This window comes from Corvus hawaiiensis, chromosome 2, assembly GCF_020740725.1.
Source record: "Corvus hawaiiensis isolate bCorHaw1 chromosome 2, bCorHaw1.pri.cur, whole genome shotgun sequence".
Lineage (NCBI taxonomy): Eukaryota > Metazoa > Chordata > Aves > Passeriformes > Corvidae > Corvus > Corvus hawaiiensis.
Window position 1 is genome coordinate 106,339,216 of NC_063214.1, and position 121,896 is coordinate 106,461,111.

Genomic DNA, 121,896 nt, shown 5'->3' on the forward strand with positions numbered 1-121,896 from the left:
ACTTGTGAATACTGCTGTGATCAGCTGGGGAGGAAATCACCTGCAAAAGAGAAATTCAAGAGGCTGTTTGGTGCCTGCCCCACACTGACAGAGAGACAACACTGTCAGATCAGTGTCCTGTCACTTCTTGAAATTTTCTGATGAGGGTTATGCCAAAGTCTCCCATATCTCTGTCACTATATACCTGTAGAGTTTATTTTTTTTTCCCCCAAAATCAGACTTACATCTTCTTTTCTGTAATTAAACTGAACACTTCTTGCCATCTGTGGAAAACAACTGGACATGGAAAGCAATTAATGGCTGTGCTTTTTTTATTTTACCGTTAGAAATGTGTATTAGAAATTTGTTTTGATCTTCACCACATTTACCCTCTCTGCCTAAGACTAAACAAAGGCAGTACTTTCAACACATCCCTCAGCAGTGACATCTTTAAGTCATCATTTTTATTAATGCTACCTTTCAGCTTTTGGCATTTTCTGGCTCACCCACACCTTTCAAAGGGATTGAAGGGTCCAGATGGGAAAACACCAGAGTGAAACAGAAACTTACTGTCTGGTTGCTATTTTTTTTTTTCCGAAAGGATCCCCCTCAAGGCAGGAGACACAGTTCAGTCACCAGCACAGAGGCATCTACTGTCATTTGAACTGTCCTACAGATCTCCCCAGCTGACAGATGCTGCTCCACAGGACACAGCTCTCCCGTGGCTGTATATTCCCTACTCCCACAGAGATGTCTCAGGCATCAAACCCAGCAGAAGTGACACCATGTTCAGATAACTCAATCGATTTCTCTATGTCTGCTTACAGAGCCAAGATACAAGTCAGCAACAGTTTACTTCATTCATTTTAGAAATCCTTGTGCCTTTGCAGGCCAGACAGATTTCTACTGCCTCATGTAATGCAGGTTTATGCTTCCTGAGGATCTGTGGGTGCAAGAAGTATGATTTCCTGCTCTTTTCCGATAATAAACTTCACTTTTAACTCAATATATACATTCACATATGCCTAAGTACCTTTTTGTTGTATGACTCATTCCATAAGCTCTAAATATTGTTAATTATATCAAAGACTGGTATCCAACCCCAAAACAGACTTTCATGAAAGTTTTACTGGTGGAAGTGGGTGTAAAACTGAGACTTTGCTCTTCATTTGACTGAGCCTCTCTTCTTCCAGTTATGCTTCTAACTATCTTTCTTGCCATCTACATAACTATGTAAGGATGTATATATGGCCTTCCTAACCTCCTTTTGCAGTTAACAAAAAAAGACAGACCCTCCAGACTCCAGGATTGTCATTACAGAAAATGCAAAGGACCTGGAAGCAAGTTTACACACTGAATCTTTGAGCATCTATAATTTTATTTATCCCTTGATATGGTTTTGATTGTTTCAACTAATTCACTCTAATATTATTCACCTATGCCCAGTCTGGATGATAGCAGAATTTTTTTCTTAAACAGGTGTCCCACTTCAGGACACAGATCTTTTATCTCACTCTATAGAAACAGAACTCAGATGGTCTAAAACACAGCCTTCCAGCTGTCTTAGGCACAGAAACTGAAATAACACACAAAAGAGTAAATCCAGCTTCAGGGCAGAGAAGCATCCACATGGGTCCAGCAGAAACCTAGGGCCAAGTGCTGTGCAGCTTAGACAGCACCAACCTGCACTAACAGTGGGAGCAATCCAGATATCAGCCAGGGAAATCATTTACCTGGCCTCATAATTGAAAAGTTATCGTCTTTCCTGATAGAGACAGCTTAGGACAACAAAGCCTTTATTTTAGGAGTCACTGTGTACCCCAAAAAAGCCAATTGAAAGCCATATGTTGCTGGGTGATAGTGGCTGTAGCACATATTTGTGAATCCCATCCAAAGAGGTTAAAGGGAAGTTACTGACCACATGGATTTTTTCTTTTCTGCTCCTATCCTCATTAAACAGTCACAGGGAATTTCTGCAGGTAGGTCAAGGGTGAGGACTGACTAACCATTTGAAAAATCTCAATGTAAATTTTAAGGAGAAGAGGGAGGAGCTCCAGCTTTCTCACCTATCTTCATGGACTCCTCTGAACTCACTCCAACAGTTCTGTCCTTTTTTGGGGAGCTCTGGATCTGAATTTATTAACATGAAGGAATTGCAATGTATAAAATTAGTTTTAATTGAAAACTGGCACTGATACAAGTATGTTGCTGAGAAGGGAAATATGGATTTTGATACTGGCAGTGCTGAACTCCGTAGTGGGCTGTTATTTGCTAATGTTTTTATACATACAAAGCATACACCCATTAGCAAGCCACGTCACTAAATAAGTAGGGTACAAATGTAGTTAACAATTATTGCAGCTGAGTGAGTACAGGCTCTTCTCATCTGCACTCAGGCATACAGACAGCTTATGCTTACGTGTGAAAAAATGAGCCTTCTTTATATGATTTGCCTTTCTCCAAAATAGCAGCAGGGACAAAACCCTCCAGCATGACTCAGAGAGCTAAGAAAAGCCACAAGCCCCCTGCTAATGTGATGTGAATTCGCATGCAGAGCTTCTGACTGCTTTGTACAAAAAGCCTGATGCATCTCTGCTCACTGCCTTCAGATCATCTTCATAGTACAAACATGCACGCAGTGGGGGAGCATGGCACAAAAAGAGCTGCCTCACTGAAGTCAACTGTAGTGGTCCTGATGAGTTAAACAGGGAGCAGAGTTTGCCTCAGGTCTTGAAGTCAGTGTGTCTATGTAAAACCTTCACTGTACATCTTCACTGCAGGTCTGTGCACAGCACAGGACATTTGCATTTTGGTTTACCCTGAAGGAAACCCTGGGCAAGTCAGTGTGTCAAAAGGTTGACATCATTTTGATGCATCACAAGTCCATGGCTGAGGAATGAAGATCATGCCCCCACCACGATGCTGTGATCCATGAACAGCCCATCTTTCCCTCCTGCAGCCCAGCCTTTAACCAGATTCGTTGTTCTGGTAGGCACAGGATCCCCCCACTGTCAGCTCACCTTGTAATCCTGTTTAGTGCTAGACCCATCTTAAGGGAAAAGCAAAACCATATTTATGGTCAAAGAAGACAGGAGTAATGTACTTTATTTATGGAATTGGGAACAAAGTTACAAAGAAAAAAAAAGAAGAACTGATTATTAAAGCATTTAGAGTATTCCTCTGTCCTCATCTGCTCTGTCAGGAGCTGTTTGCATGTTTGCAAATGTTGCTGCTATTGATAAATTCTCACACGCAAATACCCATCAGAGTGTTATTTTGCAGATCCTGCCTCTTCCTCTGATCACAGTCCCCCGTTTCCATGCTTTCTTAAAAGGAAAAAATCTCAATATATTTATGAACCTTCAAAATCTGTTCCATCTCTCCAGTATTCCTTTTTTCAGCTACTATTGTGACAGTTTGCATCATGTTTCAGTTTCATTTCTTTTTTTCCCTCCTGCCAGTCAGTGCACACAGGTCCCTCAAGGACGTTTTTTTCTGTCACTAGTGCTGTACCTGCTGCCCAGAGCAGCTGGCCAGGTCCCAACTGATGTTTAACCACTGAGGTAAATGCAGCAAAGTAGGTCATTTTACAGAACTTTCCTATTTCTGCTATGCATTTCCACCACCAGTTCAGCCAGAGCTGTGATTTACCACAAAATTTCAAACATTGTATCTTTACTGTTCCTTCAAATCTAGTAGCACTTCACTAACACCCAGTTCAGCAGGTTTCCTCCCCACTCAGATAACAACACCCAAAATGCTGTGTAACAGAGACAGAAAGTAAAGCAGAGCCTGTCGCCTTGGGCTGGGTGCAATCTGCTCTAGGCAAGCCCTGGACTCGGGGCGAGGCTGAAGAGGCTCACAGCAGTGAAAAAAAGACTGGAAAAAAGCTCAGGGCTCAGCTGTGTTCATTCACATTCCCTGCCAGGGATGCCTGCACCCTGTAGACTCCCACCTGCCCCCTGCAAAGTCCAGGCCTGAAAATGGGGAGAGGTTAATCCCCTCTTCCTGGTGTCCTTGAGCACGCAGTGGAACAGTGGGAGGTCAAGTTGCCCCTCCATGCCTAAGGAAGAGGCACTGTCATTCTGACTCAGCAGCCATCCAGAGATGCTCGTGCAGCCCAGCCATGCGGCAGTTCTGGATGTCCTTTCCTCCACACCAACTCACTGTGTGAAAACAAAACCCATCACTGACCAGCAAAACAAAGCACCTAAAAGCCAACCCTTTCTGCAGGGAGTATGTGTTTCTCTAATTAGGGCATCTTCCCAATACCTCTGCTTATAAGTGCTATGGCAACAGGTGGTATGAACATTAACAACCTGAATGGAATGGGAGGGCAGGCTCTCAAAAAGAAAGTCCACATTACAGGAGTGGACTGTGCAAAATGACACAAAAGCCAGCAAGTCTAGAACAGATTTAAAAAGTGATATGGAACAGGTTCAAATTTTTGGACCTATTATATAGGGTAGGAGGGCTAAAGACTTGTCAGATGAGTATGAGTCCTGGTAAATTTTTTCCCATCTAATTATCTTGGCATCTGGAATTGCAGATGTGTTGGTTGAAGTAACCAGCATTATCAGATAATAAACTAGAACAATATGCTTAAGGCATGATGTGATTTCTATTCTTCTTATTTCTTCTCATTTCTAGATGGGAACTCAGTTTACTTTTATCCCTCTTTAGAGGCAGGGCCCTATTTTTCGCTGTGTTGGGACTACCACAAAAACATGAAAATTATATTTTGTGAGGGCAGAAACCCAGTAATTTCTTCCCTCACCCCACTGACTGCAGAGCCATTTTTCTGACTTTCTTATATATGTACACTAAACTCATGTACATACAGAGTGTGAAGCAACCAAATCAAGAAAAGGCGAAGTCACTAAGAAAATAAACACAGAGTAAATAAATTCTACTAAGAATTCTTTAATGCTGGAGTGTTGCTCTCTGTAGTTACATAAATATAGCTAACTAGTCGCACTAATTACTAGGGAGCCATAAAAACAGTCATCTTGTGAACTGATATCAAACCCTATCAGACTGCCTGTCCATCAAGAAATCTTCTAGGAAAACCTTGGGGGTCAAACCACATTTATTTTTCAATAGGTGATGTTTCTGCCTCTTGAACCTCAAAAAGAAAATACGAACTATCAAGGTCTCTGGCACAGGTCTGTGTGCTCCTGAGGGTGCACAGCACCTACCACAGCTGAGCTCAGTCCCGATGGAGGTTGCAGACACTAATGAATAGTCAGTTAAAAGCTACTGCACCTTAATTTAAGAAATTCCAAAAAGAAAGGGGAAAAATACTCCAGTTTTGCAGCTAAACCGAGCCTGCACATCTGCCCAACAGTGCCAGAGGCTGCCAGGACCTCCCAGCTGTTCACCTGCCTCCGCAGAGTCACAGGACTGTGGCTAGAAACAAATCACCTTCTCCACAGCAGCACAGGCACCCCGAGTGCGGCCATCAGCACTGCAGCCCATGTCCTCTGTCTGCTGACCAGAGCTCCATGAAGAGCTGCTCACAAGGAGCTGCCAACGCAGAACCCTGGTATCAGGAAATTAGTTGGTTCTTCAAGCAACTCATCATCACTTTCTCTTGAGCTGGAAATAAGGACTGAGCTGCATTTTTGCTAGCAATTTTTTCTGCCCTATACAGCAACACAGTAAGAGTATAAATGTTCACAAAGTGAAGTTCTCCATGGTCTACTTCATTGGTTTCAACAATGAAACTTGGTCTCCCCCAGAAGACATGCTAAGTCCTCACAGTGCTAAATGAATTAGTATTTGGTGTAGAGTTCAATAAAGGAGTTTGGCTCTTTACAGGTTTAAACTTATACAGCATGTCTATGAAAGAAAAGGATTGTATGCCTATGGATTCAAACATGTTCAGTTTTCTTTTCTGAGTATATGGGTCCTATGCTCAAGCAGATGGTACACATAAAGTTTTCTAAATCCCTTTTAACAGATATAAATAACCTGATTTTTAGTTCACAGTGTTCCAAGTTTTATCAGCAGAATATTATGTCTCATGTACTCTTCCAAAGTCCAAACAAAAATACATGCTGAAAATAAACTCTGCTACTTGCTAGCTCTACTTACTGGGACGTTCTTGCCTGCTTTTTAAACTCAAGTTATTGCTGCAAGTTTATGGATTCGAATACAAACAGCATGAAAAGGAAGGCAAGGGAGCTTTCTAAGTGCCTTCTGTAAAGACACTCCTAAACAAAATTCTGGGGAAGGCTGGCCTTCTTGCAGGTTTGCCTGTTTATCTACCACAGCTGCACAGTGAAAATATTTTTTCAGCATGGAAAAGAGATACTGGACAAAGGGAGTTTGCTCTTGAGGAGTTTCCTTTCCTCCTGGGTAAAGTTATCCAACTGCTCTGCTATGTTTCATCTTGCTTCCTCTCCAAGTCTCAGGACTGCTTCTAGAGAAAATGCTGCAAGGAGTGATGACAAACAAAGCAGCACATAACCAGTAAGAAAATATGTGGAATCCTTTCCATATTAACTTTCAAATATGAAGATGGTCTTAATGTAAAATGATTGGACTTCTTTCAAAATTGGAACAGGCTGCCCAGGGAAGTGGCTGAGTTGCCACCCCTGGAGATATTTAAAAGATGTGTGGAAATGGTGCTGAGGGTCATGGTTTAGTGGTGGACTTGGCAGTGCTGGGTTAATGGTTAGACAAGATGATCTCAGAGGTCTTTTCCAGCCAAGGAGTCTAGGTGCTGTGCAGGACTGTAATCCCAAGGAGGGCTGCTGTGGGCCCCCATGAACTTTGAGCAGAACTGTTGTGAAATGGGACCAGCCTCTGAGATCACAACACACTGAGCAGTGATGTTACCAGCCCAGCTGAGCCCTTGTCTCCTCAGCAGCACAGGTTGTCCCAGTGCCATTTCCCCTCTGAACCAGAACAGTTTTCCTTGCAACAACCACTAGGAACCTGGACCACAGGCACAACATGTGCTGGGGCTGCTTCCCTGCCAAGACTAGTCTGGAGGGACTAAGGCGTTACCCCAAATGAGTTCAGTGTGAGAAGTAACAGTGCCTTCATCAAGCTGCAGCTATTCCCATAGCTCTCCCCACCAAACCAGCATAGCCCTGTGCTGGTGTTTCTTGCCCTGGTCCACTGAACCCCACAGTCACAGATCCTCCATCAGTGGAGCAAGGGGAAGTTGCCCTTCTTGCAGCTTGAGCTAAAGACAGGTTTCCAGGCTTTCTCCTCCATGCTTCCTGCTTCAGGCTAAATTTCCCCTTTATCACTCCTCAGTCTCTGTTCCCCTGAAACAACCCGTTTTCCCAGGCAGTGGCTGGATGAGCTGGCAAAGACAACCCTTGCTTGCTCTCATGCTGAGGTCCACAGGCAATCAATCACTGGAGTGTCTGCTTGTTGCTGGCAGATGGGCAAGTGCCTCCTCTTTTCTGTTTTCAAATTATTTCAAGCAACAAAAACAGATACCCAAAACCAATCTCTGAATGCTACTTGAGAAGCAGAGCAAGGCCCCTGGACAGTGGAGGAGCAGCCCCTGAGCTGGCGATGTGGGAAGAGATGGGCTTGGGGCAACCTCACAGAAATGCGATGCTGCCTCAGCAAAGATGACCAAGAATCCCCACGTGAGGAATCTGGGTCAGAAAAATCACTTAGCTGTTTTATAAAGACCTGACCATAGGAAAGAGAGTATTGCTTTATACATGACAGACTTGTGGGGAGAAAGAGGAGCAGCCTGTGGGAAAGGACTGTCCACAGCACTGGGGTGTGGAGGGAGCACTAGCACACTGCTTTGCCCCAGGGGAGAGGAGAAGTGCAGCAACAAGAACATCTGAAAGCCAATGGATTTCCAGATACGAAAAATCACAGTGATAACTGGTATCATCTTGATAAAATATCCATGCTCTGGAAAAGTCTGAAGGCCTTTCACTGGAAGGAAGCTAAAAGAGGCCTAGGGAAGGTGGTTTTGTGCTTTTTTAAATTCTGTATGCTTTATCCCAGTTCTTGTTGAACTTTATGTTCCCTGTAGTTTTAAAACATAATTCCCAGAATTCTATAGTTACATTTTGTCTTCTAAAGGGAAAAATTGGTTCAAAAATTCTTCTCAAATATTCTGATTTTCTATGAAGATTATTGAGCAACAACCTGGAAAATTAACATGGACAGAAATGTCAATTACATAAACACCAGATATGGATATTTTACAGGTGTGAATTCAAGCGTAATAATTTATATTATGCAGGCTTCCCAAGTCAAACAATCCATTGGAGGGAGTGAAGAAGTTATTTTCTCTACAAAATGCTTTTATTTTCATTTCTTTTGACAAATAAAAAGTAAGCATATTAATAAACATAATTTGCTCTAAATAAATGTAGAAGTCTACTTATTTTCTACATCTTCAAAATATGATTCATTAGTGTCAGCTCCTGCCACCTCATACTAAATAATTTATTAATTTTCAAGCAACCAAAAGGGAATGGATTTACATAATACCTTGATATATAATTGATGAGCTCTGTATTGCAGACGCTTTTGAGTTAAATAGCTGGACCAGCCTGACTGAAGCGGTTTTTAGTGAAATGTCACAAAAGCATTTGCAGAGCTATTGCCTGTCCACATTGGCCCTGAGGCAGCAGGACAGGGCAAGGATGCTCAGAGTTGCCAGCATGCTTGGCTTCACATGAAAAAAGAAGTTCAGGGGCTTTTCTAGGGATGGTTTCAGTCAAAAATTCCCTGTCCTTCATATCTCTTAGAGTAGGAAGAGAGAACTGAGTGACCTGAGACATTTCCAATGCCACTGGCCAAAACCATAAAGGAAAGTATTTTTCAACTGGCAAATCCTGTCTGGATTTGGTTTTATGTAGCATGGCACAGAAGGATGGCCTAGAAGGAAAAATAAAGTGAAATTTCACAGAATCACAGAATATTCTGAGTTAGAAGGGACCCACAAGGATCATTAAGTCCAAATCTGAAGTGAATGCCCATGCAGGGGTCAAACCCACGACCCAGTTGGTGTTGTTAGCACCACGCGCTGACTGACTGTACAGCAAGGTATCTTCTGTGGAAATTAAGGCCATGACTGTGGATTCAAATTTCACTGAAAAGACCTTTAGATAGTACATTAGAAACATTTTCCTAACATCAGCAACCAGCTCCTCTCCTAGGGAGACTGAAATTTAGCTACTACAAGGCAACACAGAAATTCTCCCTCACAAATCAGGGTTTGTATTTGTTTATACTGTGGCACTATTATCAGTAGTCATACAGGGAAAAAGACACCTTTTCTATGCACAGGGTGCACTGCTGGGTGTGATGCAGGCTTTAAACAGCAGTCCTTTCATAGAGAAACAGATTCAAGTTGAATCAAATGGGGTGAGGCAAAGTCATGTAAGACACTCCACACCACTTAAGAGTTGGTCACTTTTCTTGGGTCAGGCAAAGAGGACATCAACGGGATGAGAAAGCTGTACCTTACCCCTCTGGCTCAGTTTGGCCTGACTAGTGTAGTTTGAAGCAACAGCTCTGTATTAGCCAAGGGAAAATCCATTAAGGTCACAGGGAACTGATGATTTCACAGTGTCATGGATCAGATCCACGTTCATTAAGCTTCAGTGGTCTCCACTTACTCGACCTTTCCAAGCAATGTTTGCTCTCACCCAGGCCCCTAACGCTCAAAGTTGGTAGAAAGCCTCCTGTCATTACCCATCTTTAAGATGGTGTTACATTTTTCTCATTCTCACTGGCAAGAAAAAACATCTGGGAGTTGTTTGCACTAATAACAGTGACAAAAATGTGAATACCTTTTTTCAAAAGCATAGGAACAAACTCCAACAATGACTTGGCTTTGATTCAGTGGAGAGGGTTGCTGATGATGGTATCAATGAGAGCAGATGTTTTCATTTTCATCTGCAGTGAGATTTATTCCAAATAGCCAAAATATATTAGAATTACAGAATTGTGGAGAAGGACAGAAGGCAGGAAGGAAGGCAGGAAGGCAGGAAGGCAGGAAGGAAGGAAGGAAGGAAGGAAGGATCAGGTTGGTCTAGCAGGACCTGCCTTTCCTAAAGCTGTGCTGGCTCAGCTTGATGCCCTGATTGCCGAGTGATGACACTCAAGGTGATCTGCTCCATGACCTTCCCTGGCACAGAAGTCAGGCCGACAGGCCTCTCATTCCCTGGATCCTCCTTCTGGCCCTTCTTGTAGATAGGTGTCACATCTGCCAACCCCCAGTCAACTGGCACCTCCCCAGTTAGCCAGGACTGCTGAGAGAGGACTGAAAGTAGCTTGGTGAACTCTCCCAGCACAGGGAACTGTGCTGGCATTACACAAGAACAGGCACTGATAGTGTAAACCGCAGAGCAAGAAGCTCACTCCCCTTGTAGGAACAGACAGGGATGTGATTTTTCTTTCTATGTGGTATCTGCCTCATTTTAGGATCCTATACATTCATTTCACTTGGAGCTGTTTTATTCCCACAGTGGTTGTCACACAACTTGCCACACAGCTGTTGTCAATTAATAACAACGGGATATTATAGTAAAATGAACAGCCTGTTAGTTCACGTCCTGGTTTATTTTCATGCCTCACTCTTGAGAAAACCAACAGGCAGCTGCGCTGTGACTTTGAACTGGTCCCTATTCATTTCCTACTGGGGTGTGCTTGGACACCAAAATGTATTATGCATGCACACCAGCTCAAAGGAGCCTCGTTCTTGCTTCAAGCCTGTGGAAATAATACATTGGATCTGATGGTTATACAAATAGTAGTAATTATGCAGAAATCAGCCCATGTTCTCTTGGTAATGGCACCTCATTAATTTTGCTGAAACCTCCCTAAATTATAGCAATGAATTCTGCTGTCAGGTTTGGGTTTGGGGTTTTTTTGTTTGTTTGTTTTTCCCTTTCATAAGCAAATTGTGCCATAGAAGAGTAAGAAGGGGACATTTCTGCTGGGTTGCAATGGATAAATTTCCCATCAGATAAAACAGCGGCAGTGAGAGTAAGAGCTGTGATGTCTAGTGACACACTAAAATTGTGCTTGCTAACAGCTGCAGAGAAAGTATTACTTTGACAAAAAAATATTCAAGAATTAGTTCCAGAAGTTGCAGAGCCCAGTTTCCAATGGATTTCTGTCTTGTAGGCTGTTGAATTGCATGAAGGTTGCAGCATGAAGTCACCATGTCAGCAAACATGACAGAATACTCCAGGGATAAAGAAATAATATTAATTTTGAGAAAAACTGCTATAAGCCAGTTGGGGTTTTTTTATTAGTAGTAGTAAATGTCAGATAATCTCCTTAGGAGACAACCTTTGACAGAGGTGAGGACTCTTCACTTGACCCTGTGCATTGTGCAGCTGAAAGTCAGCCATGAAACACAATTCACCAGAGGCCTTGAAGGCAGACAGAGCATCCCTTGGTTCTTCACATGGATCCTCTGGCAAATGATACAATCTGAGCTCAAGCTGGAGTAAGAAAACGAGTGGAAATGCAGTGTCTTTGAGGCCTTCAGGAGTCTGGCAAATCTGTTTAAAACGAAACAGCAAGTTTGAAAATTATTGAGAAGGGATCTGATGGTTGACATGTCTCTGCAGCACAAGAGATTGAGCTTAGATTCGTCAGGAACCAGGCTAATAAAGAGATACACTTTCATTTTTGTCACCTTTCATATCAAGTTTTCTTCACATTTTGTCACCCTGTCCTGTTGATGGAGGGGGTTGGTGGGCACCTGGCAGTCAACCAAGGTAACACAATCACTTTTATGTTTACTCTGTTTCAAAAGACCTTCTCTGACTATTTACTCTCATAGTCTCCATATCCAATAGCCCTTATTTTCTCTCTCTTCTGCTGAGGTGTTTCTTATGTAAATATATGATCACCCATGTTTTTATTAAGCTTTAGTTACTTACTTGTTTCCTTTTAATTCACCAGTTGTACTACTTTAAAATTTTATTTTGCTTTGCCTTTCCAAGTCCATATTCAGTCTCTACTAGTGCAACACATTATTCATTTAATTCTTGAGGTACACACAATACTTCCAACAAATGCAACAATAGTCTTTCCTCTAACAAGCTTACAGCTCAAATGATAGATGATAGAAGAAGCCTGAGCTGGGGGCAATCACAGAATGATAAGACTTTCACAGTATACACTTGAGAATGAATTGACCACAGGGTATATATAGATCATCACATTCTTGATGGCATGTAACTGTGTAATCAGTGTCTGATAAAGGCTTCAAGACATCAAAGCAATGAGGTTTTAAAACAACCTTCTTGTTAGAGTTGTGGGAACAACAAAATAAGTCATCCTTAAGCTGGAGCCTGGTGTGTTTCTGAAAAGGACTGTGAGATGCTGTTGCCTGAAGCAGTGGGAGAAAGGATTTTTTAAAATTTTACTATTTTTCTGCAGTATTTTTTGTATTTGCTTCTTGTGAAGAGGGAGGGAAAGGGGCTTTTTTACAGTGTAAGTTTACAGAAGGTGAATGCAAAGCTGCATGCATAAGGGACAGCAGTCAAGGCACAGCACCCTGGGAATGGATGAAAAAGTGCCAGCACAAGATCTAGCAAGAAAGCAGGGTCATTAAATGCCTTTCCCCTGCCTTGCCCACCTGCACCTGTGGTAGCTTCTGTCCATGCCTAAGAGGTGAAAATATTTGGTTTATTGCACAAGAGATGAACATTGTGCATTAGGCTGATCCCAGCAGATCACAGACTAACCCAATGACAGCTGTCAATCTGCCTTCAGAGCGGACGGCACCTGGCACTGCTAACTTGCCAAACCACATGAAAATAAACCATAAACTATTTTCCAAATAAGCAGTTGTTCTAGATTTTAGAGAGCAAATAAAGGCAATCAGGAGAAGGAAGGTGGTCTGCAGGTCAGAAAGAGAAGCAGGGGCACATGGCCAGAAAATGATCTCACAATTAACTGTGATCTGCTTTTGAAAAATACTTTGTTCTCCATCTGCACCAATATATTTGATGATAAATGGTATTGCTGGTGGAGTGGCTAGACATCTTAAGAAAAAATTAAAGGGTTTATTCAATTATATGGGGATAAAGCTTTTGCGCAGGCAAAGCATAATTAAATACCATGCTCTCTACAGCCCTCAGAATGTTGCTGCAAGGTTAAAGTATTATCTTTTTCCCTTGTGCACTGATTGCATTTTTCCTACACACATGCACACACACACACTGAGTCTGTCAGCTTGCTGGATTTGCCACTTTTCTCCTGATTTGAAATAGTCTTTTCTTACTGGAAAAAATACTTTTGTACCACTGCTGATAGCTTCCCAAATACTGGTAGTATTCAGGGAGCAATGACAGGGAATGGTTTATTCACCCTGTGTGTTTCTGTTGCTGATCATACCTAGAGATTGAATCCTGTTTGAAATAGAGATGTGTTTCCTGACTGCCTGTGTGCCTAGAAAAACAGGTATCTGAATGGGAAAGGCTGAACAGGAACGTGTGATATAACTGTAGCCTTTACACTTTTTACTGGATTTTAAGTAGGAAGAATTTTTCTACAGTGTTACATGGCACGGAAGTCCAGGAGTTTCTGCTCAGCACCTGCTTGATGGCTTCGGAGCCCCAGATCCCAGGAGTCAGCCTGTATGGAGTCTTCTTTCTCCCTGTTCTCTGCCATACCTGAGCTAACACCACTGAATGTTTCATCGCCTGTCACTCCACAGACGCCAGGTAACACCCTTTTGTTGGAGTTTTTAAAGCACCCCTAAGTGCTTTTGCACATAATTATTTCTACAAAAACTCTCTTCAGCTTCTCCATTCTATGCCTACTTCACTCTCCTTTTCAAGTCAGCTTTTGCTGAGTGGCAGCTGAAACTTTGGCATGGAAAAGGGCACCTGCTGTTTCTGCAATCGCTGTCTACCACCCCTACCCAGAGAAGCTTGTCAGCTTATTATATTGTCCAGTGGGGGGCAAGGATGGCCTTTGGTCAGCACCCAGCATGCAGGGATCTTTCTCTGTGCAAGCACTTCTGAGCACAACAGCAACACAAACATATTGACAAAACAGTACTTGAAATAGAAACAGGATTCTGCCACAAACACTCTCAAGAGCTCCTTTCCCCTCTCTGTTATTGTGAGGAGTTTGATCTCTCTCTATACACTGCCTTCACCACATGTCTTTCACAGCACACTCAGGGGGTTCTGGGTAATTTCAAGAGTTTCAAGTGCACTCCTCCTATGTTTTGAATGCAGACATAATAGTAACATCTCCTCCTTGATTTTCTTGAAGAGTTTTGTTAATGCATTTCATAGTGATTTGATTTGCTGTTTCTTATTTTTAGGTGTCTTTCTGGCAATAAAGATGTATTTTCCCTCATGAGAGAGTGAAGAGTGTTTACTCCCCAGCTCTTTAGATCTGCGTCACCTTACTCCATCTCTTTCAGGATAAGCCATTGATATCAGGGTTGGGGAAACATAGTGCATTAAACTTTCTGAAACAAGGCAGGAGAAAATAATCTGGGGTGTGATGGTTCAAGCATGGCGTGACAGAGCACTTGTGCTATTTCTTGGTGTGGAAAGAAGGATTCAGCAGTTGTCACTGCTGAGGCCCTCAGAGACACTTCTCACTCAAATCTGGAATTGGCATCCACAAACTGTTTCCCAGAAAACCACTGGTGGTTACACACATGGCAAACTATAGCATACGCCTCTTAATTCTTGAGAAAAGTACTCAAAATCCTTTATGTAGGGATATAACAATCCAAATTCCCTGAAAGGAAGGAGAAATGGGGTAAAATGCAGCATGGATAATGAAGCAAGAGGACCAGATGGGACAGCCACCCTGCCAGCAAGAAGTGTGATCAGTGAAAGGGTCTCCAGAACATGTGGTACACCATAACCCTGAGCATCAAACATCACCTGACCACTGACCAGATGGCAGTCAGTTCTGTGGGGAGGCTTCGTCCTGAAAATTGCTTACTCATTGCTCCACATCTGGAATAAAAGCAGAGAGCCCGAGGGAAGTTTCATCCCCAGAGGTTCAAAGGCCTTCACATAAAACATGACTGGAGGTGCCATCAAAGTTCTTCTTGTCCAGCATTTGTCTGGTGATCCAGCTTCCCTCTTGCCACTCCAGACTCCATTTCCATCATCTAGAACAGGCAATGCATTATTCCTTCATGTTCATATACAGATAATGGCCCAGAAGGTGTAGCCACTATAGTAGCTTAGATTTGGTTCCATCTGAGGTGTTTAAAAATAATTGTGGTTTCAGATTAAGCCAAGCTTAGCTTTTGTCCCGAGTATGGACCTCAGACCAACTCAAGTTACATGTAAGCTCTTTGTAAGGCTGGTTTTGAACTTTCCAGTAAGAAAAAGTCTTGTTTGGATACAGAACCGTGTCACTGCATCTGCCTTGATATGAACTGAAATGATCACTAATCTCTTGAATCTAAAACATATTTTTTGCTTCTTGAACTTAAAAACGATGGAAAAAAGGGTTTATTGATAGCTGCTGTTAGGCAAGAAGAGATCAAAATGTGTTAAAACAGAATTTCTTTAGCAGTCTGCCAGAGCCTTCAAATTTTTTTCACCCAGTAAAAATTTGGGATATTAGCAAAGACTGATTCACACTGTTACTGTAGGCAATTAAGGAATTTTTATAATGTTTTGCCATTTTTTGAAGTATCTTAAGCCATATGTAATTCACTGTAGTTCTAACATCTGTCATTTCCTTGGGAATACTTCACTTGTCAGAAATTAAAATGCATTACTACTACTGAGATATTCTGATTTCAGATTGTCATTTCCAATTCTAAATATAAAAGTAATTACCAGCACATATGACCCCCCACAACTGAACAATTTTATCATCATTCCCAGAAGTAACATCAGTACTTTTGTTTTTTTCTTTTAAAAGAAAAGCCTTTACCATAATGACACCCTGATAGTCAAGTGGAAGACATTACATAGAGACAAAGGAATTAAATAATTGCATCAGTGATTTAGCAATATTTTCTACATAAAAGAGAAAGAAAGAAATACAAAAGGATAGTAATTTAAGTTCTTATGTGCAGTCATATAAGGCAGCTTTTGGTTTTGTTTCCAAACGCATGGAAAAAAATACCTAAAAGCAGAGTCTCTGAAAACTGAGTCTCTGCTTAGTCTCTGAGAACTGCAGCCAAAGCAAGCAATGAAGTTTGTGCTACTTGTAAATCTTAATAAAATAAATGTCCTTTCTTTTCATCCTACCAGTATCTCACTTTGCAAACTATACAGCTATTCATGAGGCACTTTTTAAAATACAAGCAGCATATTTATAAACAAGCTGGATTTCAGGGATAAGTTTGCTAAATGCAAACCTCATATCCCTCTTCTGCAGCATTTTTTCAGCAGACCCCTTCCATTAGGTAAAATTTTCTGTTGGCATCATCATCCATCTTGTTTGGCCCTGTCAACTTGTATGCTCTGTATTGGATATCCTGTATTTGATACAGAGTATAGGATGTCTTGGAAGGGAGTCAACAAGTAAGAGACATTTATAGACTCTCCCTTTGTCTAGCACTCGTAGTTGGAATTATCTAAATAATTACTGCGTTTATACAGCCTGTTCCTGTTCTGTAATTTAATTCCTCTGCACATGTCTATACATTATAACACACCTCTGTATAGCCCCTTCAATGTTTTGCAGGTTCTATTTTTAGATGAGTATTAGTAAATGCATTGATAATGGTGATTAAATAAGTAAGAATATCTCTTCAGTACTTACTACTCGGTACTGAGAAACTGTATTTTGAGCAGATTGTTCTGGTTTATTCCAATAGGAAAGTATTTCAGAATAAAGCACTCTACTGCATAGCTAAATAGATCAGTATTCAGACAGACACTATGTCCCCTTTTCCCATTTCATGCCCATTTGAAAGATAAGAGAATTTGGTGGGTTTTTTCCCAAATTCTTCTCCTCTACTAAGGATAAGACCATGTGAAGAGATTGATTAGCAGAGAAAGAAACTTCTTGGATCACCAGATCTAGTTTTCTGTTATCTCTATTAGCCATGTCACACACATTTTTCCAGAAAGAGACAAGTATCTAAGTTTATTTTTTACTCATATCAGTGATCATCTACTGGTTAGGAACATTGGGCTCATTTCCACTGGGAAATTATTCTTGTCCTTGTTTATTTCCAGTTGTTCCTGTATCAGCATTTAGGTCAGTTAAATGCAGTGAGGTCCTTTGGTTAGCTGCCAGAAAATGGGTTTTCCTTTCTTCTGATTCTCCTCTCCTTCTTACCCTTGTTCTTACTCCTCTTCAGAAAGGACAGATCATCACAACCATGTGCTGTGTTTTGGGTGGGACCTTACCAGTGGTTCCCAGAGGGTAAATAAGACTTTTCCAGTGTCTGCTGAAAGTACTCTTCCTGATCCAGCCACAGGCCCCTTGTTGGCCTTCCCACAGCTGCATCTCAACCTGCTTGCCCTGCAGCTGCTTAGAATAACAAAGTCTTGTTCCTTCTTCCTTTGTTTCCAGCTGATGAACTCCAGCTTACAGCAGGAATTTTAGCTACTTAGCGACCTTGTAATTTTGACTTCTATAAGGTCATTATTTCTTTCTTATGTCAAGATTTAAGGTCATCCTTTTGTTCCTGTGCTGTTCCTACCTCCCAGCTGTTACCACCAAGAACTCATCAGCATGTTTCTACTTTTTCGGCCAAACCCTAAGGTATTTCTGAGTCCCATATCCAGTACCTAAGGAATTCAGTTCTTGTTTTTTCTACTACTGATTAGCTCCCCTCACCCCTTGCAATCTGCTTATCAGACATTTCCTTAGTTATCACATACAAATTAACACACAAAACTTAATTGAATCATGAGGGATACATATTAGGTTAGACTGACATAGTCAACTGTCAGGAGATGGCAAATCTATGTTGTGTTTTATACTATTCCCCATCTAATTCCTTCCCTTTAATTATTCTTTTAGAATTAGGGGATGAATATTGCCTAAGTTTCTAGTTTGACTGCATTCAGCATTTTGAATTCAAATTTGTTTATGGGAATTGGCATATTTTATCATCAAGTTAAGAATTACTGGATTCAGCTGGAAACATAATAATGTTTAATTATTTGTAAGGCTTTCTGTGATGTAATATGTCCATTTGGGCACCTATTCTGTTGAATAAACTTCTTATTTGCTTTAAAGTACATTACAAAGTATAAATGAACGCCATTTTTCTGCAGTCATAATCTTGATTTTCACATTGTCTTTTTTTGTTGTTGATCTACTCTTTCATTTTTGTCTGATCAGTCTAAAGAATGCCTGTTTCTCTATACAGAGCAATATACAGAGAAAATCCAGAAAAATTGTGCCTCACTGTTTTTTCCATGGTTCTTCATTCTTCATCTGAGAAGGGAATTTCCTCATTCATATTGCAATTCTTAAAATGTTTTTAATTTGGAGAAGTACTCAAATATTAATCTACTCAAATGCATTCACACAAGCAAGCACAGATATAAACACTAGGGAAAAAAAACCAGCCAAAAATGTGTGTGAATTAATTGCAAATCACATAGTACAATAGTACCTTTGTTAATACTAACACAAAAAGCCTTTCTCATTGCCATTCTAACAAGTGTGTCTATAATCACCTGAAGTGTTTAGCTTCACATGTCAGAGAACTAGAGGATTTGACCTAGTTGCTAGGTTTAAGAAAAGCAAGACATACAAAGGAAGAAGCTAGTGGTTTTCAAGACAAGATGTTGCCAGGGTTACAGGAATTTTCTCATGCAGTCCTCTCCATCACACTTGAACTATTCCAGAACTGTTTCATGTGCCTGCACACTGAAATAAGTGCACACACCAAGATCTTGAGAATGTCATTTATAGAAGAGGAGAAATACAAGAGGCTGTGTTCAGTGCTGTTTTCAGCTCATTTTGTTCCTTATACCTTATCAAAGCAAATATTCTATGTCAAAAAAAAAAAAAAGAATGAGGTGATCTTGGTTTGAGGAAGCTAATTGGGTGGTTAAGATATTTTGGTACTATTTCCAGAATGACATAATTTGAGCAGAGTCTTAATAGTTCATACTGGACTTCATGGTAGTACTGAAGAGTTTCAGGAAAATAAACCTACTTTTTAGGTGTGTATTGATTCGCCTTATCAGCATCCAATCAAAACAAAATACTTGTTACAAAACAGTTCACTGTAAAACTCCTTTAGAGAAAGACAAATGTTAAGATTTGAACCATGCGAACCAGGAGCTTCCCTGGCCCTGCCTGGGCTAACACCACAGGTCCCTGTCCCCTGTGGCACCCCTTGCTACTTGGCATCCTGGTCATTGTCAAGTCCCAGTCCTGCCTGGCCCTGCATCTTGTGTGAACCTCAAACTCACATTGCAGCAGTGTCTCTGCTGCTGCCAGATGGATTCTGGACATGAGTCACTACCTTACTTCCTCTGGGACTGTTGGTGGATCCTGCCACTGTCACCAACCCACCCCTGCTCAGACCCTGTGGGATAGTGCCCATTGCAGTGGGAAAACTAAACCTGAGCTCCAAAGGCACCAACAAACAACTGACAATCGACAACTCTGTGCAAAGAAAGCTCAAGTCCTGTGGGAATTAAGATGAGAATGAGTCTTCCTCTCCATTTTATTCTTCTAGACACCTCTGATTTTCCAGGTTGGGGATCAGTTCAACTGGGCACAGCCTGTCTGAAGCCTGCCTGGTACAGCTCTTCTGTTGGACTGTCCTTTGAGCAAGAAGAATTATGGTAGCATATGCAGTAGTTAGCCTTGCAAGCCAGCGGAGAGGTTTCTTCTGCCTGGGAAGGTGCATCTCTTGCTGTATTACAACCACCACACCATAGCAGCTACCAATACTGCCTCCGAGCTTCCCTGGGCATCCACAGGGCCCAGGAGAATCCAGCAGTATGTGAAGCTTGATTTCATCTCAGAAATATCCAAGAAGGTCTCTGGATGCTGATTGCTACAGATTCTTATCACACCACGGGGTGTAAGAAACTAACTTCAGTTTCCATGGGTGCCCCATAAAGCATCCCTTTCCTCAGATTGTTCTTCTAGTCTTTGCTTTGTTTTTCATGGCCAGTCACTAACTATCCAATTGATTGATGCAGAAGGCTGTGAGGACAGGTTGCTTTTGGCATCAAGCAACTTTTAAAAAAAAGAACTTGCATTAAGGAAAGCCGGAGATGAGGTTTGTCTGAGGCCCATACGGACAGAACCAAAAGACCTGTTAGACCCCCTAGGAAGGTTGAGAGAAGAATGATGTCATGTTCTGTATTGTCATTAAGAAAATGCACCTCAGCAGAGGGTTAACATTACTTGAGCATGTCTTACCCAGGTTTTTGTGAGAGCACTTAGTGCACTACCCAGCACACCTTAAGCTTTGAAGGACTCACACAGAAAGGGAACAGAAACAGGTTCAGCCTGCTGCAGGCACCCTGCCATTGTGACTGAATTGTGGTGTTACACAAGTGTAATCCCAACAGCCCCAGTGCTGTTCAGGCATGGACATACAAATGAAATGCAGTGCTCAGAACAGAGGCATTACGCCTTGCCTTGCATCACAGCACACAGCCCAGCCCAGATGCCTTTTGCGCAACCTGGCCCCAGAGCCTCTGAATTCCTGACTCCACAACAACTCCTAGTGCTCAGCAGCAGAGCAGAAGGGCAGAACTCGAGCTGTGCATTTGCCCCTAAAGGCAGCTTTCCTGATTCCCAGCCCAGCCTTATTACAGAGCAGGGTTCCTGTAGGGCACAGAGGAGGGTTTCTGAATCCCTGGAGGAGGAGGAGGAGATGAGGTCAAAGATTATGCTGGAGTGAAGAGCTCGGCAAGAGAACTCATTGTACGACCTGGAATTGCAGTGTTCACTGTGGAGACACATCACAGGCTCACCACCTCTCCTTTGTTCCTGTTCCAGCTGAGCACTCAATGTTCCAATTCTCTCCTAATCAGCATCATCCTTTGTGAGCAACACAGAAAGTTTCACATTTTCTAGATACATCAAAATAATGCCTTGATTGAATCTCCTCCCTGTAGAGAAGCAGAGGGAGAAAGACCTTCTTCCCTCTCTGTCCCCATACTAAGAGCCTTTTAGTGCAGCCTTATAAAAAATACTCAGAAAAAAATCTAGCTCACTGCCTTCAGAGCTGAAAAACAGGACAATCGGGAATAGCATAAAATCTATGCTGTCACTGCTTTAAAGTGCCCTTTAACAGACAGCTCTTAAACCAAGCATCAGAACAGAGGCATGTCCAGGCAGAGAATGACTTAAGACGCAGTGTGACAAGTTTACAAAACCTAGGCCACTTCATCTCATTTGTTCTGAAGTTTATCTCCATAGTCTTGGACTCACTAAGTAACTGCAAACACTCAGTGAACACAGATTGTCTTCTTAAAATGAGGGTCTAGTACTGTGTGACACTCAGCACTAGTAGAACCATAGCTAAAATACCCTAGTTGGATAGAGACAATACACGGCTGCTAGGCAATAAATATATTTTTGCAAGCAGTTCCTCTTGGAAGTCTTGAAAATCATGCAATACGGTTATTTAAACGCTTGGCTTGGCTACTGCAAAGAGACAACTTCAGATATAAAAAGATAGTATCAGTTTGTGGGAACTTTATTCCATGGTCTGATGGTCTTTGGGGCAGCATAAGAGAACCTGTTCACGGAACAAGGAAACAGGCAAGTAATCGGTGATCCTGACAAATTGCATAGCCATTTATTCTAATTAACTAAATTTAATTGCTGGAGTCAGAGAAACTGTCTTTCTACAACCAGCCAACAAAATCAATACCAAGGATTTGTCATAGCAAATTTAGTAGTGAGGCCTGTTAGGAAAGTGGCTGGACATTTCATATTAGAAGACCTGCTTTTGAGCTAATTATTCCTTACACAATTTCATCTGTCTGAACTGAAATTGTCCATATGTGATATCTAATTTTGACTAATTCTTCCAGAAAATTTTATCAAGAAGAGTACAACCATTTCCAAGAATCAAAGCAGTGAACAGGATACTGCTTAGCCATGTAACCTTCCAGAGCCTTTATTTCTACCTTCTTACCCTTTGCTTCAGAGGAGGGACTTAAAATGCAGTAGAAAGTGGAAGCTAGCATCAGAAACTAGAACTATCCTTCCCATAGGGTCTAGATAAACTCAGCTAAGCTTCACAGTCCTCAGACACTCCACAGATGCTCTGGAGAGTTTGGCAGCTGAAATGCCCAGAAGTGCAGCCCTCCCTGAGGACAGTGCACCCATTTCCCTCACTGACACAACCCAGAAAACCTCTCAATGTGCAGAAGCACTGGGAAAATCCCCTGAACAGCTGCTGTAAGTCATTTGAGACCTACCTGGGATAAACAAAGAATTTGTACTTAATTGTACCTTCAGTGGCACTCAAGCAACCCGAGGGAGGGACCAGCTCTTTATGAATAAGGATGCAAATCAAAACAACAAGAAATAAAAAGATTGTCCAGGTACAGCAGAGTCAGACCTAGGTCTGGGACAGAAAGAAGAGGAGGCTGGGGCAGAGGAGCCAAAGGACCAGAAGCTCAAGAGCTGGGGCCATGGAAACCTCATGAGGTTCAACAGGGCCAAGTGCAAGGTGCTGCACCTGGGTGAGGGCAATCACCAGTATCCAAAGAAAAGCTGGACATGAGCTGGCAAAGTGCACTTGCAGCCCAGAAAGCCACCTGTATCCCAGGCTATATCAAACACTGTGTGACCAGCAGGGCGAGGGAGAGGCTTCTGGCCCTCTACTCTGCTGTCATGAGACCCTACATGGAATACTGCATCCAGCTCTGGGGTCCCTGACCCAGGAACGACATCAGCTTGCCAGAGAGAGTCCAGAGGAGGCCATGAAAATGATCAGAGGGCTGGAGCACCTCTCCCATGAAGACGGGCTGAGAGAGCTAGGGTTGTTAGGCCTTGAGAGAAAGTTATGGGGTGACATCATAGCATCTTCCTAAAGGGAAAGGTACCTAAAGGGAGCTACAAGAGAGCTGGGGACGAACTTTTTACAAGGACATGTAGAGATAGGACAAGGCGTAATGGCTTTAAACTGAATGAGGAAAGGTTTTGATTAGATACTAGGAAGAAATTATTGACTGTGAAGGTGGTGAGGCACTGGAACAGGTTGCCCAGAGAGACAGTGGATGCCCCATCCCTGGAAACATTCAAGGTCAGGCTGAATGGGGCTCTGAGCAACCTGATTTAGTTGAAGATGTCCCTGCTCACTGCAGAGGGGTTTGGTCTAGATGACCTTTAAAGGTCCCTCTCAACTCAAACCATTCTATGATTTTATGTTGAGACAACTACCCGAGTGGTGGCTCAAGTCCATATTCTGTGGAGGCTCTCACACATATCAGTGTCCTCTCCAAGGTGGTTTCCATGTGGACAAAGTTCCCTGGGTGCAAGCCAGACAGAAACTTCAGTGCAGTCCAAGAGGTTCCTCAGGGCAATGAGGAATGCCAGGACAAGGGGAAGAACGGGGACTTGAAGGAAGCAGAGGATATGGCACATCACTAGGCAGGAGAAAATACTGCTGTGAGTGACAGAAAAAAGATTAATATTTCTTATAAAAGCAAAATTCCAATCAATACATATTAAAATGTCAGTAAGGCAAAATAAACACATTAATTGTTATTAATCCTCTTCTCTTCTAGCATGTGTGCTGACTATTCCTGGCCCACAACAGAAGAGGCAACCAATCTTTATCCAACCAGGCAAAGAAGCCATCAATAACTCTGTTGCCACAATGCCTAAGGGAATTCTCTCCTAACCCATTTAAGTCCCAGCGAGCTTAGGAGTAGCTGTCAGAGCAGACCTTGATGATCTTTCTAATAATCTTTTCAGGCCACTGGGGAAGAAATAAAACTGAACATTTTATTATCTGGCTTGCTGTGGGTTTGGGCTTGGTGTTTTTTCATTTCTTGCTTGAGAAATCCAGCCTTTCAAGGACTGTCTTCAAAATGTTTCTACTCATTTCCTTGGGTGGGGCCTTCAAAGGGAAATATAACCATGGTCATACATGCTCTACAGAAATGACTGTTGAACCATTTTTTATCCCTTCCCTGCTGAGAGGAACACTTCTCCATCCAAATGAGGAGAACTGATTGGAGTTCTTTTTAATCAGTCCTGTACCAGCTGCTATGTTGATTTAATATTCACTAGAAGAGAATTTTACCTGCTCTGGCTTACTTTACCCTGAGGTGGACAAAAAGACCTTGTATTTGCTCCACCTGGGGGAGCAATCCCATCTGAAATCATCACAGGTATTCCAGCAGGACTGATCTATCTCCAGCTTCAGCTTATGTTGTGCAAATGTTTAGCACAAGTTTATGTCCCAGAGCATCTGTTTGCTGCCAAAATTTAGTCCTAGTAATACCAAAAAAAAAAAAAAAAAAAGAAAAAAGAAAAAAAAAGAAAACAAAACAAAACAGGTGCTGCTGTGTTTCAGTAGTTGAGTAGTTGTCAAACATTTGGGCTGGAGATGTTGGGTGGCATACAAACACCAAGAGATAAACAAAGTAAACTCCGGTCTTTATTCACATTAGGGTTCCCTGTCATACCTGTCTGTTATGGGAGACAGCCAGCTTATTGCCTGTTTCTCCTCTCCTGTGAATCTGAATTCTGAAAACGTATGAAAAAAATCCAGCAAAAGCAATTCAAACATGAATTAAATCATGCTTTGTAAAAAAAGTGACAAATTTGCATGGACCAAAAAGGCCACACACAGAGAAAACATTAGAATGCAGCACACAGGCAATTCTCTCTTTTAGTTTAATCTCAAAATAATTTAACTTTAGTGTTCTTAAAAAGCAAGTGTCACTGTAGAATACTGAATCAGACATGCAGAGCTGTGACTGATGAGAAGTTCAAACAGCAGTCCAACCTGGCATTCCTGCTATTTTGCTTCATCAGACAGAGCCCCTGATGTGTCTGCTACTTGTCTATAGCAGTCATGAAAACAGCAGTGTAAGTACCACACCATCTCCCTTCAGCTTCCCTATCTGCACTGGTGGGAAAGGAGCCATGAAGCAACTGGAGACACACTTAAATTCTTAGAATCTCAAATCATTCTTCACAAAATAGGTTGAAAACCTGGAATCTTGTTTCAATCTATGCTAGCTATCAGATAACCTGATGTTTTTCAGGGCAGGTTTTTAGCTGTCTCACATCTTGGAGAAAAGCCATGGTGCAAGGAGTGTTCCACAGCCACATTTAGAAAACTGTGGTTTCAGACATAGCAAAGGACTAATCCCATTTCAGGCAAGTATAAGGAGAGGGAGGGGAGAACAGAAACCCACTTTCCTTTCTTCATCTCAAAATGCAGCATTTAATGGTGTAAGCACTGCAGTGGTCAAGTCTGGCTGAGAGCCCCTCACGTAAATTGTTCCATGGAAAAGAAAGAAGTTCAGGAGATGAAAGCCCAGGCAGGCATCACACCTGTGATTCTCTTCCCTTGGCAGGCACTTCTGGCTCTAGAGAGTGTAGGGATCATCTTAAGGAAACTACAGCAAGCAGTGTGAATAACTTTTTCCGTGCACTAGTTCATTTTAGATTTGCTGCCATTTTTTTTATTTGGAGCATTGCTATAACACTTTGATACAAGAAAATAATCACTGATGGGAGCTAGTAATTATCTATTGCAGAGATCACAAGGAGAAAAGAAAGAAATGATAAAACATCGGCTGTGTCGTAGCCCATTACCTTGATGCCTTCAAATTCTCCTCAGCTTTCATCTCATTTTTTTTTTAATACTTTCTGCAACTCATCTCTGTGTGGCCTCCTATGGTTCCTGATCCCTTCCATCCAAAAGGCATATATTAAACCTCAGAACTGTGTCAGGCTTTTTCCCAATGAACAATTGTCAAAAAAAAAGAAGAGAAAAATATGACAAATCAACAACTTTTTTAAGTCACTGCATAACCTTACCCTCTGGCTTATCTTACTTCCAGCTCCAAATATCTCTTATTCATGTAAGAATCAAATAGGGAATATCTTTTGTTTTCATACAATGTGTCTTCCTGGTCTTACTGCAACACGCATTTGTTGTCATCCTTGTAGAAATAAAAAGTGCAGCTGTTCGTTATAAAAACATGAAGCTTTAGGAGAAAAAAGCCTCATGGGGCTCATATATCTCTGTTCCCTCTAGTCCTAGTCACTCTCTATGATCCTTGGGGACAGACAATATGGCTGTTTGAAGGACACTATGACCTTATCTTTTCAAACCCCAGGTGGCTACACTGCTCCCTGATTAAGGCCATAAGGTGTCCTTCCTTGCAGCTGTCTTGATGCACAGATGCTTGACTCTCTCCACAGGACTGGTTTGCTGGTGACAGGACAGACCTGTGTGCTCTGTGCCCCAGCCCCTGAAAGCCACCAAATGAACCAGAGCAAGGATTTAGATATTTAAGCAGCACACACTCTCTAGCCCTGAGCCCTGTGAATAATGACGAAGTTTAAATACCAAAGCTCTCACAGCCTCATACCTTTGTCATCATGAGTTATTTCACTTTGATAAACTGTATTAGTGCTTCTGTGTCTCTCATGACCAAAGCCAGCCTTGATCTAAAGACAGTAATTCTTTTGGTGACACTTATGCCCAGATTTTCACAGTGTGCTAAAATCTTTGTAATATCTGGATCCAATTATATCGAAGAGGAGATCTGGCCTCTTAATGGGTGTATCATAGTGAGACTAGAGAAAGTCTAATGAAATCCATGCTGGGATATTTCATTATCTTGCAGGCAATAAAGCCATCAAAACAAAGCCATTCATTATCTTTCCTATTAGGGAAGAAAACAAGTGATCTATATCATTTAGATTACCTCATTGTCCTCCCTGTTCAAAAATGATAGCAGCATAATGAACATTAAAAAAAGCAATGTATATTATTCACTTGTTTCTTTCCACAGTAAGAAAGCAGTGCCTTAGAAGGAAGAATAAGCTTGAGGGCTCAGCTGCATAAAAATTGCCTATTTTACAGCTCATTGCATTGTTAAGTAACATTATAGTGTAATTTGGCCTTTGGGATATAGTTTTACATAGGGTAGACTAGCACTTGCAAATTTTTTAAAATATTCTTTTCCCCCAAATATGTTACACATAACCAAACTCAATATTTGGATTTTCAAATCTGCACTAAGTGGAAATGACTATGAGCATACATGACAGTAGGCTGCTTCTGGACTCCAGAAAACATAATTGTTTCTAAAGTGATATATTAAACACTTCAGAATTGCTCATCTCTATTGTCTATCTTTTTAAAACAGATTATAGGGTCTTTATGATAAGAGCTCTGTCACATTGACATGCCATAAGGCTGTGATTGTAGTAAGAGATTTGGGATGTTAAAAAATTACAATTATTATAATAATTTTTGTCCTGTTTTCATAAGAAAAAAATTATTTCTGTGACTGCAGCATTTTTCCCTATCCCTTCTCAGTTTGTCAGTTCTCACAACTTCCACGAAGTTTTCAAACAAGCGCAACACAGAAACCTGAGTGTCATAAATGCTAAATTCCTCAAAATCTTGTGGAAATAGGCTAGAAATGCCTAGGTAACAGGCAGTTATTACTGCCAAAAGAAACCAGAGAGTCAGGGAAGTGCATTGGCTCCACTGCTACCAAAGCAAGCCTTGGTAGGAGCACTTCTGGTCTGAAGTCACAGGCAACTGCTCTGGGCTTTCCCCTCATCTCTGATGGCAACGAGAATGCTTAAACAGGGCATTTAATGTGCTCCAAAACCCACATCTTCCACAGCTGTCTAGAACACTGGGGACAAATAAAAAAACACCTCAGCTGCAGAATCGCCATTGGCAGCATGGGAAAGACACTCAGTATAGACACTGTAACGAAGACTACACTAGAAGTAGACCAAGGCAACAGTGAGGTAGGTTTAGCCAGTATTTGAATTCAACAAGGCTAGGATTTTACATCTAGGGAATGCCTTTTCACAGTTTCCATGGCATTTTTATTTCAATTAAGCCAAAATGAGATTCTGGTCTCCTTGGCTGTGGGAAGTAAACCAAAGCCAAAATATATTGCTTAGAGGCAGTAACTGAAATCAAATGGAAATTCAGAAGAATGCATCATTATATTGCCCATTTCTGGATGACTAAAGAAAACAGCATATAAAAGAGCAGAATAATATCTTTTACTTCCAGACTGGATTCTCTTACAAATAAATAGCTAAAAGTCCTGTTGGTAGTAAGGACAACCAGACTATGTGAAAGCAAAAATGTTCCAGGTTCCCCCTAATAAGAAATTGCTCTACAAAGAACATGACCAGCACACATCATTTCTTTAAAAGCTCACTTGCAATAAGGTATTTTTATTTAATAGAAGAAATTAAAATTAGGAAGAAAATAGTGGTATTTCATCTCACAAGGGGAGTGGAAAATCTGGATTATGTTCTGGAATTCAGTTCTTAATAAACAAATGGATTATTAAATAATTATTAATTCAGGCAACTAAAATGGTTATCCTGTGGTAGCACCTTAGTCTTGTATTACAGATTCACCGTAATATACAAATCTTTAATTGTAAGTTGGCAGTAAAAGGTCCTTTGTGGTAACTTAGCTTTAAATCAATTAAGTTCTTAATGCCACTGTAACATATATTTTCCCTACCATTTTCAGCTTAGCTGAAAGGAGAAGGCCAAATTTTGCCTTTGGGCACCTGAAGGTGGAAGTAAGGAACGGGGTTTAAAAAACCTCTGCCTTGGACTTCCAGAGGGTGGCCTGTTCAGGACACTGGTTCAGAGAGTTCCTGGGGAAATAGCCCTTAGGGGTCCATGAAGGCTGGACATACTTTAAATAAGGAAATCTTAAAGGCACAGGAGCAGCTCATCCCGATGTGCTGAAAAATAAGCCAGTGGGGAAGACTAGTCTGGCTAAACAGGAAGCTTTCTCTTGGACTCAGGGGGGGAAAAGAGAGTTTACGGTATTTGGAAGAAGGGGCAGGCAATTCAGGCAGAGTACAAGGATGTCGTCAGGTCATGTAGAGAGAAAATCAGAAAGGCAAAAGCTCAGCTAGAACTCAATCTGGCCACTGCTGTGAAAGATAATAAAAAGTGGTTTCATAAATACATTAACACCAAAGGGAGGGCTAAGGAAAATCTGCATCTTTGGTTGGATGTGGAGGCAAACACTGTAACCAAGGGCGAGAAAAAGGCTGAGATGGAAAGGCTGGAAAATGCCTTCTTTGCTTCAGTCTTCAACATAAAGATTTATTAGCCCCAGGGCAACTGGGTGAGCTGGAGGACAAGGATGGGGAGTAGAATAGACCCCCTGCAATCCAGAGGAAGTAGTGACCTGCTGTGCCACTTAGATGCTCACAGGTCTATGGGGACAGATGGGATCTGAGGAACTACAGGCCTGTCAGCCTGTCCTCAGTGCTGGGGAAGGTCATGGAACAGCTCACCTTGAGTGCCATCATACAGGTCAACCAGGGGATCAGGCCAGCCAGCACGGATTTAGGAAAGGCAGCTCCTGCTTGACCAACCTGACCTCCTTTTATGACAAGGTGACCTGCCTGGCAGGAGAGGGAAAGGCAGTGGATGTGTCTACCCAGACATCAGTAAAGCCTTTATAGGTCTCCCACAGCATTTTTCTGGAGAAGCTGGCAGCCCATGGTTTGGACAGGTGGACTCCTCGCTGGGTTAAGAACAGGCTGATGGCTGGGCCCAGGGAGTGGTGGTGAATGGAGAAACATCCAGCTGGTGCCCGGTCACCAGTGGGGTCCCTCAAGGCTCATTATTGGGGCCAGTCCTATTTAACACCCTTATCAATGCTCTGGACAAGGAAATCAAGTGCACCCTCAGTCAGTTTGTAGATGATACCAAGTTGTGCAGGAGGGAGTGTTTATCTGCTGGAGTGTAGGAAGGCTCTGCAGAGGGATCTGGATTTTGGGGTGAAGTAGTGTTTTTATTATATCAAGACGTATTGCTGGGGAAAAAAACCTAAATTTCAGGTACACAGGCTCTCCTTCAGATGACCCAAAAGCTTGTCAAAACACTTTTACATAAATATTTCCATTTCATGAAGACAGTTATATCTGCTATCAAGTTTGCTTCTCCTCTAACTTCACAGTCAAAGTGTTAACCCATGTGCAAAGAGTCAGCACAGCAGAAGGTATTGGTTCAGACAGCAGCAGACACTCATTCTTTTATCAGATTTATGTTCCTGAACACTACAGCAAATATTACCAGAATTTTTTAAGCCTGTGCAGTAGGAACAAAAATGACATAAATTAGCAGCCTTGTAAATTAGGGCTCCTTATTGTTAAAGAACAAAACAAACAGACTGAGTCTTTTATCTTTTTCACGCTCACATATTCTTCTCACACAATGAGATGACCAACAGATGTTGAACAAATCATCTTGGAAAAAGCAGTTTCAGAGGACTGCCACTGGCACATTTTGTACCTAGATTTTTACTTTGCAGTCATATTTTAAGCTATGATCTTGGCTGAACTTTTACATGTGCAGCACTGCAACATTAAATATAAAAAGTACATAAGCATGAACTTTGTGTGATTCCTCTGACCCGCTCTAGTAAGCTTTCTGTCAAAAGTCTCAAATAACACAATCGCCGTTCTTCTACACACTTCTCAAATTAACAAGCAATCATGTCTTTGTTCCCCAGCAAACTCAGAGTAAAGAGCAAATCATTACATGTATAATCTCATCCCTAATTCAATTAGTTATGTGAGTAGCAAACCTCCTACTTCATGCCCCTCAGGAGGTCTGATTCTCTCTAGCTCACAGTATTACACTGCTCTCTAACTTCATGTAGTTAGAGGAGAGCTCTGTATCTTCAATGAGTTGGAGAGAAACCTTTGTTGGTCAAAACCTTTCTTTCTTAAAGCTTGTGTAAAACTGAGGAGAGACTCTCAAGAGTGATATCCCTGTAAATTTGTAAACAAATGTCTGGCAGTAAGATAACATACACAGAAAGACCTTTAGATTTTGAACCTGCTTTATATTCCACTATACACTAGCACTGACCAAACTTTGTAAAAGATGGCACATTATGCTCCCAAGACTAAACACAGGGAAAGTACATTAGCCAGCCACAAGCCCTAGAAGTCAATGTTCAAAATTTTGGATGCTTTCTCAATTTCTCAAACCTAGAGACTCAACCAAGGCATATTATTAGGCAGCTATGTCAAGAAGAGTTCAAGCTCTTCCAGGCATTGGAACGACACTGAGAATAGTTTTCTTTTATGTGTACAGGCTTCCTTCTATCCCTTTTTGGAATAAACTAAATTAAAATCCTGCGTAGGACAGATGATGAGTAGCATATCCAGCAAAGATAATAAGCTAGTGCCTGAGGCTGGCACTAGCAGAAGTACAAGCTGGCACAGGCTCTCACAAGCCAGCAGGAACAATAACTGGATGGACAAAGCAATGATGCAGCAACTTCCATCCATAGGAGAGAAAAAAGAGGTGAGGTGCTATCACTCCTTCCTGTTCAGTCTGTGCCACCCCAGAGAACAGGGTTCAAGACTTACTTGCCCAAAACCAGAAAGACTTTGTTATGGCACTGGTTTAACAAATGAGAGTCCTGTGCTCTGGCTCCTTTTCCAATCACAGTTTCTGTCTTTTGTTCAGTATCTACTTAAAATTCATACACAGTCTAAAGACATGGGCTCAGGTGCTCTCCCTCCCTCCCAAGGAACCTCTTGTTGCCTCACCATATGCTGGCTGTTTCTCCAACACAGGACCAGTGAGGAATTTGGCAGATGGTCCTGATACTATGAGAGCTATGAATGCTGGTACTGAGAACTGGCTTTAACCTTGTGGAGTGGGCAGCCCCCAGAGGAGAGGGGGCCTGGCTGCTTCTGAAACTCAGGAAGAAATTGGTCATGTCTCCTACATCCTGGGGGAGTGCTCTGGGAAAAGGATTATTATTTGTCGAGGGAGGGAGGCACTGCACAATAACTCATGACAACAGACTCTGCTGCTGCTGTGTCTTGTGTGGAGCTGGTCCCAGCAAGGGCGGTCAGAACGTTTACCCAAGCACCCACACTGGGCACACATAGGGACAGGCCCCTGGCTGGGCTTCAGCAAGAAAGGGTTGCTAAATTCAAGACTTTGACTAGCACGAAAATGGGTTTGAGGCCCAAGAGAAGAATGAATTTTGTACTCTGGGGAAGTTCAGGCTCTTCAGGGGTGAGACTGTAATACTGTCCCTGCCTGGCTCCGTGGGGTCCCGCGTGCCCCCACAGACGCACGGGTGGGTTCAGTGCTACAGTCGACAGCAAAGAGTGGAGATGGGCATTTGGGTGCGCTCTGCCAGGAGCATTTATTGCTGCTACACTGTCGAAGGGTGCAGAGGCAAACCCAAACACGATCCCAAAACTCAGTTTTATCTGGGGGTGGGGAAAAGGCGGGACTGGGGAACAGGGACCAATGGGGAAGCTCTGGCGGAGTGACAAGGGGTAGAGGCTGACAGGCAACCGGGGAATCCAAACTGGGATAGATTAACATAACAGAACAATGCATCCTGGGAGGAGCCTTTCTGGTCACCCTAACATAAAGTGGTTCTTGTGGTACTGGGGACTTGTCTTACTGAGAACTCTCTGTCCCTTGTAATGTATGTTCACTGGCCCACCACAAGACTGCTCAACTGAGCCCCCAAAAACAAGGGAGACAGATATATCTAGCTGATTAGTAACAATGAGCTGATGGTAATGACTGATTCCCAGTTCAGCACCTATACATCAGAAATAGAATCATCTCACCAAACGTATGTATCTCAGACATTTAGGCCAGGCTCTTTAGTAAGGTTCATGCCAAGAAAAAAACAATACCCACAGGTGATTGATCTGATCTGCTAAGGATGACTGAAAAGTTCCTGGTTTGTCTGCCGAGTACAAAAGGAGCCTGTGGTGCGTAGCTCATATATAGGCATCAATATTTAGGTGCTTATGTAAGCCTGGCCCACAAGGCCCACAAGGACTGTCTGTGATGCTGCATTTTGCAGTGTCTCATCACTCAAGTAGGACACTTACCAAGCTCAAAGAGGACTCAGGTCAGGGGACTCCAGGATTGTGCTGCCTGGTTTCTGGTCTTAGTGAGAACACGTCCCCAGCAACTCAGAGCATGGTGCCTGTGTGGAAGCTTGAGGAAGCTTTCAACAAGAACGACAAAACAAAACAAATCAAAACAAAACAAAACAAAGCTGATAGGAAGGTGAATACAACACCCATACAGGATAGAAAACATTTTTGGGTATCACAGGAACATGCCATGGTTCGAAAGCTTTCTATTGGCACACACTCACTGGATGCACGTCAGAGGCATCTGTGGCAGTGTTCTTTCCTTGGGTGGGTTCAGAACCGAATCACACCAGGTTTTTGAACAAATCTTCGAATTTTATTTCCTCTGAAAAGATCTGAGGTCTGGTGCACAACAACTGCTGTGGGAAATCAATCACATGAAGTAAGACAGGTTGCTCCAATACTGCACTATTTCTCCAAATTGCAAATCTATACGCAGGCAATGAGCAACATGTTCCAAAGGTAGCAAAAGTGTTATTCAAACAAAAAGACGCCTAAAGTCGTGGTTTTATTGCTCTGATTGACTCTGTGATATCAGGGGTTTATTGAAGCTGCTGTTGGATGAGGACATGTTATGCAGAAGCTCAGAGCAAACTATCCTAACTACTCCTTTAAACATATGGAGTCTTGGATTATGCTTTAATCCAAGACTTGGGTCAGTACTTAGGTGTCTTGGTTTGAAAGACAGGTGTCTGCTAAGGAAGGCAGAAGCCTCCCTTGGAATGGGAGATGCAACCCCCTTCCCTCCGAGTTATTATAATTTTGAAATCAAGGGCTTTTAGGCAAAGATATGGGAAATAGGAATAACAGTTCTTTACTATTATATATCTATATGTGTATAACCAGTCAAACAAGCAGCAATAACTCTGGCAGCAACAGCGAACAATCACAAACCCAGTGCCAGCCTTCTCGGCTGTCGGGCCCTTTTCCCCTCGGGTGCAGTTCCGCTCGCAGCCGGCAGGGGCGCTGGCGGCTCCCGGTGAGCAGGGCAGGTGCGATGGTTCCCCCGCGGCTGCAGGGGGCGCTCCGGAGCACGCGGCACCGGTGCCCTGGGATCCCGGGAAGGGATGGGACAAAGGCTTCACAAACCCCTGGGCAGCCGATCCCGGTGTCTGCCAGACCCTCGGGAACAGCAGGCTGGAACGGCAGGGACGAGCACAAATCCCGGGTGGCAGACGAGATGTATCCAAACGGGGAACCCCCCGGAGGTCTGGGCAGGCAGGGTGAGCACGGCTACAGCGCAGCGAAGGCGCGAAGCAGCGGCGGGGGCAGGGCGGCCACCGCCCGGCTCCCAGCGGGGCAGGGAAGGCGGGCTGGGGATCCCGGGGCTTCTCCAGTAGTGAGGAAAAGCAGCCGAAGAAGCAGACTCCTTCTCTCTCTCGAATGAAGAAACCGACTGCCCCCACACCCAGGTGAAACAAAAGAGTAGCCAGGCGCACCCCACCCCAATGGGTAGCTCTTTGTTTTCCTTAAGTACCCAGCGATTTGTCCTCTTAGCAACAGTATGTGGGGGGGGGGGGGGAATTCCTTTAACAGAAAAAAACTAGAACTCTTAAAGCCCCAACATTAGGTTATCCAAACTATGCTATTGTTAACTTCTCTAGCATCTTCTAACTGTTAACTTTCTTAAATTATTAACTTAGGGTCCATAGGAGTAGAAAAGATAGCCTTACCTTTCCAGGAAAATTCCTGAAACACAGAATGTTGTCCACACTTCAGGAATAGCTGGTTTTCTAGACTCTGATCCAAATTTGTGAGAGCATGTTACCAGGAGTCCAATAAAGCAACCAATTTCTCTAAATGAATTAGGATGTTACAAGCAGAGAAAATATTCCATATACAAACAAATCATCAAAGTGTAAAGATTAAAGTACACAATTTTTACAAGATGAAAGACATTTGAATAGACTTTATTCTAGCAGTAGGTCAGCTAGGTCACAGCAGGATGTCAAATCCTGCAATCCATGAGGTATTTTAAAGAGCAAGAAACCAGACAGTGCTGAAGATTACTTACTTTTATACGAATAAAAAACAATAGAACTGGTCCACTTTTGTGTTTTAATGAAAAGTTAATTCACATTAAAAAAAAAAAAGGTTAAAAAAAATGTTTACAGATAAAATCAAGACAATCAACCAGAGACTGGAAAATCAGCATTTCTGGAATTGCTATTCAGAGGGAATTTCCAACTGAGGCAACACAGACATTTTCTTTGGACATCTAATAGTCACTGATATAAAGATTCTGAATCATTTTAGGGGAGCTATACAAATATGAGCCTTCTACATAGTAAAACACATGTAGACTCTTTTAATAGAATTATTTTAGATGAGTTCTTAATTCATTTCACCCTGTTAGAACATGGTAGTTACCAATTCAGACACAACTGAACACCTGAAAAATCTAGACAGTACCCAATAAAGGGAGAAATATCTGAGATACTAAGTTCATTGTCATCAAAAATACAAAGGCTGCTACCTGGGAAACTGTGAGAAATCCTTGAACAAAGTACCAACCAGTGGGGACAGGGTGAAGTGGTAAGAGGAAGAGTTTGTCTGGAAGTTATCACAGAGCTAACAGCTACCAATTCACTTGCTAGCAGGGAAAAACTAAGCACTGTATGGGATAAGATGCCGAGGCACAGAAATACACCACAACTCCCATGCAGACATCCCAGAGAAGAAGCCTCCTATTTGTGTGCAAGGATGAGGTGTTATTCAGCCCTAGGTACATAAACAATTGTATCATTTGTTTACTTTCCCTGTCATGTTGCAGTGAGTTTCCGCAGCATGCTGGAAGAGGCCACATGTTCTCCCAAGGGCAATATTATTCTGCTTCCCCCTTGCTCCACCTCGCTCCCTTTCTCAGCAGATTTTGGTCACCTCATGTATGCAAACAGTGAAGTTGTGGGAAATGAGCTTCAGCCAGTCCCACATAGGTTTGCACAGCTCCTGTTCACTTCTGTGCTGATCTGGCTTTGCTGCCAGCTCAGAAGTCCTCTAGGCTGGAATCAACACTCCCTACTGTCATTGATACACACAGGGTTTCAAACTTTCATTTGTATTGCCATGGCAGCTGTAACACAGCTCTCATGAGGAGGTTAGCTCAGGTTGGTAAGTCATTTGTTGCTTTTACACTTGACTCTCCCTTATCTCTTCCACATCCTTTTGGGCAGCAAGCCCCTGCCCTTGTGATTGTTGACAATCTGCCTTTTCTTTCCCAAAACCTTCCTTTAGCTTGGGGCTGCAATTCCTGCTTACACAGGTTCTTGCAGAGATCTCAACCTCTACTTTTAAGGCATTGCTAAAAACCTCCAGTGTCTTCCTGGCAAGCCAGGGCTTAGATGCCTCTAGAGGATTTCAGGAGAAGTATGCCAGAGTCCCATGAATCTCAGGTCACAGAAAGTCTTCTTTGGTACTACTCTGAATCAACAGTCACACTCTGATATTAATACAGCTTCAGAAAAACAGCAACCTAATGCAGCATCCGGCCCACCCTCCCACAAGAACTGCCTGGTGAGGAATAATCTGTTTGGTCAAGCAAATCCTCCTCAATAGATCCAACCTCTGCAGGCATTAAACCCTAGCACATGAAGGTTATCTCTGAGCAGGTAAATAAGGGAAGGAGGAGTGGACGCATACAAAGGATCCAAAAGGATCTGAGGTCTGGTGCACAACAGTTGTTGTGGGAAATCAATCACATGTAGTAAGACAGGTTGCTCCAAAACTGCACTATTTCTCCAAATTGCAAATCTATACGCAGGCAATGAGCAACATGTTCCAAAGGTAGCAAAAGCGATATTCAAACAAAAGGAAACCTCAGCTCCAGGGTAGGACATGCTAAGTACGTTAGGCAGGTGCTAAAGGACCCCACCTGTAAAGCTGACAGTGAAACAGGAACCCATGCTGCTGAGATGCAATACTTGACTGGAGATACTCACTTTCTCACAGACAATAAAACTGGGACATGATTAAATGATGAATTCTCTCCTTAACACCACAGTTCACAAATGGCACCATGATTCTTTAGTAGATACCCAAACACTTCCGAATAACACCATTTATTGAAAATGTTTTGAAAATACATTTGCACATTACAGACAATCTTAGGAAATCCTTCACTTTTCACAAAGCAGTGGCCAGTGTCTCTCATTGGGGAAGACATACAGTGACACCAATTCTGCTGTCAATACTTCTAAGGCACATATTCACGAACTACTTGAGGAAAGTGCTGCCATAAAAATACATTTTGTTTCATTACCATTAAAGCTTCTTTTAGTGAAGAAGACAAATTTACTGTGTAACCTGAGATTTTCAAGAGCAATGCAACAGCCCTCAAACTTGCTGTTTTACAAAGCTGTAATAATGAACATGGTGCTTTTTATTTTTGTGCAGATACTGACTTTTGATGAATTAAAGAAGCCACTTTGCCCAAAACCAAAATGAAACACAATGGTCAAAATTTAGAATTTTTCTGTAAAGTATGTTCCAAGCATCTGGAGCCCATCAGTTCAGCTGATGTGACACGTTTGATGATGCCCCACTACTGATGGGATCCAGCCTTACACCTAGAACAGCACCTCTCACCTTACTCTTCTGTCCCAGTGGCTCAGGCTCCAGCCCTGGTTTGCAGGGCTGCCTGCAGTTGTGATGCAGTGGAATAACCTGTGATTTCTAAATTAAAATACATCATTCCAATCTACAGGGGAATAAGTGCCACGACGATGGAGTGGTCACAGGCAGGAAAACAAGGGTGAACCTTACTTAATTTGCTTCATACTTATTTACTGCAATTAACTAAGTGTGGCACAGCTGGAGCCCAGATAACACCCCAGGTTTATGACTGGCTTTTCTACGACTTTCACACAAATGTTCAAACTAGAGTTTAACATATGAACATATTTACTTTCTCTCTTACAAAACACAAATACAAAACCACCTTCTAATATCACTTCTGTAATTCTGTAGGTCAGAATTACGTTCAGTATTATCAGGCTTCCAGGAGAAACAGAGCAAATGAATTTATATGAAATTAAATTGCTTATCAAAACAAAGTGAAAAATTTTGTATCTAACATTAATTATTATAATCACAAAGAGCTGAAATACAGCAACCATTTTTCATTTGTACATATTGAACAGCAAATAAAGTAAATAATATATATACAAGCTTAATAGGGAAAAAACCTGAAACAGTTTTCTACTGCTCAAGAATACGACAATCTTCCCTTAAATGTTTTAGTGCATTCCCCCTCATTCCCAAGAACTAATGCATTTTGTCTTCCTGTTCTAAGGCAAACTGAAACCAGTCAAATTTTCCTTCAAATCAAGAACAGCTGTGAACCAGAGAATTGATACATATTCACCTGAGATCACTCTGAAATACAGGACAAGATGAATGATGATTAACAGCTAAGGTGCACAACCGTTTGGTAATTTTTGAAGAGAAACAGCATTTATACAGAACAGTTTTTGCTACAGAACAGTAAAACTGTCATCTGTAATGAGAATTATTGAAAACAGTAGACGAAGAAACAGTATGAGGACTGCAAGCAGCTTACTCTTCTACTCTTGTCTATTCAACATTGTCCTGTTCCCAAGTTTCTGTAACATAAAAAGAGGGAGAGGAAGGAAAAATCAATGCAAAAAAAAATCAATTATTAAAACTATTTCATCTGTAACTCAGTTTATTTCATGCTTTTGTAATTTTCACTCAAATTTGTTGACTGATTTCAAAGTAGTCCTATGTAAATAGCACAAGTAGTTGCATTTCATCTGGATCAAACAGCAAAAAGCAAAACCATGAAGCTAAATGCAGTCTACATGTGTATCCAGCTCTGATTAATGGGTAGAATTAATCACGAGATAAAAATAAATGAGACAATGCTTCTATCATTCTTTTATATCTGGATTTAGTTATTTAATCCTTTCTAGAGTAATTCTGTTGAATACAATTGGTATCCACTAGTGACATGTTCCAACAAAATCAGCTTGGCTACTGATAACCATTTAAAAGCATCACAACAGTACATTCATCCAAGCACTGAGCAAGTCACTCTGAGACTGTAAACAGAGAACTACCATTCATAAATTCCATTGAGGGAAGCAAGGGCTTTTCCAGAGGGACTATCCTGTACCTTGTGTTGCTCTCAAGAAACAGAACCATTGTGATGTTTGGACATGGGAAGGATCCAGGAAAGAGTGAAAAGGAACGTTTTGTCTACTTATTTATTGGTTATTTTGGGACAGGCATCAGTACTGTATGTACATGTACCAGGTCATTAACTCATTTAACATTCTGTTCTTCACTCTCATAGTTTGGGGATGGATAATTATCTGTAACACATGGTACATGAGAGCGAAAAAATTCAATTGAAAATCACAGAAGAAACCCATGCTGCATCTAAGGACTGAACTCCAATTTCTAGTATCTCATGCCACTACTTTGATCAGGAGACCATCAGGCAGAAATGCATCATTCATATGTAGCCTTAATTGTCTGCTTGGCACAGCTGCTTAGCATCTACACCATGTGAAACATAATCAGAGGGGAAAGCTGTGCCCTCCTTACAGAAGTGCTCAGAAATACTGAGAAGCTGAATGAGTGCCATACCAGCCCCAGCTCTGACGAATCTGCATAGGAAAAATAAAGTAAGACTAAGTTTCAAGTCCAGATCCTGCAGAGATCAGGTGTCTCACAGGAAATACAACCTCCAAATTGAAAGGAAATCTATTACTACCATGCTTACAGGTGAATAAACAACCAATCCAACACTACTCTGGCAAAGCCTATGGCAAACAAAGCTACAATTTTATAAAACTTGTTTGTATCTCTATCACTGCAGATTAAAACCAAGTGTTTATGTTGGGATGTCTTTGTGGTATCAATGCATCAGATGCAATTACAGGTGAATATTAATGCAAAATTCAAAGTCATCTCTATATAGTGTACTTGAAGTGAATCCAACTTGTAAACTGAAGACATGAACTGTCCCCATCCCCCCCCATAATTTAAAAATGTATTTTTAATGTATCTTCAAACTCTAACACATCTTGGTTTTGTACAGCATCCTACATATAAGATGTACCCAAAACACTTAGCAGATTTTAGCATCTCAATTGCAGATTTAAGGAGCAGAAACAAAAACAATTAAATGCTACAGACAAGAAAGAAGACATAAGCTCTCAGATGGGACTTTAAACAAAATTACAAGAATTAAGTCAACTTTATCTCCTGTTTTAAGTCTAGAATAAATCAGTGTCATAAAGCAGTACCAAAACATTTCAGCTTACCTCAATAGCATCATCCATTTCTGTGCTCTCATACAATCATTTCAGCTTGTGTCAGAATAAGGAAACTCTTTTTCTGGAGAGCTGTCATCGCTTAGGTCACTGTAGCTGTCACTGTTGGAACCAATAAGAATTCAGAAGGATCTAAACCAAATATTTTATTACAAGCCCTCCAACCCATTATGCATATGAAAAACACTTTCCTCAAATGCAACCCATTTCCAGAAAACTTCTTTAAGCTCATGCTTGAAGTACGGTATTTTAGAACACCTTCCTCTAAAGGAATGGGGTGAAGTTTGGAGTTTAAGACCTGATGCGAAAGAATGTTCTACCTAATAAATAGTATGTTCAATTTCTTTTTGCTTTGCTCCTGTACTTTCGTTCTCCATTTTGCTGGTACTGTGTGTCTATGATTATGGTTAACAACATAGAGAATAACAGGTATTCAGAGCTAAAATAAAAGGAATTTCTCCCTTATGGTAAAGAAAATCATTGTTTTAACAAAAAAAAAAGTTAAGACAACTTTATTAGCTCAGAATTCTTCAATTTACACTTAAATTATAATTCTTGATCTTCTAGTCAGAATTCAAATAATTTTCATTGCACCAAGCAATATCCTGACAGCTTTTCTAGAGGTTTTATTCCTTTTTGCTGTGTCCTGCAAGAAGCAGACTGGTTTTCACAGACCAAACTGCCATGCAAGTGATTGTTTTGTAAGCAGCGAGAACAAGGAAACTGTGAAGAACAGGAACACCACAGTGACTGAGAGAAAGAAGTGCCCACAAACCACATTTTCAGTCAGTATGATGTTTATTGGATCTCCAAGTTTATCTTAAACCCAAGTGCACTTCAGAAGTGCCTCCAGCCTCAACCCCTTCCTACTATACTAAACTTCTACAGTCTGCTTCCCAGATACTTGAATTTCCCCAGATGAGAAGCCAGCAAAGGGAGCCCAGGAAACTGACAAATACATTTGAGCAGCAGTAATTCTGGTCAGTCCTGTGACCCTTCAGAGCACATGGTTATTAGCACAGTACAGGTGGGGATCTCAGACCTCATCTGTGTGGGAACATTGTGACAGCCTTGGGTACCAACTCTACTGCACATCTGTCTTCTCACATCTCCCTTTCACCACACACCCCTTCATCCTCCAGACAACAGGAGCCCACTCATGTCGAGTTCTCCATCTCTGGGGATCTCCTACTGAGACATCAAGCACATGACCCATGCAGACAGAGCCTTATCAGTGGATCCCAGTGACTGCCTGCTGGGTAGTGCTTCAAGGGAGCCATGCAGCCCCACAGCTGGAGATCTTTGATCGAGACTGCACTGTGGAACAGTGAACAAACTGCACTCAGCTACTCTGGTGCTTGTTACTGGGCACTGCTTGGTAGCCTGAATTTCACCCCCTCTTCTTTGAGAGAAAAGGAAAACCAAAGAAAGAATAGGTAAAAAACCAGACACTTAAACAGAGTGGGACAGGAGAAATGGCACCAACAGTCACCTTGTTTAATTTCTACTTCTGTTAGGAAAGTCTCCCACAGTTACAGCAAGTCACTGTACCAAATTTGTGTAAAACAACACAGATATTCTGGCTGTCCTAACATTAAGACTTTGTCTACAGCACTCTGCCCTTTCTCTGCATGCCACACACACTGTTGATGTGGTTCTTATAAAGAGTGTGTCATATCAGGCTAGTGTGAAATGCTCAATTTGATCATTTCACCAGCTGGTGATCAATTACACAGTTCAAGTGAGGGAAGTGTTGTTAACAGTATGATCAAGCAGGCCAGATGCACACAGACAAACACAACATCACCAATGTTCTACTTACTTTTTTCTGAAAGTATCCATGGAAACAGGGAACAAAAATTCAGTATTATTAAAACAGTTTTGCATTTTCACATCACAGCAAAATAGCAAATACTGTCCACAGAACAGAGAGTAAAACCAATTGTAGAGAACTGCATAATCTTATGACAGCCCTGATTTAAGTCCAAAGTCTTCAGAGAACTTCTCTTTTTTAATTAGCTCTGCTGTCCACTGGCAATAGCAGCCCAAAAACATGCCAGAGCTCTGTATACAACACAGTATGGGAATCAGATGTTCAAGTAAAAGTGCCCATGGACCAGTGAGGTGAGTGGAGAACTGCCAAGCTTCATCTCCTGGAGGCAGTAAGGCGCTGATCCCCACCCAGCACTCTCATCACACGTCCTCCCCCACTCAATGACACAGGTTTTAGAGGATTTGCCCACAGAAGCAGTCATACAGCCTGGATTCCTCTGTGATTTCACTGGCTTACCACCCCAACTTCCTAAGCCTGTTTTCAGTTTGCCGAAGCTGAGGCTCACTTGGCCACTAGCACAGAGGCTGAAACACTTACTCAGCTGGTGACAATTTTGCTCCTGTTCCTACACTGCCCAATTTCTGTACAAGATCTGACACCACATCCCAGAGAAGAGCTGTCATCATCACATTCTTGACTTCTGCAGTAGTACCTCACAGTCTCCCCTACTTTAGGGCTGCTCTATGGGGTGTAAGTCTCACAAGCAGGCCACAGGGCAAGAAAGGTAGGGGAAATACCCAGGTTAGGATCAGCCCTTGGGCTTCAGACTCAGGTAGCTGTCAGTCTCTCAGCTTCAGCTGCTTGAATGATATCTCTAAGCACACCCAGAACCTGTGGCATCATCTTAAAAATAACAACTTGGACCCCAAGGAAACCAGAACTTCAAGAGCTAAGCTGCCAGTGGACTTGAAATCAAAGAGGGACTTGTGAAACTTGGCATACCTACATCTGTGTGTTACAGCTTCAAACCAGCACTGGTGTCAAGTTTCTAAGATTTATTCTGATGTCAAACATATTAAACTCACGTAATCTGAAGGAAAACGGCAGGTGGCATTAACCATAAACAAGCCATCTTTTCTCTTTGGAATAAATGTGTACTTTGTTCCAAATTACAATGAGCTGTATACAGATACTAAACACAAAACCCAAATCGATGCTTCGTGCTCACAGTTGGTAATATTAAGTAACCTTTAAATCTGCTTGCTGTGAAAGTGGTAGGGGTGAGAAATCAAATAGACCCAGCTTCCCTTTATGAAATTCTTTTTCACACTGAGCCAACTACTGAAGAAATATACTTACATTTGCTTCAGCAAGTTTTCTCTCAGTTTGTGTTCAAATAAATTATCTTCGGCAGGAGCCTGACACCCACTTCATTTTATTTGTGACAATTCTTACAACAGTGGACTCCAACAAAAAGAAGCTGCTGAGCATATTTGAGGCCACCAGTCCTAAAACCTAACCCAAATGGGTTGGTTTTTTTGGTGGTTTTTTTTTTGTTTTGTTTTTTTGGGTTGTTTTTTTTTTTTTTTGTGTGGGATCTGGAGTATAAAGAAGTGGCCAAGGATAAAAAAAAATAACAAAACTCTATGCAGTGTCACTGCATCTAATCAGTCACTTTAGTTTTTAAGATAAAGAATTTTGGTCACTTTGCTCCTGTAAAATGGGTACTCTTTGAATATTCTGTTTTTCACTTGGAAAATCCAGATCAATATTCTTTAGAAACAAAGCATTTGGCAGTTTCAGGGGAGCTTTTCTTTCATTCATTTTTAATGTAAAATTGACAAATAACTCCTTTTCCAGAAACATAAGGAATTTAAACAATTATTCAGTAATGCTATGCCCTGCAAGGAGCCAAGCAAAGTGCATTTTTTCCTCAGTGCAAATTAAAAATACATGAAGTACAGATAAATTTAGTGCAGGCTGCAGTTGTTTAAGTTGTTTAGCTTTTGAGGACTCACTGAAAGGAAATCTGTAAATTACTATCATTTATTTCTCCCCAAAAGCTGAATTATTAAATCGTTAAAACATTATTTTGAATAAATGCATACTTGATTGTGCAATTGTTACAACTGCAGTCACCCATACCCTTGGTATGTATTTTTATGATCATTATGTGGTCATAAAAATCATAGATATAATTTATGGTCATAAAAATTATATATATCATTTATTATGATGGTCATCATGATACAATCATATGCTTCCATAAAACATCATTTCATTTGGGAGTCCCTCACCACATACCCAAGACTCCCCAGTTCTGACCTGCCAGCCACCTGCACTCACATAACTGGACTTAGGATAACATCTTCATCTGGGATAGGCACCAGCAGCTCCCTACAATCACTGGAGAGAAACAGGCACTTGCAGCATGTAATGCATAACTGACCCACAGAACAGTTATAATGAGCTATTTGCTTCTTTAAAGTGCATTTTCACTTAACAACTACAGAAAAAGACTTGAGGTGAGTAGCTCAGAAGGGTTTTCACTGTAAACATCTAACATTTAAATGACAAAGTTAGCTGACATAACTAACCATTACTAAGTACCGCTATGGCTCAGAAAGGATTTCCTTTAAAACTTTTCCACAGTTTTCTGTAAGAGCTCGGAGGGTAACAGGGTCTTCGTTGCCCCAACAGGGTCTTTGGTGCCCTCACCTGGGACCTGCACCACTGGAAGGTCACTGGAGCCAGAGCACTTGCCTTCTGTGGTGATTGTGTTACTGACTCCTGGTGGTGAGGATGCCATCCCTACCAGGACAGCTCCCACCCCCGGCTCCTGGATTGCCTTCTTTTGTGGAGCAGCCCTTCCCTTGCTGCTCTCTTGACAATCTTCAAATCACATTTCCTTCAATCATATGTCTGGATTTGGCCAATGCCAGAAGCATGATGCTGTGCCAAATGTGTTCTTGACTGGGGACAACATACAGGGGACATCAGGCACCAGAACATTTCACACGGGTTGTTTTCTGTTCTGTTCATAGGTGCTTTCCTCCACAGCTGATCTGGGAGATTAGCTGGACCATGATAATGCAGTAAGCACCATATGGGCAAATTTTCTGAGTTTTTTGGTGTTTTATTTAATGCACCACTCCTTCTGTCCTCTGGCCACTTTTGTTCCTTGTCTCTGAACACAGCTCATATGTCATCTTTCATTAATAACCTGCCCAGAACTCAAGAGTCCTCTGTGACTAGATGGCATTGGATTGGTGCCTCACATTAGCATATTCACTAATGCTTTGCGAAAGTTTCTTCTGGCAGCAGTCAGAGCTGCCCACGCTTACTTGCCTAGGAACACCTCTCACTTCCTACATTTCCTCCCATGTACTGGACATTTGTGTTTAAATTATTTATCTTTAGCTTATCCTCTTCCTCCAAAGATGTCATTATATTCAGCAGAGATGACTAAATTCCCTACATATTTTTTTGTTATTTCTTTGTTCTGAATAGCGCTTTCAGCTCTAATTCAAATGACATTATTTGAAAATATAATTAATGCACTCTGACTTACTCTTGCAGGCCATTAATAAAGGTGCTGGTTTTAGACAAAGAAGAAACAAAGCCTGCTGATGCTAAACTGGATAAGGAAAAAAAAACAAACCAAACCAAAACAAGCAACATGGCTTTATTGTACACCAGTGGTTTTGCAACCCACATTACGCTGTTCCCAAAGATAAGTCAGTTTTTATTGATTTTTTCAAATGAAACTATGTAAGTCTCAGTAAAAGCCAACAACATTACATGTGAAGTTCTCCTCTTCATCCACTAGTTTCCTGTTAAAACCTTTTGTTTTCTCTTATAAAGCAGTGTATTTTTGGGTATTGTACACTTCAAGTCTCATGTGGTTTTGGTTTTCTCTGTCCTTGAAAATGCAAATGTAAACTAGCAGCCTCCCACCATCTTACTCACTTCTCTATGAAATGGTGACTTCAGTATTTCCATGGAAAGGTTTGGAAAAGGTCATGATCTAAAACCATTCACAAGGAAATGAAGTGCGCAGCATTGTTTGATGGTTGGGCACTCGTGCCATAAAGCACAAGAGGCTGAAACCACAAAGACAACTTGGGTGCCCAACTACCACTTCAGGTAAATAATTAACAATTAATCATCAAGTTACTCTGATCCTTTTGGTCAGTTCTTGACTGCCTCTATATACACCCAAGTTTCTGGGAACTAAATTTACCCCAGAGAATGCATTCCAGTCTCAAACTAGGTATGCTCATGCCTATGTAGGCCTATGTCTGTACCAGACTAGGCCTCACAAAAATTTAAGAGAAGGTTTATTCACTTTCATTTATTTAGGGCACTCTCCTGGAAGTTGTAATGCATCTTTAAATTTATTATTAGCTTTGCTTACAAGCTAGGGCTTCTGTCCAGGTGTCAAATATTCTAAAATTGCACCCTAATTATGGGGCTGTTAAATGTTCTGGAGTAATAGTTTCCTGTTAAGACACTCATGCTGAAATACATATTTCCTTTTGTCTCAGGACTTCATCATTCACTCTCTTTTTAGTGTTTATGGTAGCCTTGCATAGGTAATCTGCTCAACTTGCTGGTCTCCACAAATTCTCTTGCAGCTTCCTTTGCTCTAGTCAACAGCACAACCACAACTCATGTGGGCAGTGCTGGCTGAGGTGTGCAGAAAATCCTCTCCTCAGATTTCTTTCAGCCTTGTTATGACATGCCTTAGCTTTACAACTCAATGAAATCATAAGCATTCCGGGGTTTAAGGGTTTACACTGGCAATCTTTCCACTCAGCAGGTGGGTATGTTAGTATGACTGGGTGTGCCGTAACTAGCACTGACTCCCTCCTGAACATTCTTCCCTACAAAATGTTCCCCTTTTGGCCTCAAAATGCTTTCCTATTCCAGTGCTCTTTCTCAAGCCACAGGGGTTTTGCTTGATTGCTGTGTAACTAGGTAAATAGCAAAATCTGTCATTTTAGATACTAAGTTTTGGGGTGTGGATTTTTGTCTTTGCTAAATGTTTTAAGATTTGGTAGAAGTTTATTCTACGAATACGAAGAAAAAAGAGATGGGTATACATTTTGAATGGTTAATTCAAGTAAGTCTAAGTGGGGCACATTCAGTAATGGCTGAAACTTTAGGTCAAGGTTAGATAGCATAGTTGCTATAATGCTAAGGGATATAAATTAGCAGGACACATGCAGATCACTCATTAAAAAAAAGTAATTTTTCTATATCTCAGAGAAATAAATAGGTTTACTTATGAGACAAAGCAGTGTAAGGAAGTATACTGGGAGCTATGAAGCAAGATGAATTGTGAGCCAGAGTGCCCACCAAGAGGGTAAGACTGAAGATAACTGTGATGGAAGACTCTACCTTGCCAAGCACCACAAAAATTTGATCTGTGTATTGCACCAGCAAAGATTTTAAAAGGTAGCTAACATTCTGACCACTACTAACAATGGCAGGCTAAGGTAACAGGAGTGTTTCAATCCAGCTGTAGTTCACAGATCAGAAATTCATTCTCTTTGTATGTACGTCATTCCACAACTGGGCAGAGTGAATAAAGGAGTAAGGAACCAGAACAGATTGGTCTGGCCTGGCTATTTTCCCATTACTACTCAAACTTGAATAAAGTTTCTATTTCTCTCTTAACAAATGGACCTCATTTTAATAAAACACAAGACTCAGGAAAAAAAAAGAAAAAAGCCCAATCCACAGCATTAATAAGTTTGGTGTCTTGTTTAGAGGAAAAGCCAACATGCCAAAGTTGGATCTGTTCAATGTTATTATTCAGTCATTTTATGATTTTTTTTCATTTTTTGTTACTGTGCCCAAGGCTTCCCTCTGACTTATTATTGCTATTATAATGAAATTGTAACTGCTATTAATATCATTGAAATAAACAAGAATTAGTTAACCCTGGCTAAAAAAAAAAACATTGCCACATTCAATAAACCAAAGCCTCTGTGTCCAAGAGACCAAGGACAGAGTTTTGGCTGAACCATCCAGTTCTGACTGAGATCCAAACCCTGTAAGTCTAAAGGTATCCCAACTGTTTTATTTAAGGCCTGTCTCTGAAAGACAGTATTTATTATTTAGCTACTGCAAAATAAAATCAGTGTTTTCTTTGTTATTGCTATCATCATTCAAGTACAACTAGGTAAGAATTTCACTTCATTGCTTGATCCTCTAGCAAATCTCTTTCCCTATGAAGCCATGGAAGTTAACACAGGAGGCTGCTATCTTCATTTGAATTTACTAAAGGTTTTTTACTTTTTTTCTGATTGTAATGTGGGGTTCTGGCTTTAGCCCTAATAACCTCTGAAAAGGAAGAAGTGAGGAACTGTACTTCCTGCTTACAGGTTACTTTACACCTGGGTTTATGACAGGCACACACAGCAGCAAGCAAATCAATACATCCTTTTCCTCTTCTGGGCTTCTGAACTGAAGGATGGGATAGTCCCTCCAAAAACGTGACTGTCAAACTGCAGGCAAGCAACAAAGAAAGATTACCTTGGAGACAATTTACATCCACGCTGCAGGTATGCATTCAGTGTCCCAGTTGCTGCTAGCAACAGTCCAAGGTACGGAGGTGAAGGCTTCATAGGTCTTGAGGAAAATTCTGGGTGGAACTGAACTCCCACAAAATATGGGTGATCTACAAGACAGACATCAAGGAAAATTACACAATTTAGGAAGAAGATAGTAGAAAAACTTTCAGGAAAAAACCTTATTGAAGATTTCAGGCAGGTGTCCAGAAGCCAGAGCAGCACATGTCAATTTAAGGGTGAGGCAGCAGCAAACTTCTTTCCACAAAAAGCAACTGACAATAGAGGCAGAAGGTTAGTAGGTCAAACTAAGGAAAAATCATCCTGTGATTCATAAAAACTGAAAAATAAACCTGTACCAACATGTAAGGGTGGGAGGAGGGGGGCACAAGTGGAAAAGTCACGAAGTTTACACTTATTTATTTCGATTCCCAGTATCTATTTAGGCATGTCTATTCAGAACAATATGCTGCTTCATCCACTCTTACATCTTCACCTGTTTCTCACGCAAAGCACCTTTTTACTACTGCTTCTGCTTCCTTTCTGTCTTCTTCAAAAGAATAGAGGAGGAAGAAAGTTTTTGTACTCTTTCATGCTGGGAACCTGTTCCTTCTCTGTTTTAAAGGAGCTAACATTAACCACTTCTAGTTTTGTCCAATGCCCTGGCACTAACTGCAGATTCTTGTTCAACAGTTTCCAAAATAATTCCCAACATTCAAGGAAATACTCTGCAGTACAGAGTAAGTGATGAGAAGAAGTCAGGGGTTTTCTTCTAGGAAGGTAAGCTATATGGTCTAGTATACTGTTCTCTCTGCTGCTGTATATTAAAGAGAACCTGGATCCTAGATTTATCCCATAACTTCAACAACAAAGCACCAAATATTTCCTGTGGGGATATTTTGCTTAAAAGTATGGCCTAAGCTAGCTGGTGTACTGTTATTTCTATGCTTCTACTCCAACCCACTCTACTCCCTATGATGATTGTTTTTCTTTAGTAACCCATCTCCTTGCAGCCCATTGTGAAATAATTTCAGATTTTACTGCTGCTTTTCTTTCTTCCACAGTAACGTGCAATTTAAAATTTCTGCCTGATTGATTTCTCAGTGCTCTCTACAGAAGTTTTTTCATGCAGGGCAGGCAAAATAACCTCCCAACACCAGCAGGTGTAACAGAGATAATCTGTCAGGAACAAACTAATCCAAGAACATCCATGACAATTAGTAGTTCACGAATTCATGTTGCAGTGGGGATCCTGCAACACGCATATATCAAACCAGGAGTCCCGTGGAAAGGAAATATATACGGACAGACAGATTCTTGATAGCTGTTTCAGAGATGTTTATTTCTCCAGCCGCATGGCCGGAGCTCCGCCCAGGAACTGTTCCAGTCACGGGACCAAGGGTCCTTCTGCCCGCGCAGGGAACACAAACCAACCCATGGGAACGAGGCTGAGCAGGGACAGGGAAGCCCCGTGTCTGTGCCCTCAGGGCCCCTCTGCCAGGGCTACACGGCAGGGGAGGGACCCCAACACCTCACCCGTTTTATTTTAATAAAAGGAGAATGAAAACAACTGGATAAACATAACAAGAACAGTTTCAAAACAAAACAAGCCACCCTCCTGAGTCTTTAAATGTCCAAACAGATTCTGTGGAACATCTTAGGGCTGACAGAAGGGAGACAGAACTCTGAGCATGCTTTGTGGGGAAACTGAGGCAGGAGAGGGTTTAACTTCTTCCCTCCCCCTTTTCATCCCCCACTCGGCATTGGAAAGGGATTTTTGGGGAAACAATTGGCAAAAGCATGGTTTTGTGAGGGAAACCATGGATGAAAAAACGGATTGGGAATACACTGGGGGTAATAGGACATAGGGTAAAAGGGAAAGGTGGGATTAGGAAAGGGAAACTGTAGGGGGGGCTTACAATGGAGATACTGTCTAACATGACTACGATTTTTTGCATATATACTGCCTTTTACAGGAACACCATCAGGCCCAGTGACCTGCGATGCTTGTAACCCTTTTCTCCCTAGTACAATATTAAATTCCACCACCTCTCCATCTCCCAAGCTTGGGATGCATTTTTCAGGGTTATTCTTTTTAATAGCAGTTCTATGCACGAATATGTCTTGCTGGTTGTCACACCTTGTTATAAAACCATAATTTTGCTTAACATTATACCATTTTACTACCCCTAAGGTCTTAATTACTATGATCTTTTCCTTTTTCCGAGTGGCTGCTGTTTTCTGTCTCGCTGCGTCTTTGCTCTCTCCTTCGGTCGCTCCCGTGTTGGAATTCTCGGGGCTGCTCGTGCCTGCGCGCTCTTCCCGGGGTCGCGTTCGGGGCTGTGCGGGCCGGGCCGGGCCGTGCCGCTCAGTTCTCCGTGCGTCGCCTCCTCTGGTCGCAGCTTCGCTGCCGCTGCCGGGCGCTGCACCCACGTCTCGGCCGGGCCCCCGAGCGACGACCCCCCCGCGCCCTGCTCCAGCGCGCGTCTCGGCTGGGCACGGCTCCGTTCCACCGCCACCGCCGCCAGCCGCCGCCCGCGTGCCACCCCTCTCGGCCGGGCGTTCCCGGGGCTCGCTCCACCACGCGCTGCACGCGGCCGTGCGGGTCCCGCCGGGTCCCGCCGCTCCCACCGCGCCTCGCTCCGCCACCGACACTGCAGCTCGCGTGGCTCCGCCCGCGCGCGGGAACTGCCTCGCTGCTGCTCGCAGAGCGCTCGGTGCACGTGGCCTGGGCCGCACGGTCCCTGCGCCAGGCTTCCCTTCGCCAGGACACAGCCGACATTGCTCAACAGTCTCGGTAACTAAATAATATTCACGAAAATATTCTTCCACCGGCATATATTTTGACTCCAGTATTAACTGTGTCCAAACGGTTTTCCAAAAGCCCTTGGTAATAATTAAATCCCAAGAAACATAGAAAAAGTTCTTAAACAACCATGCCAGGAAGTGTTTCAGTTCTTTTTGAGCTTGAATCAAGCTAAAATTTACAAATCGTTGTTCAAGAATCATTTTAAGTTTAAGATAAATGTCCATATGCGGCTCTGAGAGCCAAGAGTCTTCCCACGGTTCCTCCATAGTTTAGATATGGAATAGCAAAGCAAAACCAAGAAGAGGAATCGAAAGTTTCCAGGGTTTACTCACACAAATCAGTCGCTTAGGGATCGGGGATCGTTCTGCTCACAAATCTCCACCATTTGTTGCAGTGGGGATCCTGCAACACGCATATATCAAACCAGGAGTCCCGTGGAAAGGAAATATATACGGACAGACAGATTCTTGCTAGCTGTTTCAGAGAGATGTTTATTTCTCCAGCCGCATGGCCGGGGCTCTGCCCAGGAACTGTTCCAGTCACGGGACCAAGGGTCCTTCTGCCCGCGCAGGGAACACAAACCAACCAATGGGAACGAGGCTGAGCAGGGGCAGGGTAGCCCCGTGTCTGTGCCCTCAGGGCCCCTCTCCCAGGGCTACACGGCGGGGGAGGGACCCCAACAAATTCACATCTATCCTTTGCTCTCAGATTACTCTCTGTGGCACAGTTGCTTGACATTATATGTCAGTGTCCATATTCCAACCCTGGTTCAAAATCACAGCACTGTTCTTCAACATACCATGGAATGTACTAAATGAATTCTCAGGTGCATCATGCCACAAGTAGCACTCCATAGGCTAATAATGTATTCTGATTATGATTTTATGTTTCTGTGCATGGAATTTATCTTGACCAATGGCAATTAGGGGTCACATAAGAAAGGGGAATAAAAAAAACTTGTAGTCTGCATCTTCAGGTGCCTGATAATTATCTAGCCAACAGTGACTTAACACTAAGGAGTTAATCAAACATCCAATCAAAATCAAAAAGATAGTTTTGAAAAGCTACTCTGTGTACCATTCAACGAACATATGCAGTGTAACTCTTTTTTTATTTCAGAACCTTTTAGAGAAGACATCAAGTCTTACTTGGTAAAGTAGTATTTCCAACGTATCAAATACTCATCTCTCTGAATCTTCTTCTTCTTTCACTTCTGTGAAAGAAAGGAGCTTGCTTTCTATCTGACTTTCATACTTTCATTTATATGATTCTAACCAGAGGGTAACTGAAAGAGACAAAATGATTGGATGGCATGTTGGGAGGTCTCTATTCCCTACCTCCAGCTCAAAGCAGGGACAAATTCAAAGTTAAATCAGGTTGCTGACAGCTTTGTCTAGTCAAGTTTTGAAGGTCTCTACTGCAAGGATGAAGATTTCACAGACTCTCTAGGTAATATACTCTGTTATGACAGCTAAATATTGTCCCTACATGTTGTTTAACAACCTATAGTTTATACAGTTTTAACAGATGAATAAGTATTACAAACAAGACACTCACTCTCCAGTTCAATAATTTCCATCCTGTTCCCTTCTGTATCATGGCCAACAAATTTCAAACCTTTCTCTTCAAAGCAGTGAGTCAACTCAGGGTTCACCTGAAACATTGAAAGCAATAATAATTGTCGTTCTGTTTATTTTTGGATTTAACAAACAGTAGCAGTTAATTGTAATGTTTTTTTACATGCATACAAGAATGAAAAGAATTGCGTAAGGGTTGGGAAATTTTCCTTTCCTGTTTTAACAACTCTGGCATAAATTTGTAAAAGTGGGCATGTTTATTAAATAAAGATATTAATCAGTAAAAGTTACTATGCAACATTCAAAAATTAAAGCCAGGGTCCCTTCTGCTTGCTGCCCACCTGAATCCAAGCAGCCTGCATTCCCCCTTTTTTAAATGGCCCACTAGATGTAGGTGTAGACTGACCTCCCCTTCAAACACTGCATTTCAGTGGTTATGACAAAAGCTGTGATTCAGCTCTTCCTTCAAACTGAGGAGCTCTGCAGTGAGCTGTCTCATTTCCTTGATGATGTTCTACCCACTCAGTTAACAGCCAAACTTTGCGCAGGTTTACCACCATCACATTTTCCTCCCTTTTAAGGAAGGTTAATACTGTCTGAATCAGTTATAGCATGCACCTATCTGATAGTTCACACCCCTTTGGAGACACTGATGGAGTCAGACCCCTTTTGAACTACCTCAGAGATAACTCCAGAAGTCCACCTCTTGCCTGTCTCCTTGAATGACAATATTTTGAAAGTATTCAGGCACCTTTTCTCAGATACTTGCACACAGAGGAGTGGTCCCATACAAAGGAGTTGGATGGCAGGAAGCAAGTGATCTGAACCAGCCTCTGAGCTGCAGATGCCTGAAGTCTCCCCACATTTAGACCACAAAAGAATGTGCACTACCCAAACATAATCTGTGCTTTTAAATAAGCCAAACTGGCCAGCACATTTAAGCATTACAAGCCTTTACTTTTCAAATATTTCCCAGGAGGCCAAGCCAGGTAATCTCTAACACTGCTTTCCAAGACCATTTTTCTAGATACTGCATCTTCTCTCCCACAAAAACTGCATACAACATTATTCCCCTCTACTGAACAACTGCAAGAACACCTCAGCAATAGCTTGGGTGGTGCCAGGCCCCTCAGCACAAGAAAGAGATTGACATGAGTCCATAGGAGGCCCAACCACAATGGTTAGGGGCTGGACCACATGCAACATAAGAGGAGACTGGATGAGCTGGATTTGTTCAGCCTGGGAAAGGGAAAGCAACGAGTGGATCTCATGGCTGACTTCAGCTATCTATAGTATAAAGAAACTCTGCTCAGAAATGCATAGCATGTGACTGAGACCAAAAGAGAAACACTCAAGGAAGTCTCCTATTAGATACAAGGGAAAAGGTTCACAATGAAGTGGTTAAGCGTCGGAACGAATTGTCAAAAGATGCTGTGGATTCTCTCTTCAAAGAGATTCAAAATTAGATGGAACAAAATCCTGAGTGATCTAATTTTACAGATGGCTCAGCTCCAAACAAGGAGTTGGACCAAAAGACTTATTGAGAGAGGTTTCTTTCAATCTAAATTATACTATCTAACCACTACTAAATTTTGGTTTATGTTTATGTAAGAAATCTCCCACTAGCTTTTTTTCTGCCTACCAAGGGAAACACAGTACGTCAAGCTTTACTTTTGAGCACAAAGTACATTAGCAGTGCTTACCTCATATCGATGCCTGTGTCGCTCCTCTACAAACATTTCATCACCATAAAGTTTCTCTGAATATACAACAAAAGAGAAATTAATGCCAATGTGTTGCTTTAATAGTTACTACAATTATTTCTTGTAATTTAAACCTCAAAAAAGTCACATTTAGCACATGTTAAACATAACAAGACATTATTCATCTCACTGCACTTTTCAGTTTTTCCTGAGTGATGACCAGTTTCTTTTCATTTACTGTTACCTGAGTTTATTCAGGATCCATATTCAACATTCCTTGACTCGAAATATCTTAGGCAGACTAGAATCTAAATAGGCTTTAACTAATTTAAATTATAAAGCTCAAAGAAATAAAAAAATGTCTGAGTGAACCAGCAATGTAAAATCCCTTTAGGGTTTTACAACAGTTGCACACAAAAGATTCAGGGAAGGAAGTCTGAGCATGTGTTCCATTTTAATAGATTATGCATGGCACCTGGCATAATACCTCCAAAGAACAAACAGAGAATATTGCTTTTCTCTGTTTTCCTGATCTCATTACCCAAATGACTCTTGCAGTCCTCTGTGCGTAATCTTGAACACTCCAAATTTCACAGCAATAAGGAGCATGTCAGAGGTAGGCAGTAAACCAGATCTTAATCATATCTCTCACTTATCATCATGGCTCAAACTTTGCTCTCAATTTATCCTAAGATCATTAGGATTACTACCTTGCTAGGGGGTTGGTACAAGAACTAGACTGCCAGGAACATCTTCAAAAATTGCAGAATAATAGTACTGCCATTTAAAAAAAAAATGGTGTATGTCTTAATTTTAAGACAAATTACTTATGGGATAATACTTTTTTTCAAAAGTATTATTTCCATTCAAGTTGTAGAGCATAACAAAAAGAAATCAGATTTCCTGATTAAACTACCAGAACTTTTTGACTCTCTCTAAAGAAAGATCTAAACAGACCTAAACAGCTCATAACATTGGTCAAGAGTTACAACACATGTTAATTTTTATTAACTTTTCCAAGAAGTGCTTAGGCCACAGAACAACTTGGACATTGTGATATGCACATCTGTATCACATGTAGGCAAAGCATCACCCAGGTTCGTTAGATCACTACTATGGCCATCTCTAGGAACACAGATTTTTCATTAAATGTGCATATTTATTACACTTTGGTCTCCTGCTGAAGTAGATGTCATTTTTACACACTCAGAAGGATATATTCCTTAAGTTCAACATAGCTAAATAGAGAACAGCTCAGCTCAGTATCAGGGGCAGGGCAATAAAAGAAATATGCACATATTTAATCAATAGACAAGAAACTACATTTGACACAATTGCAGCATCACCTGTATTACTACTGTATAAAGGGCTGATTAATAGGAGACAAGTATTACTTCAATTTTAAAATACACATAGATCAAATTAAACAATTTGTTCTATATTCTGGGGTTTTTTTATTTTGTTATCTGAAGCATCCTGTTACAGCAAATCATGTGCCTTTCCTGCAACAGATACTTTGCTTTCCCGAAACAAGACTGCTTCCAAGGCCAGGCTAGAAAATAGGAAGAAAGTGCTCTGACCTTCCCAAGAATATAATGAATTAAACTGCCATGAAATGAATTTCAGTTTTCTCAACATTTTACTCATTGTTTTTAAAAAAGCATTAGACCTTAACTGACAGTTTCACTGGGAGTTACGGATGTCTCTCATTTCTTTTTTACATTCCAATTCTCAATAAATGTAAATAACAGGATCAGAATGAATGAGCTCAGGGAAGCTGTCACCCAACTGTTTGCTTTAGGTTATAGCATTTTTGATTTTCCAGGTTATAAAGTTCCTATCCAAAAGGCAAGTCATAAGAGCAGAAAAATAACTTACTTAAAACAGAATTTTCAGTTTTGAAAACTGTCCTCCTCTTCCCCAGTCTCATTGTTCCTCCCATATCTCCAGGATTGTGTTCTGGCATGTCAATAACCTGTAGAGAAAAGTTGTATAGACACTGTTTCATTCAACAAATAAAAAATCCCTAAAACAAGCTTGCCTTGCAAGCTGCACAGATGTGTAAGTGGAACTTTATGTATTTTACCTCCAATTCCCAATTATTATTTCTCTTTGGTTTTTCTAATGCTTTGTTCTTCAGTACTGGCAGTGTAATAGACTGACACTGTTAACCAATTGGTGACAAACTTTTTCAATTAATGTTAAGGTTAACAAAAGCAACTTACTAATTTCTTATTTTAATTTTTGGGGTAGAAAAAAACCCCTTCCTTTTAAATATAATACCCAAATGTTACCAGTAGGATAACTCTGCCCAAAGCTATTCTTTGTGCTAGGAGTCCACAGATTTTTAAAAATTCAAATTCACAGACCAAAAAAATCCACCAAGTGATAAAGACACCATCTCTGGAAAAACAAAGTCCCTGAACCTCACAGTGTTAGAGGCTGAAAGATTATCCTGAGCAAATATTCCTGTAAATTCTGCCATTTCTTATATTGCTCTTTCTTATGCTAAGAGGCCCAAACAGCTGTGTTATCAAGTGAGAAGACAATCTCCTTCTTGGGAAGTGGAAAGAGGGAAAGGACAGGCAGCAGCAGAGCGAAGAGGAAAGAGGACACTTGTAGAGAGACTATAATGTTGTAAAAGCAGAGTATGAGAAGAGGTGACTCCAGTATGTGTGTGCTATTTCAGATTAGAGATGTAACTAATTTATCACAAGAAATGGAAAACCATTCCCCCCCTGCATTCACCTCTACTAAAGGGTTTCTCAGCTTGCTGAAGAGTTCACAGAATACTGGGTTGCCTTGTATGAAGAATATGCTTTTAACATAAAACTTAAAGACAAGGATATACAAATACTGGGTTTGAGGACTGAAGCAGATAGGTCAAATGGCTGCTACGTGGGTCAAGTGAAACCCAGGCTGGTGGGATTCAGGGTACATGAGAAACCACAGCTTAGTGGAAGAAGTGCACTTAGTTTTGCTCAGTTTGAAAAATCCTGCAGGGTCTCACAACCCAGTTTAGAGGAAACCCGTCCAAGAGAGGTAAAACAATTCAAACTTGTAGAAAAATGAGCCGAAGCTTTGACCTACATACTTGTATTCACATATACACGGTCAGTGACGAATGTAATTGACAAAGAAAAGTTCTAAAAATACAAATATTCACATATATGGGTAATCTAGAATGGATTTTTATTAACCTTAATTTGCCCTCTGTGAGTAATGAAAACAATTTCTGATGATACACTTCATAAAGTGAAGTTATTCAATATAGGAGGGATGGTGGAAAGTGCTTAACCTTTGGCCTTGTGCCAAAGCATTTCAGCTGTGTAATTATCTCTGTACAAGCTTATACCTTCAAAATGTTATTTATAAGCTATATACTCATTATAAAATGCTATGAGCAGGAGTTGTGATCAAACCAATGGGATATTACAAATCCTTCAATTACCACTCAAATCACAAAGGTGAGGACTGTGGCAAGACACTGAGCTACCCACCCTTCCACAAATTCAAAAAATATAAGAAAACCCGTTAATTGAATCCTTACTATTTTAAAAGTATGAAATTTACTGAATTTATTTTATTTCCTTTCATTTAATTTCACTTTTTTCCTGAAGTAATGGCCACCAAAAAAAGAGGGTATCAGAAACAGAGCATCTGTTCTGCTGAAGCCTTCTGTCATCCTCTGGGTCAGACACCAACGTGGGGCTGCAAGCCCTGCAAAATGGCCTCATAAGGAAGATTCAGGTGAGTTTCAACACCAAGTGTGTGTGTGTGTGTGTGTATGTGTTTTCAGCTCTCCATCTTTCCCAATACTTTTAGATTTATAGCAAAAAATGGACAAGGTTTGACATATTAACTTTTGTAGTCAGGTGACAAAAGGAGCTACTTATGAAGTAACACCTTGGAACTACTTTGGCTGTGTGGCTCAGATGAACTCCAGCAACTACAACAGCACAGCCCTCAATGTTTACATATTACTTGAGTTTCTCTGCAACAAAGTCTGTGCAAGAAGCTTTTGAAACCAAAGTGGCACTGCTGCTCTACAGCCCAAAGGAAGTAACGAGAATCAGAAAAGCAACTCCTATTAATGAAATATTTTGCCATATTATACAGAATTTATTTGATCAGAAAAAGGTGAGCTTTCAAATAGTGGTCATTTTGAATAACTGTGCAACTGAATAGATTCTTCAAAGAGCTTATGCTTCCTGGCACAGAATAAATCAGCTCTTCCTATGCATTAATTCTTTGAAGGGTAGAGAACAACACAGAACAGGCACCACAAGCAACAAAAAATATCAGTACGGAGGATGTAAGAATAGACAAGGCATCAATTAGGTCTTTTTTACCCAAACCTCAACTGACAACACTACAGGGATTTTACAGAGAACATGTATTATACCAGCCAGCAAACATGAAATTAAGAATGAATCACTGTAACACCATACAAAGCACATTCTAGATATAAAGCAATTTGATCAGTATTAAATCATGTTACTAATGAATAGTGACTTCAACTATTCATGAATAGAAATCTTCTTTCAGATATCTACTGCTTGGATTGTTTCATTGCTGTTAGAAAACATACAAAAGCTAATGAGAAAACCTTTCAAGCCCTGACACACAACATAGAGCAGCCAAGGCCCTGAAAGCCCCACACCTATCATTTTAGTAATCACCCCAGGACCATTACATTTTATCTTTGTTTTGCCTCATGTCTTGCAATGCCATTTTGAGAAATACATCTACTCTGGTTACCTTGGCAGGGGAAGAGGGGGTGTGGGGGGTGTCTGGTTGGGTTTTGTTTGCAGGCCTGGTTTTTCAGGAGCTGGGGAGGGAGACGAACATTACTTGATTTGAACAACTCATTGCTGAACAGCTTTGGAAGCATGTTTTTACAAGTTTGGGGACTGGGTTTTTTTGTCTTTTTACCCTGCCCTTGACTGGTGAGCAAAAGATTTATCAATGCTGAAATAAATTACTACACATGTAAGTGCTGATCAAAGCATCCGGAGATGCCACGACCCTGGAGATTAACTGAACCCTGAAAAGAGGCTCTAAACACTCAGCACACAAGAGATGTGTAGAGAGAAAGTTGACAGGAGCAGGGAATACAGTGACAGGTACTGATGAATACTAATCCCTGCTGAATACAGCTGTGAAAAAAAATGCAGCAGCACAAACTGACAAGGACTCAACCCAAACTTAAGGAACTAATCGTTTTATTGACTCTTCCATCATTTCTCTGCAGGATTTGTCAGGACTTGCTAGATTTGATCTGATCAATCAATCACAAGTTCATCAGTAAACAAACCCAGACACCTACAAACGGGATGTTTGTATTAACATCTACTCTGTTTTAGAAACCAACTTAGTACAAACATTTTAAAGAAAAAGCTGACAACTGCAACACTACTACCAGTGGCACTGAGAGCTTTCAACTTGGCAAGGAAACCAACAAGACAGACTTTCCCTGTTCATTAAAAAAGAGGGTTACATTTTCAGTTACTGAAAGAATGTGCAAATATTACATCTGCCTTTTCCCCCAGAGATATCCTAGCTCCAAGCAAACCCCATCACTGCCCACCTATCTAAAGCACTCAGCCCACTAGGACTGAATCAGCTGCCAACAAAGCCACTTGCAGATTTCAGACTACTCAGTGCTCCATTACTCTGACTGACATAATTCTGTTTTTAAAAAGATGACCACCATCATGTATAAGATCAAAGCAGAAATCATCAACAGCTGATCCGTGCAGTTACATACTGATATGAGTAACCAGCTTGAAAAGTCCTGTTCTCTACTCTCTTTACTAAACTACAGCACAGTATCCAAACATTCCAGCAAATACCAGTTTAAATTTCTTAAAACTCCTAAAATCCCATAGATTACTACTGTCAATTATTTTCCAGTTTGGGTGATCATCTTCTCCACAGATTTGCTGTTTCCTATTTTAGAATTAAGTAACTGCCATGGACCATTTATTTATAAAAGTCTAAAAGCTCTCTAAGGATTCTCTCTGAAAAAGCAGAAATTCTGCTACAGAATGTTTTGTAACATTTTCTCTAGAAGAATTCATAAAGGGTGTGGCTTCTTTTCAAACAGTGCTTACTCACTTGTAAGCAGAGTGCAGCGAACTGAGGAAGTCAATGGAGATGTTGATATGCAAAGCTCATACAGATATTGCTTAACAGCATTTTGATAACTCATTCAAGTTATTCCAAATGTATGTCACAGAGTCAGCTGAAAGACTTAATCAAGCAGAAAGCTTCAGACTGTTAGCATTTGTGAAAGGCACAGGACTGGATAGTGCTGGCTATAGAAATACACTGGAGTGTCAGTCACGCCATGCCACGAAGGGCAGGATTTGCCAAAGACTTGAATAACTAAAAAGAATGTGGAAGAATGTTCTCAGACTTCAGACTGGCCCATCTCACATTATCATTAATCACTGAATACTAATTTAATTTCAGAAAGATCAGCAAATCTGTAGCTAGGAAAAATCCTTCATCCTATCACATACATCTTTAAAAAATTAGAACTCTGTTACTGTTTTTGAAGGGGACTTAACCAGCTGCAATTCCTAGTAGGTGAAATTTTGCCCTTACCAAATGCCCTTAAATCTACATCAGGTATATCAGAAAGAGGAAAGCATGAAGCAAGTCTGTGTCTCTGAGCATCCTAAAGCATCCTAGAGAGTGAGATAGAGCCTGGTGCTCTCGTCATCAAACATCCCAGCCACAGTGGTGAGACAGGAACAATCAAACACAGCCTGTTTGAACAGTACTGTGCTTGGATGGTCTCTGACTCAAGAGAATTATTATATCCTGCAGGCAACTGCCATGGAAGACAGCGCCACGGACAAGCCCCATTACCTAAACCACAAAAAGTAGCCACACAAGCACGAGATTGTCCCTGGTAGAGACAAAGAACAGCACGTGTTTTACCCTCAAAATTGTCCAGTGTTCTATGCTTGCCCTTCCCCGAGTTATCATGCCTGAGCAAGCATCCATTCCACTTGTTTCTCGTTCACTAATAGAGCTGTGCTAGTTAGAACAACTTCATTATCAGTTATCTCTGCCTTCTGCAAGCAAGACAGAAGGAAAATTGCTTACTTGAAGGAAAGTAAGCAGGAAAACAGATTATTTCAAGTGTCACTGCTCCAGACCTTCACTGAGGAGAATTACTGAGATCAGCTTTCAGGAAATGCTCAGTGCCATGTCCTACACTATCCTAGTACTTCTTGAAGAAATTCTGTTCATCTGTCGTAAAAACGACTATCCTCACAGGGAAGATGAGAAGAACTAGCAACTGTTCTTCATCCCATTTCCCTAAAGTAATGACACCACCACCAGACTTTTAAGAAAGACTGCCTGGATTCCAACCACTGATCCCCCTCACAGAATGGTGTCACCAATCATTCTGATATTCTGTCCACCTTACAAATGTGCTCAGTGATGATTTGGTACTTGATAACCAGGGACACAGAAACTGAGGCATTTCTTTTAGAAAGCAAGTGAATGGGCAGCAAGTAGAAAATTACAGATTGACCCATTTTAATTCTTATTCTAGTTGGAAAGTACTTTTGTTGTAGTGTAAAACTTCCCAGATAAATGTAGAGCTGAGAACAAATCCCTGAAGGAAGTCCTGGATCAGCTGAAAGACATCCGTGGACTATTTATTTTATTTACTGGATATGGAAAAACATCCTCTCAAAAGCACAAAATTCCTATTTGAATAGGAAAAAAAAATATATATAAGGTACCTTAGTTGAAAAGTTGAGAAACAGACTGGAAGTTTTCAAGTAAGAGCTCTACTCACACAAGAAAAAAGTGCAAATGCTATCTAGAGCGTGAAATCCATGTCAGTTTTAAGAACACAAACATGAACATCTGTACTTTTTGTGGTTTTGCTTCAGTTTTAAGAGAAATTACTTTTTATGTTTCAGCCTGATAAATTATTTTTACATTATCAGACAACACATGCTTGATTGAAGATTAAATAACTTCTAGCAGCTAAAGTGATTTCACCAACTAGGTTTACTTGCATCTGATTAATATATCATTAAATTGAGGTTTTGAACTGAAAGAAAAAAATACACAATCACACTGGTTGGTACTGACAAAAGAAATTGCCTTACTTAAAATATGGAGTAAATTAATGAAACAGAAAGAAAGGATTCTAGCTCCATAAGGATTTCTCTGCTACAGATACGTAGGAAGCAGCCCAGCACCACTCCTAATTAGGATATCTTGCTTCATATTATGCCCAAAGATCAGTGGCTGACCGTCAGCTTAATGGCTGATTGATCACCTTTTGAAACAGACATCAGAATTTAAAATCTGACATTTCCATATTAAAAAGAATTTTCTACTAGTTGGACTAAACTGGTATCTCTGATGAACATTCTATGAAAATCAGATGAATAGAAGGATAAACAATACATTTATGCAGAAAAAAATGCTAATTTTTAACTCTTTTAAGAACAAAATACCCATAATACAATTCAAGATCCCAGGGAAAAGCAAAGTAGTGAGAAAATATCTTGAAATGTGTTAAAGACACCACTGAGCAAGCATGCTAAACTGCTACAAGGTATTTTGCAGGCTGTATGTCTTTGGGAAAAAAAATCCCACTAAAGATAACTTCAGACAGTTGTGAAAGTAAATCTTGATCTACACCCAGTGCCAAAATCTTGCACCAATCTGATTGCTTTAACAAGCAGCTCAGCTGAGTCCACTCTGGAAAACCACACAAAGCAGCCAGCTCATGCCAACCACTGTAACCTTTAATTGAAGCAATTTGTTCTCATACACACGTCTATTTTCTCTTCAAACTGTTCTTTTACATTTAAGCTGCAACTTTTTAGAAGTGAAAATAGATGTAGATAACGAAGCAATGTAGATAATGAAGGCTGGAGTAGTTCTCATACTAATTTACAGTATAGTCATGCCTCTTCCTACCTTCCACCCCATTCTTTTCTTCATTTACATCTTTGCATTTTGAAACAGCATCTCACTAAGGATCACAACCAGGAAGAATACTGTGCAAGCTAAAGTAACTGGTGTGGAAAGGCATGCAGGATCACTTCAACTGTTTAAACCAATTCATATCTACCATGTAGATATCTTGAAATATTTTACATGCATTTTTGTATTGTCATCCTTCTCTCTTCCTCTTTGAACCCTCCTGGTTTGGTTTAAATCCTGTGTCATGCCAGATGTCATGCCAGTTCCCTCTGCTACCTACTCCCCATAACAAAGCATACAAAATGAAAGGCCCTCTAGAACTGAACCTGACCACTCCATTATTTAGGTCCTCCCACTCAATTTACTAATTTGAGAAATTCTAGTAATGTTAATCTTATGGATTAAGAGCAGAACAGACATATTATAACAGGGAATTTCTAGGAAAACATCACTCTGGCACAATCACTCTAATTTTAATTACTATTCTTGTCTTCCATTGCATGCCCAGAACAATAAATGTACTTTGACCTATCGGCTCCTTCATGTCTGTAACTTTTCCTAAATTACAGAGAACATGAATGCTGGGTGTCTTGTTAGGCATACAGTACTGACATTTATTCTTCTGGAAAGCTCTCCAGCAACAATGAATGGGATTTTCTTTCCCCTATGAATTCAATAGCAGATTACTTCCATGAGTCCTTACCCTCCCTCCCACATATACATCATCATGTCTCTCATTCCAGCTGAAGAACTGGGAGAACTAAAGGAAGAGCTGGATATCATATAATGGCAGTCAAGGTGCTGACTTGTAATTCTAGGATTTTCTAAATCCTATCGTTTCCTATTGTAAACTATATTAGGAAAAAAAGATAGCATAGGGGGATAATTACAATGCCACAATTTTAAACAGATTATCTTGCAAGTAAGTACTTTGGCATTTTCCTTACTGTCTATCCAGTAACAGTAAACATCAGCTTCAGAAAACCAAAAGTAATGATATATCTTAATATCATAGCAGAGATTAATTACCTTGATTACCTCTGCCAAGCATTTCAGGGATGCTTTGAGACACATGCTCTACTTTACAATTAATAGCTTCCTGCTTCCACTTCGGAAAAGCTTCAGTTGGCCAAAGACCATTGTGTCTGAAAGAATCTTAATTCTGGTAAAATACACTAATTTTTATAAAATTCTGAAAAAAACCATTTATGACCTACAATCCAATTTTTTTTTATTTCAAGTAGAAACCATGATGTTTTCCTTCTGAGCAGGATCCCTCCTGTCTCACTTTGTCTGTCCTACTTCCTCCAAAAACCTGATAAACATCACTGTTCAGATCACAATTTAATTCTGCACTTCCTGTGATCTTTTCCACCAGCACATTAACTCTATTTCCTTCACCATGAAATGACAAGAATTCTTTGGAATTTGCTTTCCTTAACTGTGTTTATAGGGTACATCAGGGGGTCAAGTTCAGACAGCATTTAAAAGGACCAGTTGCACCCATGCCACCTAGATCAAACACTAATCGCTTCCTCCCCCAAAAGGGCACCAGTCAGCACCACTGGGATGCCTGGATTCATGTAACGAGGTCCAGAGTTAACATGACAGTACTGACATGCCTTTGCAGTTCTTGTTTGCCAACAGAGCATAAAACCAGAATTGCAAATCTTCATATTCATTTTTAGGGATTAACATGGTACACGCTTTTAAAATATAAACCAATAGGAAGAGCTACATGTGAGGAAGTAAGAAGAGAGAAGCAGAGAGGATATGTGCATGCATATGGCAAAAAGGTCAGAGAGGAGGAGAAATGGATCTTCAGATCACTTCTTATTTACCAACGAGATGGTGAAAGCCTATAGGAAAAATTTTACCAATATTGTTTCCAATAAAGTAACAACTATAGAATCAACTTATACTAATGCAGATCAAGCAGGCATTTAATTAGCATGACATCAGCCCAACACACCCAGCAGAATTCCAGACACCCTCTGTGAAAAGTGTGGGTGGCCAGGTACAGATTAATTCAACAGATAATGCAGTGATCTACTCAAATGCTACAAATGTTTACTAAGCAACCAAAAGACATTGCCACACAGCCAAAGTTCCAGGCTGTGTAACCACAGTGGCACACAGCAGGCACCTAGCACAGCCAATCTCACAAAGACGAAGTTTTTCAATGGTGCCCATACAAAAATCATTTTTATCCTTCACCTGCACCCCAGATAGTCTCCAACAGCGGAATGAAGAGTCAGAGAGCGTGAGAAAAAACTTACTTTAAAAGCACAGATCTACAGTGAATCACTGTCAAACCCATTGCAAATGCAGTTCTGTTGTTTAGTGCCTAACTCTCCAGTATGGAACATCATATTATCACATACCATGAAGGATGGAAGGCAAATAAATACAGAATTAAGAAAACAAGAAGGTCTTCCTTTCGGGGAACTTTCATACTTTTATTCTATTTCACGTTAATTTTCTTCCATCAGATTAATTCCGAGGGGGGGGAGGGGAATGGGAGAGGGCAGAGTATTTATTAAAAATAAAACTTTAGCTACTAGCTTCTCATTCATTTTTAATAAAAATTAAATACTTCACAACATAATGTACAAGCTCTTCGCATCTCATAAAATACACCCTCCAAAACAACCATTCAACTGATTTGAATCCCTTGGTTTTTATTGCCCATGCACTTCGAGGCACATGTTCAATTCCAGTACTCACTCCCAGGTGTCTACAAGGCTATTAGGAAAAGGGTGGAAGTCCTCAGCTGCTGCACAGACCTTCCTCTGCAGCTACCAAGCCACTTTACAAAAGCAAGTGTGTTTCATTTCCTCCATTTGGTATGGGAAAAATAAGGTAGATAAAACAAATTTTTTTAACCTAGCAGAATCAGGACTTCTGTGATATCTAATCTTGTTCCTACACTTTAGAAACAAGGCAGCTAAGAATACAGAAACCACACATTCCCCAGTGAGCTTCTAACAAGGCCAGTGCCTTAATATAACTTCATCCCTTATCTAGGTAAGGGAAGCTTCTACAGAAATGGCATTCATAAAATTGGAGAAGACTTCACGCAGTTTTCAACATATGAACTCCAGTAACGTATTGAATTATGCAGAAATCTGTGAACAGGCAACCTAGTTCATGTTCCTTAATTTTTAAATTTTTCAGTAATACATAATTTCTGCAAGCTTGTTTTAAGGCCAGTGGGTGGAGGAGATGTTTTGGAGGTGTTACATTCATCAATATAATCCCATCATTAAGGGATCTGGACAATCCCTTTCCAAACTTCCTTTCTTTACATTATTAACTTGTCAAACAGGACAATGGTGAGGAAGTTGTCACTAGTTAGACTGCTTCCCCTGTGTATGGGAATCATCTCACATAACTTCAGCTGCATAACCTTTAGATAAATAATTTAAGGGAACCACCTGAGTGCTTCTCTCTGTAGGGACCAGAACACAGACAGGGGCCAATACATTCCAAATCACACCAAAACATGTGGCAGCTTGAAATGCTCATCTAAGCCATGTGGTAAGGAGTGCTGTTCTGCCCTAACATGTACTACACGCTTGCACAAAAACAGATTTGTGAATGTCCCTTCAACATCCATTCTTTGTCAACACTATATATACCATCCCAGAGCATCCTTAGTTCATTCTGAAGTGACACACAATATATTGCAGCATTACCAATGCAGACTTGGGCATACAGCTCTACATTAAATACAATGTTCTCTGCTTGTTAAATCAAACACTGAGAGACACTCACCTATGTCCACTTCATCCAGAAAAATGTTTTGTAGGTAACATAAATTTCCCTATTTGTTTTACAATTAGCTACACATAATTCGTTTTGTAAGTACTGGAAAGGGCAAAGCTTTTTTGATAATTCGACATGCAATTCTTCTTAGAAAAATGCTTTTTTATGAAGAAAATCTTAAGAAAGGAAAAAGGTGGGAGGTTATTAACAGGAAGAAGGCATTTTTCACAGAAACTAAATGTCTAAATGAAGAAATGCAAATACCTTTAAGTTAAAGATACAAATACCAAATCATTAATCTCATCCCCCAAATATTTAAGAAGAAACTTGTAAAAGGCATCAATAACTGAGATTTTTAATTATTTTCATTTGTTTTCATTTAATGACAAAAATGGCATTGTGAAGTTAATCAATTATCAGGACTAAAAGATCAAACTCATACTCAGAACTATGACCATGGCATAAAAAACATGAGCATTCTGCTTGTGTGCAGTGTCAAGGAGTTGAAAGACATTCCCAAGCTAAAACCCATCCTCAGGGGAAACTTGGATGTGCCCATCTCAAATTGGAGTGTTAAAAGAAGTGGTTCCAAAACAGACAGTAAAGAATCACTGGAAACAGATGGTACTCATTCAATTTTGAGGCAGTGGAAGGGTGAAACAGCTGATCCAGTACCTGTGGTGAGTTAACTGCCCATTGGCCTTGTCACCCAGAGCTGCCCAAGTGGCAAATGCCTCAGTGGAGACACAGAGACCCACAGTCTGAACTACCTGATGGCCATGCCAGGCAATGTAGCTGATGCTTTAACAGAAATGTAGAAGTACAGGGCACCTGGGCAGCTATAACAGTTTGGGACACTGCCAACATAGATTTTGTAATGGGAGAGACAGGTCATGGGCCAAGTGGGCCTTTGGTCTAGATGGAGCTGTGGTCTTACCCAGTGTGCTCTTCTTAAAGTAAAGGGGATACCATAATATGCCCTGTAGAACACATACATTGCCTTTCTGTGATATAATCATAGGTGTGCTTAGCTCACAAATGTATTTCATCAGCTCAGTTTGGGTTCTAAGAGAAAAGCAGGGTTCTCTCCTTTTAATTCCTTATCCCAAATAAAGGTCCTCCCAAGCGCTGTTTGTCACTTGACGTTCAGGTTTTGCTGAGTTTGCAAGTATGTGGTGGAATGAAGAAAATAAGTTCACTGACAAAAGGATTTTTAGAAACTTTTTCAGTTGTTTGCTTAAGTATTGGCTCTCTTAATGCCTCCAAGAAGACAGATTTTATTAAATGTCTCGTTACTTAAGTTTCAGCTCAGAAAATGCAGGTAAAAATGAGTTAAGTTGTATGAGAAGGCGATAATATAAATATATTCACCACATAACGGCGTTAATGATACTAAATCTCAAAAATGGTAATTTACTTTGTAATAGTGAATTCATGTATTTTCTTTATAGTATCACTTACAATTCCACATTCACAGTGAGAGAAACAGCAAGACAACACAAATCTTGCAAGAACTCTAATTATCTCTACTTAGAATGGATTATTCTGAGAAAGATTAGAATATTTCTTTGCCACAAGACAAAAAAGTTGTGCACAAAGTCAAGCTGTGCAAGAAAGCACTGTCACTGATCTGTGTTGATTGCAGACACAGCATGTCTGCTGTGATTTGTCAAAATTAATTTTTCATTTTACAGATTGAGCAATACTGAGGTTTTAGTGTTTTTCCCAGGCTCTTGGGCAACTATTGGGCTTCCTTCTCATCAGTGAAGACCAAAGTTAACAGTTTCATGGCAAGGTTACGTCTCTGATGCCTACACAGGCTCTCCCTAATTAGCCAGGCCAAATGACAATGTCAGTAGAAGCCACGGCTAATAAATCCTATTCTCTTTCAGCTGAAATGCAATAATCACCAAGTGGTTTTAGACATATATTTTCCTTATTTTCAAATTTATAATTCCAGACTCTTCACAGCTAGATATTAGGGCTTTTTAATACTAGGATCCAGTGGGCAATGGAAGGTGACTGTGCAGAGGTGCTGGGAAAAACAGACTTTAGTAATGCCTCAGAGGAAAACCATTGTTTCTCCTTTTTTGACATTTTGGCATAGCATGCACAGGTATCTTGGGGTTACACATCAGTTCCAAACTGATGCCAGCCTTAAGGCTGAGCTCCACATGGCATCTGGTGCACAGCCTTACAAGCTACAGACACTTAAAACTTCCTTATAACATTCTCTCCACTCTTGATTTTGAATCCTAATAAATTACTTAAGGCTCCAATTTGTTACAGCTTAGCTCTAAACTCCTGTGTATTACAGGAAGAAAAAAAAAAAAAAAAAGCAAAATCCTTTTGTGTTGAAGTGAAGACTAGTCACTAAACTGGCTTTAAGGTAAACTCAACTTAATTGATAGTTGGTGTCCCCACCAGCACAGCCGAGAAGTGACTTATGGCTGAGGTGGATAATTTGTTAATTTCAGTTTACAACAAAATGCAAATTTACTTCTTCAGAAGTTCTAGTTTACAGATGTTTATAAATTCCTCACTTGATGCAGTTGTGTAAACTGAGAAATTCCAAACTGCTACTGCTGTTACTTATTGAACTTAGCATAATTTGATTTTGATTTAATAATCAAATTGGGTAATTAGAAAATCTAAAATTAAGATAGGTATACAAGCATTATCCTTTCTTGACTACAATTACTGTAAGTAGCAATAACTTAATTTCTTTCAATAGGCCATAATCACTTATAAAATAGTTAGAAAACTGATTGCTCTATACTGTTAGTTAGACAACTGCTACTCTTCTCATAAGCCTCACTAGTCCCTCTAATTTCTTCAATTTTCCCTCATATCCCACTCTTACTTGGTCAAAACAGAGGATGGGGGGGAGACTTTTCTAGCAGCTTCTTGCTTCCATTGTCCTAAATTCCCTTATCAGAGAGATCTGAAAGTTATTAATGGTAATTTTGACAGTTTTCCTTTGGAAGTAATTTAGCAAACATCTATTATATCTAGATATTGATACATCAAAATGCTAATAGATGAGGGATTTCTATGCCAAAGGTCAAGCCATTAGTTTGTAGCATCATTTTTGTTATGTTTCCCATTGGTAATGAAACATACCCCAGAATACCACTAATAATCTGATTTTACATGGCATGGCTTACTTGTAGACTACTGACTGAGAATTAGTAACTTCTGGAGCTCTACTGGTGCATGTAAGTACCTCTTTCTTTGAATCAAAGAGAGAGCTCCACAGTTCTTACCACTGTCCTATTTATTCCCCTGCCTTTGCATTTTGTGCTGCTGAGTCTGATCAGGCCAGCAAGGCTGACCATGCAGGTACACAGCGCCAAAAGTGAAGAAATTGAACAGAGATTCAGATGTTTCTAGCCAAAAATGACCTCCATTTCTTTCTCCCTAAGGGCACCTCTCACGGTTGCTGCTGTTTTCCCAGACGTACCTGTTCGCAGAGGAACGCAGGCGGTCATTATCTAGCACAAGCGCCTTTAGCTCAGTGTTGTGGCACTATCTCAGTAATTCCCTTCCACTTCAGCAGCAAAGTCAGCACAGCTCCAGCAGGGTCACAGGGACTAAAGGGTCACTGCAGCACAACTCTGATAAAAGACCTCAATCTCTGATTTCTAGGGGCTTGAACATTGTTAAATGTGCTGAGAGCCCCCTGTCCCTACCCAGTTTATACCCACAGAGGAGTGCACACTGGTCCATGGGGTCAAAACACCAGAATACTCATTCTCCTAGCTTCTGCTGTTTAATAGAAAAGCCAAAATTGTTTTAGAGAACCCAGAATCCAGGATTCCCCATCTTTCCCACATGCACACAAAGCAAATCAAGAGCATCCTATCATGTCACCATACCATCATCTCAAACTGTAGGCTTTACAAGAAAGTTACACAAACTCAAATGGTATCAGATTCCTGTCTGTCAAATCACTTTAAATAAATCCTAAGGATACAAAATGGATTATACCCTTCCAGGATCAAGACAACCAGATACAACATTTCTGACTCACTAGTAGGATTATTACATTAACAGACAGTAGTCCTGGATTCACATGAAAACAGATTATAACTATTTCTAGCTAAAAAGTATGTTGGGCAGGGGAGTTTCTTAGCAGTACATTTCCCCTTTTGAGAAGAGGCATCTCAGTGTCATGTAATCCCTAAATTATGTGCCCATGTGCCTTATTAGATGCACCTCTAGACCTCTTTTAAACAATCCATCAGGTTTGCATTGTTGAGAGCAACAACATGCTCTGAAAATGAATTACAAACTTGATTCCAACTCTCCTCATCGATTCTTTCTTCAGGATGAAGAAAGGTTTTCAGATAAAGCTGTGACATCTAGAGACTCCAGGCATCTCCAGTGTCAAAGGAGAGCTGAGAAAAGACCTAATCTCACCAGAAATAACAAACTCACTAGTGCCTCTTGTACAGCATTACCTTAACTTTGCCCTACCTGAAAACTCAACCACAGTCACTCCTCCATAAATCCATGTATGTTTTGCCGGAATGGAGATTTACACATTTTTGAACACTCTAAAGAATTTCGAGAAACAAATCCAAGTTTAGTATGGAACAAAAAGGTTTAGGGTTTTAGCAACTACGTAACTGTAAATTTCAGCTGTGGCAGTAACAACCATATTGCACTGCTGCACAAGTCAAGGTTCACAAAACGGAAGGATAAAATCTGTTATTGAAACACATTCTCCCTCAAAACTATCTTGTGCAATATAGAATACCTACCTCACAGGGAGTTTCAGCAATAAATTAGTCTGCCAGATGTGTATGTATGGCAGCAACAGCTGACACATATAGCTACAATGAATAACACATCACCAATTTAAAGCTGACTACAAACAATGCATCTTATTAAATCATTCATCCCCGTAGCAGTCGCACCCAGTCCTGGTTAGGGAGACACCTTCAACAGCTCATTAGGTGTATGTCACAAGGGAGGGTCTGCAAGAGACTCTTGTCAGGATAACCCATATAGCTCAAGTTTAATTTGTGAGATGAGACAACCCTTTTACACGTCGCCACTACAGGTTTTACAAACAATGACAATTTTAACATAGGGAATGCATCACCTGTGACACATAAAGGATTTTACAACTCATCCCAACTTCCATCTAACAGTTCCATCCCTCAAAGCAATGCCATGTTCTCTACAATGGCTGTGGTGCAGTTTGCTGAACTTCTCACCCGTAATTATTTCATCTTTTTCAGAAAGTTTGTTCACTGGATATTCTTTTTCTCTCAGTCAGTCCTTTGTCTCCTCCTAGACTAACAGTAAGAACCAACTGACAACACTGAGAAGTTCTATCACAACTCCCCTATTTCCACTACAGAGCTAGTTCCCACATCTGCCAGCCACCACACATCTTGAAAAAGTTACCCATGTGTTAGATTGGCTCTCAGTATCCCAACTTTAAAGCCTTTTCCTTTTTGCAGACAGGTCAAGAATGTCTGAAGATGACTGCCTGCAGTTGCAGGACTGATTCTCCGCAAAACTCACCAAAGCCCTTAGAGCTGAAATGAATACATCCCGTGATAGTAGCAGACATCTGCATCTCCATGGTTTTCATTATTTGCAAATTATCTACAGTACAGTGCATCCCATATTTAACTTCAGATGCAGCGTGGGGATCGGTAATTTACACAGGCACAGACACATGTACATTGTTTATACTAGCCCTAGTTCTATACAAATTCTGCTCTGCTTTTTCACTCAATAAGAACCAAACTTACTTGACACCTGTGCAAGATTTCTTTGCAAATCAGATAGGACTCGTATGTTCCACAGAGTCCCTGATCCAACCCAATTTACTTTAATTGTTCCATCATCTTTCTCCCACTACAGAAAACAAGCTAAGTCAACAAAGGGCTTTGATCTAGCGATGGATGTCTGCAAGCTTGAGATGATGCACAAGCACTACGTAAGTAGAAATAAGTGAACACTAAGCACAAAGCTGCTTCCTGCTCTTTCAAGTGCTCAGCATCCACAAAGGTATGTTCTCCATTACAGCAAACTTCACCTTGACAGCAGGTATTTCAGTACAGTGGCCAGGCTGTAACATAAACCTCACAGAGATTCCTCAACTAGCTTTAAAGCTGCTGGGGTCACATACGAGTAAGCCTGGTGCTGCTACAATAAAATATACCAAAGAAGGTGGAAAAATACTGGAGGGTTAGGGCGTTAACCCATCACCAGGGGATTAAACAAGATAATGTGAGATAGTTGCTGCCCTCAGGTGACGGCCCCACCCCTGTGGACAGTGCCCTGTCCCTTCCAACAGTGTCAATGAATGGCATAGAAAACCACTTGCAGACCAACCCAATTTATAGTCCAGCACGTTAAGGTAAACAACAAGCACAGATCCACATAACATTCAGCCATCAGTGGTGGCAGGAAGGATGTGACAAGGGCAAAAGAGACAGCACCTGAATTACCATCCCATTTAATCTATCGTTAAATGCACATGACTGTGATGCCATAAACTTCACCCCTCCTACCACTAGTGGTGTTGCCCAAACTTCAGTCATCCTTGCAGCTTGTGTTCTCTTAAGTCTCCAATGTGACTGGAATTGTTTACTCCAAATATGCCAACAAACCAGTTTACTAGAGAAATACTCATCAGTGGCCAGTTTTGAGTGAATACTGAATCTGCACACACTATCACTGAAAGAAAATTACACACAACCATCACAGGGACATGTGATGTGCATCCCTAAACAAACTTAGAAGACACCACCCACTTAGTCCTCTTTTTGCTAATGGCTTTGTGTCTAAACTAAAATAAAAATGTCAATTCCAAAAGGATACTGTGCTTACTAATACGACTTCTCTAGCCCAGGGCAAACCCAATTGAATTATGTCATGGAATGATATATTTTCATACATGCAGGAATAATATATTTTCATACAAGCGAGAAAGAGCAGCAAGGCACTGTAACCAAAACTGGATTGCTGCTTCTATGCTGGAAGTCAGCTTGCACAGACTTAAAAGCTCCAAGTGCTGTTCTTTAGCACAGATAAATGCTGCTGTCTGCTAGTCACACATCATCTAACAGCAGCAACAGTAACATACTATCTTCCTCTACTTTTGTTCAAATTCTTAGTGAGCAACCAGAATTCCTTACACCTGGATATCATTCTGCCATTGCTGGGCTGTGCTGCGTAAGACGGACGTATTTCAGAACAGCACTTAAGTCCTACAAAGAGGTCTTCTGGAAAAGACAATGTACTGGGGCCTGTCAAACTGAGTTCTGTGGCTGATTCCAATACAGAGTTCAGAGATGCCACAAACTATTGGAGGAGGGCACTGCAGGCTAAGTGATAATGAAGAGAACAAAGAGTCAGGAGATCAAACTCTAAATCCCAGTTCCACCAGTCTTTCACTCAAATAGCCTCATAGATTACAGTGCCTTGTGAATAAAGCTGATTTGAGGATATTGGATTCATCCCCAGATTTCGCACACAACTCTTGAGGAAATCACCCAAATTTCCAGACGCTAGTCTCTCACTTTCATGGGAAGATGTTTCAGTCAAACCGGTTACGCTATTTTGCAATTAGGTGGTGTTCTTTAATCAACCCTTAGCAAATTAACAAGGCTAATGTGCTGAATTTCCCGAGTTGTGATCCCTCGAAATGCAGCTTTTCCATACTACTAAGCATCTTACTACTACATTTTATACTCAGGGAGGTGCCTTAGGTACAAAGAGAAGTCATTTGAATACTTAAAACAAATCTTGCAAATACTGTAATGTCAACAATACAGAGCAGGCACACCAGCTTGCCAGCACTGCTTCCAAAAGGGATAAAGCAGTAAGGATGGTGAGGCTACAAGACAGGAGCTGCAAGGAGGAATTAGCAGATCACCTGGTCATGCAGTACTACTAAAATTTCACCACCTACCAAAGGTGGAAAAGAGGATGAAAGGAGAAAGAGACAGATATTTCTTTTTCATTTTGTCGGCAGAAAGAAAAAGAAGACAAAAGGACTTACGGTTATCTTATTGTCATGAATGACCACAGAGTTCATGCCCCAGTTTGATGTATGGGACTCACCCTAACCCATACAATGTATTCCAGGCCATGAGTCCCACACCTGCTTGCACTGCTACTCCCATATCCCACAGCAGCAGGAGAGGTTCTGCAAGTATAGACAGCAGAAGCTCCTGAATTTCTCTAGAGCCAAAAAGCAAACACTGGAGAAAGTGTATTTCCAGCTTTGTCCCTCAACAGGACTGGACAGATACTGGGGGATGCCTTGCCTCAGTTCTGCGAACCTCAAGCTAATGCCAAGCTTTTGCAACGAATATGAAATCAGTGTATTTGTTCTCTCCACAATCTTGAAATTAAGTGTCAAGAAACTTGACAAAGTCTTCCACTGTTAAAAACCTGTAGCTGGACACCTCTGTGTAAAACAACATAGAGATTGTTCTTATCAACCAAATGCCTCTGAACTATTTAAATCTGCAACACCATCAGCACCCAGAGTGGTAAACGAGTGGTACAACTTTGGACATGGCATCTCAGGCAGAATAGGAACCAACGGAATAAAGTCAGGAAGAAATTACCAGATCTAAGCAGCAGAACTCACAAAGGAAGCCCAAACCAGCAAGGATTTCTGAATCAAAAAAAAAGGAGGACAGGGAATTTTGCTGATGTCAAAGGCCATTTTAAGAAGGAAGATGATAGGTCTGTTCTGCCTATCTGTGGAGACAAGGAGAATCAAAGGGCTTAAGTGCAGCAAGGCTTGTGGAAATAAAAAACCCACAAGGAATAGACCAGATAAGGAGGTTGTGGATTCCCCATTATTTAAGGTACTTAAGTTCAGCAGACATCCAGCACAAATATTGGTGATCCCACTCCAGGTAAAAGGAAAGCATTAATTATATGATCTCTAGGGACTCTTCTAATACTCTTCTGACACTTGGAAGTCAGTACAAGTACATTCAAATGGGCAGCTAATGCAAGGTATCTATGTAATTCATCTACCAAAGTTTGCCTGGTCTTCTCAGGAAGACTCTTACTATTATGGAATCCTACATCCATGCACCTGCAGTTCCAAAAACAACCCTTCTAGCCTATCCATCTCCTACAGACCCACAAAGCTCTTGGTTTAGAGGTGTAAGTGATGCAATGACAACTGATTCTCAAGAAGTGATGAACAGGGTGAAAAATCTAGTCAGTGGGTCTGGAGCCAACCATAAAAAAAATTACAACAGACAGCAGGCAGATTACAAACCACAAGGAGAAACCACAGCCAGAGCCAGCCACGCAGTAGTTGCAAAATTAACAGTGTTGGGTCATGAAGCATCAACCACAGGCTGATTATCAACTCCAGGATGTTCCACAGAGAATCAATGGAACATGATAAAACCACTGGAGCATTTGGAATGGCACATTCAGAACCTGCAGAACACAATACTCAGTTATAAAGGTGTTCCTGAGAAGGGACTGTTTTTCTGAACCTTACATTCAACTCTCTCATTTAGAACGCTTCTGGTTTTTTCCATTAACATCATGGAATATTTTGATTCTTAACACTAGCAACCAGAATTTTATTCCAGAGGAAATTCATCTCTTTCCAGTGCTAAGAAATAGTACAAAATCTGGGTAAGTGTGATTATCTACTCATACAAAGAGTGAGTAGCTTCTTAATATTTTATTTACATATCTGGATATTTTTAAAAAACCCCTTATATTTGCAATTTTCCAAAAGGCCACTGTAATAACAAATGCTATACATATCCCCATAGGAGTCTTCTTCACAACTCTTTGAGTGTAGTTCATCTTGAAGTGAAGAATACACAAATTCAAGCAAGAAAACCTCTCCAGCATCACCTATAAAGACCAAGTAAATATACATCAAGTACAGTGGAGGAAGATGACACATTTCAGAGATAAAAAAAATATTACTCATTTCTACTGCTAAAGTATCCAATTCCTTTGACTACTGAAAACACAATAACTAGTGCACTGACTCAATGACACATGCTAGTTTCATAATTAGGGTGGAGCATGCAAGCAACTATAAAGGTTGCCCCAGTCTGAGACTCTCACTGCTGGATACATCTGAAAGCTCCGGACTCTGAGTGAGGTAAGCATAACCTAAATATATTGGGTCTTTCAAATCCTTAAACCTAACTTAGATCATTTCCTTTCTTGGGAAAGTTGATCAATTTTACAGAAGAAAAACCCCAACTCTTTTCATCTAGGTTAAGTATTATTCATTAAACGGTTACCTAAACAATGGAAAGAGTGTCAGATATATTTCAAATTCTGATTGTTATTGTCTGCTTTGTTTGCAGTTATTCTTCAAGACAATATCTGAGAAAACATGGAACATCTACTCAACGAAAACCTTCTGAAGTATTTTACCCAGTATGCTTTACAGGAGGGCAGCACCAGTGCACTGTCCATTGATGGGCTGAAGAATCTCCTTCAGAATCAGTTTGCACAGTACCTGAAGGTAAGTTTTGCTCTCACTGTATTCACTGTGCTTCCATGAAATGCATAGAAAAAGGAAACACAGGCAATGATGTTCAGGGCAGATTACTGTGCCCAAATGGTTTCACTAAATCCCTAATTCTTAAATAAGGTTTGGCTTATAAAACTTCATTTACAGTGATGAACAGTAGCTCCAAACAGATATTTGAGCACAGAGTTTTAACAAAGTCCTATGAAACAAAATGGAAAAAATCTAAGAAGCTGTTCTGTTTGGGTTTGGTTTTTTGGTGTTTTTTTTAATGCAAGCCAAATTTCACCTGAAATATTGTAGCTGAATCTTATAAAGTATTTTTCATTTCAGTCTAATTAACTAATCTTGAATCTATAAAATATATAGGAAAAATATCTATAAATCAAGTAAAACAGTAGAACACATTTAAAAGCAAGAGACCTCAGCCAATTTCTATCTAGGTTAAATTACCACCATCACAAAATAAAAAAAGTTTTGCCATTCCAGAATGATGCCAAGTAATGAGATGCCACCAAGCTAGAGAGAGAAATACTCACTTCCTTTAGCTTGAAAAAAAATATATGTTCTGATTTTAAATATATCCTCTGCCAAATCTTTCCTGAACTGCATTAGGACTCAATTTAGATTCTTTTGCTAGACAAATCTCTAAATACTGTGGTTTGGATATCTCACAAAAGCAATTTTTGCTGAAGATCTGAAATAAGTGGCACTCCCATAGAAAAATACGTATTTTGAGAACTACAATAATCCAATTTAGTCATTTCAATTAATGTGAAATGGCTTATTAACAACAGACTCCCCAAAAAACTGTAATAAAACACAAAGGGTTTTTTCTTTCCCTTAAAAGACAGCTTAGAAATTAACTGCCGAAAATTAATAGAAATGTGATGGCAAATTCAGAAAAATAATGCTTTTTGTGTTAGCTGAAGACAATTCAGCATCATACCCATTTTCCCAGATATGTGGAAATGGAACTGTTCAGAAAAAGCAATACTGATGTTTTCTATCTGGACCTCAGACATTTTCAAGCAACCAGTCTGTTTGCAGACATTTATGGCACCATAATAAATCAATATCAAAACATAACAGGATGTTACAAAACATGCAGAGATTCATGGTATGAAAAAAAGAAAACATTTTAAGAATTTAAATTATAACTCCAGATTTGGTTGATATTATTTAATTAGCCTGATCAGGGTTGTTATCAGAATATTCACTGCATACATAAGTGCTACATGCACTCTTACCAGACACAACAAATAAAAGAAGCTACTAATCTAAACTAGATTTAATACATCAGCAAGATTTTTTTCAACAGTGAATACAGTATTCCTACTAAAGAGGGGGGAAAGGGAGGGAAAGAGACCCTCAGATCCTGGCCCAAAGCATAAAGACAGTAGCAGTATGTTTTTCAAATAGTGCATGCAGGGCCCAATTTAATACCTAACAAAGGATTAGGTGGCATGCATATTAATTTTTACTGGTGATTATGTACCTGCTGCAGCTATTTCACCTGCTCTGTTTCCCATATTCCAAATTTACCCAGAAGACTGAAGTAACCCATCTGAGTAACACTTCATATTTCTCAAATGGTTATTTATCTTTGTTAACATTTTTGGCAGGCAATAGCAGACACTGTCCTACTAGTTTAACCAGTCAAACTAGTAAACACAACACCACCAGTAACACCTTCAAGTAACACTGTTATTGACTGAGTCACTTCTTGGCAACACTCTTCATAGAAAAATGCTCATGGAGATCTAATTATTTCATTCTTTCTTTTTTTTAATTCTCTTCCCATAAAAACAGGATCAATTCTCACTTGATAACATAATTAAATCGTTGGACAAAAATAAGGATGGATCTGTCAGCTTTCATGAGTTTATGATGATTGTAAAAAGGATAACTAGCACAGGACAGTGAGGCATCTGCAAGAACGAGTATCACTGCTTTGAAGAAGAGCCTGGCATTTGTTTACATTGTGTGTACATCTAAACCCACAGATTTGTTATTATTTTGAAGCATATGGAATAAAGATTTAACAGATAACACAGTATGTCTGTATTGTGTTTCCTCCACAGTCACCAGCCACATATTCCAGATGAAATGCCTTCCAACTAGCTCAGAACTACTGTTTCTATTTCACACTACATTTGAGACGTTATTTAACAAATCCTGCTTCACCTGGGCTATTACTTGGACCTCTAGAGAAATTCAAAGCACACAGTTTCTAAAAAACACAGTAAGAAAGGTGCAGCATTCCATTTCAGGAGTGTTTCCTAGTGTATACTATTCAATTGTCCTCCCAGTTCAGTTTCATCATTCACAAAAGATGACACTTCATACAACAAGCAGTTCAGATTTTTAGAAAATGAAGTACTTATCTTCAATAGCAATGTAACAAGGCCAAGTATGATAACTGCAACATTAGATGCTCATTTTAAATTATATTTACCTAAGTATGTACTTTTTTTGTTATGACTCTGTAAATGGGAACACGAGTATTTATTTATAAACTGTTGTTGTAGTTAAAATTCATTAGCTTTATTTGGTGCAGTCTTAACCTTTTCATTGCATGATGCCTGTAACAGATGTGTTTTCACACACGTGATTCATGGGCATTATTATTTACTTCAAGAAGAAATTAGTGAAAGAGAAATATGAATAACAGACATTTTGAAGACAAGTAATCAGTGGATTAGGCACTAATCCTACTAGATAACGAATTTTGGACTGAATTTTAACACCAACATCATCCATTATCTTGATAAATCACTTAGATCTCAGAGTTACTTAAGGACTTAAAGACTCAGCTTAATTACAAAGCCTGTCAAGTGCATTCAATATCCCATACTACTGTGGTTCCTAACCCTGAATTTCTCCCCCATTAAATGAGAAATATAGTACTCCACACCAGTGATGCATGAATAGAAGCCCTAAAAATATGATCTTTAAACATGCTATGAATGTCCTAACATGCTCCCAGGCCATTCTTTTACAAAAGCCCTTTAATTCATGAAATGTATTATTTCTTGGAAGAAAGAAAATCATATTTATTACTTTTTTTCTGGTTTATGAAAATACTCTAAATTAAGAATATGCTATGATTTCAAAATTAAATACACTACATGCACATTATGTTAACTAAGCTCCACTAGGGACTTTACACACACACCTAAGTACAGTAACAGAATTTTAAGAGGTGCTTTTGCATGTGTGAGACATACATACCTTTTCATCTCTTAGACAACCTTAGAAATTTTGGAATTCAATCAGGTTACTGACACCCTGAATAAGAAACATGGGCACCAGGAAACTAACATGTTTTAAGAGTGTCACCTACTGGCAAAATATACTTCTGCACAATTTCTTGAACATACAGAAAATGCAGTTATTTTACCCAGTGCAGTTAAGTCCAGGTTCATGATCCTATACAAGGTGGTCATGAAGAACAACAGTCAAAATTAAAATTAGTTTTTTAATCAAAGAAAAAAAAAAAGGAAAATTATTTCCAGGAAGAGTCTTTTTTTATTTCAGAACAGTACTAGATGCAGTTGCAAAAAAATTGAAAAAGAACATAATTAAAAGGATCATTAAAAAAAAAAAAAAAACAAGTTTAATAGTAGAGGAAGATGAGGGAAATGGAACAAAACAAATAACTCTTCATCCATCCAGCGAATCCACTTCACTAGCAGTTCAGACTATACAGTTTCCCTTTTAAAGGAGCTCTTTTTGAAATTACCATTTGCATGAGAAAATTCATACCAAGCTCTATGCTCAAGCAAATGCATTACTTTTCTGAACAGCCATCCTCTCCTGCAAAGAATACTAAAAATTTTAAAAAGGCTAGAAAGCAAAGCAGAAAGCTTAAAAATACATAATGGGAACATCACCTGCAAATAACCAACCAGGATGAGAACAAGAACTTGGGCTGTGCTCAGAGCTCACGTACTTCCCTCATCTTCCCTACCGATCTAGGGCAACACTCCAGGCTTGGGAAAGAGTGGCTGGAAAGCTGCCCTGGGGAAAAGGACACTGAGGTGCTGCAGCATGTCCAGAAAAGGGCAACAGAGCTGATGAAGGGTCTGGAGCACAAGTCTGATGTGGAGCTGCTGAGGGAGCTGGTGCTTATCCTGGAGAAAAGGAGGCTCAGGGGTGACCTTATCACTCTCCCACAAGTGCCTGACAGGATGTTGTAGCCAGACGGGATCGGGCTCTTCTCTCAGGCAGCCAGTGACAGGATGAGAGGAAATGGCCTCAAGCTGTGCCACGGGAGGTTCAGGTTGGAAATCGGGAATAATTTATTCATTGAAAGGGTTGTTAAGCATTGGAATGGGCTGCCCAGGGACATGGTGGGGCCATCCTCTCTGGAGGTGTTCAAGACATGACTGTACGTGGTACTTAGGGCGATGGTCTAGTCAACAAGGTCGTATTTGGTTTAAGGTTGGACTTAATGATCTTGGAGGTCTTTTCCTATCTAAATGATTCTGTGATTCTGTGTAATACTGAGTTACATGAGTACTTCATAACTTGTAGTTTTTATTTGCAACAAAAAGGTTCAAATTTCCATAGATGCAGACAACAAAGGAAAACAAAGGAGACTGAAATATTTTCTAAGCCCTTTAGAGGAAAAGATCAACTTCAGTAGTACAGTTCTGAGTACCTGAATGCTTAGCAAATTAAGAAGCAATGTAAGCAGCTGCATAGTTTATGATGCTCCTCAGTTCCCCTGCCAAAATACGTTTCAAGTTTTGTCTCTTTTTAAAAAATAAAAGGGAATGTAACTACTGCCTCACCAGTACCTTTCTGCTCCCTCTTCAGTTTCCAAAGGAGGGGAAACCAAAAGAAAAGTACACTGCTTCAGTCCTAAGTTAGCACACAGTGGCATCACAAGATATTATCAATGCTGATATATTCCAATTAACTTTCTTGGATAATGAAACATCTACATCAGTTTAGTAGCTCACAAGCTTCAGTAATCTGCTTCTCTCCCAACTGTTTTTATTGATTATATAGAATATCCAAACAGCTTTCGCACAAGATGGACTCTGCTAAGGCAGATTATTTAGCAGCTCTAATTACTGGTAGTGCAAATCTCCCACTTGGAATGATTTACATCTGTTTCTTGTCCAGAACTGAGGTGTCAAAGATCAGATTAAGATGCTGAAATATGACTGTCGATAACCAATTTCAGAACCTTACTGTAGCTCAGAAAAACAGAATATCCATTATACATACTGCAATGATGACACTTCCATTGTAAACAATGTTTTACTCTTCTACAACACATACTTTCACTCCATTATTTTCTTAACTTTATGTCCACATAATTTTCTCTTTAACATATCTACCTTACTTGCCCTTGAATGCAAACTGCGAATCACCCAAACACAGTTAAATAAAACTGGCACTCAAAATGCTCTAGAAACAAGGATGCCCCAGAATCAGTTTTCTATTTTGTCTCTTCTTACAACCTAGAATTTTACAGTAAGCTTTCAACATCTTCCACATTTTACAACATATTGCTGTTATGAAATTGACCCCTGCAGTGAAAGAGTACATGTTTGTACACATTCAAGGAGGAAGGAAGAAAGCTCTAACTATGGCAAGGCCACAGATTTGATGCCAAAAGCAAAGTTTACCTTCACACACCTGAGGATTTCTCCAAACTCCACCAAGTTTTAGCAGCAAGTCTCACATTGAAACTCTGAAGGTCTTTAATTTACCTTCAAAAGTTCAGACTAGATTCTCTTTTCTGTGCAAACAAGCAACTTTGACAGACAGGGCAAACGCTCTGAAAACCCTCCTATTTGCAAATTTCAGACTAAGCAGACATGAAAAAAAGTATGTTTTACTTGCAAATCCCAACAAAATTCTTTTGAAGGAAATTCATACAGAAATAGTAGGTCACTGTGAGCAACCCACCTAATTTGTCTCTAGAGCAGATGTTTACGTCTCACACCAAGATAATTGCTTTATTTCTCATATTTATTTCTGTTCATCTTCTTAAAAACCCTCTTTCACTGATCACCTTTAAGTTTTACTACATTAATAGTGTGACGAAATCCACTCTAAAATCCTACCATCAGCCTATGATGCAGAGAGCCCTGCCATATCTGGGGCATTGAAATTTTTGTCAAAAAATAAGATGCATGGGGAGGAGGGGTGTAGTGGTTATTTACACTATATATGTAAAGGAAATATAAGATTTTTTTTAACCCATTCCATTTAATCCTTATCTTGTCATATCAATTTTTATTTTGGTAATAGCTTTGTGCTACGCTTTTCAGTTCCCTTTTATATTTTATTCCCTAGTAAAGACAACCTAATCATTATTGTCTACTCCCAGCATGAGTTTACAGACAAGGAAACTATTAGAAAAATAACAACAATAAAGCTAAGGCAATTCACAGAAGCAAACAAACAATAGCAAGAGACTATCAAAAGAAAATACCTTTTTAAATAATATTGAGTAAGGACTGGCACCATGAGATACCACCTCATGTCCTACCACATAAAAATATAGATAGATTTTAACTAACACAGAGGTAACTCCCTTTTTAACAAAGATGTATGCTCACAAAACACATGCAGGAAAAAAACAGTACTTACAACGGGGTTTTTTGTGTCTGGGTCAAATTCTGTAGAATTTGCATCTGGAATAGAAGTTCAAAGTAAACACAGTACATTTGCTCTACATGCACTACAAACTCATAACAGCTCTGTGGCATTTCAAGGCTTGTCCACATCTATGTTACAATGTCATGTGCTGAAACGCATCCTGCGCCACGTTTGAAGCGACCACAGGAAGCATATGACCTCAGACACATACGTTCCCTTTCCTGCTTTACAAAACACTTTCCTCTCAGCTCTTACTATTAGAAATTCATTGATAAGTTAAATCTCTTCATACTACTACTGCAATTGCTCTTGTTTGGCTACTCTGGGAAATGAAGGCAAGTGAGAAAACCACTTCTCACATTTTACTCCTCACCGCCTGCCCACTTCAGAAAGAGACTACAGAGGTAACTCTAAGCACACTTTCTTCTACACTCTTTAGATCAAGAAGCAGGTTTCAAGCAAACTGCATAACAAAGAGTTCTTACTCCCTTGCACAGAGAGGTAGCACAGGGTACTTAGCTGAAAATCATCTTGCTGCAAGAGCTAAGTATCTAACAACCACAGGATCTGTAAATGGTTCTAATAATAGACATACATTTCACATAGAGAATAAAAATTCTTCTAAATAAATCATATCCACACTAGCATACTAAGCTCACCTTCCCAGTTCAAACAGTTTCTTGCAAATTCCACAACTGCTAACTGCATTCCCAGGCAAACTCCTAGAAGAGAAAACAAAAACTCCAGAACTTACCAGGACAAAGAGTAGGACTAAGTACTTGCTGTTCTGTCTTAAACTTGACTGCTTTGAAATCTTGGTATTCATTGCATATACACAGACTTACAAAAAGTTAAACCAAAAGTGGCTGCTCAATGTAAAACTCACACTTCAAACTTGGCACACTATAAATACATGTGATACAATTATGTGCTTTAAGCCCTTTCAAAGGTATTTTTTTCCTCTCATCTATTTTACCAATAATTACTGCAAAGACAAACAGAAGCTGAAAGCCTGGGTATATCCAGATTCAAACTTTGCTTTGGCAACTACTCAGACACTTAAAAATAAGTAAGAAATGTGGAGTAGGAAGCAAAGCCTCAGCAGCACTTACACAAACAGCACTTAGCTTATAGGCCAGATGACGCCTTTAGACTTTCCCATAACATAAACCAGTAAATAAAAAAAAAAAATCACTTAATATAGCAAAAGTGGTCCAAAGATACCTGTGATTTCTGCACACTGTTTAATAAAGGGAATGATACTGATTTAATTACAATGAGAAGCAAAGACTCTCCATTTTTGTACGTAGCAAATTAAACCTTTGCAGTAGGGATTGTCTTTTTTCCTTCCTTAAACAGCAGACATGGTACACAACTATGATCTTGGGGATTCTTTACATGGCAGATAGTCACAACAGCACACACACTTCCCAAAGACAGGATCCCTCCCTAATGTGGGGATTTGGGGGGCTTTTTTATCAAATCAATTAGTTTGCTATACATCTCCTAAACACAGTCATTTCTCACACTAATGATCTTACCAAGAAAAGGTTTTTTCTTTGTTCTTGCCCAGGAGATAGCTTGGAGTTTGCCTTCTGTTCCCCTAATTCCAAAACCTCCTGGGACCAGAATGCCACTGTAATGACAGCCATATATAAAAGAACCAACATGTAGAATAAAGCCAGCAGAGTAATCCATACAACTTGAAGGCTTTTGAGATTATAACTAAGCAGGCAAAATGCATGAAAGGCATGTTTTATATGACCACTCAGAATACAAAATTAACTCTAAATTTGGAGATTTGTTTCATCTACCCACCCTGATTCTCATCTGACCAATACCACACTTCACAGTAAAATTCCCGCTGCTTAAATAAATACTGCTCAAATAAACTAGCTACATATTCACTACTTAGAATCTTAACACCCAAAGTTTAGATCTTCTAATACCAAAAAAACTGAATGCATCTACCCAAGAAACAACATCCCTTTAAAAATACAAATTGAAATCCTGGCAATGATTCTTAACAGAGACATTTGCAGAGCGTCACTAGCATTTACAAGCACCTCTCAATATGCTGAACGTTGACAACAAAACCTTTGTCAACTGACCTGCACTGTAAAGAAAGTCCAGATATCTCAAAAAGCAAAACAACAACAAAAACCCCCAAAATCCTTAACCAACAAACTAAAAACTACTTTTCCAACGATATTAGGCAGAGTTTGAGGATATGGGTTGATACTTTAATTTGCTGAAGCTTGTCACCAACCATGAAATCTATCCTTTAGTGTAAGTAATAGAAGTTTGGATGCATTGAGAAATTATTTGATTTATTGAAGCATTTTCATCACATGAAAGAAATATCATGGTCTGCACCTGGGATACAGAATGCCCAACGTCACTTACTCTGCTTTGCATAGTTTGTGCCATGCCTGGTGATATTTCACTGAGTTCTCTGCTTCCGTAGAACGTTCAAGTTCTGTTGAATCTATGTACTAACAAAAGAAAAATACGCAATGAAATGGTTTCTTCTTCCACAGAAAGAGCAGCAGACAGTATATAATCAAGCATTAAGAGAAATTATTAAGAGTTTCAAGTGAATTGGCCAATAAAGCTGTAACGACTTCACTGAAGACCCAGTATTTGCTTTTAAGACCGAGTGTTTGCTCTAATTGCAGCAAGCTGTGCCCCTTTCTTTGCACATACCTTAGGAGTTCTGCCTGCCTTCAGCTCTGTCTGGCACCCTCCAGGCAGGCAGACTTACTAGAATGCTTTGTAACTGTGAACCCAGGTTATCTTCCTATGGCAACCAGGGCCAAACAAGGAGTGGCGCTGACCTAACTTATCCTGTTACCCCAATGGGATGTGGCCAGGACGTTTCTTTCCTGGCTTTTGGGTGCCACAGCTTATCCCATCTTATTATGAGACTGGAAAAATCTGTATTTTCTGTGAGAAAGGAGTTCCTGAGGCCTCTTTGGGAGAAAGAGAGACAAACTCATTATCTATGCCCTACTAGAAATACTGCATTAGAATCCCCAGTGCCATTAAAAAGCACAGCTCCTGAGGCACCCCTAGAGTGAAGTGAGGGGATAATGCACTGCACTGGGGACACAAAAGACCAGAGTCTGATTCTGGGTTTTGCCAGTCTTTTTCTCAGATTAACATAATTAACCACATCCTGATGTAGAGTCCATCCTCTATAAAAATTACATCATCTGAAATGGCAGAACTCACCTGTGTGCAGAGAAATGCAACTGACAAGGAGATTGCTGAAAGTTTCCCAGACAGGACTGCTTTCTAGCAAATATTTTCTACTTTTTCCACATTCCAGAAGGCATCAAAAATACAACAGAAAAATAACTACTTTTGAATGTTGCTATTCTATACTAGAAGGATATTACAGGATAAAAGGACAATATGATACTGCAAGGTTGGAAAGAGAAACTAATGACAGTTGGAGTTAATTGTATTTTCTTTGCCAAACATACTGAGAAAGCATATTTATCAGTTCAAGAAGTATCAACATTTCATCATTCAGATTAAGCAGTTCCTTCAGAGCAAGGGATTATACTGAGAGCCTTTGGGCATAAACACTAAAATGAGGTTTGGACACGCAGGTAAGTACAGTGGGAGTTGTGTCTGTTAACATTTCAACACTGCACTGGAGCTCAGCAACCATCAGTTCTCATGCTTGTTAATGCAGAAGCCCCACCAAACTTAAGACCAGCTGCACATGAAGCTTGCCATGCATTTGCAGACAGGGCACCTTTCACCTTTTTTGCTATAAGCAAAGCTATTTTTCATATCATAAAAATTTCCCACTCTGCAGCTGTCAGTACAACACACTACAGTGACACAATAGCTCAGAAAGGACCTTGGGAAGTCTCAAGCCCCCCTCCCTGCTCAAAGCAAGTCAAATTAGAGCAGGCTGCTTAGGGTCATTTCCAGTCAGGCTCTAAAAATCTCCAGGAATCAATTCTGGCTGTTCCCACTTTCTTGTTTTTTCATGCACAAAGAAACAACTTTTTGGAGTATTTGGTACTAATCTTTTAGGGAACAAGGAAAGGCTGACCACCTGCCACTTCCCCAAATCCTAATTTTTGCGCTATTTTAAGATTGGTACATTTGCCCTTCTCTAGTCATAGAGTAATTAGACTGGAAAGGATCTCTAAGATCATTGAATCCAACTGTTAACCCAGGATTGACAAGTTTACCATAAAACCATGTGTCATGAAAACAAGTGAAATCTAACTTTGATAGTAAATACAAATTTGCAGACAAAGTCTGCTTTTTCATCAGATCCAGTTTTGGGTAACTTCAGTGTTCCTTTCAGATAAGTTTAGTTACAAATAAAATAATTAAACCTGTAAACATGTCTTTTTAAAAATTAGATGCTTGGCCAGTCTATTTATCTGCATGATCCATTTTCTAATTTTCACATGAATTAAAACTGCTTCACACAATGGGAACTAGTAGGTTACCAAAGAGTGATACAATAGTAGATTCAAAGTATCCTTGAAAGCAGAAACCAGAAATATCCTCACCATTAAATCCAGTTTGTAATTAATTGCCAGCGCAGAGTGTTCCAGAGCTTTGAAAACAGATGCATAGCAGTCACTTAGTTTTGTGTACTTGCCAACGAGAGCTATGGAACACACCTTCAGCAACCTTTCGTATCTGACAAAAACAAGTTCTTCAGTTACTACACCAAATTTCACCAAAGAAAACCATTTTAACAGTGTTTGCTTTTTCTTTAACTCAACAAAACATCTCCTAAGATTTCTGAACTGCCAATGGTTTTAAGCCCAGGCCATTCACATGTGTTGATCAGCACTATCCCCTGTCCAGTTTGGTGACTTCATAGTAGCTAAAAACTAAATTAAAGCACTTCTAGAGAAGGCAGCAGGATGTAGAATACCTGCAAGCCATTTTCTTCCACTTCATTAGAAGATCGCTTGGCTGGTCATCAATAGGTAAATTTAGCCTCTGTTTAAAATACTTAATGATGCCTTGCTCCTCCAATAGGATTGGTACTCGGTAAGTAGAAGAAACATCATGAATAAATATCACCTGAGGAAAAAAAGCAGAACATAAAAAACTTACGTAAATTTTTCATAGGAAACGTTCGTTCTATTTTTGGATATTACATGCATTTTTTTATTCTACACACATTCTGATTTCTAAATACCTTCTTTCTGAATGAGCCAGACAGCACAGCTAATATTCTAGGCTCCATTAAATCTACAAGAACAAAGTTACTCGAAAGGCAAAAATGTGTTTTATTTCTCTTTCATAACATCATACAGGCTTGTCAAGCCTATCAATGCATCAGTTTCAATGCAAACATCTGGCCCCACAAGCACTCATGCTTGCTAGCACTTCCTCCCCCCTCACAAACTTGAACAGTTATTAACCATGAAAGCAAGAAAACAAATTAAATCTAACAAAACAGACCCAATTTCATTGTGATAAAATCTCCTAAATATATTTTGTTAGTGAAGTAGGCTATGTAATTACTGAGTACAGCCCATTTAAGGACCTTTTTGTTAAGAACACATTTATAAACTGCATCCAAGCTGCCAGCAATTAAGGTGATTGTGCTTGGCTTACCTGAGATCACAGAGCTCAGAATCCTGAGCACAAGTGTTCTCTTCCCTGACAGATATGAGCAGTAGAGGACACTCGCTCTGTTACCCTTGAGCTGCTTCTGTTCATCACATAACTTTGAACATGTGCGTGCTGCCCCATGCCTCCCTATGTGCCCATTCAATTTGAAATGCCACATAACCACTTGCATCTGTCCTACCTTTAGTATTACTCATTATATTGAAGAGCAAAATGCTCTCACTTGCAAAACTATTAAAGAGCAGTCAACTAATCAAAATTAATATTTGAATAGCAATTAACTGTGAATTATTAAGGGAAAAAATCACACATGAATTACAAAAGGACATCTACCTACACATTGGATGCATGCTTAAGGGCATAAATAGCCTACTACATGTTATCACAGTAAGAGTGCCCATGTGACTGTGACCATCTGCAGACATAAGCAAATCAGTTAGCTTTAACCACACTTTGTTCATCCATTATGATCACCTGAGATGATTTATGGGCAATAACCAACCACAGTTGTGAAAACTATGCAGTTTCATGCTATGTATAACAACTAACCATGCACTCAAAATCTATTCCTTTTATTAGCTTTTACACAATATGCATTTAAATCATAAATGACGGTTTGACATAAAACTTAACATAGATACTCCAGATATTTTGAAAATGCTGTAACATCCATAATAGCAAGACAAGAATTATAACAACAATTACATAGTTATGAAGCAGTCTGAAAACAGAAATGCACAGAAATATTTGTATACTTTCCCACATGTAGTATTGAAGTACAGACCTGCTCAGGCTCCACATGACAAAACATGGAAATCTTCTCCTTCACGGCCATCTCTATAGGTTTTGCACTTCTGCAGACTATCTGTCGTAACAGAAGGAAAAACTTCAAATATTTACTAGGCAAACCAATAGAACATCCTCAATACTTCACAGAGAAAGTAATCTCCTTTGGAAGCAGAGCACAAACAAATGTGCCTTTTTCTACTCTTTCCCCTCTTTTGGAGCTCTATGATATATCATAGCTCATAAATATCTACCTAGCCAGGCAGAAGTACATCAGTCACTTGCCCATACGGACCCATTTTCATTCATCTTTCACTGACATTCTCTGTCATACTGCTTCCTCGTGTTCTCCTTTCTTGCAGCTACTGTTGTAATACTCTTTGCCTCAAGTCTAGCAGCTCTGTAAGTACTAATATGATGAATCAAAAGGAATACTGTAATCATATTGGGATCAGATTTAAATTGAAAGCAATAATACTTAGCTTACATGATAAGTATTTCAGCATCTTTACACATCATGACAAAAAGGAAGCCAAAGAAGAGAAAACTAATTCATAATTGTATGGAGTTTTTACTGGTGCAATTATTCTGCTAGTATTTTGCTGATACATTTAAACCCCAGTAATTTTAGAAAATACTGATAATTTTCAACCAACGAAGAAAGTAATTATATGTTTTGGTGTTTCTTGGAAGGGGTCATTTTTTACACTATGTACCTCCAGGCAACTAAATCAAAATGCAGGACTGCTCTATCAAAGCACCTATTGATTACTCAGTCTACTCCCTTAAGTTAATTTGAAACCTGAAAGTATAACAGAAAGTAGGATGATCCTGTTACAAGATTAGTTCATTACTTTCCCCATCCCTCTAGCAAATTCAACTACTTAACGCATTAAGCCCTTTTGTTCAGAAACTTGCAGCTGACCTTTGATCACCTTGTTAATGCAGCTTTACTACACTGCTACTGATGGAGTCTAATTAACTTACCCTACCCTCACAAGTAATTCCAGAAACAGAAGAAAAATGCTAAGTATATGGGAAAATTAGCACACATTCAAATCAAAATGTAATTAGGAAACAATTCGTACATCCTATTCACTTAAGCACAAGTCATACTTAAAAATTTTGTACAGTTTGAAGCTGAAGGTGTCATTCATAAACCTTGATAGTATGAGCACATGACTAAACCCACTTTGAAATCTATCATCCATCTTGTGGAGACAAATTTAAAGTTAATGCAGACACAGAAATCAAAAACATCACAATCAGCATGAAAATAACAAAACTACAGTAACAGTGGCAGAGATGCACCACAAAGGAACGTAACACACAGAAGACGAGGAACAACTGAATCCAACCAGGCAGCACTGACAAGCACATACTCAAAGTGCTGCATCAGAGCACATGATCTCTGCAGCTCCAGCGTGTTCATTTGGCACTCACAACACCCCACAGAACAGAATGAGCCAGGCTCAGCTTGGCAGCACAGCTCACCAAGGAAGCTTTCCTGGCTGCTGCTGTAGGAGCTGCCCCATGTGCTGCCCTGGCAGCAAGGATTTAAATATTGTCCTGAAGCAGAGCTCAAGGACCTTTATGAGGGCGCCCAGAGGCTGCACCTCGAGTGAGATCTGTCCCTGCTTCAGGTGTCAACAGCAGCAGTCAAAAGCCAAAAATGATACTGTGCTCCTGGCAGTCCCAGAACTGGCCTGTGCAAGGACCCAAGATGCAACACAGTGACTATGTTTGTCTATTCTCCTTTTATTATACACACCCACTTAGCAGGCTTTTTTTTTAAAAATTGTTTTTTGGAGGGGAGGGAGAAGTCAGGCCTTAAAGGCCTTGAAAAAGCACTTGCAACTTTCCCTATGCAATTAGCACTTCAAGAGGGATTTTGGAAATTGGGCCCCGAAACTTGGAATACAGTACAGCATTACATTAATAAAGGTCTCTCCTTCCACAAGCTGGTTACAATTACCATGTCACAACCATCTGACACCAAACACATCTTTCACATATCCTGTTTACAAATCCATTCGTTTTTAGTTAAAAACACACTCATTCATAAATGTAAAATGCAAGAACTCAAAAAAAAAAAAAACCCCAGAAAGAAGAACACAAAATTTAGTTCTGTGACTATCTTCTTAAGAATCATTTTTCTGTTTTGAGGATATACACATTGCTTCTTCTTAATAATGCATTAAAAAAATTCTGAATGTTAGAAGACAGAAACATTCTAGGTCTTCCTACAAAGTGAACTGAGATTTCAATTACTTTTAGCAGTGAAGAACTATTTTTGTAAAAAGATGCCTTAAAAAGAACATAGCTACAGTCCCAAGATATTACAAGAAATTAGTTGAATTAAGTTAGCTTAGAGTGATTTTGAGTAATATGATTTCCTGTGGCTTTAATGGAGCTATGCAGCACATATTTTGCATTTTTTATAGAAGTATCTCCTGAGAGACTACGGCTTGTTCTATGAACACAGGTTATGCCAGGACATTTCTAGATGACCCATAAATAAAATTGACTCACCAAATAATAAATATATTATATTATATATATATTTATTATATATATTTTTATATAATAAATATATATATTTATATATATTATATATATATTATTTACATATATATAAAATATATTTATATATAATAAATAAAATTAAATAAAATTGACTCACCAAATCTGGAGACAAGCCTAGACCCCTCAGTGCTCGAACACTGTTCTGTGTTGGTTTTGTCTTCTGTTCACCAGTAGCATTGGGCTGGAAAGGCACATTTTGAAAGCTCAAATATCAACTAACATCTACTAACAAAGAAAGCAGCTACAGATTAAAAGAGAAAATCATTGCAAGTAACAATATTTGCAAGAAATAAACATATCCAGAGAGAGCCATAGTATGCCAGAAACAGAAATGGCACCACTGTTATTACTCGTACATGAAATACTGTGAAGAAATCACAGGGTCCCAATTCAGGTCAAGTTTATTTTGTTGTTTTTGTTTTCACAGAAAAATTTCCATATAATTAGCTCAGGTAGAAGAAGAACAATATTCCAAAAGTTGGATTTGGCTAATAAAAGGAGACTGTCCAACACAGCACAAAGCCTTCAGTGACTGTCCTTGGAATATTCAGATGTAGTAAATAATTCTGTTCTCAATTACATAGAACTAATCATACCAATTGCTGTTCAATCCTCTAATCCACAGCTGTAGTTGGTATCTTTTTATCTAGAGGGTGAAATCTATCATCATTACAAACCTTTGCTTACCAAAATCTCCCCAGTGAGTAGTGAAGTAAAATTTAGAGTTCAAATGAAAAAGTACTTTTAGCCCTGTACAAAGAGTTATAGTGGTCTTGACTTGGCTCCAGCATGAAAGGGTTAATGAGACAAGTAAACAAACATAAAGCCAATATGGAGCAAAATTTATTTATTATAATAACTTACCTGTGGCACTAGGCTAACATGGATATTACAGAAGTTCTCTCTTTTTGCTTTGAACTGAAACTGTCTAAATGCTTCAACAAATGGCATTCCTTCAATATCTCCAATGGTTCCACCCAGCTGAAAAGGAAATGGATATGTCAGAGTGGCAGAAAGCAAAAACAAAAGAAAAAATATCTCTTATCTGTTTCAAGATGTTTTCTGAAACTTTTATCTCAAACCCCTGACAGTTGAAATTTGCAAGCATACTCTACAAAGTGTTTTCATCTACTCTGCACATTTTGTTTCTTGTGGAAAACATTAAACAACTTTCCAGTTTTGTTATGTTCACTTTACACCAGATACATAAGCTTCCCATGGGAATATGTGTGGTGCTGCTGAATAATACATGCTTCACACTGCCTTCAAAGTGGTGAACCAGTAACCAACAGTTAAGCTGATGTGAAGATTTTCTTATGGAAAAACTTTATTTCCTGTCAGATTCACAAACATTTGTGATTAACAAGAGACAGACATTTCTCAGTATTATCACGGCTTTCCAACATCAATAATTGTTTATTACCAAACCAAAATGCAAGACTAAGTCCATGCTGAAATTTATTTACAAAGACAGAAATCAGATGCCTTTCGAAGACACAGTGAGCTATACTAGACTAAGCACTGAATAAAGCAGTTTTGCACACAAGTCTGATGAAATAGTTTTATTGCAGAATGATCTTTTTGTGCCACCAAGTGGTTTTTGACAGAATTACATATTCCTGTTCATCCAGTACCAGAAAAACTGACAACTGCATTTGTACATCACCCACATGTTTAGTCTAACTCCTTCAGGATTTTATAACGGAAAAATGTTACAATTATTTTTAGAGTACTGAAGAAAAATAATTTTATCAGGCTGGAAGTATAAGTGTGTAACAAAAAAGCCCCAAAACAAAACAAAAAAGCTGAAGTTAAAGGACTGATATGGCCATCACTTATTAATGTTCTTGTGTGACTTTTGTATTTACTTTTTCATATTTGTTTTAAATGAAATAGTTGACTCTCACTGTGCACATCATAAAAAGATCTATAGCTATACTGGTAAGTGTACTTCAATAAAGGCAGATTCTTCTGCATAAGAAACACTGAGCTGGGTCACAAAGTTTATGGCACTATTGATTACAGTGGTCACTCCTGGCATTAAATCTGTGACATATTCTTCTGTCAAATCCTTAAGTATCATCTTTTTCCATTATTTTTCCATTATTATTCCATTATTCTGTGATTCTGTGATTTTCTGCTGTAGTAGTAATACTAGCAATTACTGGCTTTCATCCAGTTGTCTCAGTGCCCTACAAAGGGTGGGTAAAACTCATTGTTTCCACTATGCAAAACATCAGCAGGTTAGGTGATTAACGAAGCTGCCTCCAAAGATCTTAAAGATAACATTAGAAAGTGGGAAACTAACTTACACATTGTTCAAATGCATTCCTTTAAGCATGACTACAAGCAACAAGATGAATATTTGAAGTTCTATGGAAAGCTAGAATGTGAAAGGCTGTCCTACTGACCATAGGAGGTTTCAGGTACTACACAAGTTTTCTCAATACTATTAACATTATAAAGCTTCAGTCAAACATCTGGATCTTGGAATAGACAGTTCACATTACAGTAACTGTCTGCTTTAATTCTCTAAGTTAATAAACTCTTAAGCAGCTCAATTTCAGCCGTATTCTAGAGTGGATTTAGTCAAGTAAATGGAAGCTGTAGAGATAAGACTATGCCTATCCCTTTCAGAACAAACCAAAGAATATAAAATGTGTCTTGAATTTCTGCTCTCCATAAAACTTGAGTCTGACCTTTTCACAGTAAGGAGCAAAGAGAAAGCAAACAAGCTCGTTGTGTTCACTGCAGATATATAACCTAGAAGGTTCCATACTTACCTCAATTACACAAATTTGTGGCTCTTTTTTGTCATCATCCACTGGAACTTTTGCCTGATTCATTACCCATTCCTGAACTGCATCAGTAATGTGTGGAACAACTACAAAACAAAACCAGAGCAGGCAAGCATAGCTTACTTTAGGCCCATACACTAACTTTTGCATGCAAAAGGGGTAAAGAGAACAGAAAGCCAAGAGGAAACTACTAAGTCCTTTCTCTAGTTCTTCTTTCCTTGAGCCCAGAAGCCAAACATTACAGGAATATGCCCATATCTTTTAGAAGAGAGAAAGGAGTAAGGTGGTGCAGCACAGAGCAGCCTGTTTTAGCTGATCCCATCTTTTGTGAAAACTGAATAGACTAGTAGCCCACAAAATTAAAAATATTACCTTGAACGGTTTTTCCCAAATAATCGCCATGTCTTTCTTTATTAATGACATGCTGATATATCTTTCCAGTGGTGATATTGTTATCTTTATAGAGATTGATGTCCAAAAATCTCTCATAATTTCCTAAATCTAAGTCAACTTCTCCACCATCATTCAATACAAAAACTTCACCTGAAAAAAGAAAGTGAAAACAGTGAAAACAGACAGAAAAACAATAAAATAATCAGAAATTATTAAACACACAGCAGGAATATCACAGACATCTTAAAATAGAAGAAAAAAATTTTAAATTATATATGACAACAACACATCAATAAAGCCCATACTGGAACTCAATCTGCACTGTCATTCTATATGATTTAATATCCAAGTCATTAGTTTTACATCTAATGTCTATCCCTCAGACATATCTAGTTTTGCAAGTAAATGTAAATTATATTGCCAAAATATTTAATCAACATAAATATTTAATCAGCATTTCAACAGCAGAATAATCCTTCATAGGAAGAAAACAATCTCTAGGAATCATAAATCGGAAACAAATAAAATATTAACTCACTTGCAGGAGACAAAAACTATGCTTTTATAAGCATGAATTATTATGCATGTACAAAGTGTTTCACTATAAATTCTTGTTGTTTGGATCTATTTTAATGATTAAGGCTTGCATCAGGAGTAAAGTTATGATGAACATAAATGCTTCTTCAAACATGATCACCATTTCTGAGTTGGCTGTTCCATCCAGTATATTTGGTTCACTATGTCCACAGCAAGGGTTACTGCTGACCCTGAAAAATCTACTTAAAATACCCTTCAGGTTCTGACTTTTCTTAGCCCTCTAAAGAGTCTCTAAATTCTGAATGTAGTCAACTTCCGACAGAACTAAAGTTGCTAGATCTTGAGGTAAGGCTGGAAAGCTCTTCAGAAAAACTGTAAATATTTTGCCATGACCCAATAAATCAATGGCTAAACAAGTTATGTGACTGATGCATAAAAAAAAAAGTGGACTACAGAAATATATATCCCACCAAAATACAACACTACACTTCAATGAACTGTGTAACGAATCACCCCAGTGTGTGCAACGGAGTGGAAGAATTATGCCTGACTCTGTGAGGCACTTGATACATCCCCTACACTAAATCATCACTTAAGCCAACAGAAGCAGAGTGGAATCAACATTTCTCTTAAGCAGGCCTTGAAAGAGAAGAATAAAAAAAAATATTATTAAAAAGCCTCTACAGTTAACTGGAAACCACTAAATTAATCATATCAATCGTATTTCTGTCAAAATGTTAATGAAGGAGGCTTGCCATTCTGGGTCATGTAACTTCCATGTACTACCCAGCAAGCGAGTGTTTCTTCACAAGTAGTAAGAAAATTTTCAGTGAAAAAAAGAATTACATGCCACAGTGTTCCCTCCTCCCTGTACCAGGTCTAGGGAAGGAATACATCCTCCCAATCTCGAGTCATCACAGGAGTCTTACAGCCCACTCAACTGCCTAAGTAGCAGCAGATGTGCTCCTTAAAGTGCATTAAATTTTGCTTTTTAAGAGAGGTCTGATGTGCTCTGCTCGGTCTACTTAAAAAGCAAAGTAGTGTTTTTTCAGTTAAGGAGATACACATATTTATCTTCAGTACCAAAAACTGTGGTGTGGACTAAAAGTAAGCAAATAAAATCCAATACATAAAAATAATTAGAAATGTCTTCTGGCTGAAGGCACTTTCAAAACCATTACTTTTAATAAATGTACAAGTAACAAGCCACACAGCAGAAGGAAAATTCAATATTATAAATGCAATGTCTTGTAACCATCAGCAATAGTCAATACAACCGACATGGCTTAGAGAGCCAACCAACCAAACTCGGCATCTACTTTAAAATCATATCACTAGTAAGCGCTCTAAGCTTCACTGATGTTTTTGACTAGATTCTTTTTTCCTAAAATGAGAACTTAAGCTAACTCATGAAGGCACTTACATTAGAAAGCACTGATACCCAGAGAACAGCATTCTCGAGTAACTGTTAAGGACTCAAGTTTCAAGTAAGTTTTATAGCACTACTTAAAAGGGGTTTTCAATAAAGTTGAACTGAAGATAGCACTAACTGAAAAAGGCTTACAGCTAGGATTTTCCCAGTAAAGTGGTATTTTAGAGAAAGGAAGCATCTGCTCATAACAGTATCTTCAAAAAAAACAGGCCTGTTTTTCTTAACTTAGAGCAGTGTCCTTGAGAACACACAGTAAGCAATAAACTTTCAAAATAATGATAAAACAACTAGTCAACACCATACTATTGGTTTCTAAAAAAAACCAAACCAAAACATGTTACTGTAAATACCAATATTTTTGTGACAGGGAACAGCACTAATCTTCATACCATGTTCGTATGGTGAAAAGGTTCCAGCATCTATGTTTATGTAAGGATCAATTTTGATTGCAGTGACACGTAGACCACATGATTTCAGAATGGTGCCAATGCTGCTTGCAATGATCCCTTTGCCAATGCCCGAGATGACACCACCAGTTACCAGGATGTACTTCATTGGAAAATCAGCACACACGCACAGACCTTGAGCTGGAAATCTAAAACAACGAAGATGTACATCTGATGAACATAAATTCATGTCTGGGAAGATTACAACTCAATCTGCAAAGAATCTAAATTGAAATGACCTTCAGCAATATACAATAAAAATGACCATTTTGGAATCTGGGAGCAGGATTCACCTGTCCCAGCTTAAATACTAATATGTAAGATAAACACCTATGTTGTCCCTAAACAGGTTCTGATGAGGCTGATCAACACACAGAGTTGAGGTATTAATTTACAGTTCTATACAGAAAGGGCTGCTGGGTGTGAAATGCACAAAAGGACTACCAAAACTTTTTACTATTTATACATTTTAGCAAACAAAGGCATGCATTTTTCCACCCATCTGAAACAGGATGATGTGTATCTCATCTGTAAATGAATTCACATTCCATTCAGGTGGCTGCGGAGGCTAATCACTGAACAATTTTTGAACAATGGCTCAACACAGAGCAAGAACTCTAGAGTCAAGAAAATCTTTCCTTACTTAAACACCCAATTGATCCAAAACAACATGCAACAGCACATGATTTAATGGCCCTCATATAAATATGTAGTGTAAATCAAAGCAATGTGGCTCTTCAGCTGCTGGTATCAAGCAGTAGCTAGTCAATAACATTTTAATGCTTCCCTTTACTATACTGAAGTAAAATAAATAAGGCCTGGATCTCCAGCAGACTGAGGTCAGGAAGGTAACAATGGTTGTTGTCAATGCTCTTACATTTCTGGTAATAGGAATTAACAAACTATTTGCTTGTCAATATGGTCAAAAGGATGACCATAACCAGCAAATGTATTTAACTCAGGAGAAAAAGGAACATCAGGGATTAACTTTTCCCTGCCATTTAATTTTAATATGTATTTTTTTTAATAGCAAAGATTTTAAGACTTGGACCCTACTACTGTGGGGTATGCCCAGTCTACTACCTTTGTTTCAGGCTATTCCTTCAGACCTCAGACAACTTAGTTGTCAACATTTACATCATAAACCTCTAAGCCATTTTCAAAGCTCTTTTCAGGAAAACTGGGGGTATAATTTCAACAAGGGTATAAATCTTGAGTACATGCCACTTTAGAACTCTTAAACCTTGCTTACAGGAACCAAAATGAAAAGCTCGCTCTGATTTTAGCAAAAACAGCGATTTCGCAGCAGCTTCAGGAAACGCGTTTACTTGAAATAGATACAGAGAACTCCAGGTGGTCTGACAAGCCACTTGTAAAAGATGAAGGAAACAGAGTTAGGAGAGAGAGAGCTGAAAGCGAATACTGGAAGAAATCATTTTGCTGGGAAGTGGCACACGAATTACTCTCTCCAGCCTTATCTACAGGAGCTGCCGCCTCCAGCAGGGATTTGTGGGCGCTGCACCCCAAACGTGCCGCACCACGGGAGCGCTCGGGGCGCTGCGGCCGAGCAGGAACAGGCCTCCGACTTACGTAGGGGTTAGAGGCGGCTGCTCCGACCAGAGCCCGGCAGCGCAGACGAGGAGCGGCCGCTGCCCACCGCGGGGGAGCCGAGCCCGAGCCCGAGCGCACCGCCGGGGGGGAGGGGGCGGCACCCGCCCGGGGGGCGCAGCCCCGCGGCAGCGCCCTGCAGGTACCGCGCCTCGGAGCGCAGGCCCGGCAGCCGCGCGGGCGCGGACACGCGCGGGGACCGGGGCCGCTCCCGGCGGGACAGGTGCCGCGTGCCCCGCTCCGGCCGGGCCCGCCCCTTCCCGCGGCCGCTCCCGGCGGAAGTGGCGCACGCGGAAGGAGCGCGGAGCGGCCGCCCGGGTTTCCGCAGCAGCGCCGGCACGGCCCGAGCGCGGCCGCCGCCCCTGAGCCATGTTGCGCGGCCTGGGCAGCTGGCTGGGGCTGGAGCGGGCGGGCGAGGAGCAGCTGCTGCCCGCCGGCAAGAGGGGCAGCCCCGCGGAGCAGGAGCAGGACCAGGACCAGGACCAGGAGGAGGAGGAGGCAGGGCCGGCCGGACAGGAGCAGGGCGAGCTGCAGGGGGACTCGGAGGCGCTGCTCAGCCAGGCCAAGGGAATCGGCAGTGAGTGTCCCGGGGCTGCCGGCTTTCAGATACGAACTTAGGAAACAAGGCTGCAAATGTGCCGTTCGGTTATCGCCTCTTTCAGAGCTGTTATTGAAGGAGCAGCACTTCTTTAAGTATCTGCTCTGTTGGCACTATGGGAGGAGGTCTGTCTGTAGAGAGAATAGGTCTGTCTACGTAGAATAATATACTTCATTGATTGCTGTGGGGTTTTGTGATTTTTTCATATGAAAATAATGGGGATTGATGATTTTGTTGAACATGTGTGCACTCTTAGAATCATAGAATGCTTTAGGTTGGAAAAGACCTTCAAGATTATCTCGTTCCGACCCCACTGCTATGGGCAGGGACACCTTCTGCTAGACCAGCCTGCTTAAAGCCCCATCCAGCCTGGCCTTGAACGCTGCCAGGGATGGCGCAAAGCTGTAATTTGCTATAAGTAAAATTCCTGCTTTACCGTAGTGGATTCTTGGATAAAATTAATCCGAAGTACAGATCTAAAGGTTTTGGGGTTTTTTTAATTGATGCTCTGAAATTCTCAATCAATATATTTCTGGGACGTTAGTCTGAGCTGGTTCTTACTGTGCTTTGTCTTGGGCAGTCTGAACGGCAGCAGTTTAGTCTGTGTAGTTTGGTCAAATATGCCTCTAGTTGTGGTAAAGTGATTCTAATCTGCTAATTGCTCTGATTGTTCAGGAAGGAAAAAGGGCTTTGAATTTCAGGGGAAGAATAAATATTGACTATTATCTATATAAAGATCCATCCCATAATTTTCTCTGTAAGTGAAAATTTGATTTAGTGGTCCATGGGTTCATTGTCTGTGACACCAGGGTAGATTGTGGTGGAAAGGCTTTCTTGCTGTTTTACCACATAATCCTAGAAATCCTAGAAATCTGCATGGCCTACAACCTGGGTAGCTGTAGGAAAAGAATCCCCTGGCAGATAAAGAACTTTACTGGTAAAACCGAAGCCTTATAGACATTATTTTTCAGTCATTATCATGCCATTATAGAAATTATGACTGTTTTGCCAATGTGAACTAATAATAGAAATCTTGCTAGATACACATTCTTAATACAGGCATAGGCTTGTAAGATGGAGGGTGAGTTTCTTAGTCATTTGAAAGTGTTATTTTCCCCCACTAATCCTATTTTTTTAAGACTAAGTACCACCCCTTCAGCAGCCTTATGAGTACCTTAGTTCAAAAGAATATTTGCACTTAGTGAAAATAAAAAGCATTTTGCTCTTCAGCCTGCTTCCAGGACTGGCCAAAACCACTTCATGCAATAATGCCAGAATATCACAGCAAATATCTCTACATATTTTGCACCTAAAACAATTGTATATGAGAGAGTTTCCAGGGCTACATGAAACAACCAATAAAAGCTGGTATGAAGTAAGCAGTCCAGTAGGCTGCTGCTTCCTCTGCTCTCATAAGGGGAATAATACATGTCTATATCTAAAGTATAGAAGTTAACCTTTTTTTTTATACTTGAATCATGTGATGGGTTGTAAACCCTGATAACAGGCATAAAAGATGCTAGTCAGTACTTGAAGGATGTTTGGTTATCCCCATTCTGTGACTTGTAAGTGAAAGTTACATGTAAAAAATTGTCTTGCTTAAGGATTGGCTAGACCTCTGCATATTTTGGTATTGATTTTGTGATATCATAACAAGAGAACATTTTATCCACTACAAAGAATACTCAGCTTTCCAAAAGGTGACATCAGTGTTCCAAAGTAACTCATTCTACCAGTGGCTAACAACCACATGTGTTAAAGGAACTTTTTTTTTTAATTCTTTTTTGCATTATAAGATTATTTTTTCCATTTCTAACCCATAGGGAAGCTGGATTTTTTGAGAGTTCTTGAGAAGGAAGGTGGTTTTTTGTTTGAAACAGAAGTGCTTGGTTTGTTTGGTTTTTTGGTTTTTTTGTTTTGTTTTGTTTTTTGTTTGATAACCCCCTGTATAAAAGTCAAAGGTGATTTTCTGGAATAACTGAAATATGTGACTCCTATTGAGCTGACCAGCAGGTAGCACCCCCTTGATCCCTTTCTGCAGGGCTGTTCTCCAGACACTCCTGTGCCAATTTATATTCATCCCACGTGCAGAATCCAGCATTCATTCTTGTTAAATTTCATTCCATTGATGTTTGCCCAAATGTTCCAATCTATCTAGATGCCTCTGCAATTATTTTATTTACTGCAGCACTGACATAATGTGTGTACTGTAACTGAGGTACTGCAGTCGTAATGAACCATTCAGATAGGATAAAGTGCTTGTGACATCATGTCATCTGAGAAATAGTACCAGTGTTTTAAAATCACTTGTCTATAAGCTGATCTTTAATGTTTCTGAAGGTTTATGATACACATCTTGCTTCTTGCAAGTTTGTTCTCCTTAATTAAAACAGAATAACACAGTGCAGATGGCCGCGCTATGTATACGTAGTTCTTTCCCTGCCACCTCTCATCACTTCAGCGCTGCTAATATAAGAAAAGTGAGTCTTTCAGAATATTTGTCATTGTTCTTCTGACACTGAATATATTCAGAAAAATGAGCCAACAGGGCCACAGTGCTTTTCATAGAGATAAAGAGAGGAAGACAATGCAAAATAGATAAGGGCAAACATCAAGAGCAAGCTTCTGTGCTAAGACTTTCAAAGGAAGTGTTACCTTCCTGAAATTTTTCATGGATTTGCTGCCTCAGTTTATGAGACTTTATTGTGCATGTCAATTTTCTTAAAAAATAATATAATTCTGTTTTAATACTGTGGCTAAGTTACTTTATAGCGTAATGTCTCCAAAATACTTACATGAAATCAGGAAAGACACATTGCTTCAGAAAACTCATTGGAAAGGAGTATTTCAAGGACCATTAAGAATATTTGATTTAGTAAACAAGGTTCATGTATAAATACTTGATTTACAGAAAGTTGTGATCATCATCAACGTCGTTAAAGATTGTAAACTAGAAATGGATAAATAGAATTTTAGGAGTTTTTTGTAGGCCAGAAGCTGTGTTATTTTGAAAGAAACTTCTAAGTAGGTATCCAAATGTCTAAAGAGAAGGAAAAATAAATGTAAAAAGGGAACTGGATGTAAAGAAATCTATTCTCGGGTCTTTATTTTTTTGTCTGTGAAAGGTTACCTCTTCAATTTTGCCTCTGCTGCTACAAAAAAGATATCTGAATCCGTTGCTGAAACAGCACAGACAATAAAGAAGTCTGTAGAAGAAGGAAAAATTGACAGTATCATCGATAAGGTAATTTATTTCTAGATACCGGATCTGAAAGATCTGTTTGCTTACCATTGTTACATGCGGCAAATCTGACATTTGGTAGCATTTCTTTAAGCTGTCTTTAGATATTGCCTTTCAAGAGATATTATGTATCTCCTGTCATGATGATGTGACTGAAATGTTTATTCATAGTAGACTTGTCAAAAAATCGTCACCTTGCTTTTCTCAGTGCTGCACCTGTGTTTGTTCAGTTCCATCAGGACGCTGATACGCTGGAGAAAGACCAGAAGAGATGATGAAAAATGCTGATGTAGGTGGAAGGGCTGGAAGAATTTGAGACAGGCAGTTGGGGAATACCTGTCTCAAGATGTGTGGACTGGTTTCTTTTTGCTCCACAGCTTATTTAGTTGGAAAAAGGGATGAGGGAGCTTGCATCTTAAATGCATCTCTGCAGCAAAAGTCAGAATTAGCTCGGCATTGTGGATGTTGTATCCTAAGACCCTAGGGGTATACAGGTACAGTTTCCCCAGAACCAGTGAGCTAATGGAACACCTTGTTACTGTCCTGTTCTTTTCCCCACCCTGACCCTGCCACGTACTTCTGGCCCTCTCTGTTCCTTTCTGTCAGCTCCAGTTGCTTAACTTGTGCCAGCAAGTGTTCTTCCAGTGCTTTAAGCCACAAACTTGGCAGAAGGCAAAGAAAAAAAGAAAAAGGCAGCAGTAAGTGCCATGTAGTGTTCTGTGTTTGCTATTGAGAGTAGCTTGGAAGGGAAAGGAAAGGGAACTGGCCAAAACCATCCCAGCTGTAGTAGGGTTGTGCATCCAGGAATGTCTCACACAGGCAAACCCCTTTTCCTGCTCCCATCTCTCAGACAGCCCTTCAGGGAAACTACAGCATTGCCTGGTTTTTTTAATACAGTAGAATTCTGTTTCTTGATATAATTACTGTTCATCTTGTCTTCCAAACAAATCATCGAATGACATCAAATGAAACTCTATTATGATCACATTTTACATTTTGTCTTCAGATTTCATTGACAACTGTCTGTATGATAATAGCAGAGATTTATTTCTTTCTGCAGCATAGCAGAGTAATGTAATTTTGATCCACGTCAAAGAGGAAAAATCAAGTAACAAGGTTATTTGTTAATTTAATACACTATCAAGAATGCTCCTAAGAAACTGTAGCTAAGTACCTACAGCGTATTTTATGCCTAAAATACCATTTTCTTTTTTCTGTGAATGTCTTAGAGTAATATGAATTCCCTGTTTCAATTAATAAGTATTACATATAGGAGAAACAAGATCATAGTTGTATTATAATAAAGCTTTCTTCTTATACCATATAAATTGTTTTATTGCATAAATAGAAAGAATTCACATAACTTAAAACCAGAAGGAACCACAATGATCTGTTGCATAACTGACACTATTGTAGTTCTCTCACTGGTAGTAATCTTAAACTGAAATACTGGGACACTGAAGGGAAAAAAAAAGTATAGGAATTTTATCAGGATTTAGCTTGAACACTTCTGTGCATTTTGGCAGCTTGTTGGTCCACAGACCTCACTGCATAAAATTTGTATTTTGTGAGTGGTTTAAGTATTCATTTCTAGCTTCATCTTTTTTGCCTCTGCTTTCAACCACAGAACATTTGCATTCTTACTTCTAGATTGTGGCATGCCAAATTCTGAGACCATTCTCCACTTTTTAAAATTCTAAATTCAATGTAGGATATTTCTAAATATGATTTCTTTAATGAAAATTTGTCAACAACATAAATGGGGAAGTATTTTGTTTCAACTAAGCAGTTTGATTCTGAAATCCAACCTTACAGTTTTGGAAGTCCAGTTTCTTGAAATGGATATATTTCTTAGGCAACTCTTGAAACTTCTGTAAGGCCAATGGTATCTTTCAGTGTTTAGTGCTTTAAAAATACTTTCAAATAAGTCTGAACAGTCTGTGTTGTCTGTATTTGATATGGTAAAACAGTAAGGGGATATGCATAGTATGCCAATGTTCAAGTTATCAGCTAAGATTTTCCATCTTTTTTCCCTGTCCCCTGAACTTGATAAAACTATAAATATAATTTTGAAGCATACACAATAGTTTTAAATGTAAAATTAAATGCTTCAGTAAAAGGAAATGTATGATTGACATGAAAGACCTTTAACTTACAAGAAGAGCCACTATGGATATAAGAGTATGCACTGTATTTGAAAGCACTGACTGAACATAAAATAAGAAGAGTGAATTTTTATTTTTTTTTTATTTGTGATTCCCTAATGTTTATTTTAGACAATTATTGGAGATTTTCAGAAAGAACAGAAGAAATTTGTCCAAGAGCAACAAACCAAAAAATCAGGTAATGTATGCTTTTATTGGTGATGCCTGACATCACATAAGTGAGACCTTCCAGAAAGCTGGATAATTGAGCTATATCTGAAACTAATCTATCGAAACACGATTTAACGAAACCCATTGTGGCAGAATTTAATGCATATGGTGGAATAGAAAGATCGTATTTTTAAGTGAGGCTATTATGTTATCTAGTTGGCTTAGATTTGCTTTTTTAAGCAAATTCTGCTTTATGAAATAAACTCAAAGATCACCATGCTAGCAAAGTTGTTTTCTCACATTGTGTTTCATCGTTGACTTTTATCTTTTTTAATGTGTTACCTGAATGCAGTAATTTCTGACAGTTTGAATATCTAGTGACTGCTAATCTTGAAAATGAGCTGGTTTTAAATGGATTGTGATAAAATTTTTCATGGTGTCTGTACTTAGTATGTTAGTCTGGTTTGTTCTTGCAAGATTGCTTTTGGGATTGTGTTGTCTGTATTTCTGTCTTTTTGTCTGTTAGTAAACTTGGGCTTCTCTTAATATATTTCTGAAAGCTTCATGAAAATAGGTAGCTAGATTGGCCAAAGGAGGAGTAACAGATGAAAGGAGCATTAGCATCAGATATGAATCCATGTGGGTGAAAGATCTTGCTGATACCAGCTGCACGGGCAAATAAGCATTGTTAGTTTAAGGGCACAAGAATTACTTAACTGCTACAGATGCATCATATTGTCTCTGTAGGCTGAATTTGCATTGACAGTGAAGAGATTAATAAATATCTATTCATCTATGTTAATTTATTTTCCTCTCTGTACAGCCTAAAAGAACTATTTTGAAAGTATCTGCATAAAGATACAAACCAGCTGAACTCAAGTAGGCTTCCTCAGTGTATAATGGGTTGTAATTCGTAACAGATTTATAACATTCTTCTCCATTGTTAAAGAATTGGTGTCTTCTGGGTGTAAGTTACTTTGCAAGCTTAATTTAGATAAAGTTTACACATTTAAAGTGAATCTGGGTATACTATTTGCAGGCAAGTTAACCAGTTGTACAGCACTACCTCAGTAGCTAAACTAAGAGGCACCAAGTTCTGACTGGTGCAAAGAAATCCCCACAGTTTTATTTTTACAATAACAGAGATCAGCAACTATTTAGTTACTGCTTCTTTATCTCTGATAAGCAAAGATCCATTCCTAGGGTTTCTCTCTTATGCCATGGACTTAGTTTAGGAAAAGACACAGTAACGTGGCCTACTGGTGTAACTCTGCTTACTTTTGGGACACTATATGTTACCTTATGTAAGGTCTGTTATTTGGAGTGGGTTTTTTTCTAGTGATACATACGCAATTATCTTCCTCCTTTCAACACTAGAAGCAGCAGTGCCTCCCTGGGTAGACAGCAATGAAGAAGAGACAATTCAACAACAAATACTGGCCTTATCAGCAGTAAGTATTTAATTTCCTCTAAGCTTTGAAATTTTCTCTTGGAGAAATTAAAACTACTGGGGTTCTTAAGTCTATTAAATTGCATGTTTTCAAGATACTTTTAATATGTCTGTCACTGCACTGATCATGTGCAAGAGTAAATAGTTCTATCAGTTTCAGCTTGAACCAAAGCAGATCCTCAATATAGTTTTTGTTTTTATAAAGGCTTTACAGATTGCTTTGCTGCTCTTGTGTGTGAAATAAGTGTCCTTTTTCTGATATCATTTAATGACATTTAATATGTTCTTCAAAGGATAAACGGAATTTTCTGCGGGATCCTCCAGCAGGTGTGCAGTTTCATTTTGACTTTGATCAAATGTACCCTGTTGCACTGGTGATGTTGCAAGAAGATGAGCTTCTTAATAGGATGAGGTTTGACCTTGTTCCCAAACAGTAAGTAATTTCTGCTGGTAACTGTATCATCATGCTTTCAATGTGTCTGTAAATACTCATAAATTACTCCCTGTTCTTTTCACTTCCTTCAATTTTTTATGTTCTTATGATGTGTACGTATACTTTTATCTGCTAGTGCCTAACACGTGGGATATTGCATGTGCATTGCAGTTTAGCAGTTGGAGGTAAGAAAAGAAGTATATCTGTGAGACAGAACTAATAAGGACCTGTTGACTTCAATATGGGAGAGGCCTTCAGTATTTCATTGCCCAGTGTGCTAAATTAAATGATTTTTTTTTTCCCCCTAACGACCCATAAAGCAACAATAAAAATGTTCAGATCTCTTGGTGTAACTGACATCCCAAAAAAGTGATTACAGATAGTCAGAGACCCGCCCCCCTCCCTCTCCAAGAAATGGTAATAGAATGTGTCACCAAAAAAGCAGCAATGCAAGCAAGAGAAACTGGATTTGGATAGGAAATGGGAAAAGCTCTGTGTTGCAGAGCTTTATTCCAGAGCGGTTATTCCTTGTCCAGTCCCAGACTCTCCTCCCAAAGGTTGTTTCACAAGTCAGCTTCCTATTTAAGTGGGAGTTCCCAACATTAGTCTCCTTCTTTAAGGATGAAAACAAGAAAGAAAATCTTCCCTTGTTACATGTTCTGTCTTAAATCTCCTCCTTTTGTAAACCTTCCCAGCTCCTCATTCTATTTACCTTCTTCTCTATTGTCAGTTCTGAAGATCTTTCCCTATTATTTGATGCTCTGTCTTCAGCCTCTGGTCATGCTATCCTTGCCTTTTCTACCACATTGCTTAATTTTTTTTTTGGTCTGTTCTTAGTCTCAGTGGTCACTGTTTGCCTGAATAGCTGCAAAGGTGACTTCACTCGTTCTTAACCTGCGCAAGTTCCTCCCCACAGATGTTGTCATTTCTGCCTTCTGTTGCCTCTGGGTTAAAGTTGGGTCTTTTTTTCTTGCTGGAGGGATTTCGAGGGAAATGTTACCTGAGGCAGGGGATAGTGTCCCACCTATCAGAGCTGGTCATTTCCACAATGGCAGTTCCTAGTTACTAAAGGTTCTGTGGACGTGCTGAAAGACATGCAGGTAGTGAAATAGTACTGCTGCAATCTAGGAATGGCTTCTGCCACCACAGATGTTCCAGTTCCACCTGATGTCTAGGGAAGATGTAGACAATTATAGTTTGACAATAATAGAGTGTTTGGCTTAGAGGGGAAGAGAATGGGGTTGTTTGGCTTGTTGGGTTTGTTTACATAATTTGTCAGGAGAGATGGAACAGTATAATATTTTTCCATACCATGTATTGCTGCATGCTGTTAAGCTTTTCCTAAAGTTATAACATTACTATTATATGTTCAAGTCAACTGCAAATGCCTTGTGAAAGATCAAGAACTTCTAAAATGATGGACTTTTTAAAATGTGTTAATGTCACAGATTTCTTTTTTAAGTTTTTACTTAAATAACAGCTGTGTCTACTCCTCCTCTCTGCATATTTAATTTTATTTCACTGCTAGATGGTAAAAGGAACGATATTCCAAATGTAATAATCAAAATCTGTTTGTTCTCTCTAGTGTAAAGGAGGAGGTGTTCTGGAGAAATTATTTCTACAGGGTGTCCCTAATTAAACAGTCTGCACAACTCACCGCGCTTGCAGCTCAACAGCAAGCAGTAGGAAAGGAAGAGAGCAAAGGCAAAGAGGATAGTGAACTGAAAGGTATGGGAAACATTTGTTTTAGCACAGTTCATTAACTTAGTGTCACGCTGTTGCCTAAAATCGGAAAAAAAATTTTCAAACAATATTAAAATTGGCAACATAAAGATAAAAGATAAAGAAAGCTTTTAATGAAAGCTTTCAGTTGCTCATATAATACATATCTGCATGTGCAGCATCAAATTTTCACAATTTTTATAAGTTTAATTAATTAGCATATCTAGCAAGTACATTCAGTAGGAGAACAGTTGCCCTGGTAACCCACCTTTGGATCTGCTGCGCTGGAGCCCCTCCAAGGGTTCTTAGCCCTATATCTTGTTATATCTACAAAGTATCTTATTACTTCAGCCCAGGTGCTGGTGCAAAACAGGATCTCCTTGTTAGAAACCCTTTGTCTTGAAAATAAGACCAAACAGAATTTCAATACTGTGGCATAATATATGAGAAAGGGTAACTACTGTCCTAAAGTGTGAGGAAGTGCTAGAAACTGTACAACTATATATTAAGAAATCTACAAAGCTACAAATATTTTTAAAAAGCTAAAAATTTTTAGACATCAACAAATGCTCATGGTATACATCAGGTGCCATCACATTTTTATCCTGGATTGCCTATTAAATCAGGGCTTCTCTCACCATACTTGGTGTCTTTGTGTAGACTGGGGAAGAGGAGGCTCCTGGTGCTTTTAAGCTGTTCTCCAGTTTCAGCCAATTTTGTCAGAAGAGTGGAAATCTCAAGAGGAGAAATGTTGTACTTAGCTTGTGACAGCTCATGACCGTTATTGGTCCCAGGTGTGATTTTTGACTTGTCAAAAAGAAGTAGGAGATACCTTTGGTTCAGTTGATCAGACAGCAAGTACTAGCCAACCCAGCCAGCTGGCATGTGGCTTGCTCTTGGCTTTTGCTCATCCCTCGTGCCAAACAGAAGTTAGCGAGTGATACAGGAGTAGAATGACTGTGATGCTGGAGGCAGAGACACATGCAGGATGTGGAAACAGAAAAAATGGGGACCAGGAGGCTACCTGGGATACAGCCTTGAAATGAAAAAGCTTTTTCAACAAAGGTATCTTCAGTTACATTGATCAGTTTCTACAGGTGATTCTTACTGACCCTCTTATGAACCACTGGACCTCTTTGCATGTTAACAAATTCTGCAAGCAGGAATATTTTCAGCTTAAAGAGTACAAAGCAGTTACTGACAGAAATGCAAAAGATAACCAGTAGCTCATTAAATCTAGGCTTAACCTAGGTACACTCACCACCCTTGGTAAGACACCTGAAGGATCTTGGCAGGCTGGGTAGGCATTGGGCAGGAGGAGAAAGCCTTTGCTTCACCTTGGAACTGTTCTCATATCCCCAGTATCAATGAATTGTCATCCATGAAATCCACTAATACTTATGTCCTGTTGACACTGCTGGCCTGACTGACAGCCAGCTGATCACTGCCAAGTTAACTTCTTTTTCCTTCTTTTTGAATATAATATCTTTCTATATAGGTATTTTTCCTCTTGAGTTGCCTTTCTTATTCTTTTTACAGACTTTTTCACAGGTCTTTTGCACAACTTGTTTTGCACACTCTGAGCTAAGGTTACTCAGGTGGGCCTTGGCTCCTTGGACAGGCAGCTGAACTGTGGGGTGAAGGGGAGGCTACAGATGGCATTACAAAGCTGGGCTTCCATGTTGCATATGTGCCTTTGTTGTCAGTTTGTCTCGTGTTTCTCAAGGATTTTGTTTGGAATGTGCCTGTGTCAGCTTAGGCAAGGTCCCCATGTAGAGTGAAAAAAGTAGTTTTCTAAAAAGTAGTTTCTTGAGTTAATATCCATGCAATGCTGACAGGACAGACTACTCCAGAATCTACTGCAGACCAAGAGGCACCCATTCCCACTACTTTTATTCAGGACAGTTGTTTATTGTCCCAAAACTATGGCTGTTTTAACTGAAGTGTCTCAACTTTACAGGAGATATGGCATCTGACCCTATTGAACAATAAAAATGTTATGTTTGAGTCATTCAAACCCTTGGAAAGTACCATTCAAAGTGAAAGTTGTTGGATTCTAGTAAAATTCCCTTTGAGACTAAAGCAAAACATATCTTCATTTAAAAAAACCAAAAAAACAAAAAAAAACCAAAAAAACCCCACCAACACTGCCTTTTGGCCTGTTGCAGCTTTTCTACAGTTCAAACCACCAGTGTGGGATATGCAGATAGATTTTCTGTCCTAGTGACTGTATGTGCTGTAATGGCAAAGATACATGTACCAGACTGTAGTAAATGCATGTTTTGTTTGACTCAGAAATTGCATCAATTTGGGAAGCTCTGAATATTACGTGTTATTTTTGGTTTAAGTAACCTTTTTGAGGGTTGGATTCCCTAATTGGAGGCTAAAACTGGAAGTAATTGCCTGTTGGTAGTTCTTCATAATGTTCAGGGTTTCTTCTCAAAGCTGAGTGTCTATAAAACAGAATTAGCCTTCCGTTTCTCTGTCTCTGCCTTAGCTGCTCTTTTCAGAAAGTTAAATTAACGTGGTTGATGTGAAAGGAAGAGAGAAGAGACAAATGGAAGATATTCCACGTTCTAGTGTAAAGGCTATGTAAGATCTATAACAAAATGCCAAGTTCTAGCCCTTCTCTAGGTATTAGGTAGCTCTGTAGATGTAAACTGAGTTACCTTGGGATGAGAGCACACCAGCAGTGGAGGAAATGATGCCAGGCCAGTATGTCCAGAATAATGCTAATGGTGCATCAGTCACACCTGACTGGGACATGGGCCAGTGCAGAGCAGCCGTGTCCCATCTGCATGAGAGCAGCAGGTGGGGCCTGAGGCACCCCTCTTGAACAGCAAAGAGTTACTGCCATGTCCTGCAGCTTCTCCAAGCAGGGAGTGCTAGAGCCTCTTTGGGTATGGTGAGAGATCCTCTGGAGATGGGGAAGTGGAAGGAAGAGAGAAGATGGGACAGAGGAGTGGGCATTGAGTAGAAGAGCTATACAAGCAGTGACAGCTACCAATTAGGGAATGATTTTAATTAAAACTGGTCTTAATTTTAAAAATTAAACACAAAAAAATTCCCCATTCAGAAATTGCTGAGTTATCAGGAAGAGTCCACCTGGGTACCCTGGAGGAAGCAGAGCTGCAAGCTGAGAGCTGCTTTGCATGTTTGAGCAAAGAGAACTGCTAAGCAAGCACTCCACCACTACCACAGCCTCCCCTGTATGTTAATTGTTCTTGCAGCCACCTGGGTCTTCATTGTAAGTCCTCTCTCGTGAGAGTTAACATGAGGAAGAAAGCTGGGGTGTTCCTTTACCTGCCAGGGAAAAGATCTAACCTTGCTTGTAAACAATCGTTGTCTTCCTAGCACCATGCTCTAAATACGGAATGCACAGTGAGTTTTCTTAGGAAATTGGGACCAGCTTCTAGGGTTTGTTTGTCAGTGACTTCCTTTGGCTGTGTGAAACAGGCCTTTGCAGAACACTGTTCTCCTGTACACTTAGCGTTGTGCATAGTACATGTGCAGTCTGGTGTGCCCGAGAGCTAACCAGTGCCCATGTCAGTAGTAGTACCCAGCCAGGGGAGTGGGAGAACTGTGATAGACAGTGACTGGATTTCATGACCAAGTCTATGCATTTGTAACTTTAAAGATCTTGGGATGTCATTTTGAGGTTCAGAGAGGTCCTGTTCTTTAAGTGGAGTCATAATGAGGAAATGGCTTGCTAAATTTGTCTTAATTAAGAATAGAAAATTGCTTCTCTTTGTTTTTGAAAATGGTTCACCTGTGGCTAAATTCAGCCTTTAACCACAAGGATTCCTTAAAATACAGTATTTCCTTGTATATTTAATAGCTATGCAAATTAAATGAGATTTTTATATATTTAAATGTAATCTACCTTTTTTTTCCCTCCCTTGACAGAAACAGTACGGCCAAAAACACCACCTATTACAATCAAGCCTCAAATAAAATCACAAGAGGTAAAAATGCTGTTATATTTTATCTGGTGTTTAGTATGGGAAGCTGTTCCTTAATAAGTAATTATGCATCTTCTTGAGTAAGTTCTGCTATGAAACCATAATAATATAGTATCTGACAGTCCTAACCTGCTGCTGTTTTGCTGTATTACTAATTTTTAGCATATAGGCTTGAAACTCATTTTCAATAGCAGAAACAGTAGTTTATCTGAAGAATGCTTTCCTTAGTATCCTGCACATTATGATAAGATGTGATTTTACTCTCAAGAGTGAAATTCCCAAAATGTTTGGAATAGAAGGTTAGCATTGCACTGAGACACTAGCAGTACCTTCATAAAAATATATTTGTGTGCCATGTTCTGTCCAACTCTTCAAGCAGTGGTCAGGCTGAAGTACTGGAAATCTAAATGATGCATTGCAATAGCAACACTGTTTTATTTCACTTTTGCTTGGTACTGCAAAAACCTTTACTTTAGACACATAATGACCCTTGTTCATTTCTGGATTGTAAAGTTGGTGCCAGAGAACACTCTTGGCAGAAGCAGAGCTGTGCATTCACTTGCCAGCAGGCAAAGATTTCCGAAGAACAGTCCTCTCTTAATCTCACTTTGGTCTAGAAAACTGTTACTGAATTGTGGTCAAATTTTTAATATTTAGGTCCTGTTCTAAACTACTCAGGAGTTTATTATTGTTTCTGAAGATTACAAAATCAGAATTAAAGTTGTTAAGAGAACACAAAAAGACAACCTAGAATGTAAAGCAGAACATTTTCAGTACAGCTGTCTTACCATTTTTGTTTGTACAAAAATACTCTTAAGGACAAATAGCCAATAAAGAAAAATAGTTGTGAGAGTAATGCCATAAGTTTGGGTTTTGCCAGCTCTATTTAAAAGCAGTCACGAGTAGAAGTATGTATTGGTGCCTTTTTTCACCCTGTCTGGGTAAGTTTATACTAAAATGTCTTGTTGCAGGATGAGGAAGAGATTTCCACAAGTCCAGGTGTATCAGAATTTGTGAGTGATGCTTTTGATGCCTGTAATCTGAATCAGGAAGATCTCAGAAAAGAAATGGAACAACTAGTGCTAGACAAAAAGAAAGAAGAGACTTCAGTAGTAGAAGGTAAAGCTACTATTACTTCTGTTTCTTACATAAAGCAATTCTAAGACAGGTTGATTTAAAAGAAAAAAAAAAGTTGCAATTCAATTTAGGAAAGTAGATCTGTGACAGTTTTTTCCAAAGTGTATGAAATGACCATCAGTGAGATATTGCAGAAATTAATGATAATCTTCCCCATGGTCAAACCACATCTTACACAGAATGTTAACTGTGAGTGGTTTAAATCCAAAGTACCTAAGAATTTTAGATTGCTCTTCTATGAAAGGGAGTGTGGGGTATTTTTTCTGTTTATCTCCTCCTTTCCTTGCCTTCTCTTCCATAGGTTCTTCTGCATATTAATTTTTTTTTCTTTAATTGACATCCTTGTAGGTAAAGTACAGTATTTGGAAGTCAGACTCTGTTTTTTTTGTTTTGGCACCAGCTAAAAAGGCAACATTTGCACCAGACTATGAGCCTGAAGAGGCCTCTGCCTATAAAGGTTTACAGTTAAAATGTAACAAATAGTTCTGAGAATCATGAGAAGAGATTAAATGGAGCTTAATATTTAAAATAGTTCAGATTTTATAAAATCAGTATAAAGAGCATAAAAAGAGTCTGTGATGATGTGGCTCTGGCCATACACAATTTACTATGTCAACACTTGTATATGTAGATGCTTATCACAACATTTGCAGAACTTTCTTAAAATGTGCTTTGGATTTTGCTGAATCATTGTTTTCTGATTTTTTTTTTTCTTCTGTTCAATACATAGCCAAGCTTGAGGAATTGTAATGAGTAATATCACTTTCTTGCATCTAGTTCTTTGATGGAAGTGTTTCAGTAGGTCATGAATGTGTTACTTGTTCAGAGAAATCTCAGCTGGCCATACTGACTTGGACTCTGGAATTGCGTTCCTTCCTATCTAGGCTGAAGTACCAACCAACATGGAACACATCAAACACCCATCTCCTCCCCCACACTCTTGCCTATGATAGGTAGAGCTAATTAAAACAGAGATTAACAACACAGGAATGCCTTCTGACTAATTTTTTTCCGTGAAGTATGAAATATGGTTACCTTTAACCCTGATTAAATGACCTTGCCTAGCTACAAAAGTCAGTGAGGAGAGTACCTTCTTCTTTGTTTTAAACTAGCCACAGTATTTGATCTTGATTTTCACACTTCAACACTTCTACAAACTTCTTTTTTTTATGGAGATTTAGAACTGGAAAAGGAGATTCAGTTGATAGTAGAGTAGAAAATTATCTTGCAAAGAGACATGCATAATGACTTAGCTGTGTATTTGCTCTTTATATCTTTATTATAGTATGCATATAGGAATATAGCCTTGTATATTAATTAATTCCTACTTGTGATCAATAAGAAGGTGACATTTCTGATCTTGAAGTTTCTTTCATTTTTAAGGAGACTAGCCCATGAAGTTTAGGGGATATAAGAGCGATTCAGTGCAAATTTATCTAGTTTTATATAAATAAGCAACATTCAGTATTATCAGTTAAATTCTTACATATCATTTATCTCTTGTAGAAGAAACTGCTGATTGGGAAAAGGAATTACAACAAGAGCTTCAAGAGTATGAGGTGGTGACAGAATCAGAAAAGCGTGATGAAAACTGGGATAAAGAAATAGAAGAAATGCTGCAAGAAGAAAACTAAACATTTTCACAAAATCACTATAACCCAGAGCTTTTTCGGAGGACTGACATGGATTTCTGCTTTCATATTTTGCTTACAAAAATATCTTCAGAAGACATAAAAGAATCTAAAGTCGTTATAATTCCATATGGGAATACAACCAGTATTTCTGTTCTTTATATGAGCAGTTTCTGAACTTCTATATTCTTCAAAAGAAAAAAAGAGAGGCAGACACTGCAGGTTATATCTCATAATTAAAAGTGATAACATTAATAGATGAAGCAATGGTTCAGTTTGAGGCATTTTTAGGTGATCAAGAAGCTCTTCAAAGAGATTTCTAAATCTAAGAATCGCAATTTTTTTTGTCTACAGCCTTCTGTTTGGGATGTAAAAATGGATGTTGTAAGTAACTTAGTCCTTGAAAACAATTCTCTCTTGACATTTGCACTCTGATCCCTGTATAATCTGTAAATGTGTACTATTTTTAAGGTACTTGTAGCTGGTAGATTTCACATGTATTTAACTTCCTTAATGTATGTAGCCAAAGAATTTATAGAAAACCTTATCAAGTAACTTTCAAGGATTTGGTAAAACATACTAATGCAGACTCCAAAAGAAGCTGATTATTTATCAGTCAGGCAGCAAACATTTAAGCATTTAAATTGGGATAGAGTTAATAACTGCTTGAATTAAATTTGGTTTTGTTAATCGTACTGAGATACTGCCTTTCCCCACAGAGAGGAATGGTTTAATGCATTCTTTCTGCAGAAGGCTATTATGTTTCCATTTAATTTTACTGTCTGAGCTGAGAGCAAATTAAATGCTTCTCCTTATTTTAAGTGCTGAAACATTTATGTAAAAACTTTTGCTGATTTGGACATCTTTATTAAATACTGTAAATATGTATAAAATTGGCTCATTTATTTGGAGGGAGGACAGTGAGGAGCAAATATACTTCAGACATAGATTTTAAAAATACAGTTTTTCACAGTGCTTAAAACATACAATTTAAGTTTAAAAATAGGGGGGTTTTCTCTAAAAGGTTTTTGATTCTTCATAGGCATCTGGATGTTTCCTGTGGTTATACCAGTAAGTCAGTATCTTTAAATAGATAAACGAAAATTTTATGTTCTGTTTGTCACCTCTTTCATAAACTTCTATGACAAAGCATTCATGAAATTCCAGATACAAAGGAAAATAGGTAAAATTAAGTAGGTCAGAGCCATTAAGCACAATTGAATTATAGGCATGCTACGTACAGTAAGCTCTGTCTTAATGACATAATTCCGCAGAAAACTTTTGTAAAGAGACTGAAGAGATTATAGCTGTAATTACTCAGTCAATATTCATCTGTGGGAAATGAAAAGAGCTAAGTAGTTTCAACTGCTGTTATTGTAAGAAAGGACTATTTAAAATTGTCTCCATTAGCAACTTGGACAGAAAGTTCTCCTCTATTTCTCACTACGAAAAAGGAATTGTTTTAAACCTGCATACATTTGGCTTCTCAAATTAGTTTATTGCCATACACTTTCTCAACTGCAAACCATTTTAAGCACAATTTGTGTTTTTATAGTGTTTTTCACTTAGTTAACAGATGCAAGGTAAGTCATGGTAAATAAGAGGTACTTAAGGAGCTTTTTATATCTGGGATTAATTAAAGACCACAAAAGTTAAATCTGTTATGCTCATAAAAATAAGACTATTCACAGCTCAGTGGTTACTCTTGACAAATACAACTGCTGTAGATTTAAGCTGGAGGTGTTAGGATCTGTCTACTGTACAGTTTGACATGACACCTTCTAAAAAGATGGGCAGTTCTATTCTGATTGTGGCAAGTCTTCCCTGGATGACTGAGAGCTCCAAAATAACTGCTCCAAAAGTCCACTTTCTTAAAAAACAAGCCTGATCATTCCTAGCATTTTCAGTTGTATGATGACCTTATTTGCATGGGGCCTCAAGCTTCATCTTTCTTTTCATGTATGCATAACCTATATAGTGGTCATAGATATTAAACTCCATTTCTCATAAAAGATGGTTCCTTCATATAAAATTGTCATTTTTCAAGTCTTGTGAAAAGCAAGTACATCTATAAAATAAAAGAAACCAACCCACTGTTTAAATTTGCATTTAAAAAGACAATAATGTAACAAGGCTGAATCTGACTTTAGCTCTGATATTTAAAGTCTCTTATCAAAAGTCATATTAATATTTTCAGATCTGGGGATCTGGTTTTAAGCTGGAAAACTGAAGTAAATTCTCCATAATCCTGCAGTTTTCAGGCCTGGCCTATGCCTTTCATTTAGGTAGGTGCTACAAATGCCTAGCAGTTCTTACTGTACATGGGAAGAGGGAAAGTTTCTGCATTCCACTTGCTACATGAGATGAACACAGGTAGACCTTTTCACGTTCATGGTGAATTTTGCATGCCTTTGTACCCAAATGTGTCATAATAGTATATTACATGAGCAGGTGTGCTGGTCTTTTTTTAACAACATTGTTCCAAGCGCTGGAATGGTGCAGATGCTAAAATCCAGAAGAACAACACTGTGAAATCAGTGACCAATGAAACCAAAAATGAATGTAAATACCATCATCCTGTGGATACAGTGTGACAGAAAGTACAGTTGTTCAAAACATTGAGAAGAAGCAAACAACCAATCAAAAGATTGTTAACAAATTTTCTTAGAAGATAAACTTGCAGATTTTTTTAATTAACCTTTGAGAAGCAGGGCAAAGATCACCCAGGAATCATGTAGGTTAGCTTAGAATAGCTCTGAGATACCAACATCTCCAGTTATTCTATGTGCTGAAGAATCACCTTCAGCTATTCATTTATAATTCCAGCTGGTATTAGTTAATACCTGTATGGAACATTTTGTTTAATAATCTGTCTGGAGGAGGAGGAAAGATTGTAAAATTCTGGAATAAGAAAAGTGTAGTGAAAAGTTCTGCTTATTCAATCAATTACAGGTGATCTCTTATCAAAGTTAATCAAAGCTTTCAGTTTCCTGAATTGTTTCAGTAAACTTTGAATTTTTTTAGTTTGTTGCCTCAGTATTTTATTTTTCCTTGCTGTTTGGTGATCTTGGTGTTCAGTGGGGTGATGTATGTAGTACTGAAGTGCAGGATGTCAATTTTAACCTCATGCATTTAAAGAATAACCCTGTGTGCAGGAGCCTGTTGCAGGACTGTGAGATGCATCCTTAAACTGTTGGCCACTCACATATTATTGACTTTTACTTTGCAATATCTATTGCATAGAAAGGAGCAATGTGTGTCTGGTTACTTCTCTGTGCACTGCCAAGCATTAGCAGCCGCATCGGGCCCTCAGTCCCAGGGCTGTGTCAAGAGTGTGGGTGTACCATTGATGCCTTTTCTCTGGTCCTAAAAATATGAGCCAGACACAGTTAGGGTGATAAAAAGGGGTACCTTTATATAAGGATCCTCAGGTGCACAGCTTGTTAGGTGGAAAATGATGAAGATACATACCCCGTGTGGCGCATGTACAATTTTTATAGATCCCGCGCATTAGCATATTTGACAAGAGTCCCCCAGTTAGCAACATGCCCTGTGAAGTAATCCCTCCCAGTTCTAGTATCATCTAAATTCTCCCCCCATTCAGGGGAGACCAGGCCCTGTTAACAAAAATATGTCTCAAAAAGCTGGTTTCAACCGTGGTTTCAAAGGAGAACCAAGATAGCACAGGGGTCCTGGAATTTTTGTGTTTCTGCCTAGGAAAATGCTACAGCAAACTACAAAGCTGCAAATATATGTGTAAACAATACAGAGAATATATAAAAAAAATATAGGTAAAAACCAAAACAGCATCATTTTCCTCTTTTTAAGAGACTAACAAGACTCTACCTTGTCTAGTCTCTATTTCCACATTTAACTCCAGCACCAGTTTACACAACCAGCTATCCCACCAGCTATCACAAAGATGCCAACTATACAGCTATTATGAACGCTTCTTTTATCCAGGCCCAGTTTGGTAACCATGAGGTGAGGGTATGGAAGATACGGTCGAAATTCAAGGTGTTATTTCTGGAAGCTACTTCATGTAAAATTTGAGTTCCCTTCCAAATTTCGGCCAAATCCTTCCTAATTCTTCCACTCTGGTCCACATAAGAACAACAGGTGGTGTTAATAATAGCACATACGTGTCCATGTGCAGCAAATAGGAAACTGAGAGCTATTCTGTTCTGCATAACCACGGGAGACAGACCATGAACTTCTTCCTGTAAGGCCAAAATTGCAGCTGTAGTATGCTGTTCAATATGTTCAATAATGGCTGAGATGTTTACAACTGCCCTCTCCAGTTCAACTACTCCAAAAGAGGGAAGCAGAGCTCTGACTATACTATGGAAGAGTGTGGGACATGCAATAAGGGGATTAATAGATCTTTTCCTCCTTCTGTTTGGATTTTCAATATGATCAAATATTATTATATTTGGAATTACAGCCGCAAGGGCACAAGCCTGATCTTTATCTATGGGCAGGATTTTCCAGGCCTTATTGCCTTATTGTCACATACCCAATACCAGCCTGTCCCAAGTGGTAGACCTGGTCTCCATGATGTC

The 121,896-nt window shown here is 39.7% G+C and overlaps 2 protein-coding genes and 1 long non-coding RNA gene across 5 annotated transcripts; 2 read left to right on the top strand and 1 right to left on the bottom strand.

The window, feature by feature from the left end:
* Positions 1 to 37,065: 37,065 nt before the first annotated feature.
* Positions 37,066 to 101,023, bottom strand: CTPS2 (CTP synthase 2). Of its 2 annotated transcripts, XM_048286911.1 has the most exons (20): positions 100,828 to 101,023; positions 99,181 to 99,386; positions 96,802 to 96,972; positions 96,415 to 96,515; positions 94,496 to 94,612; positions 93,729 to 93,812; positions 91,044 to 91,124; positions 89,553 to 89,704; positions 89,179 to 89,311; positions 87,041 to 87,129; positions 86,176 to 86,270; positions 85,294 to 85,356; positions 84,626 to 84,669; positions 56,641 to 56,737; positions 54,763 to 54,818; positions 53,040 to 53,136; positions 48,639 to 48,783; positions 42,144 to 42,149; positions 40,313 to 40,423; positions 37,066 to 38,623 (listed from the first exon to the last, which is right to left on the bottom strand). In XM_048286911.1, the coding sequence occupies exons 2-19, from the start codon at positions 99,344 to 99,346 to the stop codon at positions 40,354 to 40,356; spliced, it is 1,767 nt and encodes a 588-aa protein (XP_048142868.1). In that variant the 5' UTR covers positions 99,347 to 99,386; positions 100,828 to 101,023; the 3' UTR covers positions 37,066 to 38,623; positions 40,313 to 40,353. The 2 variants fall into 2 exon arrangements, with proteins under 2 accessions (XP_048142868.1, XP_048142874.1); XM_048286917.1 differs by lacking the exon at positions 42,144 to 42,149 and having other exon boundaries at positions 100,828 to 101,022.
* On the top strand, positions 77,526 to 80,066 carry LOC125317230. The gene is made up of 3 exons (XR_007199982.1): positions 77,526 to 77,632; positions 77,844 to 78,004; positions 79,823 to 80,066. It is a non-coding gene; the product is annotated as an uncharacterized LOC125317230 (long non-coding RNA).
* A 120-nt stretch (positions 101,024 to 101,143) lies between the features above and the next one.
* Positions 101,144 to 120,357, top strand: SYAP1 (synapse associated protein 1). Of its 2 annotated transcripts, none has more exons than XM_048286928.1 (9): positions 101,144 to 101,422; positions 104,569 to 104,687; positions 106,961 to 107,027; positions 108,377 to 108,450; positions 108,743 to 108,882; positions 110,468 to 110,610; positions 114,511 to 114,569; positions 115,538 to 115,685; positions 117,210 to 120,357. In XM_048286928.1, the coding sequence occupies exons 1-9, from the start codon at positions 101,215 to 101,217 to the stop codon at positions 117,335 to 117,337; spliced, it is 1,086 nt and encodes a 361-aa protein (XP_048142885.1). In that variant the 5' UTR covers positions 101,144 to 101,214; the 3' UTR covers positions 117,338 to 120,357. The 2 variants fall into 2 exon arrangements, with proteins under 2 accessions (XP_048142885.1, XP_048142895.1); XM_048286938.1 differs by lacking the exon at positions 101,144 to 101,422 and adding an exon at positions 101,521 to 101,589.
* The last annotated feature ends 1,539 nt before the right edge of the window (positions 120,358 to 121,896 follow it).

Bases quoted from the DNA above. Each gene is read 5' to 3' on its own strand.
- CTPS2 (XM_048286911.1), bottom strand. From the start codon at position 99,346: ATGAAGTACATCCTGGTAACTGGTGGTGTCATCTCGGGCATTGGCAAA. The intron at 86,271-87,040 runs GTAAGTGACGTT...CTGTCATTACAG, and splicing joins CACAAACTATGCAAAGCAGA to TGGCATTCTGGTCCCAGGAG. The intron at 48,784-53,039 runs GTGAGTGTCTTG...TCTGTCTTGTAG, and splicing joins GGAAATTATTGAACTGGAGA to ATCACCCATATTTTGTGGGA.
- SYAP1 (XM_048286928.1), top strand. From the start codon at position 101,215: ATGTTGCGCGGCCTGGGCAGCTGGCTGGGGCTGGAGCGGGCGGGCGAG. The intron at 104,688-106,960 runs GTAATTTATTTC...TGTTTATTTTAG, and splicing joins TTGACAGTATCATCGATAAG to ACAATTATTGGAGATTTTCA. The intron at 114,570-115,537 runs GTAAAAATGCTG...GTCTTGTTGCAG, and splicing joins CTCAAATAAAATCACAAGAG to GATGAGGAAGAGATTTCCAC.